The 144179-nt window shown below is 41.2% G+C and overlaps 1 protein-coding gene and 2 non-coding genes across 5 annotated transcripts; 1 reads left to right on the top strand and 2 right to left on the bottom strand.

Moving 5' to 3' along the window:
• Positions 1 to 36882: 36882 nt before the first annotated feature.
• TRNAE-UUC (transfer RNA glutamic acid (anticodon UUC)) lies at positions 36883 to 36954 on the bottom strand. Its single transcript has one exon. It is a non-coding gene; the product is annotated as a tRNA-Glu (tRNA).
• Positions 36955 to 92325: 55371 nt separating this feature from the next.
• Positions 92326 to 126100, bottom strand: TRAM1 (translocation associated membrane protein 1). 3 transcript variants are annotated; one of them, XM_070382279.1, is made up of 12 exons: positions 125792 to 126100; positions 115685 to 115748; positions 113804 to 113922; positions 113573 to 113689; positions 112233 to 112291; positions 110484 to 110568; positions 104078 to 104148; positions 103867 to 103971; positions 102891 to 103034; positions 101819 to 101979; positions 101483 to 101652; positions 92326 to 93909 (listed from the first exon to the last, which is right to left on the bottom strand). In XM_070382279.1, exons 1-12 carry the CDS (start codon positions 125912 to 125914, stop codon positions 93886 to 93888), a joined length of 1242 nt encoding a protein of 413 aa, XP_070238380.1. In that variant the 5' UTR covers positions 125915 to 126100; the 3' UTR covers positions 92326 to 93885. The 3 variants fall into 3 exon arrangements, with proteins under 3 accessions (XP_070238380.1, XP_070238379.1, XP_070238381.1); XM_070382278.1 differs by having other exon boundaries at positions 113804 to 113925; positions 125792 to 126099; XM_070382280.1 differs by lacking the exon at positions 101483 to 101652 and having other exon boundaries at positions 113804 to 113925; positions 125792 to 126095.
• Positions 126101 to 140576: 14476 nt separating this feature from the next.
• On the top strand, positions 140577 to 140648 carry TRNAR-ACG (transfer RNA arginine (anticodon ACG)). Its single transcript has one exon. It is a non-coding gene; the product is annotated as a tRNA-Arg (tRNA).
• The last annotated feature ends 3531 nt before the right edge of the window (positions 140649 to 144179 follow it).

The following is a 144179-nucleotide window of genomic DNA, read 5'->3' as shown; positions in this document are numbered from 1 at the left end:
AGGTTGGCAGGCAGATTCTTTACCACTAGCGCCACCTGGGAAGTCCCATTATATATTGTATGGATAACTAAGAACAACCTACTGTATAGCACAGGGAACTCTACTCAATATTCTGTAGTGGTCTACATGGAAAAAGAATTTTTAAAAAAGAGTTGATATGCATATATACATAATTCTGATTTACTTTTCTGTACACTTGAAACTAACACAATGCTGTAAATCAACTATGCTTCAATAAAAAAAATTTTTTTTTAAGATTTACTTATATAGACCTAGATAGATTTATCATGAGCATCCCAGGTGGCTCTGGTGGTAAAGAACTCACCTCCCAGTGCAGGAGGCATAAGAGACACAAGTTTGATCCCTGGGTCAGGAAGATCCACTGGAGGAGGGCATAGCAACCCACTCCAGTATTCTTGCCTGGAGAATCCCATGGATTGGCAGACTACAGTCCATAGGCTCACAAAGAGTCAGACACAGCTGAAGAGACTTAGCACGCAGGCACACAGAGACTCATCATAGAAGAGTTTTCAAAAACTTGGTAGTGTTGTAGTATTTTTTCTATCTGGTCTTGGGCCTCGGCTGCCAGTTCTAAAAATCAGAATAAATACCTTAGGACCTTACGATATACTTTATTTTATTTTTTTACTATTTTCTCTCACTTTTATTTCAACTCAAAATCACAAAAGAAGACAGAAAAACCTCATTCAAACACTATGGGAATATAAGAGTGGGTGCTTGAGAAACATAAGCACCTTTATCTATGGATTATACTCCTAGGAAATTTATCATAAGTAGAAATAAAGTGTATCAAATATGATTTTCTCTTAGAAACAGTGCTGGAACAGAAGGGCAAAGTTCCTGACCTAGGGCCTTATGCCAACTTTTACCAAATGCAGGATTTAATAAACTATAAATGATATATTTTATGTTTCATAGCATAAAGCTTTCTGAAGCAGACATAAATCAATTAAGTAGCGCTACAAGTAGTCAATAAACATAAAATCCATTTAATATGATGCAGTCTCTTTGACCGTGTTTTCCTGCCAAATATTATACTGACGCAAAACAACTTTGAGTGCATTTATTAGTTATATGGATTTCAGGAAGATTTTCTTGAGGACATTTTGATAAGCACGTTAAAGGAAAGTTTGGGCCAGTGATTCGATGCCATTTTGGAAACGAGAAAACTAACTCAATTTTCCATGGTTCCCTCATTTCCTTACAGTCAATTTTCCTATCATAAAACCTAGGGATTAGAACTAATCACGGCCTGCTAGTGTGCTTGAGGTTGGGAATCTTTTCCTCAAAGGGGGAGCGAAGCATATGTTCAAGTGTGAAACTGCCTGTTTAAGTGTCGGGAGTTACAACCTGAGTGTAGTTGGCAGAGGACTGTAAGTGTGAATTGCTATGCGTACAGATCACCACCAGGATTGCTTGAGGGACTTTTCACCCCCTCCAATTTATTACTGAGCGGCAAGAAACATTAACTGGGAAACTTCAGTGCTTATAAGCCTAGTTAACTTAATTCAGGGCAAAAAACAAGCAGATCCTAAGAAAGGCTGAGCATTCTGGACTAGACCTTAAAAACCATCCCAAAATGTTATTTTGACTACACTTGTACAATAAGAAATCACCAGTTATCTTTTAAGAAGCCAATCAACGTCAAAGGAAAATAGATCTCTGATAATAATTCTCGAAATCTTGCAATAAAATCCTAAATTTTCTGTTAAGTTAGTCTGTTTAACAGGACACAGAGAACAGTACAATTTGTTCTAATTCATTTTAGGGGGGCGGGAAGGGGGGCAAATCATTCACTTAATCTTGTATTACTTCAAAATTGGTTTGGGAAAAGTCACAAATTAGCTCTGTCATTTCTGACAACATGATTTTTATCAGCTTGGTTAAATAGTGCAGGGTGAGGGTGGGTGGGGGGTAGATTTTATTTCAAATCTTGGGAAAAAGACCTTTGCATCAACATGATTCAACTATCCTTAGCAGATATCCACATTCAGAATAACTCTTCTATAGCTGTGTTTACTCTCTGCAGAACTGGCCCTTTGTCAGTTCCATTTATCTTAAAAGGCCCAGTTATTCTTTTCCTTCGTGTACAACCAACTCTACTAAAGCTGTTTTTATCTCGGCTTGTTTTTTAATCTAGTGGAACCGACGCAGCAAGATAGTCAAGTATGATTTCCTCTTGAAATGGAAACTGCTCTTTACCTAGCTTGTTGCAAAGCAACAATCTTGTTTTCTAAAATCACCTAAAACATACTAGAAAGCCAGAAGGTCACAAACCAACCTTTCGGGGATAAAGGCGCTGATATCATCCTTTGGGAGACAGAAAAAGTGATGTCCTCAGGTTTGGAAAGTGGAGGAGGGCCACCAGGCCATTAGGCTCTTCTATGTCTAAAATTTTAAAAAAGCAGCAGCAGCAGCAAAGTAGGGACTGGTGATTGGTTTCTCCTCTTTAGCAGATCCAGTCTTCTCCAGACTATTTCTGGTTTGCCTTCATAACAGGGAGTAAATTCCTTTGAAACAAGAAGGCACTTCTTTTAAGAATACCTTTCTCCTCACCTCCTGTTTTCTGATCCCCTAAACCCATCCACTGTTTGACTTGACAAGTAAGGGAATAAATATAGGAAAGTTGTGTAGAAGCTGCAGATTGGTGGCGGGGGTTGGGGGTGGGGGAGAGTGTTGAAAGAAGGAAAACCAGTATGTATATAGAGCTTGAAACCCTGGAGTGGAAGGACCACTGTGGCCTCCAAGAGCTAAGCCACGAGGTAAAGCCAGCCTTTCAACGGGACAGGTCTCAGCCCAATTCAAAACCTGTTTAAAAGTCAACACACCTTGAACAGGGGATAAGTCCTTTAAGCAAAATGGTGAAGCTCTTAAGAGGCACTTGCAAGGTTGAGGGGAAGGGGTGTCATTATCCTTATAGAAGGCGCTTCGCAGTGATTATAAAATAATACCATCCACCATTTACTGAGTTCAGTCTTATGCCAGTGCTTTACATATCTTATTTCACTTGCAAAGTAGCTGTGTTAATTATTGTCGTTGCCAGGCTTCCCTGGTGGTCCAGTGGTTAAGAATCTGCCTTGCAGCGCAGTGTGATAGTGGTTCGATCCCTGGTCCGGGAAGATACCGCATGCTGTGGGGCAACTAAGCCATTACACCACAACTACTGAGCCCAGGCGCCCTAGAGCCCGTGCTCCACAACAGGAGAAGCCCTCACAGTGAGAAGCCTGCAGCACCGCGACTAGAGAGTACCGCCTGCTCTCCACAACTAAAGAAAGCCCGAGCAGCAACGAAGACCCGGCAGAGCAAAAAATTAATGCTTTTTAAAAAGTATTGTCATTACCTCCTCCTGTGGCTACCTCCAGATGCTGCATGAGTGACAAGGCTGGGATCTGAACACATACAAAGTGGTTTCACTCAAAAGGCGTAGTCCATGTAACTGCTTTGCAAGTGGTCAGGTTCTGTATTTTGTATCGTTAAAGCTTTCCTAGTCTGCAAAGTCTGGCCCAAATTCAAAACAGTTCTCTGGGACTTCCCTGGTCGTGCGATGTTAGGATTCCACGCTTCCCCTGCAGGGGGCATGGGTTTGACCCCTGGGTAGGGAACTAAGATCTCCTCTCATCCTGTATGGTGCAGCTAAAATAATAAATAAATACATTAAAAAAAAGAACAAAACAGAGCTCTGTTCTGCAAAGTGGCACGAGCCTGGGTTTAGTTGTCACTCATTGCCTGCCTTCTTTACCCCAGCTGGAACCCTAGTGGTTTTAGTTTGAAAATGATGATGATAATAGCTATTTAAAAACTGGTTTGAGGAACCAATGAGGTAACGTATGTAAAATACTGCCCAGCACATAGTAGGCAAATCTTGTGCTTTATAAATATTCCTTTATCTTTTTTCTTCGTGAAAGTGAAAATGAAGTCACTCCATCGTGTCCCAACTCTTTGTGACCCCATGGACTGTAGCCTACCACGCTCCTCCATACATGGGATTTTCCAGGCAAAAGTACTGGAGTGGGTTGTCATTTCCTTCTTCAGAGGATCTTCCCGTCCCAGGGACCGAACCCGGGTCTCCCACATTGTAGGCAGATGCTTTACCGTCTGAGCCACCAACTACTCAAAAACCATTAACTGTGTTTTCTATTTTGGCTAATACCCTTCCTCATCTGTTCAGTCGTCTAAACTGTCAACTTTGGAAGAATCATTCATGGACCCATTAAAAAAAGCATTTGTTAAGTACTTACCTTATGCCCAGTAGTGTTCTAGGTGAAACAGGAGGGAAGGGGACAGAACACAACCTTTAAAAGGATGACATAGCCATTGAGGATGTGACACAAATAGGCTAGAACTGATTAGACCCAAGATGGTGGAGGATTCAACTCCTGGTATACCTTAAGCCTCATTACACGCTCATCATAATATATTAGCATATGCTACATGACAGACACACTCACAGGCCCCGGGACAGTTCCCAGGTGGACCATGAGAGGCCAAAAAAGTTGGTGGGGGGCCAATTTCTGGAAATCCCTACCCCTTCCCCAAAATAATTGAAAAAACTCCTCCCATTGATTAGCCTGTGATATTACTCAACCCTTAAAAAACTAACCACCTCTTAGGTCAGGGCCCCTCTCACTTTCCAAGGTGACTCCCATGCCCTGGGGCGTTTCTGAGGTGGATCACGTTCTGCCTGCGGAATGTGTGTGCCTGCGTGCTCAGTCTCTCCTTTGGACTGCAGCCCGCCACCTCTGTCCATAGAACTTTTCAGGCAAGAATAGTGGTGTGTTTGTGTGTGTATACTCAATTGTGTCTGACTCTTTGCGACCCCATGGACTGCCAGGCTCTTCTGTTTATGGAATTTTCCAGGTAATAATACTGGAATGGGTTGTCATGTCCTACTCCAGGGGATCTTCACCACCCAGGAATCGAACTTGTGCCTCTTGCGTCTTCTGTATTGGTGGGCAGATTCTTTACCACTGTGCCACCTGGGAAAGCCCAAGAATACTGGAGTGGGTTGCCAAGCCCTTTTCCAGGGGATCTTCCTGACCCAGGGATTGAACCTGCGTGTCCTGAGTCTCTTGCATTGCAGGCAGATTCTTTACCTAATAACCTATCAGGGAAGCCCCGTTGAATGTGTATCTGTCTAAATAAACTTGCCTTTACTTTACTACAGCTCTTGAATTCTGTCCAGCACAAAGCCAAGGATCCTCAAGAACTCACCCTAGTCCTGGGACACGACACGACCATCCTCTCCCCATTTACCTGAACATAGGGGATCAGGAAGTGAACAAAACAGATGAAGATAATGTTCATCTACTCTTGTCTATGTCCGCAATTTCCCATCCATATAGTCACCAAAGTCCTATCCACTGTGCATCAGTATGTTAGAAAGTGAGAGTCTGTGTATATAGAACATCTTAAATCTACCGCATTCTCCTTTCTAGTGCCTTCTCCAAAATACTGAAATTCATTCTCCTCCATTTATCTTAGACCAGTGGGCCTCAATCTTCAGCAGACATCAGAATCACTTGGAGGGGTTGGTCACACCCAGAGTCCTGAGACCCATTCCCAAGTACCCAGGTGATGGTGATGCTGCTGTTCCAGGGACTTTGGAAGCGACTGACCTGGGCTAGCACCTAGCTCTAATCTCTCCACCAGTCACATCACCATATTCTAATCCAGAGGTCAGCAAATTCTGGCCCCACAGCTTGTTTTAGTAAATAAAGATTTACTGGGGCACAGCACATTGTCTATGACTGATTTTGTGCTACCAGGCAGATATAACTATTTGTGACAAAGACCCTGGTCTTATGACATATGGCCTTTTACAGAAAAAATGTGCTGACCTCATCCTCACCATGCTTCAAAAATGGTCTTTTCAAAAATAACACCCATGTTTAAAATGGATAGCCAACACATACTGTATAGCACATGGAAATCTGCCCAATGTTATGTGGCAGCCTGGATGGGAGGGGATTTTGGAGGAGAATGGATGCGTGTACATGTATGGCTGTGTCCCTTCACTGTTCAGCTGAAACTATTATATCACAACTTTGTTAATCAGCTATACCCCAATACAAAAATAAAAAGTAAATAAATAAATAAGACCCATCCTGTCGACTCTTGATTTAAAATTATCAGTAGTACCCGAAGTGTCCTAGGATACAACAAGTTGTCCAACCCTGGCTGGCCAGTCTCTTTCTCCCCATCCTGTAATTTCACCATCCTTTTTTCTTTTGGCTGCACTGAGTCTTTGTTGCTGTGTTCAGGCTCTTCTCTAGCTGCAGCGAGCAGGGGCTACTCTTTAGCTGTGGTGCTTGGGCTTCTCACTGCAGTGGCTTCTCTTGTGAAGTGAGCACTTCAGTAGTTGGGGCTCATGGGCTTAGTTGCTCGTGGAATGTGGGATCTTCCTGGAACAGGGATCAAACCATGTCCCCTGCATCAGCAGGCAGATTCTTAACCACTGGACCAGCAGGGAAGTCCCTGGATGTCTTAATTTTCTCTGATCACATCAAGATCCTCTCCCAATTTCTTTGTCATCCCACATCTGGTCCATCTCTCTACAATCCCATCTTCTTCTTCTTAGCATGAGCAGCTCTACCATGTGTGAGTTTAATGTTTGAGAATTCAACACTTGGCTCTACAGAGAGATAGGGGGGAAAGAAGACAGTCCGCCCACCCCTTCTGCTTCATGGGTTTGTGTTTCTGAATGAAAGTGAGATGGCATGCTTGAATCTACTGCTTCCTCAGCCTGCTCAGACCCACTGTGATTTTCGTATGTTCATGTGAGTATCTCACCACAGAGGGTGTAATCCCAGTGTTTCAAGATAAGTGTGTTTCACACAACAGAGCCAATAAACACAAGCCAACTCTTCATCTGGTGCTCAAAGAAGAAGAAACAATCTGTTTCTAAACTGGAGGAAAATCTGGCTATGTTGGGTTTACTAGACCCCAGATCTCTAGATACTCTATATGTAGATACTATAACTTATGGGTGATTTAAGTGTTCATTTTACTTTTTTTTTTTTTAAATATGGACCATTTTAAAAGTTTTTACTGAATTTGATACAGTAATTGCTTCTGTTTTATGATTTGGTTTTTTGGTTACAAAGCATGTGGGATCTTCGTTCCTCGACCAAGGATCAAACCTGCACCCTCCACACTGGAAGGTGAGGTCTTAACCTCTGGACCACCAGCGAAGTCCTAAGCATTGTCTTTAAATATCAGCATTAGAACTCTGACTCATTCTTTAAGCCTTTAGCACAAAAGTCCTTTCTTCTCCTTTCCTGTGTCCCGGAGTCAGTTTTCCCCTGTGCTCCCATAAATACTGTCAGTTCCCTAAATAGTTTGTTTTGTCAATTGCTTTTATTTTTCATTATTTTATTTTTTTGTTTTTGGGTATGCTGCATGGCGTTTGGAATCTTAGCTCCTGCACCAGGGATGGCATACACGGCCCCTGTGTGGAAGCCTGGAGTCTTAACCACTGGACCGCCAGGGAATTCCCTCCTAGTAATTTGTATGTTATCTGTATTATAACATTGAACTGTAATTATTTATTTAATTTTAAGACTCTCCATTAGGCAATGAGCCACTCAAGATAAAGGCATATTTTATTGATCCAGCGACTGTGCCTTTCCCAGTAAGAATAAACCTAGCCTAAGTATAAGCATTTAATAAGAGTTTACTGATGAAATGGATAAAGCCCCAACTCCCACTTTAGACCACTATCTTCTCTCTGAAATGATCTATGAACTTCCTCTGAACTTTCTGTTCACGCCTATGGCTTAACATTTCAATGCATTTTAATTCTTCCAGTACTCATTTTCTTTTTTCAACTAGATTTAAGCTTGTTCAAGGGCAGAATCCATGTGCTTACTCTCTCCTGACAAGAAAATAATATTCACTAGTGGATTGATTCCTAAATTGAGTGTGATGTGTTAAGAACAGGGAGAAATTAATCCAATCGGTTTTGCCTCAGTTACAGATTTATTTATGCCTGCTTATCCAAAGTTATAAAGGCACTGCTATCGAGTGCATGTTTCTATGCCTCCTGAATTCATAGGGTGAAGCCTAATCTCCAATATAATGGTATTTGGAGGTGCAGCCTCTGGGAAGTGATTAGGTCATGCAGGGGGAGTCCTCATGAATGGAATTAGTGCCCTTGTAAAAGAGACCCCAGAAAGCTCCCTCACCTCTTCCATCATATGAAGATACAAAGAGTACATGGCCATCTACGAATCAGGGAACGACCCAGACTAGACACCAAATCTGCCATGATCTTGGCCTTCCCAGTTTTCAGAACTTGAGACATAAACTTCTATTGTTTTATAAGCCACCTGGTCTATGGTATTAGCAGTCTGAAAAGATTAAGACAAGCCCTAAGTATGGTCCCCATGTTGAATAATGGATCAATTCTCCTTATTTCAAGAGTTCATGTTAACAAATGAGCTATGCCAACCTTGATATCATTGTCTGAAGTTACCCCATCTCTGTTCTTTACCTGGAATGTTTTGTCTTGCTGGTTGGTTTCTTTCTCACCAGCTGTGCCCTGTGCACCTCCCTACTCCTTCATCAAATGCTCTTTCTTTCATTATCCAGTTTATTTTTTTTCTATTAAGATTTTTTTTTTAATTGGGACTTTCTTGGTGGTCCAGTGCTTACGAATCCACCTGCCAACATGGGAGACGCGAGTTCAATCCCTGGTCCAGGAAAATTCCACATGCCACGGGGCAACTAAGCCCGTGCATCACAACTACTAAGCCCATGCTCTGCAACAAGAGATGTTGGGGATGAGAAACCCACAAACTGCCACAAAGAGTAGCCTCTACTCACCGCAACTAGAGAAAGCCTACATGCAGCATGGAAGACCCAGCACAGCCAAAAATAAATACATATATAAATAAAATTTTAAAAAATATTTTTTTCATTTGTAAAGAATGTAAATTAAAAGTTCTAAATATGTATTTGTCCAGTGAATAGCAAGGTATTACTCTAAAAATGGAAATGTGTGTGTGCTCAGCTGTGTCCAACTCTTTGCGTCCCTTTGGACTGTAGCCCACCAGGCTCCTCTGCCCATGGAATTTTCCAGGCAAGAATACTGGAGTGGGTCGCCATTTTTTCCTCGAGAGGATCTTCCTGATCCAGGGATCAAACCCACGTCTTCTGTGCCTCCTGTATTACAGGCAGATTCTTTACCACTGAGCCATCGGGGAAGCCCCAAAGAAAACAGCTAAGCTAATTTGACCTGGTATTCAATTGCTCTATCTGTGGTGGAAAACATGAAGGAGGAAGTACTAGACAACTGGTTACTTAAAAGGTAACCAAACTTGAGCAAGTCTAGTTTGCAAGATATTATTCCGGAGCGTTCAAAAGGCATTTGGGTCTCATTTACAGGAGACCCAATTTCGGGAATTTTCTGAAGACTTCAATTTCTTAGAATTCTAAGCAATATTTCTTTTAAAAACAATTGTTGCGTATCACACCTGTGTGAAACTTTACTCATAACTGTAAGAAACCTTAGAAGATATTTTATTTTCCTTTCTCCTACGTTTCTGAAAGTGAGATAGAAAGTTTAACCAATAAAATTGTGCTAGACTAAGAAAAAGAAAGGTCTCTATCCTGATGTGTATCCAGTGAGATGAATGGGAATGTTGATGGGTGGAGGTGTATTTGTTCCTTAGTTTTGGGCCTGAACACTGATGGCCAAGTTCATTTAGAGATACCAGGGAACCCAGACATTTGTCTGAATGCCAAGGAAGAATTGAGGGGAAGGGATTGAAGCACTGAAGTAGGAAATACCGGTTTCTCCCTGTGTCTTTCTCTTTCCCTTGTTTTGTGTAGGGTTTTTTTGTGGGGGTGGGGGGTGGCGGGGCGTTAATCCTCTACATTTCCTTTCTCTCATTCACCTATAAAGTCACCAAAATTTGGAACCTAAACTAAGAATTTAAAAAATTACTATCTATAATAATTTTAAAAAACACTTTATATTTTCTGATACAGTCTTTTCTTTATTTTTCTAATATTTTCTTGCTCAGCTTGATTTTAAAGAAAAATTATTCCAACCTTCTTTACTATTTTTAAATGGTCTGAATGAATCGATAGCTTGAAAATACACTTTTCCTTGACCCAGAAACCTTACTTCCTAGAATTTGTACTAAGGAAATAATTAAATGGGTGTGTAAGAACAGTTGTGTAAGGCTATTTCTGTTCACCATATTGAAAAATTTGTACACAACCTATATGTCTAATAATAATACTGGTGGAATAATCTGCCTGCAACACAGGACACCCCAGTTTGATTCCTAGGTGGGGAAGATCCCCTGGAGAAGGGATAGGCTACCCACTCCAGTATTCTTGGGCTTCCCTGGTGGCTCAGAGGATAAAGAATCCACCTGCATTGTGGGAGACCTGGGTTCAATCCCTGGGTCGGGAAGATCCCCTGGAGGAGGGCATGGCAACCCATGCCAGTATTCTTGCCTGGAGAATCCCATGGACAGAGGAGCCTGTGGAGCTGCAGTCCATAGGGTTGCAAAGAGTCAGACATGACTTAGTGACTGAACACTCACACTCACTCATACAATGAAAGATAACACAGCTTTTGAAATTAAAACTCTTATTTCCATAGAATCTATTTATGCTATATAGTTAAGTGAGCAAAGCAGTTTACCTAAATGATGTGTGTCATGGTCTCTGTTTTACATAAATATAGGTACACACACATGGAGAAAAAAACCACTGGAAGAAAACAGAAATTCAAAATAATGTATGATGGTTATCTCTGGTGATATGATTGCGAAGCGATTTTTCTTTTTTATTCACCTGCAATTTCTAATTTTTCTATAACTAGAAAAACTGTTACTTCTATCATGAAAATAGTTAACTATAACCAACAAAATTAGGTGCTTATTATAGGTGATAGCTAAGTTGTGTAGAAAATGGCATCCATTTTTTATGAGCCTGCTCTAACTCCGTTTCTAACTTTTCCCTTTCTTTCTTTCTTCTCGATTAAAGAGAGTCTCATATACTAGGGAAACCACTGGTGAGTCACTTGTTGAGGCCTTGGAGGCTCAGATGTGCTTTACAGTAAAAAGCAGATAAAATGAAAATTTCATGGCACTAGGGATCTGTTCTCTGATAGAAATGTTCCTTAGACAACTAGGATTTTCTCTTTGATTTTAATGGTTTTTGGCTTCAAGATGGCTGAGGAGGACAGACTTCCAAGGGATTTAGTACCATGCACCTTCCCACCTGGACATGCAGTGGCTGGGAGAGTGGGCATCGTTGAGGCGCTATGCACAAAAGCAAAGTCCACGGAAAACTGAGACAGTCTCCCAGCACCTCTAACGAGACTCCCTGGACCTATTTGTTTTTTCCATACAGACACCACCTGGCCTTGAATCATCTGATAATCCTGTATTTGGCATTTTACCATATTTCCAAAGGGCACGGCCAGGATTCCTGCCTTTTGCTTTTTATCAATGGCAATGCCAAGATCTGGCTCTGACAGAGAAGCCATCACTCCATGAGACACAAGGCCTTTCCATATCTTCTAGTATTAAGACCCTGAGCCTGAGGTTAAAGCCACCCAGGAAAGGATCAGGGCTTGACCACTGCACGTGCTATTTTTAGCTCCTGTGTTTGGTCCAAGCGATCTGGGGGGATACTCTTCCTTCCTGTACATTGGTTTCCAGTGGGCAACATGAACATTGTGATATTGTAGGCAGCGGAGCTGGGACATTGCCATGGACAGAGGAGCCTGGCGGGCTATGGTTCATGGGGTCCCAAAAGAGTTGGACACGACTCAGCGACTGAACAAAACAAGTCAGGGGAGTTGCTTAAAGGCCAAGGAAAGAATGCCACAAACATAGTATTCTCAGCACAGCGAACAATGATGGGGGGTGGGGGTGGGCACCAAAATTCTTTTCTAGATTTTATCTCTGATTTGGTGAGTGTCCCTGAGCACTTAAGCTATTTCTGTAGCTTCAGCTTTCTCATGCATAGACAGATAATAATACTCTGTTCTCTCTCCTTTCATTAGATGGGCACTGTGAGGATAAAATAGCAAGTTAATGAGATTTAAAATAGGAAGAAAATGTTTCTGAAGCCTTTAATGTACTCTGAGATTTTCAGGTCCTGATTAAATAGAAGTTATTGTTTCGAGAAAAGTCTGTACGGTTCCTATCCGGTCCATGTTATTTCCTCGAGTGCTGTAGTTATCGGACTATTTCTTTTCTCTTTCTGAACAAATAATGGAGGAAAAACAACAGAGGTCAAGTAAGAAAAATAAGTACATGAAGCCTATAAATGCTCGGGCAGTCGCGTTAAGTCCTGAACCCGTATTCTGATTGGAACTAGCATGAAAACTCCTCTCTGGTAGATTTGCAACAGTGCATTTAATAAGGTGACTAAAACGTCCACCCTGGCCGGGACGTTTCTCACGTGGAGACAGTGCAATTTTATCTTGGGAAAGCACTGAGGACACACTTCTTGAACACATACAATACTGAGGACATTTCCTGGAAAATCATTGGCCTTTGCCTGGGACGACAGTTGCATCACACAGAAACGTGTGTGGTTCAGGTTTATAAGCGATACCGGCCACGAGGCCAATGGTCAACTTCTGCTCAGGTGCCAGGTCAAAAATACTAGGCATTTTCCTATTTGTACTTTAGAAAAACTTTGTCCAAGTTTTGCAGGATTCTTTTCCTACCTTCCTAATAAGAAGGGCTTCCCAGAGGGCTCTGACAGTAAAGAATCCGCCTGCCAAGGCAGGAGATGCGGGTTCAATCCCTGGGTCAGGAAGATCCCCTGGAGAAGAAAATGGCAAACCCCTCCAGTATTCTTGTCTAGAGAATCCCATGGACAGAGGAAGCTTCCTCATAAGACAACCAGTCAAAACAATAAACTACCTTCTGAAGAAAACAAACATTTCACTAATTCAGACTTTTAATGTCTTACTCTCTTGTGGGACTTTCTTTTCTTTTGTTACCAAACTACATCTGATAAGGAGAGAAATGGCCAAATGCGCCTCTGTTTGCTACGGAGTTTTATGTTACACATATTTAGCTTAGAGCATAGACTCTGAGGAAAAATGTTCTTTTTTCTAAATATTATAAAACCATGTTCATTCTGGAAGGGCAAACAAGACTCCTGACAATGATTACCTGCTAGGAGGAAGGGAAATGGGAGGGAGACTTCCCCTTTTCATATGTTATGTTGTTTACACAAATGTTAATTATTCCTTTCCAAATTAAAATACTACTTAAAAAAAAAGTTAACCTGTGGGGAAAGAAATTGGCAGTGAAGAATGAGGAGGTGGAGATCTTTTTTAATGGAATATTCGGATGTTTTTGTGTTTTTGTAATGTGCATAAATAAATAATAAATAAATGTAATTTCAGGGGACTTCCCTGGTGGTCCAACGGTTAAGACTCCGCGCTTCAGTGCAGGGGGTGTGGATTTGATCACTGGTTGGGGAACTAAATATACCACAGGCCACATGGTACAGCCAAAATATAAAAATAATAAATGTATATTCATAATTAAAAAGAACAAACAACAGGGAAAAAAAAGAAAAACCTCTGTATTTCTTATTCCTTGAAGAAGAATATATGAACCTCTTACTACTTCCTTACCACTTGGAGCTTTTTCCTTTGTGCCAGAGTTGCTATTGCACACTTGTGGGATGAAGGGAAAGGCCAGAGTCCATTCAAAAGTCCATTCTAAAGTCCAGGCCAAACAGTGATTTCCCTGGACAAGTTTCTCTGTTCAGACATAATAGGATTACACATTCTCTGTGAAAGAGTTACAGACAGATCACCCCAGTCACAGGTCACCCTGCGCTGAAACTGTGTAAAACCACTTTAACACTTACTTCAAATATTATTACATGTGTCAAAGTATTTGAAAGATCAACCAAATAAACTGTTCCTAGGAAATGTTTCCAATAGAATACTTCTTGAGTCATGTTGCTTCTCTTAAGTCACAGGGAATTGAATTAAGTTACTGAAATATAAAGGTAAGAGTGAAAACCTACATTCTTAGCTAAATACATTTATAGACGCCTCTAGCTACGACATGGGCTTCCCTGGTGGCTCAGCTGGAAAAGAATCTGCCTGCAATTCGGGAGACCTGGGTTGGATCCCTGTGTTGGGACGATCCCCTGGAGAAGGGAAAGGCTACCCACTCCAGTGTTCTGGCCTGCAGTATTTCGTGGACTGTGTATTCCACGGGGTTGCAAAAGAGTCGGACATGACTGAGCGACTTTCACTAGCTAGCTAGCTACGATGCTATTTCTCAATCCTCTTTTAGGCATATAGAAAAACTAAAGTAGATTTCTGCTTTACATGGCAGAGAATGTGTGGATTTTATAAACATGGCAAGATTCCAAATTTGACAGTATGTATCTATATAATGGGGCTTCCCTAGAGGCTCAGATGGTGAAGAATCTGCCTGTAAAGTGGGACACCTGGGTTCAATCCATTCATCCAGTCATCAGTCATTTCTCTTACTCTGCATGAGCTCTACATGCTGTGAAGATATGGAAATAGTAAGACCTCGTTGGACAAGGGGAGGCTGATGGGAAACTCAGAGATCTCGGGCTGGTGTGACAAGGAAGGCGAAAGTATTGTAAGCACAGGTGTACTCTAGAGTCAGGAGGGAAAATAACACCTCTCCTGGAGGACTGCTGTGCAACAGAAAAAGAGCAGTGTGTATAAGGCATTTAACCCAAACCTGACACATTCATAAAGGATTAGTAGGTATTAGCTACTGTAAAGAAGGTAGCAGAGTTACAGAATATTTGGGGAGCATCTCAGAAGAGTATGTAGCTCAGTCTGAAAGTGTGGGACAAAGAAAGAGAGAGAAAAAACAGGAGAGAGAAAAATACTAAGAAGATGTACTTTATTATTTTTTTCTGGCTGTGTGGGGTCTTTGACGCTGTGTGATGAATATTCTCGAGTTGTGAGAAGGGGCTACTCTCCAGTTGTGGTGTGCAGGCTTCTTGGTGCAGTGCCTTCTCTTGTTGGAGAGTGCAGGCTTTAGGAATACGGATTCAGTAGTTGTGGCTTGAGGGCTCTAGAGCGCAGGCTCAGTAGTTGTGGCACAGGGGCTTAGTTGCTCCGTGGCATGTGCGATTCTCCTGGACTAGGGATCAAACTGGTGTCCCCTGCATTACAAGGCAGAGTCTTAACCATTGGACCACCAGGGAAGTGCCAAGAAGATGTAACTTTAAAAGCTAGTTGCAAAAAAGTAAAAAAAATAAAAAAAAAATAAAAGCTAGTTGCAGGACATCCCTGGTTCGATCCCTGGTCAGGGAGCTAAGATCGCATATACCTCACAGCCAAAAACCCCAAAACGTGAAACAGAAGCCATATTATAATAAAATCAATAAAGACTTTAAAGATGGTCCACATTAAAAAAAATCTTATAGTTTCTATAACTGCATTAAATTCATAAACAATATGCAGAGTACATCATGAGAAACGCTGGGCTAGAAGAAGCACAAGCTGGAATCAAGATTGCCAGGAGAAATATCAATAGCCTCAGATATGCAGATGACACCACCCTTATGGCAGAAAGTGAAGAGGAACTAAAAAGCCTCTTGATGAAAGTGAAAGAAGAGAGTAACAAAGTTGGCTTAAAGCTCAACATTCAGAAAACGAATATCATGGCATCTGGTCCCATCACTTCATGGGGAATAGATGGAGAAACAGTGGGAACAGTGTCAGACTTTATTTTGGGGGGCTCCAAATTCACTGCAGATGGTGATTGCAGCCATGAAATTAAAAGACGCTTACTCCTTTGAAGGAAAGTTATGACCAACCTAGATAGCATATTCAAAAGCAGAGACATTACTTTGCCAACAAAGGTCCATCTAGTCAAGGCTATTGTTTTTCCAGTAGTCATGTATGGATGTGAGAGTTGGACTGTGAAGAAAGCTGAGCACCAAAGAATTGATGCTTTTGAACTGTGGTCTTGGAGAAGACTCTTAAGAGTCCCTTGAGCTGCAGGAAGATCCAACCAGTCCATTCTAAAGGAGATCAGTCCTGCGTATTCTTTGGAAGGAATGATGCTAAAGCTGAAACTCCAATACTTTGGCCACCTCATGCGAAGAGTTGACTCATTGGAAAAGACTCTGATGCTGGGACGGATTGGGAGCAGGAGGAGAAGGGGATGAGAGAGGATGAGATGGCTGGATGGCATCACCGACTCGATGGATGTGAGTTTGAGTGAACTCCAGGAGTTGGTGATGGACAGGGAGGCCCGGCATGCTGCAATTCATGGGGTCACAAAGAGTCGGACATGACTGAGCGACTGAACTGAACTGAACTGAGTTAAAGCAGGGACCCACCACTTACTACACTAAGTGAAAGGAACCAGGGCGTCCCACTTTTGTGCCCTAGTGGACATTATAGACAGGACAATTCTTCGTTGTGGGGACTGTGCTGTATATTATAAAATGTTTAGCAGCCTCCCTCAAGTCTACCCACAAGATACCAGCTCAACTTCCTGGTTGTGACAACAAAAATGAATCCAGTCATTGCCAAATATTGCCTGGGGGTCAAAATTGCACCCAAGATAATTTCATTGTTTACTTATAAAGTTTTGTAAGCTATGAAGCTGCAAATGGAAAAATTATGACTGATAGAGAACCCACTTAAATATTTTCCTATATCGATTGCTACTAAAATGTATTGTGATGATAACTATTAAATGAACATGTCTAGAGATGGGTTTTTTCCTCATTTCCATTTGCCAGTCACAACAGGGTCTGAGACAGAATCCAGGAAAATGGCCCAGATTTGATGTGGGCACCACTTACTCAGGGAAGTCAGAGCCATTCTACTTCCTCAATACCTCTATTAACTTAAGCTGTCTTGGCAAAAACTATGAAACAGGGGGTTTTAGTCATCAAGGCCACCAGCCTCAGCATTGTTGACTCTTGTTCCCTAACATCTCTCCCTGGCATATTGACACAAAGTTTTGGAGTGGTGATCCCTGTCTTTTATCCTCTTCCCTGAACTTGCTGGGAAACTGCAAAAAGCAAAGGTGATCCAGAGGCTCCTGGGAGATTTTTTTGTTTACCTACTGGTATAATTCCACCTTGTCTTTAATTTTTAATTTCATATTGGAGTACAGTTAATAAACAAAGTTGTGATAGCTTCAGGAGGACAGCAGAGCGACTCAGCAATATATACCCATATATCCATTCCCCGCAAACTCCCCTCCTGTGCAGACTGCCACTTAACACTAAGCAGAGCTCCCTGTGCAATACAGTAGGGCCTTGTTGGTTATCCATTTTAAATATAGCAGTGTGAACATGTCCATCCCAAACTCCCTACCCTCCCCTTCCCTTCTTGCCACCAAAAGTTCATTGTCTAAGTTCTCACAGTACTTCTGATGGCTCAAAAAATTTAAGTAATAAACCATGATTAACTGGAACTTAACTGTTTAACAAAAACCTAAAGTATTTATTTTTATCTTTTTTTTAAAAAGAATAAAGGACATCAATAAAGGACAAATAAAGAGGCATGTTTATATTTGAAAAAAAATTTTTAATGAAACTTTCAGTATAAGAACCAGGTATAAGATAATGAGTTGAGAACATCCTTAATCACTATTTATTAATGAGCAGATTGATTTCTCTGCCACTACATAAAGGATCAAAGTATTCTTTCTCTTTAGATGACTTATACCATTTTAAATTCCAAAATGGTATTGAGAATTTTGCTTACAAACCATATATGCAATACAAGCATATATATGGAGGAATGGCCCTCTCTTTTATTATAAGCCCCATACTGTACACTGGAGAAGGCAATGGCACCCCACTGCAGTACTCTTGCCTGGAAAATCCCAGGGACGGGGGAGCCTGGTAGTCTGCAGTCCACGTGGTCGCTAAGAATCAAACACGACTGAGAGGCTTCACTTTCACTTTTCACTTTCATGCATTGGAGAAGGAAATGGCAACCCACTCCAGTGTCCTTGCCTGGAGAATCCTAGGGACAGGGGAGCCTGGTGGGCTGCCGTCTATGGGGCTGCTCAGAGTCGGACATGACTAAAGCGACTTAGCAGCAGTAGCAGCATACTGTACACATTTTTTACAAATTGCATTTTTTACTTAACAATATAATGTGGAGGGCATCCCTGGTGGTCCAGTGGTTAAGAATCTGCCTATCAATTCAGGGGACATGAGTTCAATCCCTGGTTCAGGAAGATCCCACATGCCTTGGGGCAACTAAGCCTGTGCACAACTACTAAAGCTTGGGCTCTAGAGCCTGTGCTCCACAACAAGAGCAGCCACCACAGTGGAAATCCCCTTCACTGCAACTGGAGAGTAGCCCCCGCTCGCCACAAATGGAGAAGGTCTGCACAGAGCCACGAAGACCTAGAGAAGTGTAAATTAACTAGTTTTTAAAAGACAGGATAATGTGGAGACAATTCTACATCTGCTCGTGGTGCTGTAACTCAGTCTTTTAAACAGGTGCATCAAATTCGACTGCATGAACATAACATGACTGATTTCACTAGCTCCTTATTTACAGACCTGTGGGCTATTTCCAGTATTTTGTTACTAAAAGTAGTGTAATGAATATACATACATATAGTCTTTTTGATTCTTAACAGAAATTCCTAGAATTAAAGTTGCTGGGTCAAAGTATGTTTGCATTTAAACTTTTTTTTTTCTCAACATTAACAGTTATCTCCCATAGAGCTAGTCCAATTTATATTCTCACACTGTTTGAGAGTGATTCCTTCCCCGTTTCTCTGATGGGTTAAAAAAATATCTCAGTGATTTAAAATTTGCTTTTCTTTAACCCCAGGTGAAGATGAGTGTATTTTTCTATGTTTAAGCAACAGGTATCTCTTTCTCTGTCAACAACTTTTTCACATCTTCAAGGATAGGTTTCGTCTTCTGCCCTTCTCATCCTTTCTCCCTTCCTCACTTATTTCTTTGTCTTTCCTTTCTAGGAACTCTTAAAAATTAGCTTTTTTTTTTATCATATCTACTTCAAATATTTTTTTCTAAGTTTGGTTTTCCTTTTCAACTTTGCTTGTGGTAATTTTTCACACGAGTGAGTGTGTCTGACTCTTTGCACTGTCCGTGGACTGAAGCCTACCACACTCCTCCACCCATGGGATTCTCCAGGCAAGAGTACTGGAGTGGGTTGCCATTTTCTTCTCCAGAGGATCTTCCCAACCCAGAGATTGAACCCGGGTCTTCCACATTGTAGGCAGACGCTTTACTGTCTGAGCTAATTTATGTAGTCAAATGTATTCCCTTTTTTCTCTATGGCTTTTGGTGGGTTTAGAGAACCACCCTTACTTTGACATCGGATAGAAAAAAATTATTCCATGTTCTCTTCTAGTACTGTCTTACTTTTCATCTTTAAATCTTTGAGCTAACTGGATTTTGGTTTTGAATAAGAGCAAGGTAGGAATCCAAGCTTTATTTTTTTTCCCACGTGGTTAGCCAAGTGTTTCAACACCATTTATTGTCCTTCCAAATGGAACTATAACCTTTATCTTACACTAGACATTCATATTTAAGATTATCTCAGAAGTCTTAATTCTTTTCCATTTATTTCTTTCACCAACTATTTATAACACGTTTTAGTATACTCTTTATATATATTAATATTTTATTTTATGTATTTATCAATATCCCCTTTTAACTAGATTTTATATATATTCCGTAAGATACAGAAAAAAAAGTACTGATGTTAGGATACAATTATTCTTATAGTGGGAAAATTTTGACACATATTATTTTGAGTATCCCAACTTAAATCATTGAATGTTCAGATAGTTTCTTATCTTTCAGACTCTGAACATGATTTAACTCTAAACATTCAGTGTATCTTTGTTTATCATCTCATGTGTCACCTCCAGAGCTTGACACAAAAGTCAGCTTACTGATTACAATGGGAGACCAACTGTGATGAGACCAAGTGTGACAGGGATCCCAATAATGAGTATAAGGGGACAGAAGCCAATCTGTCACCAAGGGAGATGCAGTGACGAAATTTTGGTGGAAAGTGGCCATGAGAGAGGCCCAATCCTCTAAGCGTGTCAATTATGGGAACCACAGGAACAAAACTGTCAAGTAATGCAAAGGGTTGTTTGATTGTATCAGAAGGAAAAACACAAACCTGACAAACTGGATCCTGTATCCCAGTCAAACTCAATAGAGCGAGGAGAACCAGGCCCTCAGTATCCCAGTCAAACTCAACAGAGCGAGGAGTACCAGGCCCTCAGGCAAGTACTGGACTTGAGTTCATTACAGCATCCAAGGCATTCTTAACAAAAGGAAAAGCTAGTCACATTTAAGTAAGGCCGCTATAAAACCACAAATGTTTGTCATGAATTTTTGTCCTCTTCCCAAAAGAGCCCTACTCAGTCAGGAATGCTGCCCACTGTTCCCACGAGTTTTGAGAGGCCTCTGTAGATCAGGATACTGTGTAGAATCTGCTGGAAATCTATGTGGATGACTCTGGAAATTCTGGAGCAAGTCCATGCCTCCTGAAACCATTCCCTATGAACATATGAATCAATGAACCATATGAACATATGAGAGAGTTCCAGACTTGCTACGAGGCTCATGAATTGCTCGTGACAAGCAGGGGACATGCCAGGGTCCATTTCTGAGTGTGCTAGCATCAAATGGACTCCAGATCTACCACTTACTAGCCATGGTATGATGAAGTGAAGTAAAGTGAAGTCATTCAGTTGTGTCCGACTCTTTGCAACTGTTATGATGAGTAGTTACTTAATTTCTGTAAGCCCCAGTTTCCTTTTTTTGGAAACAGGTTTTACAAAATCCAGTTATATCTCCTAGGGTTGTTGTGAGGATTAAATTAACAAGGACTATCATGTACTTAAACTTGACCTGGCACATGTTAATAGTAACTCCTCAATAAATGTTTAGGGTTGTTATTGCTATTATCATTATTACTACAACCATTTTGTTTAAAGAGCAGGATTCCATAGGACACAAGCAGAACACAACTATTTCTTTTCCCTACTGCCTGTTCAGACCCATTCCATAGGGCTAGCCTTCCTCTGCCCCTTGGGTGAAATTTACAGTAAGCTCTAGGATGCCATTGTCACCCTCAAGTGCTATGACATTATCTGTTATGCCTGCATAGTCACAGAATAGTAATATTTCAGTTTCATGAATAAAGCAGTTTGGATATAAAGGATGAAGTTTAACTTCAGTTGAATTGCTATCCCTTTCTAGACCAGAGCCAATGGCTAGTTTGGTTTCTCCCAGTGAAGTACTGACAGGTAATGAGTAGATACAGATCTGGTTAATAGATAGCTGTGTTCAGTATTACCGCACATCCCAGAAATTTATTCCAGTTTTATGGATCCTGAACAATAGTGTGGGTTTCCCTGAACAACAGTGAGGGTGAAGATTTCTCCTTTACATTTCTCTCATATTAGAGGGAAGTATGGTTCATTGGCAATTTCGATGGTTCTTTTAAATGATCTCTAATAATAATGTATTGAGGGCTTCCCTGGTGGCTCAGTAGTAGAGATTGTGCCTTCCAATGCAGGAGAGACAGGTTCTATCACTGATCTGGGAAGATTCCACATGCCACAGAGCAACCAAGTCTGTAAGCCACAACTATAGAGCCTGTGCTCTAGAGCCAGGGAGCCTCAACTACAGAAGCCCGTGTGGCCTAGAGCCCATGGTCTGCAAAAAGAGAAGCCACTGCAATGGGAAGCCAGTGTACCACAACTAAGAGTAGCCCCTGCTGGCTGTAACTACAGGAAAGCCAACACAGCAGCAAAGACCCAGTACAGCCATAAAAAAAAATAAATTAAAAAAAATGTTAATGTATTGATTTCATAAAAGTTAAAAAAAAAAAAAAGGAAGGTTGCCTCGGATCAGGATTTACAAACACTTCAGTTTGGCCTGATGAGCAGGAACTTGGAAAGAGCAAGTTTGTTTACAAATAAGAGATATATAGATTCTGTCAGTGAGTTAATTATAGCACAAACAGATCAATCACCTTACGGTGGAGCTCCAGGGTAAAGAACAGGGACACTCGTCATCAGATGATTATATTCCTTTGTCCTGCGCACGTGCCACCCAGTGTGGCTGACTCTCCTCTTGGCTTTCTGTGTCTTCATAATCAATTGTTGTAACTAATATAACTTGAGCATGCTTCTATGTTTGGAATTCAAAAAAATTAATACAATCTTATTGTTCTCCAGTAACAGTGATCTAATCTTTCTCATTTCTGATAGTTATGCCTTTTGGTTCTGTTTCTTGCCTAAAGGCATTAGCCAGAAATCCCAGAATTTTAGTCAATAATATTGATAATAGCAAGAATTCTTTTCTTGATATAAATGTAATGCCTCTGAAGCATTTTTGGTATGCTCTGTCCCTTGGAGTCTCTGATAAAAGTTAACTAGGAAAATGCACAGATCTATAAAAAAAGTTTTAACAGTTTTAGGAGGTGCAAGGACCGTGGACTACATGGAGAGTTTGTGAGTTTCATTAAGTATGAAGCTGGCTATGGCTTAAAAATTTTTTTACAATATTAGTATTCTTTTTTTTTTTAACATTTTACTTTTTTTTTTGGCAATTTCATGAGGCTTGTGGTATCTTAGCTCTCTAATCAAGAACTGAACATGGGGCAACACAGATTGGTCCAGGTTTGAATCTGGGAAAAAAGATTCCTAAACACTGGACCACCAAGGAATTCCCAATAAAGATTCTTTATAGTGCTAATTTAGAAATAAGAAAAAACAAATTGTGTCAATTGTTTTTTATCATCAATCAATATATTCATATATTTTTTAGTCTTGCATTGCTGAATTATATTAATACGCTTATCAATATCAAACCATCTTTGCATTTCCAGGATAAATTTTAGTAGGATTTGATATATGATATTTTTAATAGTCTGTCAGATTTAATTTACATTAATAATCACTATATTAATGATTAGGCATTTGCATTTCTAAAAGGATTACAGTGCACGTTAGAAATATTTTCAAATAAAGAGAATTGTAAGAGAAATTATTTGTTGGTTAAACCTCAGTAGGCATGAAAATGCTATCAATAAAAGCATCTCCTTTGTAAGCATTCTGGTAAGTGCTAAAGAATACAGAAGTTTAGAAAATTAGAGAGCTAAAAAGAACAGCAGACCAAATCCACTCATTTCACACTTTAGGAAGGCAGTTGACCAGAGAGGTTGTTAACTTGGTCAGAGAGGTTGTTAAGTTAAGGCAGTTGATGAGAGAGGTTGACTTGTGCAAGATCACAGCCTAACAGTGGCAGCATTGACTGTACAAATAAGTTGTAATAAGAAAGTTGTCGAGGCTGAAAGAGAAAATTATCTGAAAAACTTACCTTATTTCCAGTGGAACATAAATTCTAAGGGAGAATGAAAAGATTGACCAAGATTTGTTTCTGAAACAGTGAAGGTTTCACGAAGAAATGATGTAAGCATTTTAATAAATTAAAGACATGACTGTCGTCTTTAAGGGATTCAAAATATTATGGGGCTTGATATACCCTTATCTTTCAGTTCCAACTCTCTCACTTTCTCTGTATGTATTCTTGGACAGTTCTCCCCAACACACACCAGGGAAGCCTTCCTGCCAAGAATGGGCTAAGTACATTACCAACAGGGATAAAAGAAACACAGAACAAATGAAAGAGACTCTGAGGACAGATATTTCAGAAAGTCTCTAACTTTTAGAACTATCTGGAACTATACCCACACATATGAAGGGCCCAGGCAAAGCAGGGGCTTCTCTTGCTCGCTGTGTGTGCAAGTTCAGGTAGATTGTCTTTTAAGGTCTCAAACAGGGTCCTGTGAAACCTGATCAGCTTTATGCTGAAGCTATTCACCCACTTCCCTTCCTTTCACCTCATCAGCACAGTCAGCAGGAGCCTTGCGGAGCTGCCCAACACATGGTGCCCAGGCAGCGCTTGACCTCACGTGTGGCCAAGGGCTGACTTTTGAGGACTGCAACAATAGGACTGAAACATCTGCTTTGCTTGGATAAGCCAGTGAGAAACTCAGCCAAACTGATTGTTTGGTGTCACATAGCAGAACAATCAGGAGATGACTGATTTTTTTTTTTCTCCTAGCCGCTGTGTTGACATGACCTCAGATTCTAATCTAATGGTACATTTTATTGAAGGCTTGCTATAAAGAGCACACTTTAAATTTTTTTCAACCATTAAGAGGCTGCTATATTTACTGTTTATTTGAATCTCCAAACACTCTACAGCAGATAGAACAGTTAATATTATCCTAATTTAATAAAAGATAGATGTGGTTAATTCACTCCAAGTCTCATAGCTTTTTGGGTTTTTTTTTCTGTCTTTTCCCCTTTCTTTTGTTTTGTTCTGTTTATTCATATCTTTTAAGTGGTGGAGCTAGACCTGACTTTAACTGTCTGTCTCTCTCAGTATGCCACACTGTCCCAGCTTCATTAGCATTATTTTCTAAAAATGTATACTATATGGAGAGAAAGTTGTACTTGTTAGAGTTTTGCAGTTTCTTTCTTTCTTTCTTTTTTGGCTGGACTACATGGCTTTTGGGATCTTTGTTCCTTGACCAGGAATCGAACCTGAACCCTTGGCAGTGAAAGCACCGAGTCCTAACCTCTGGAACACCAGTGAGTTCCCAGGGTTTTACAGTTTTAAATACTTGCAAATATTTGGAATGCTTACAGAAGCATTCAATAAATAGATGCTATGTAGGTTGTAAATACATTTCATTGAGGAAATTTACTTACATAATATTTGGAGGAACACTGAAGAGAATTGAAATCTATTTTTTAAAATAATTTAACGGATATAAGGAGTGTCTTTGTGGGGCTTACCTGGTGGCTCAGATGGTAAAAAATCTGTCTGCAATGCAGGAGACTCGGGCTTGATCCCTGGCTCAGGAAGATCCCCTGGAGAAGGGCATGGGAACCCACCCCAGTATTTTTGCCAGAAGAATCCCATGGATAGAGGATCCTGGAGGGCTACAGTTCATGAGGTCACAGAGAGTCGGACACTATTGAGCGACTAACACACACACACGGAGTGTCTGTAGAAATACTAATATGATAAAACAAAACCTAATCGCTCAGAACTTAGGACATTTAAAAAAGTTTTTTTCATTGTGGGAATTTTAAAATATACACAGAAGAAGAGAGAAGAGTATAATGAACCCATCTTCCCACTTCAGCCATTATCAACATATGGCCAATTGTTTATCACCATCCTGTATGTCCCTTACATCCCTTCCTTGGATTATTTTAAGTAAATCTCGGACATTATATCATTTCATCCATGATATTTCACTATGTATGTCTCAAAGATAAGGGGGGTTTTGTTTTTGTTTTTTTGTTTTTTGCCACATCCCAAGGCATGTGGGAACTTAGTTCCCTGAACAGGGATCAAACCTGTGTCCCTCTTGCACTGGAAGGCAGAATCCTAACCACTGGACTGCTGAGGAAGTCCCAGTAGTGTTTTTCTTAAATCACAATATTAGTGCACATTTTAAAAGTGAACAGTAATTTCTTAATATCATCTAGTATCCAGTTTGTGCTCAAATGTTTCTGATTTTCTCCAAAATGCCCTTTATGGTTGGTTTGTTCAAATCAGCATACAAACAAGATTCATACATCAAATTTGCCTAGTATATCTTTAAATCTCCTTTAATCTAAGTTCTGTCAAGAAAAATATTGAAATAACTGCCCCTGGAAGAATTATCTGACATTTGAGGAAGTAATTTCATTTATATATACAATACTTGATTTATTCTAAGGCAGGGTTAATTATGGGCTTTCCAGGTGGCTCAGTGGTAAAGAATCTGCCTGCCAATGCAGGAGACTCAGGAGATGTGGGTTCAATTCCTGTGTTGGGAAGATTCCCTGGAGAAGAGAATGGCAACTGACTCCAGTATTCTTGCCAGGGAAAATCCATGCACAGAGGTGCCTGACAGGCTGCAGTCCATGGGGCCATAAGGAGTCAGACATGACTAAACATTCACACACACACACAGGGTTAATTGTAAGATGCATTATTATTTTATGTAGCACCAAGAAATTTAAAATGCTGACAAATGTCGTCAGATGCCACCAATTGTAAATATATTCCAATTTCAGAGAAATAAAAATGGGGGAAATATGCCTTAAAATCAGTAAAATATGGCAGTTGCAACACAGAAAATTCACATGCTACTTTCAGATTCAAATGGGATGTGGGAAAGGCATATGGGATGTGGAAAAAGTCCCTTAGATGGGAATGATTCACTTCTATTCCAGAGCAGATGAAGAATGAAGGGTGACATCATCCCTTGTTTCATGGCTAATCCTTGTGAACTCCTTTCTCCTCTGTGTGCTTTGACTTCAAGTTTGACATAGAACTTGAACTTCTTAGAATGTTCATACCATATTTAATGTACTCAGGACTTTAACTTGTTACACAAATTACAGTCTCTGAGAAATGCTTACTCTTTTGATTACTCTGACTTTAGGATGTTAGGTGGGGCTTCCGAGGTGGTGCTAGGGGTAAAGAATCCACCTGCCAGTGCAGGAGACACAGGACACATGAGTTCAATCCCTGGCTTGGGAAGATCCTCTGGAGAAGGAAATGTCAGTGCCTGGAGAATCCCATGGGCAGAGGAACCTGGCAGGCTACAGTCAATGGGGCTGCAAACAATCAGACATGACTGAGTAACCAAGTACAAAATGTTAGGTGAGCCCAATTTGAAAAATACATATTCATAATGTCAAAGGCTTTGACTGTGTGGATGACAATAAACCATGGAAAATTCTGAAAGAGATCGGAATACCAGACTGCCTGATCTGCCTCTTGAAAAATCTGTATGCAGGTCAGGAAGCAACAGTTAGAATGGTACATGGAACAACAGACTGGTTCCAAATAGGAAAAGGAGTACATCAAGGCTTTATATTGTCACCCTGCTCATTTAACTTCTATGCAGAGTACATCATGAGAAATGCCAGGCTGAATGAAGCACAAGCTGGAATCAAGATTGCCAGGAGAAATATCAATAACCTCAGATATGCAGATGACACCACCCTTATGGCAGAAAGTGAAGAAGAACTAAAGAGCCTCTTGATGAAGGTGAAAGTGGAGAGTGAAAAAGTTGGCTTAAAGCTCAACATTCAGAAAACTAAGATCATGATGACACCTGGTCCTATCACTTCATGGCAAATAGATGGGGAAACAGTGGAAACAGTGTCAGACTTTATTTTTTTGGGCTCCAAAATCACTGCAGATGGTGATTGCAGCCATGAAATTAAAAGACGCTTTACTCCTTGGAAGGAAAGTTATGACCAACCTAGACAGCATATTAAAAAGCAGAAACATTACTTTGCCAACAAAGGTCCATCAAGTCAAGGCTATGGTTTTTCCAGTAGTCATGTATGGACGTGAGAGTTGGACTATAAAGAAAACTGAGTGCCAAAGAATTGATGCTTTTGAATTGTGGTGTTGGAGAAGACTCTTGAGAGTTCCTTGGACTGCAAGGAGATCCAACCAGTCTATCCTAAAGGAAATCAGTCCTGAGTGTTCATTGGAAGGACTGATGTTGAAGCTGAAACTCCAATATTTTGGCCACCTGATGCAAAGAGCTGACTCATTTGAAAAGACCCTGATGTTAGGAAAGGTTGAAGACAGGAGGAGAAGGGGACGACAGAGGATGAGATGGTTGGATGGCATCACTGACTCAATGGACATGAGTTTGGGTAAACTCCGGGACTTGGTGATGGACAGGGAGGCCTGGCGTGCTGCAGTCCATGGGGTTGCAGAGAGTCGGACATGACTGAGCGACTGAACTGAACTGAATGCCACATAATGTTCTAGAAAAGCATCTACTTCTGCCTCATCGACTACACTAAAGCCTGATTGTGTGGATCAGAACAACTTTTGGAAAATCCTTTAAGAGATGGGAGTACCAGACCGCCTTACCAGTCTCCTGAAAAACCTGCATGCAGGTCAAGATGCAACAGTTAGAATGGAACATGGAACAATGGTCTGGTTCCAAATTGAGAAAGGAATACCACAAAGCTGTTATCTTGCCACCCTGTTTATTTAACTTCTATGGAGAAGGCAATGGCAACCCACTCCAGTACTCTTGCCTGGAAAATCCCATGGACAGAGGAGCTTGGTAGGCTGCTGTCTATGGGGTTGCATAGAGTCGGACACGACTGAGCGACTTCACTTTCACTTTTCACTTTTCATGCATTGGAGAAGGAAATGGCAACTCACTTCAGTGTTCTTGCCTGGAGAATCCCAGGGAGGGCGGAGCCTGGTGGGCTGCCGTCTATGGGGTTGCACCGAGTCGGACACTACTGAAGAGCCTTTGCAGCAGTTATCATGCAGAGGACATCATGCGAAATGCTGAGCTGGATGAATCACAAGCTGGAATCAAGATTGTGGGGAGAAATATCAACAACCTCAGATATACAGATATACCAGTTTAATGGTAGAAAGTGAAAAGGAACTAAAGAGCCTCTTGATGAGGGTGAAAGAAGAGAGTGAAAAAGCTGCCTTGAAACTCAACATTGTTAAAACTAAGATCATGGCATCCGGTCCTGGTCAAATGTCACTCTGGCCTTCAAAATGCTGTGCAGGGTGCAATTGCAGAGATAGTTTCTTCTTGATTTGTGCCATCGTAGATGTATGCTTAATGGACAATAATATTCTTTACATCGGCTGGGTGACAAAGGAGGAAAACTGGCCAAATTAGCCTGAAACATGGTAGTTTTGGGTTTTACATCTTAGCGATATTGACGTCACAGATTAGTTCCCGATAAGATGAGTGTCCACTTCAAAGACTTTGGGCTTCAACCTGTTCGCTTCTTGTTAACAGAAGCCTTTTGATAAGGAAAGGTTAGGAGCGTAAGAGGGGTATAATTGTAGCACAGGTCCCAGTATCGATGAACACACGCTCTAAACTTTTTTGCCTCAGGTCACTGACAGTTTCTGAAAGGCAGAAGACTTTGATTTCTCCCTGGAGAGATTCCAACTCAGGGCTGAAGAATTTTGCTTCTAGCTATCTGTGCTTTTGAGAAGAATCTGAGTTGTTTATTTACCAGATCTGTAGTTGCCCAAAGGCAGTGTACTCCTAGGGGCTCTCAGAAACCTGGGATACAGAAGTTTTTTAAAAAGCAGAAATGTACTACCCAATTCTTTGTGGTATACGTGCCCTCTGAGATATGAAATAGACTTGTTTTAGAATTAGCTTTCTAAGGATCCAGGAAGTTCTAACATGGAAAACGTAAAATCAGGGTTTCAGGTAAAGCTGCAATTTACATTTGCTCTATTTCTGCCTTGATTTTTAAAAAAATTTAATTAGCGTACATTGTTGGACATAACTGAGCGACTAAACAAGAACAACAGATAGTTGATTTACAATGTTGTATGAATTTCTGCTATACTGCAAAATGAATCTGTTATCCATATACATATATTCACTCTTTTTTAGATTCTTTTCCCATGCAGGTCGTAACAGAGTATTGAGTAGAGTTCCCTGTGCTACACTGTAGGTCCTTTTTAGTTATCTTGCCTTGATTAGTGAAAGGAATAAAATCTTTCAATTTTGTCATAAGGATTTGACAGCAGATTATTGATCAGCTTCCCCTATCGACAATTTAAGTTTCAATGATAGTGTTTTTGAAATGTATTTGGAATGCTGCTCCAAACTTACCTATTTTTCATAAGTTACAAGAAAGACTTAACTGTAGTTTGCTATTTTCACTAGCCTGGTATCCTGAGAATTTACACTAGCTACTCTGAAGTTGAACCTGGCTTCTCAACAATTCTCACAACAAAAAGTGAGAATTGTTGGTTAAGGGGAAAGAAAAGTAATGCATATAAAGTTCCATGAAAACATGAAACTTAGGAACATTAGAAAATTGAATTTATTTCCAGACACTCTGGAAATAAAGAAATGTAAAAAGGGAGAATTACTTATTCAGAAGCAGAAAGAGTATAGTGGTGGATATACTTGAAACTAAGACAAAATTGTAAATCAAATGAACTTCAATATAAAATAAAACTTAAAAAAAGAGCATAGTAGTGGATATATTTTCTTAGTTAAGTCAACAATAAATGCTCTTCTTTGTCATAGTAGTAAAATAAATTTTTGACTTACATTGTTAATTAAAAAAAAATTCAAATCCCATGTGTCTTTTTTTCTCTTCCAGTGCTTGTAATATCAGTCACCATTTCAACACAGTCCTCAAGAACTGTTTGAAGAACAACTAATTAAGTTTACATCCTCTGTTTGTTTCAAATTCTAAATTTTCATAGATCTGTAAACCTAGAAGGGAACTTCTTTTTCAGTAAATGTTTTATTGAAGTATTATATTTACAGAAAGGTTCAGCCAAATAATTTTATGTAAAGTGAACACACCCACATGACCACCACTCAGATCAAGAAATAGATTATAACCAACACCATAGGAAGCCCCTAGTACCCCTGATTAGTTATTCCTCACTCCAAAGCTAACTACTATTCTGACTTCTTTCATCATAGTTTTACCTGTTTCCGATCTTTGTAAAACTGCAGTTAGAAGTATCATTTTGAATCTGATTTTCACTCAACATTAATGTTTGTGAAAATCAGTCATAGTGTTGCAGGCTGTCCTTCCTCATTATTGTATGTGGGTGTGCTGTGCTCAGTTGTGTCCAACTCTTTGCAACCTTATGGACTGTAGCCCACCAGGCTCCTGTGCCCATGGGATTCTCCAGGCAAGAATAATGGAGTGGGTTGCCATGCCCTCCTCCAGGGGATCTTCCTGACCCAGGGATTGAAGCCATGTCTCCTACATCTCCTGCACTGCAGGCGATTCTGTACTCTGTGAGCCACCTGGGAAGCCTCATTGTTGTATAGTATTCCATTATGTAAAAATAGCATAGTATACATACTCATAATATATCTATCAAATATTGATGAACATTTGAATTGTTTTGAGTTTCGAGCTATTATGGAGAGTCCTGATAAGAATATTTTGTTTTTGATTTTTGGGACTTGTATGTGTAAGCTTCCCTTGGTTATACAGTGAAAAATGGAGGATTTAAGTCCAACTTTAGTAGATATTTTCAAACAGGTTTTCAAAGTTGTAATACACATTTACACTTTTACCAGCAGTATATGAAAGTTCAATTTGCTTCACATTCTTGCCAACATTTTGTACTGTTAGTCTTGTTCATTTTGGGTATTTTGGTGGGTGTGCAATGGTTTTAATTTGCACTTTGCTGGTGATTAATAAAACAAGTACCTTGTCACAGGTTTATTGATTGGGTATCTTTTTTATGGAATACCAATTTTAATCTTTTGCCCATTGTTCTATCAAGTAGGCTGCTTTCTTCTATCGACTAGTAGGAATGCATCACATATATTGGGTTGGTCAGTAAGTTCATTCAGGTTTTTCCATTTGTTCATTTGAGTTTTTCCTTAAGCTGTAACAGAAAAACCCAAATGAACTTTTCGGCCAGTTCAATAGATACAATTTTGGGGTTGAATATTTGTACTACAAATATCTTCTCCAACTTGCCTGCTTTCCTTTTCACTGTTTTAATGATACTGATAAACATACATTTTTATTTTAATATAGTCCAATTTTCAGATCTTCATCTTTATGATTTGTACTTCATGGTTTGTCCTATTTTAGAAAATTGTCACCTGTCTCAAACTCATGAAAATACTCTCATCTGTCTTCTTTCTAGGAGTATTATTGTTTCATGTTTGGAATTAAAATTCTCTAATATTAATCTTGTCTGAGGTGAGGGTTAAGATTCAATTTTCACTTTTTTTTCTTATATGGATATCAATTAACTGCATTATTTGAAAAGACCACTTCTTTCCTCATGATACCACACTCATTCTGTGTCTAAACTTTCTGTTCAGTTCCAATGGTCTATTTGTCTATTTTTATAAGAATGACACACTAATCAGTTATTACAGTTTTGTAAGTTTATTAACTTTGTTCTTCTTCATAACTATCTTTGCTATTCTTGGCCCTTTGAATTTCCAAATAAATTTTAGAATCAGGTAGTAAATTTGCCTAAAAACCTGTTGGGGCTTAAATTGGATTTACATTTAATATCTTCGATCAATTTGGGAAGAACTACATCTTTACAACAGTGTCTTTCAATCCACAAATGTAGCACGTTCATTCTATGTATTTAGATTTTATTTATTTTTCTTTCAATATAGTTCTGTGATTTTTCTATGAAGGTGTTTTAATTTCATCAGAATATTCCCAGATAGCATGATTTTTAAAAATGCTAAGTGATATTTTTTATATTGCTATGTAATCAACATATAACATTATACTCAGTCAGTTCAGTCGCTCAGTCATGTCCAGCTCTTTGCAACTCCATGGACACAGCACGCCAGGCCTCCCTGTCCATCACCAACTCCCGGAGTTCACTCAGACTCATGTCCATCGAGTCAGTGATGCCATCCAGCCATCTCATCCTCTGTCGTCCCCTTCTCCTCCTGCCTTCAATCTTTCCCAGCATCAGGGTCTTTTCCAGTGAGTCAGTTTTTCACATCAGGTGACCAAAGTTTGGAATTTTAGCTCCAGCCTCGGTCTTCCAATGAATATTCAGGACTGATTTCCTTCAGGATTGACTGGTTGGATCTCCTTGCAGTCCAAGGGACTCTCAAGAGTCTTCTCCACACCACATTTCAAAAGCATCAATGCTTTGCTGCTCAGCTTTCTTTATAGTCCAACTCCATCCATACATGACTACTGGAAAAACCATGGCTTTGACTAGACAGACCTTTGTCAGCAAAGTGATGTCTCTGCTTTTTAATATGCTGTCTAGGTTCATAGCTTTTCTTTCAAGGAGCAAGTGTCTTTTACTTTCATGGCTGCAGTCACCATCTGCAGTGATTTTGAAGCCCAAGAAAGTAAAGTCTCGCACTATTTCCACTGTTTCCCCATCTATTTGCCATGAAGTGATGGGACCGGATGCCATGATATTAGTTTTCTGAATGTTGAGTTTTAACCCAAACTTTTCACTCTCCTCTTTCACATTCATCAAGAGGTTCTTCAGTGCTTTTCACTTTCTGCCATAAGGGTGGTGTCATCTGTGTATCTGAGGTTATTGATTATTTCTCCCGGCAATCTTGATTCCAGCTTGTGCTTCATCCAGCCCAGCGTTTCTCATGATGTACTCTGCATATAAGGTAAATAAGCAGGGTGACAATATACAGCCTTGATGTACTCCTTTCCTGATTTGGAACCAGTCTGTTGTTCAATGTCCAGTTCTAACTGTTGCTTCTTGACCTGCATACAGATTTCTCAGGAGGCAGGTCAGGTGGTCTGGTATTCCCATGTCTTTCAGAATTTTCCACAGATTGTTGTGATCTACACAGTCAAAAGCTTTGATGTAATCAATAAAGCAGAAGTAGATGTTTTTCTGTAATTCTCTCTCTTTTTCCATAATCCAATAGATGTTGACAATATGATCTCTAGATCCTCTGCCTTTTCTAAATCCAACTTGAACATCCAGAAGTTCATGGTTCACGTACTGTTGAAGCCTCCCTTGGAGAATTGTGAGCATTACTTTGCTAGTGTGTGAGATGAGTGCAAATGTGCGGTAGTTTGAACATTCTTTGGCATTGCCCTTTAGGATTCAGATGAAAACTGACCTTTCCCAGTCCTGTGGTGACTGCTGAGTTTTCCAAATTTGCTGGGATATTGAGTGCAGCACTTTCACAACATCATCTTTTAGGATTTTAAATAGTTCAGTTGGAATTCCATTGCCTCCACTAGACCCACTTGACTTCGCATTCCAGGAAGTCTGGTTCTAGGTGGGTGATCACACGAATATTTTCATGACCCAGATGAAATATATTAATTTCCAGTTAATGGGATGATTCGATATTTGTGTACATTGCAAAATGATCACCACACTGAGTACAGTTAATATGTATCACCATGCATATTAATATTTACAATTTTTTTTTCTTTTGATGAAAATTTTTAACTATGCAATGCAGTATTATCAACTATAATCACCACGTTGTACATCCTTATGATTTATTCATTTTATAATTGGAATTTTGTACATTTTGATCCCCTTCACTTATTTTTTTCACCGTCCCCCCACCACACCTCAGGCAAACACCACACCTTTTCTCTATCCATGAGCTCTTTTTTTTTTTTAATGCCACACAGAAGTGTGATCACATGGTATTTATCTTTTTCTGTGTGACTTATTTCACTTAGGATAATGCCCTCGAGGTCCATCCATATTGTCACAGTGGCAAGATTTCTTTCTTTCTTATGGCCAAATATTGTTCTCTTGTACGTATGTAGATCATTCTCTTTCCTTTTCTTGGTGTGCTACACGGCATGTGGGATCTTAGTTCCCTGACCAGGGATCCCACCCTCCTGCAGTGGAAGTTTGGAGTCTTAACCACTGGACCACCAGAAAGTCCCATTTTCTTTACTTATTCATCCATCGATGGACATTTAGATTGTTTCTATGTCTTGGCTATTGTAAATAATGCTGTGATAGACATGGGGGGATGCATATATCTTTTTGAGTTAGTGTTTTCATTTTTCTTGAATAAATACTCAGAAGTAGAATTGCTGCATCATCTACTAGCTCTAGTTGTACTTTTTTGAGGAATCTCCATACTGTTTTCCACGCTGGCTGCCCCAGTTTACATTCCACTAACAGTGCACAAGTGTTTCCTTTTCTCCACATCCTTACGAACACTTGTAATTTCTAAGTGATTTATATTTAATTGTTTTCATTATATATAAATAACACTGATATTTTATATTGATTTAGTGAATATAGTGATCTTGCTACATCCAGAGCAGATTCTCTCATATTTTTTCCATATGTAATCACATCATCAGTGAATAATGACAGTTTTATTTCTTCCTTTGTCATTCTTATAACTTTTTTTTTTACTTATTACATTGGTACTGTAGTTCAGTGTTATTAAAAATAGTGATGATGAGCATCCATGTTTTTTTCTTGATTTCAGTGGTGAATACTTTTAGTATTTCACCATCAAGTGTAATGTTTATTGCATATTTCTATAGATTCTTTTTGTCAAATTAGGAACATATTCATCTATTTCTAGTTTTCTAGGTTTTTTTTTTTTTTTTTGCATGAATGGGCCTACAAGGAAACTTTTAATCTAGCTCCTTTATTCTGGTGCTTATGTGCTTAGTCGCTTAGTCGTGTCTGACTCTGCATGGACTGTAGCCCACCAGGCTCCTTTGTCCATAGAATTCTCCAGGCAAGAATACTGGAGTGGGTTGCCATCTCCTCCTCCAGGGGATCTCCCCAACCCAGGGATCAAACCCAGGTCTACCACTGCAGGCGGATTCTTCACCATCTTAGCCACCAGGGAAGCCTCTATTCTTAGTGTGGAGTATATCCAAACTGCTCTGTAGTTTAGATTTAATATTAAGTGAAAGTAAAAGTGTTAGTCACTTAGCAGTGTCCGACTCTTTGTGACCTCATGGACTATAGCCCACCAGGCTCCTCTGACCATAAAATTCTCCAGGCAAGAATACTGGAGTGGGTAAACATTTCTTTCTCCAGGGGCTCTTCCTGACCCAGGAATTGAGCATAGGTCTCCTGCATTGCAGGCAGATTCTTCACCATTTCCTGGCAGTTCAATGATTAGGACTCCAGGCCTTCACTGCCAAGGACCGGGGGTATGATTCCTGGTCAGGAGAACTAAGATCCTACAAGCCTCTTAGCGCAGCCAAAGATACAAAACAAAACAAAAATCCCACAACCTTACATTTTAATAATTCATTCTTATTTATTTGGCTGCACCCAGTCTTAGTCAGGAGAAGGCAATGGCAGCCCACTCCAGTACTCTTGCCTGGAAAATCCCAGGGATGGGGGAGCCTGGTGGGCAGCTGTCTATGGGGTTGCACAGAGTCGGACATGACTGAAGTGACCCAGCAGCAGTAGCAGCAGCAGCAGTCTTAGTCATGGCACAAGGGATATTCAGCTGCAGCATGAGAACTCTTAGTTATGGCATGTGGGATCTAGTTCCCTGATCAGGGATCAAACCCAGGCCCCTTGCATTGAGAGCTTAAGTCTTAGCCACTGGACCACCAGGGAAGTCTGTAATAATCAATTCTTATGGGCAGTATGGTTTTCCCAGTAGTCATGTATGGATGTGAGTTAGACCATAAAGAAGGCTGAGCACTGAAGAATTCTCATAATTCTCCCACTGTGTTGTTGGAGAAGACTCTTGAAAGTCCCTTGGACTGCAAGGAGATCAAACCAGTCAATCCTAAAGCAAATTAACCCTGAATATTCACTCGAAGGACTGATGTTGAAGCTGAAGCTTCAATACTTTGGCCGCCTGATGTGAAGAGCTGACTCACTGGATAAGAACTTGATGTTGGGAAAGATAGAAGGCAGGAGGAGAGGTGGTTCACAGAGGATGAGGTGGTTGGATGGTATCACAGATTCAATGGACATGAGTTTGAGCAAGCTTCAGGAGATGGTAAAGGACAGGGAAGTCTGCTGTGCTGCAGTAAATGGGGTCACAAAGAATTGGACATGACTGAGCAACTGAACAACAGCAATCTGATATGTTTTACAATCGCCAGTCAGTTTACTGTGAAATGGGGACGATGATCGTATTTACTTCAACTTGTTTTGGGGAGATGAAGTAAGTATATGTAAACTTTTTAAAAAGTGCCTGATAGACAGTGAGAATTTTATAAACATTAGCTATTATTACCTTTTTTTCTCCCCCCTTTTTGCATATGAAGAAAAAAAAGTTGACAAAGAGCGAGTCACAACAGGCTTGGTGCTGAAAACCAGTTATCTTCTTTCTTTGGCCATGCCACCTGGCTTGCAGGATCTTAGTTCCCTGACCAGGACTTGAACTTGGGCCCCAGCAATGAAAGTGCCAAGTCCTAACCAATGGACCATCAGGGAATTCCCAGAAAACTAGCTATCTTGACTCTCATTTCCTGGCTCTTTCCCTTACATCATTTTCCTTCAGAAGCAGATTCAGCAGCCTTTTAATAGTTCTACATTAGTAAGTCTCTTAATCATATTCTGTGTAGTTGCTAAGTCATGTCTGACTTAATAACCCTGTGGACTGTAGCCTGCCAGGCTCCCCTGTTCATGGGATTCTCCAGGCAAGAGAAAGTTTTCAAAAATTATAAAATAATGCTTCCAAACTGTACTGACTGGAAAGGTTCTTCTACTTAGATAATTCTAAGTAGTCAGAGTACTTAGTGTATATGATTCCTACGTCTCGGAATAGCAGAAACATTTGAGGAAGAATTTTTTTTATTTAAGTTCTTTCTCATAGACTCTTCTTAAAAGTTAAGACTACCACATCCCTCATGGTTGCCATGCAAAGAATCTTGTCTTCAATCAGCTCATTAAGGTACCTTTGTAAAGATAGTGTTTTTTTAAAGGCACTTTGCCAGCTCCCTCAAACATAACTTTGCAAATGGACAGCAAGAAAAACATAGCAAATCACTTCCATATGGCTCAAGGCAATGAAAAAATTTTTTGATTAATGACACATTCAGTACAACAAAATAACTTCCAAGTCTGCTAGAGACAGTAACTTATCTGCTACATTGATTTTTCGTGTGATTTTTTTCATTGTTTTGACTCTGTAAAAACCCTTCTAAACTCCCAATTGGTTGGTTCATTTTTAAACAACAACCTCTTCCAAGATGATCACCTGTTCATATTTGTCAGCCCTATCAAGCAAATAGCTGGTCTTAAACTTATTTTAGAACCAGCTGCTTTAAACATATGCTTCGATATTCAAGGGATTTTTTTTACAGACGCATCAGTTGATAAAATCATTAACATGTCATCTGCATACGCAAGTACTAGTCTGAGCATCTAAAACTACTCTGCTTCCTTCCACACCTGTCTAAATTGTGAACCAAGCAAGTTAGTTTACATCAAAAATTCTCATCAAAGGGTTTTTAATTAATACATAAAGGACCAAATGGGTACTCTACCCTTAATGTTTTCATTATCTGGATCTCTCTATTCCTCCCAGACAGAAACTAACCGCGTCATTTTCACACTCTCAACAAACTGAAAAGGTATTACGTAAGCCTTAAACATGTTCTCTCCCATAAAGAGCTTTTTTTTTCCCTCTCTTTTTCAAAGAAAATAGGGTAAAAATTCAACCGTCTTTAATTCTGTATGTTTTACAGTTTCTCTTGGTATAATGAAACCATCTGCCACCTCTGTCCCTAACGCCTGGAATGAATCAAATCATCTTCCTTGCAAACATTGTTAATCTCACAGTAATCCTTCCTAATCACTTTGTAATCAGCACTCCAAGGGGCTGAAGGTCCTTGACTCTTAATCACGATATTTTAATCATCATTCTTGTGAGACAGCAGTTAGTAATCCCTGAATCTTGGGCTTATTTCTTCCCAACTTCCTAATTATTCCCTAGAACAAAGAACAGAAGCTCTTTAGATAAGAGAAACCAGATCTCTCTGGCTAGAACTGGTTGGTAGTACATGACAGCCTCAGGGTGGTGTTTCTGATGACTATTATTTTCAGTTTTGGACACTGAAGACAGCTCCTTATTTTTGTTTTCGTTCCCAATTTTCCTTTGTTTTATTTCCTTATTCTTTTCTTTAATATTTTTCCTTTATTGCACTTTTTACCTTACCAAAATTTTACATAATGATTTATTTTTCCATTTGGCATCCTGGTCTCTAGATGTATAATTAATTCTTATTTTTATTCTTTCTCAAGCTGAGAAAATTTCCCTCTATTTCTAGTTTGCTGGGATCTTTTATCATGAATCAGTATTGGATCTGATCAAATGCTTTTTATGCATCTATCGATATGACCATGATTTTTCTCCTTTGGACTTTTGATGAAATAGATTACATTAATTGATTTTTGTCTCTATATTCTTAGGGTGCAATATTCTTACTCCTTTATATAACTTTACAATTTATTTCTTTTTCTTTCCAATATTTTTTTCCTGAAAGGGGTGGAAGAAACTCATGACATATTTTAGAGACTTGCTGTCTTATTAAATAATTGAATATTCTTTTTTCTTCATAACTTTTTCTCCATCACCAGTTTGTGTTACTTTCTCATCTCACAATGTCTTTCATGACCATGTTTATGTAGCACTTACCATAAAATCTATTTCTATTCTTAAAATTAATTCAGTTAATTTACTTTAAAAATATTATGCAGGACTACTATTTGTCAGACACAAAGCAGAAACTCATTCACCATTTGGTGTGAGGCCCCATGTCAGCTAAATACCTCTTGCCTAGAATCGAAGTTTAAACATCTTTAAAGAAACCAGTTGAGAAACTGGCTTTTTCCTTTGGTTACTTAAATAATAAAAATGATCACTAGAGAGCAGGATATATCTTTTATGATTTCCTCATCCCAAGTCTCACCCTGTAGCATATTTCTCAAGTTTCCAAGTATAGATTGGTAACTAAGTGTGTCCTGATTGCATTTGATGAGAATGGGACTGGAGAGTCGAGGCAGAGAAGACCTGAAATGTCTTCTCTCTGAGTCTATATTAGGAAAGTAGTCACTTCATAACTGATGCCTTTGCTCCCTGTTTCTCTCCACTCTCATCAGTGATCTCCCTCAAACATAGCACTGATTTTCCTTTTTGACAATCCAGTGGTTTTTAGTATGTCTACAGAGTTGTGCAATAATCACCACAATCAATTTTAGAACATGCTTATCATCCCCCAAATAAACTCCTGTCCCTTAAATATCATGTCCCAGTCCTTCCATCTCACCATCCAGTACTAGGCAAACACAAGTCTCCTTTCTATCTCTATGGATTTCCCTATTCTGGACATTTCACGTAAATGGAATCATATACTATGTGGTCTTTTTGTGGCAGGCTTCTTTCCCTTAGCATATTGTTCTCAAGGACCATCTATGTTGTAGTATGTACGGATACCGCATTTTGTCTGTTCATCAGCTGATGGACCCTTGGATTGTTTCTACCTTTGGACTGTTAGGAATATTGCTGTGTGTACATTCATTTACAGGTTTTCATGTGAGCATGTTTTCATTCTTTTGGGTATAAACTTAGGGATGGAATTGGTGGATCATAATATAACCCTATGTTTAACTCTTTAAGGAACTGCCACACTATTTTCCAAAATTAATGCACTATTGTACATTCCCACCAATGGACTTCTGGGGTTCCAATTTCTGCACATTCTCACCAACACTTGTTACTGTCTTTTCTATCATAGCTAAATGAGTAGGTGTGAAGCAGGGTCCCTTACAATTTTGATTTGCATGCCCTTATGACCATGACTTTGCTGGAGCAGCCGTGAAGAGATACCCCATGTCCAAGGTAAGAAAAACCCAAGTAAGACGGTAGGTGTTGTGAGAGGGCATCAGAGGGCAGACGCACTGAAACCATAATCACAGAAAACTAGCCAATCTGATCACACGGACCACAGCCTTGTCTAACTCAATGAAACTAAGCCATGCTGTGTGCGGCCACCCAAGATGGGCGGGTCATGATGAAGAGGTCTGACAGAATGTGGTCCACTGGAGAAGGGAATGGCAAACCACTTCAGTATTCTTGCCTTGAGAACCCCATGAACAGTATGAAAAGGCAAAATGATAGGATACTGAAAGGGGAACTCCCTGGGTCAGTAGGTGCCCAATATGCTACTGGAGATCAGTGGAAAAATAACTCCAGAAAGAATGAAGGGATGGAGCCAAAGCAAAAACAATACCCAGTTGTGGATGTGACTGGTGATAGAAGCAAGGTCTGATGCTGTAAAGAGCAATATTGCATAGGAACCTGGAATATCAGGTCCATGAATCAAGGCAAATTGGAAGTGGTCAAACAGGAGATGGCAAGAGTGAACATTGACATTCTAGGAATCAGCGAACTAAAATGGACTGGAATGGGTGAATTTAACTCAGATGACCATTATATCTACTACTGTGGGCAGGAATCCCTTAGAAGAAATGGAGTAGCCATCATGGTCAACAAAAGAGCCCAAAATGCAGTACTTGGATGCAATCTCAAAAATGACAGAATGATCTCTGTTCGTTTCAAAGCAAACCATTCAATATCACGGTAATCCAAGCCTATGCCCCAACCAGTAACGCTGAAGAAGCTGAAGTTGAATGGTTCTATGAAGACCTACAAGACCTTTTAGAACTAACACCCAAAAAGATGTCCTTTTCATTATAGGGGACTGGAATGCAAAAGTAGGAAGTCAAGAAACACCTGGAGTAACAGGCAAATTTGGCCTTGGAATATGGATTGAAACAGGGCAAAAGCTAATAGAGTTTCGCCAAGAGAACACATTGGTCATAGCAAACACTCTCTGCCAACAACACAAGAGAAGACTCTACATATGGACATCACCAGATGGTCAACACCGAAATCAGATTGATTATATTCTTTGCAGCCAAAGATGGAGAAGCTCCATACAGTCAGCAAAAACAAGACCAGGAGCTGACTGTGGCTCAGATCATGAACTCCTTACTGCCAAATTCAGACTTAAATTGAAGAAAGTGGGGAAAACCACTAGACCATTCAGGTATGACCTAAATCAAATCCATATGAGTATACAGTGGAAGTGAGAAATAGATTTAAGGGACTAGATCTGATAGAGTGCCTGATGAACTATGGACATAGGTTCATGACATTGTACAAGAGACAGGGATCAAGACCATTCCCATGGAAAAGAAATGTAAAAAAGCAAAATGGCTGTCTGGGGAGGCCTTACAAATAGCTGTGAAAAGAAGAGAAGTAAAAGGCAAAGGAGAAAAGGAAAGATATAAGCATCTGAATGCAGAGTTCCAAAGAATAGCAAAGAGAGATAAGAAAGTCTTCCTCAGCGATCAATGCAAAGAAATAGAGGAAAACAACAGAATGGGAAAGACTAGATATCTCTTCAAGAAAATTAGAGATACCGAGGGAACATTTCATGCAAAGATGGGCATGATAAAGGACAGAAATGGTATGGACTTAACAGAAGCAGAAGATATTAAGAAGAGGTGGCAAGAATACACAGAAGAACTGTACAAAAAAGAGCTTCATGACCAAGATAATCACGACGGTGTGATCACTCACCTAGAGCCAGATATCCTGGAATGTGAAGTCAAGTGGGCCTTAGAAAGCATCACGATGAACAAAGCTAGTGGAGGTGATGGAATTCCAGTTGAGCTATTTATTTCAAATCCTAAAAGATGATGCTGTGAAAGTGCTGCACTCAATATGCCAGCAAATTTGGAAAACTCAGCAGTGGCCACAGGACTGGAAATGTCAGTTTTCATTCCAATGCCAAAGAAAGGTAATACCAAAGAATGCTCAAACTACCGCACAATTGCACTCATCTCACACGCTAGTAAAGTAATGCTCAAAATTCTCCAAGCCTGGCTTCAGCAATACGTGAACTGTGAACTTCCAGATGTTCAAGCTGGTTTTAGAAAAGGCAGAGGAACCAGAGATCAAATCGCCAACATCCGCTGGGTCATTGAAAAAGCAAGAGAGTTCCAGAAAAACATCTATTTCTGCTTTATTGACTATGCCAAAGCCTTTAACTGTGTGGATCACAATAAACTGTGGAAAATTCTGAAAAAGATGGGAATACCAGACCACCTGAACTGCCTCTTGAGAAACCTATATGCAGGTCAGGAAGCAACAGTTAGAACTGGACATGGAACAACAGACTGGTCCCAAGGGAAAAGGAGTATGTCAAGGCTGTATATTGTCACCCTGTTTATTTAATTTATATGCAGAGTACATCATGAGAAACGCTGGGCTGGAAGAAGCACAAGCTGGAATCAAGATTGCCGGGAGAAATATCAATAACCTCAGATATGCAGGTGACACTACCCTTATAGCAGAAAGTGAAGAGGAACTCAAAAGCCTCTTGATGAAAGTGAAAGAGGAGAGTGAAAAAGTTGGCTTAAAGCTCAACATTCAGAAAACTAATATCATGGCACCTGGTCCCATCACTTCATGGGAAACAGTGGAAACAGTGTCAGACTTTATTTTTTTGGGCTCCAAAATCACTGCAGATGGTGATTGTAGCCATGAAATTAAAAGACGCTTACTCCTTGGAAGGAAAGTTGTGACCAACCTAGATAGCATATTGAAAAGCAGAGGTATTACTTTGCCAACAAAGGTCCATCTAGTCAAGGCTATGGTTTTTCCAGTAGTCATGTATGGATGTGAGAGTTGGACTGTGAAGAATGCTGAATGCCGAAGAATTGATGCTTTTGAACTGCAGTGTTGGAGAAGACTCTTGAGAATCCCTTGGACTGCAAGGAGATCCAACCAGTCCATCCTAAAGGAGATCAGTCCTGGGTGTTCATTGGAAGGACTGATGCTGAAGCTGAAACTCCAATACTCTGGCCACCTTTTGCAAAGAGTTGACTCATTGGAAAAGACCCTGATGCTGGGAGGGATTGGGAGCAGGAGGAGAGGGGACAACAGAGGATGAGATGGCTGGATGGCATCACCAACTCAATGGACATGAGTTTGAGTGAACTCCGGGAGTTGGTGATGGACAGGGAGGCCTGGTGTGCTGTGATTCATGGGGTTGCAAAGAGTCGGACACAACTGAGCCACTGAACTGAGCTGATGACTAATGATGCTGAGTATCTTTTCATGTATTTCTTGGCAATTTGTATATCTTCCTTAGAGATATACTGATTCATATCCTTTGCTCATTTTTTAATTGAATTTTTTTCTATCAAAAATTTTTCTTTTCTTATGATGTCTTTCCTTGGTTTTAGTAACAGGGTAATTGTGGTCTCATAGAACAAGCTGGGACATGGTCTCTCATCTTTGCATTTTTGGAAGAATTCATGAAGAACTGGTACTAACTCTTCTGTTTGGTAGAATTCACCCCGTGAAGTCAACACTGATTTTTTTTTTTTTACCTTTCTGTTAAAAACTCTTTAATGGTTACCAATTATTAATGAATTAGATGCAACATCCCATATTGCACCCTCTATAATGTCACAGTATGCATTCCCTGTCTTATGTTCTACTATTCCCAACTAGCATCCCACTGGTTACACCAATAGGTAACTTGACCACAGGCTGTCCTGCCTCTTGCCTTGACTTTGCTTCTCTTGTACTTGTGTGTCTTACTAGTCAGATGGCCATTCCCCATAAGGCATCTCAAATCCAGGACTTTCCAGGCAGTCCAGTGGTTAAGACTATACACTGCCACTGCAGGGATGTGCGTTCGATCCTGGTCAGAGAACTAAGATCCCTCAGGCCAAAAAAGGCATGTCAAATCCATGTATACCTTGAAACCTTTTCTTGACTCTCCTGTTAAATTAGTTTGGCTTTTCTTGGAATATTTGGACCAACTTCCTCTAATAGCCATTTAAATAAAAACAGAAAACTCTCTTGATCTTCACAGTATAGGACTTTAAGTCTTCATAATAGATTTCCATACAGAAAAAGCCACCATAATGGGAAAGCCCCATTCCAGTTAAATTGGGACCTGTCAGTTACTCTGGTAGTGACAATTAACTATCAAATGCTTATATGGAATCCACTGTGAACAGTATTTCTCTGTGAGCTCTTTTTCCAATGTTCAAATAATTAAAAAGAATTTTTGCTTGAGGAACTGATTATGAATGACTTCTCTGTGTTTCACCATATTTCTGAGGAAAATTTGTCTTTAAAAAAATTGATTCAGTACTGGGAGAGGTTCTGCATGCCTTTTTGCTGACTTTCCAAGTCTCAAAATAATGATCTTCACAGTAGGGAATACCAAAGAAGCTAATGGCAGAGTTACAATGCTAATCGTTTTCTAAAGACTACTTCTTCCAATAGCTAAAATAAAGTTTTTCAGTATTTTAAAGCTGCAATATAATTTTTTTGTTAAGAAACTGTATGGCCTTAGTAAATGTAGTATTATATATACATAAAACATTACTTTTCAAGTACATATGAAGATTGTATTTTCTTAATATAGTTTTAAAACGTTTATGAGGGGAAAAAAGGCTAAAAACCTTTTCCTGTTTTGCCATGTTTTGAGGGGATTACTAAATGAGTGAATTAAAATTTATGACAAAGTGAGTGCTCTACTAACATTGCTAATGTATATGTTTGCTAAATTTCATTAAGATAAAATTTTATTTTAGTGATGCATGGGTTATCTTTTAGATAACATAATCAACAAACATCTCACAGATCTATACTATTATGTAAATATTGTGACTACAGCCATATTTTTAGCTGACTTCAACAATATTGCCAGTTTTATCTCAGCATTAGCTGTGGAGGTATGTTGGTAGTGCCTCTATTATTACTATCAGTCAAAAAATAATAATAGCTACATCCATTTATTGTCTCTTACTGTATCCTAAGGGCTTCCCAGGCGGCACTAGTGGTAAAGAACACGCCTGCCAATGCAGGAGACTTAAGAGATGCTGGGTTGATCCCTGGGATGTAGGCACTTATATTACCACCTAACTCACAATAAACCAAGGAATGTATTTAGATCAACTTGGATTAGATTCAGTTGTGAGTAACAGAAACCTAAGATAATGATGTCTTAAACAAGCAAGAATTTCATTCCTCTCATCCAAAGGTAGCAGTCTAGTGAAAGTGAAAGTGAAGTCGCTCAGTTGTATCCGACTCTTTGCGACCCCATGGACTGTAGCCTACCTGGCTCCTCTGTTCATGGGATTTTTCCAGACAAGAATACTGGAGTGGGTTGCCATTGCCTTCTCCGGGAGATCATCCCGGCATTGTAGGCAGTCTAGGGCTGGTTCCAAAGTTCTGCTCCACAAAGTCCTTAGGGATCCAAACTCTTTCTCTCCCTAAGTGGCCACTAGCTGCCATGCCAACAGAAAGGAAAGGAATGAAGAAAAAAGGGGTGAAAGAAATGTACCAGCTTCCTTAGGAATGTTTCTACAACATGATATTTCATTTAGAGCTCATTGGCCAGAATCAAGTCATATAGGTGGGCAGCCATGTGCCCAATTAAAAGCTGGGGAATCTAAAACACAGAGAAAGGAAGGTAAGATATTGGGGGACAATTAGATTCCTTCTCTGTGACAATATTATTAATTCTATTTTATAGATAAGGATTTCCCTGACAGTCCAGTGGTTAAGAATCAACCTGGCAATGCAGCGGATGTGGGTTCCATCCCTGGTCCAGGAAGATCCCACGTGCCACGGGCCAACTAAGTCCAAAAGCCACAACTACTGAGTCAGAGCGCCTAAAACCTGTGCTCCACAATAAGAGAAGCCGCCACAGTGAGAAGTGTGAGCATTGCAAAGAAGAGTAGTCTCCACTCACCACAACTAGAGAAAGCCTGTGCATAGCAACGAGTGCAGCCACAAATAAATAAATAAATATTGTATAGATAAGAAATTTGAGCCTTAGAACTGCTAATTAAGTTGTCCAACATTCATCTGGTTAATACATGTTTCAGGGAAGATTTATAACTAGGTTTATCTAACCTGAAAGTTCTGTGCTATTGAAGCAGAAGCAAAAGGAATGGAGTAACAGTAATTACTTTTAGGAGCCTAGTAACATTGCCTTAAATCGTGTCTCAGATAGTTATTGCCATGTAACAAACCATGCCAAACTTAAACAATAAGCACTTATTTAGCTATAGGTTGATTGAGCAGTTTTGCTGATCTAAGACAGTGTTGGCTGATCTCTACCTAGAGATTGGCAGACAGCTGATCTAGAATTGCCTTGTCTGTGATAATCTGACATTGCTCCACACAGCTCTCACCCTCCAACAGGCTAGTGTTGGCTTGATCTCGTAACATGGCAGCAATGCAAGAACAGAAGCAACTGAAGCTTCTTGAGGCACTGGTTCGTGATGGGCTGAATGTTATTTCCACTGCATTCTATTAGCAAAGTAAATAATAAGACCAGCCCAAATTCTAGAGGTGAGGAAATAGTCTCCATCTCTTGATGAACTACAAGTCACATTGGGAAGAGCATGAATGCAGGAAACCACTTACAAACACAATATTTTCTTCTGCTACCCTGAACCTGGAGTAAATCTAGGAAGTGATACAGAGAGAAAGAATCTGTGACTAAAGATTGCCTCATTGTCCTGTGAAATTGTAATTAGTCCTGAAGTGCATTTTTCTCTAAAACAGAATGTCCGTGTTAAATCTTAATTAAAGGTGTGTGGATATCTTCAGGTTTTTGAGAGAGAGAATGAAAAGAGTTAGCTTTGTTTTCTGGATTGGACCAGTTCGTTATTCATTCGCTTAACAAAAAAGCACTGAGTCCCTACCATGTACTTAAGAACCTTTGCTAGGTACTGAGATATGATGGTTAACAAATCCAGAAATGGGGCCCACTTTCCTGGGGTTTACCACTGGGGTTGGGGAGATGAGACATTAATTAATTTCACAAATGAATACTTTATGACAAAAATGCGAAGAGTGACTTGAAGCAAAGATATATGACAGTAGGGGAGTTTGTAAAACAAAGCTGATCTGGTCTGGGGCATCCCTGAAGGCTTTCTTGAAGAGGATATGTTCAAACTGAGATGTGAAGGATAAGTTAGAATGACTGGTCAGAATGGCCATCATCAAAAAATCTACAAACAATAAATGCTGGAGAGGGTGCAGAGAAAATGGAACCCTCTTGCACTGTTGGTGGGAATGTAAATTGATATAGCCACTTTAGAGAATAGTATGGAGATTCATTAAAAAACTAAGAATAAAACTACCATATGGCCCAACAATCCTACTACTGGGCATATACCCTGAGGAAACCATAACTGAAAAATATACACATACCCCAATGTTCACTGCAGCACTATTTACAATAGCTAGGACATGGAAGCAACCTGGATGTCCACTGACAGATGAGTGGATAAAGAAGTTGTGGTACATATATATACAACAGGCTACTACTCAGCCACAAAAAGGAATGCATTTGAGTCAGTTGTAATGAGGTAGATGAACCTAGAGCCTATTACATAGAGTGAAGTAAGTCAGACAGAGAAATACAAATATATATTAATGCATTTATATGGAATCTAGAAAGATGGTACTGATGAAACTATTTGCGGGGCAGCAATGGAGATGCAGACAGAGAACAGACTTATGGACACAGTGGGAGAAGGGGAGGGTGGGATGAATTGAGAGGATAGTATGGAAACATACATATTACCATATGTAAAACAGATAGCCAGTAGCTAATTTGCTGTATAACACAGGGAGTTCAAACCCAGTGCTCTGTGACAACCTACAGGGGTGTGATGGGGTGGGAGGTGGGAGGGAGGTTCAGGAGGGAGGGGACATGTATATATACCTATGGCTGATTAATGTTGATGTATGACAGAAACCAATACAATACCATAAAGCAATTATCTCCCAATTAAGAATAAATAAAAAATTTTAAAAAGCTTGTAGTGAGAGAAGACAGGGTTTCAGGCATTTTAAAGGTCCTAAACTGGCAGTGAGTCCCGCACTTATGAAGGACTGAAATAAAGCCATTAGGGTTGAAATACAGAGTGGGAGGAAGCAGATGACAAAAGATGGAAGGGTTAATGACTGCTAGATTATGTTGGGCCTTAGGTGACTGTGAGAAACTATGTCTTAAATCAGACACAGAAAGATAAGTATCATATGATACTGCTTATATGTGGAATCTCAATAAAGGCTACAAATGAACTTATTTACAAAACAGAATTTGAGTCAAAGATGTAGAAAACAAACTTATACTTACCAGAAGATAAGCAGGGGAGAGATAAATTGGGAGACTGGGATTGACATATATATACTACTATATATAAAATAGATAATTAGTAAGGACCTTCAGTACAGCACAGGGAACTCTACTCAATATTCTGTAACAGCCTATATCAGAAAAGAATCTAAAAAAAGAGTGGATATATGTATATGTATAACGATTCGCTTTGCTGAACACCTGAAACTAAAACAACGTTGTAAATCAACTATACTCCAATAAAAAAAATTTTTTAAAGAGCCTTTGTTTTTACCTTCAGAACAAAAAGGAGTCATAGAGAATGACCTTGTTCTTTGCTGCTAAAGAATTTCATACCAGTAATTATTGGAAAGTTTACGTATCAAGCCAAAAGAGGAGCTTTGCCCTGACATGGTTCTGATTGAGTGAATTTTATTTGTGAAGTGTGTGTGTGACAGAAACATAGAGACTTAGACACATAAGGAAAGACACAGAGGGCTGGGTGTGGTGGCTCATTCCTACATCTGAGCAGTTGTCTGGGCTGATTTTCGTTCAACAGTTATTTGACAGACATTTGACACTGCTGCCTCTTTAGAATAAGGTCTTTCATAATTCCCTCCCATTTCCCTGCATGATTTCTGTCCATCACTGGGTAAGCAGAATTATTCCTAATGGATTTTTGATTTGTTCTTTGGAGCCCCCATTTTTAGTAAGCACACAAAAAACTATTCATTCACATTGCTACCTTATACTAAACGTTCTTTGTTAAGTTAAAGTCTACAGGCTGGGTAGCATAAATAGCACAGAAAAAAATTCATTGTACGCCAGTTCTAAGAATCTGGCACCAAATGGTCCTCTAAGGTTTGTTTAAACAAGAAATGTATTAAAAGCGAGACATTTTTCATGGAGATGAGGGTCTTGACCGCAGAAACTTCCTCTTTGAGCCCTGGTCCTGGGGCCTTCCCCGGTGGCGCTAATGGTAAAGAATCTGCTTGCCAATGCAGGAGACCTGGATCTGATCCCTGGGTGGTGTCTATCCCCTAGAGAAGCAAATGGCAACCCACTCCAGTATTCTTTCCTGAGAAATCCCATGGACAAAGGAGCCTGGTGGGCTACAGTCCCTGGGGTTGCAGAGAGTCGAATATGACTGAACAAAGATGAGCAGATGGCAGAGCTTTAAGGAGCCTGTCAGTGAAGTTTCCCTTCAGAGAAGAGCCAATGAGAAGATGCTTCACTTTGGACATTCTACATCTTTTCTCTTTTCTGAGGAGAGTTTCAGCTTTTTTAGGCTTAGCCCATGCCAATACTGGAGAAGAGGGTCAGAGAAAAGCAGCTGGAAGTGAAAATTATTTACTTTAAACACTTAAATGGTTCTTCTGTGAAATTATGGCATTCAGTGGCTTTCAGTCAAATTGATCTTAATTTTCTAGCCACTTCACTACTAATTCGATCTTGTAAAATAGCTTCACCATTAAGGACGCAGAGCTGGGGTCAGGACGTTGGTTTTCTGTTCTGCCCAGGATTGCATTGATCTTTTTTCCTCATCTTTTGCCCACTCCCTGCTGAGACCTCTGTCCATTCCCACCTTGCTGCAAATGATTGCTTAGGTGTTAATTTAATCATGAAATTTAATATTTTACCTCATATTTTGTTCTGAAGCATTTCTAGGCTTACAGGATGTTTAGAACTGACAGGGTCATTCATTCATTCAGTTATCTCATATTTGTGCTTTGTGCAAGGCATTGCCCCAGGCCCTCAGTAGCTTCCCTTCCAATAGTGGAGGTAGATACGCAGAAAAGCCATTATAACCCAGTCAAACAAATGCTATTATAGAAGCGTGAGCCTGTAATAGGGAAGAACAAATCTGGCTCCATATTGGATCTGTTTCTTTTACTTTAACCTTTGTATTCTATTGCTTTTGATACAAGTTAATTATATTTCCTGTAGCCTGAAATATACAGGATAGCTCATTCTCAAGGCTCTGACCTTTAAAGGTATAAAACTTTCCCATTCATAGAGAGATTTAAAAAAACTGCAGAACGGTGAGTAACATTTATCTTATTGGAGGTTTACAGGAACATCATGACCAGACCTATGTAGACTGCTGTTTAAGAACAAAGGACTCCAGCACCAGGAAGTTTGCAGCAACCAACCACACCCCTTCCCCTTTTAGAATAAAAGAAGCCTGGATTCTAACTTGGGTAAGATGGTTCTTTAGGACATTAGTCTACCATCTCAATCTGCTGGCTTTCTGAATAAAGTCACTATTTCTTGCCCCAACAACTCATCTCTCAATTTATTGGTCTATCATGTGGTAAGCAAAGGTCCATCTAGTCAAGGCTATGGTTTTTCCAGTGGTCATGTATGGATGTGAGAGTTGGACTGTGAAGAAAGCTGAGCGCCAAAGAATTGATGCTTTTGAACTGTGGTGTTGGAGAAGACTCTTGTGAGTCCCTTGGACTGCAAGGAGATCCAACCAGTCCATTCTAAAGGAGATCAGTCCTGGATGTTCTTTGGAAGGACTGATGCTGAAACTGAAACTCCAGTACTTTGGCCACCTGATGCGAAGAGTTGACTCATTGGAAAAGACTGATGCTGGGAGGGATTGGGGGCAGGAGGAGAAGTGGACGACAGAGGATGAGATGGCTGGATGGCATCACCGACTCGATGGACGTGAGTTTGAGTGAACTTCAGGAGATGGTGATGGACAGGGAGGCCTGGCGTACTGCAATTCATGGGGTCGCAAAGAGTCGGACACGACTGAGCGACTGAACCGAACTGAACTGAACATGCAGTAAGCAGTATGAGTTTAGATCGGTAACAAGCAAAGTACAGTGGGAAAAAAGGAGAAGTAGTTTCTTAGTCTATCAGGAGAAGACCGTGAAGACTTCCCAGAGCTGGCAGCAGCAGATCATATTCAGAAAACAGGCGTAGGAATAACGTTTCCATTGGAGAACAATGTGTACAAAGACATGGAGAAGCTGAGGGACCACCAGTAGCTAAGGACTGCTTTGAGTATGGTGTCGGCAGTGAAGCCACTGCCAATGACCTTGAAATGCTGCGGTAAAATCTTGAAGGACCTTGAATGTCTATGTGCAAATACAAGAGAATTTATATTTTAAACTAGTAGTGATGGGAAAAGCATTGACGATCTTTTAGCAGATATTTTATGTTAGAATGTCCACTCTGAAACTGAGGGTTATGGATAGGGTAGGAGGTGGAATCAATGAGATTCAACTCGGGGAAATCTAGAAAGAGGCTAATGCAATAGTCCCAGCAACAGTGAAAGTCTGAGCCAGGGCTCTAGGCATAAAGGGGAGAGATGTTTAGGACTGAAAGATTAACTGGGTGGGAAAGGGGAGAATATAAAATGAACCCAGGCTTTTCTGGCTTCACTAATGGGATGAAAGATTGTACCATTCACCTACACAAAATCTATATATTGTCATTCAGGGTTGAATGATGAATTCAGTTTTGTGCTTTCTAGGTTCTGATCAAAGACATGGGATTCTGGAAATATGCCATGTGAAAAATCTGAGACAGGGTCAAGGACAGAATGGTGGGGTTTTTGCTGTTCAGTCACTAAGTTGTATATGACTTTGCAATCCCATGGACTGCAGCACACCATGCTTCCCTGTCCATCACCAACTCCTGGAGCTTACTCAAACTCATGTCCATTGAATCAGTGATGCCATCCAGCCATCTCATCCTCTGTTGTCCCCTTCTCCTCCTGCCTTCAATATTTCCCAGCATCAGGGTCTTTTCCAATGAGTCAGCTTGTCACATCAGGTGGCCAAAATATGGGAGTTTCAGCTTCAGCATCAGTTAATCCAATGAATATTCAGGACTGATTTCCTGTAGGATTGACTAGTTTGATCTCCTACAGGCCAAAGGACTCTCAAAAGTTCTCCAATACCACGGTTCAAAAGCATCAGTTCTTCAGTGCTCAGCTTTCTTTATAGTCCAATTCTCATCCATCAGTCCAGTTCAGTTGCTCAGTTGTGTCCAACTTTTTGCGACCCCAAGGACTGCAGCACGCCAGGCTTCCCTGTCCATCACCAACTCCCGGAATTTACTCAGACTCATGTCCATCGAGTCGGTGATGCCATCCAACCATCTCTCACATCCATACTCACATCCATAGGGTTGACTGGTTTGATCTCCTTGCTGTCCAGGGGACTCTCAGGTCTTCTCCAACACCACAGTTCAAAAGCATCAGTGGTGGAGTACTTCACACTTAAAGATTAGAGATGATGTCCTCAACTCTGAATAGATTCCAGGTCCTGCCCTAGATGATTTAGAACGTTCAGGAGAGGCTTAAGAATCTGTTTATAAAAAGCTCTTCAGGGGATTCTGATTAACAGCTAGAGCTGAGAGCCACAAATCAAGTCCCACCCTATTCCAGGAAAGAGCTGGAGCCTGAGATTCATGTGGTGGAATGACTTTCCCAAGGTCACAGAGCTCCCTAGAAGCTAAATGCAACTCGGATTCCCAATCCACAATCCTTTGTCTGCAGGCTCACTTCTGCATTTAGATTTGATTGTCTTTGTCTTATTTAGATTTAAAAACCACTGGGGATGGTCTGCACTTCTATCTACTTTTTGTAAAATATGAAGTTATAATAGCAAGTCTGACTAAGCAGCAGATCTGGTGGACTGAGAGAGAGTTGTTTCTCACACGTTCATGCGACTAGTTTCCTAACAGTTCTATCTTTCACAGCACTCCTATTTGTAGAGAAAAAACATTATCAGTGACTCAGCCTCGATATTCTGCTAGTAGCTTTTTGCAGAACCTGGTGTTGGACCTAATATCTATAATCTAGACCATGGGAGGAAAAAAAAAATGCCTCTATTTTTGTGGAAGAGAAACAGATCCAGAATCTGAAAGTCCCTAAGAATTTATGGATGATGCAGAAATAAATTCTGGTGGTGCTAACGGTAAAGAATCTACCTGCCACTGCAGGAGACGCAAGAGACACGGGTTCAACCACAGGATCGGGAAGATATCCTAGAGAAGGAAATGGCAGCCCACTCCAGTATTCTTGCCTGGAAAATTCCATGGACAGAGGAGCCTGGTGGGCTACAGTCCTTGGGGCCGCAAGGAGTCAGACACAACTGAGCGACTGAGCATACATGCAGAAATAAAGGACAAGATTGAGGTGTTTAGAAAAGCTGTGATCTCATTGACTGTGGGAGACCTTCTGTGAGTACCAGGATTTCTCTCTGGTTCTTCTGTGCTTTGGGGCATGTATCGCCCTTGGAATGAGTCACAAGAACATGACTTGCTTGTGTCAAAGAAATGGTAGCATAAGCAATCTGTATCACTTCTAGATGGAATAAACATGCCAAATACCTCCATTCTCCCTGCCCCAGCAAACCTAGAAGCCTTGAGTTGAGGTGGTGGCACAACAAAATGGACCAACCTGGACCACGGAGTGACTCTGATGGTCAGAGTCCCTCTGATGACCAGTGTAGGAAATGTAGTATGAGTGGAAAAGAGAACTCAAAACTCTGGTTTTAAGTCATTGAGATTTGGAGATGATTTGTTATAGCAGTTTAATTTAATGTAATCTGACTAATGCACTGATCAACAGAAAATGCAAAGCAGGCAACGAAACACCCAAACCCTGAAGTGTCACAAACGGAAAGATCTCTGCAGGCTACAGTGGTCCTAGAAGGCAATGCTGATCAACTGAAATAATGGGACATAGACCGGATGCAGTTCAGCAAAAAAAAATTCAGGATTATGCACTTGGAGTTGAAAAGGGAACATGTTCAAAGGCAAGGTGCCAGCCACTCAAAGGCAGTTGGCTGGAAAATTAAAAGTATAGCTTTAGTGGATAGCCAGCTGACCGGGAGGAATTGTCACAACCCTGCAGTTCTGTTGATTGAAAAAAAAAAAAAAATGCAAGCAGAGAACTGTGGCAAATGAAAAGCATGTCTGTATCATGAGGTAATTGCTACACTGCTCTGCACAGATCAGAACTGTAACGGAGCTGGGCCAGCTCTGATTCTCCATCCCTCAATGGGATTCAGAGAATGTGGAGAGAGTTCAGAGAAAAGCAAAACAGTCATTCAGTGACCAGCAAAGAAGGGCTAAAGACCTGGAATGATTTACCCTAGAGAGAAAAAGCTTCAGGGTCACTTGAGAAGCATCAGCGCTGAACACAGACTTCAGAAGAGCCATGGCATAGAGGATGATGGCTGTGTTTTCTCTGTTGCCAAGAATACAAAAAGAATGGGCTTATTAATGTTAAGCAAAAGGAAGAATTTCTTAACCCCAAGGCTTGTTTGACACCAGATAGCATGGGAGATTTCTCTCTGGAGGACACGACAAAGATCAATGTTCTTTTGATAGTTATGGATTCTCTGGGTCCTTCCTGAAGCAAAGGGATGGAAGGTTCACCATCTCGCTTTTCTGCCACGACCCAGGTGATGGAGATGTCCACTGGGCTACACACTCCCATGGGCATGCTGATGTTTTACGTAACTCCCAGTATGCTACTGGTGGCTGCACTTTTCCTTCTCTCAAGAAAACATCAGAAAACAAGAGAGAGCCGTATTGCGATCAGGATCACTGTAAATCCTCTTTTTAAAAAAAGGCAAATGTAAGTGTCAATTTTTTAAACTCTTGTTTGTAAAAATAACCTGTGGTGTGATAATTCAAGATTTATTTAACAAATGGTAATTGAGTCAGGTGTGTGTGTGTGTGTGTTGGGTAGGGGATGTCTAAGGCTAAATCAACATGCAGTTACAATACAGTGCAATACATGATATTATGTGGGAAATGTGACCTGTTGTGAGACCACGGGGAGGGGTTGACTAGGTGGTACTTGAAGGTCCAGGGAAGACATCAAAGAAAGGCATGTGTGAGCTGAAGTCCACGGTGGGAAGGAGAGAACAGTTGGCCAATAGAGGAAAAAAGGGAAGAAAGCAGGAGAAAAAGCCTGTGTGAAAGCCTGGAGGCTGGACACATCTGGAGGAATAGAGAAATGGGAAAATACCTGAACTCAGACCTGGGGTCAAGGCAAGTGGGTAATGACCAGAGACAAGGTAGGTTTGCAGGACTGAGGGCACTTGGGGTGCTGTCTGCCACATTGAGAGGCTCAGTTCCCAGGAGCATCATGGGGCCAGCGGACTGTGATTTGTGGGGATGGACATGATCGTGTTGATATTTCAGAAAGTTTACATATTTTTCTGGCAACCGTGTAGAAAACTGATCATTGGAAACACTTTGAAATTAATCTGGCCTGGATTTGAATCTATGTTCTATATGATTCAGTTCAGTTCAGTCACTCAGTCATGTCCAACTCTTTGCGATCCCATGGACTGCAGCACGCCAGACTTCCCTGTCTATCACCAACTCCCGGAGTTTACTCAAGCTCATGTCCATTGAGTCGGTGATGACATCCAACCATCTCATCCTCTGTCGTCCCCTTCTCCTCCCACCTTCAATCTTTGCCAGCATCAGGGTCTTTTCAAATGAGTCAGCTCTTCACATCAGGTGGCCAAAGTATTGGAGTTTCAGCTTTAGCATCAGTCTTTCCAATGAATATTCAAGACTGATTTCCTTTAGGATGGACTGGTTGGATCTCCTTGTTTTCCAAGGGACTCTCAAGAGTCTTCTCCAACACCACAATTCAAAAGCATCAGTTCTTTGGTGCTCAGCTTTCTTCACAGTCCAACTCTCACATCCATACATGACTACTGGAAAAACCATAGCTTTGGCTAGATGGATCTTTGTTGGCAAAGTAATGTCTCTTCTTTTTAATATGCTGTCTAGGTTGGTCATAGCTTTTCTTCCAAGGAACAAGTGTCTTTTAATTTCATGGCTGAAGTCACCATCTGCAGTGATTTTGGAGCCCCCCAAAATAAAGTCTGACACTGTTTCCACTGTTGCCCCATCTATTTGCCATGAAGTGATGGGACCAGATGCCATGATCTTAGTTTTCTGAATGTTGAGTTTTAAGCCAGCTTTTTCACTCTCCTCTTTCACTTTAATCAAGAGGGTTTTTAGTTCCTCTTCACTTTCTGCTGTAAGGGTAGTGTCATCTGCATATCTGAGGTTATTGATATTTCTCCCAGCAGTCTTGATTCCAGCTTGTGCTTCATCCAGCCCAGCATTTCTCATGATATACTCTGCATATAAGTTAAATAGGCAGGGTGACAATATACAGCCTTGACGTACTCCTTTCCTGATTTGGAACCAGTCTGTTGTTCCATGTCCCGTTCTAACTGTTGCTTCTTGACCTGCATACAGATTTCTCAGGAGGCAGGTCAGGTGGTCTGGTATTCCCATCTCTTTATGAATTTTCCACAGTTTGTGGTGATTCACACAGTCAAAGGCTGTGGCATAGTCAAAAAAGCAGAAGTAGATATATTTCTGGAACTCTCTTGCTTTTTTGATGATCCAACAGATGTTGGCAATTTGATCTCTGGTTCTGTATGATTAGCTGTAAAATTTTTGGCAAGTTAATCTTGTTGAATCTCAGTTTCCTCATCTGTAAAACAGACATCATAATGTCTGGCAGAGTGTCTCTGGGAACAAACTTAAGAATTGTATGGAAGAGGCCTGCCTGATCCCGAGATGAGTGCTCAACGAACTTCGGCTCCCTTCCCTACAAATTTATAATCAATTAGCAAATGATAAAGGTATTTGCCATAGTGCAGAATCAAACACTTTTTTTCATTTGAGAGTGATTATCGCAGGGGTTGGGCTTCCCCAGTGGCTCAGTGGTAAAGAATCCATCTGCAATGTAGGGAATGCAGGGGACTTGGGTTCGTTCTTGGAGAAGGTGATGGCACCCCACTCCAGTACTCTTGCCTGGAAAATCCCATGGACAGAGGAGCCTGGTAGGCTGCAGCCCATGGGGTCGCTAGAGTCGGACACAACTGAGCGACTTCACTTTCACTTTTCACTTTCATGCACTGGAGAAGGAAATGGCAACCCACTCCAGTGTTCTTGCCTGGAGAATCCCAGGGACGGGGGAGCCTGGTGGGCTGCCGTCTATGGGGTTGCACAGAGTCGGACACTACTGACTCGACTTAGCAGTGGGTTCGTTCTCAGGGTCAGGAAATTCCCCTGAAGGAGGAAGTAGAAATCTGCTCCAGTATTCTTGCCTCAGGAATCCCATGGACAGAGGAGCCTGGCAGGGTACAGTCCATAGGGTGGTAAAGAGTCAGAAACAACAGAGCGACGGAACACACACTGGCTCGCATCACAGGGGTAGTTTCTGGAATCCTCTGGACACGATAGAGATCAGACTAGATTTTCCTGCAGCTCTTTAACCATTTTTGTGGTTCTTCGTAGAATCCTTTCCAGTTTTTTAAAAATTGCTCTTCAGTTGTGGAGACCACAGCTAGATTAGTCATCGGAGAGAATTTGTGATTATTAGATCAACATCGTGTAGTCACTCTCGCTGCTCCCTAGCCATATAAACCCAGTCAGCTGGTCCCAGCTGACCAATAGGTTGTGTTCCAGGAGTTCAATAGTATGTGGGTTGTTTGGAACACAGAAAGCCTTTCCCCATAGAAACAGAATTATAGATAGTGGCTTATTTCCCAGGCCATTGCATAAAAATCTACTTAATGCACACAGAGCTGAACCAGGACCTGGCAGTAACAGTCACTAAAGCCCTTGACTTGCCTAAGTCCCAGTGGGACTCCTAGTGCCATGGAGTCCTGAGAGCCTCTGAACCCTTGCAACTCCAAGACCTCTGAGTGAGGTAAGAAATGGGCTGACAGCCTTTTCAGAAACCATAATTTGCAACGTTATTTCGAAGAACACTTCTTTGAACTAGATTTTTACCTGCAATTGGGGCTATTAGCATATAAGCAAGTAATCAAGAATTACCTTATGATAAGGGGCTTCCCTGATGACTCAGATGGTAAAGTATCCACCTGCGATGCAGGAGACCCAGGTTCAGTCCCTGGGTTGGGAAGATCTCCTGGAGAACGGAATGGCTACCCATTCCAGTATTCTTCCCTGGAGAATTCCATGGACAGAGGAGCCTGGTGGGCTATAGCCATTGGGTCACAAAGAGTTGGATACTACAGAGCGACTAACATACACACACACTCCTTATGATAAATATGCCTACAATATGCTGGACACTTTTCCTAAATCTACCTTAGTTATTTTTAATCCTCATGATAATCTTATAAGAAAAATACTCTTCTCGTTTTGCTGGTGTCTTGAGAAGATTTTGCATGGCCCTGGAACAGGCAGGTAGAAGGTGGTGAGAGAGATGTGGGAGCCAGGCATACATGCAAAGCTGAGAGCTTTTCACTGCACAACACTGCCTCCCAGTGGAGTGTGCTTGACACATACCCCAGAGTCAGTAAATCAACCATGTATGATCTCCCCTTGAAGTAACAAGTTCTTCATTCATACATCTAACAAAGAATCTTTGAGTGCTTCCAGTGAGTGAGGCCTTGGGAACGCAAAATCAAATTAGACTTGGTGCTCTTACAGAGTAGTTGAGAAAACGAACAAGTAAATCAAGGGTTGAAATCAATGAGACAAGAATATGATCAAAAAAAAAAAAAAATTACCCAGAAACCCAGAAGAGAAATTAATCAGACTCAGGTGGTTGTGATGCTAACCCAGAAAGGCTTCCTGGAGAAGGTGAGATGAGCTGAGTTTTGAAGAATGAGTTGGAGTTAGATGTAAATCTCATGACAAAGGGTTGAAAGATTGTCCTATTCAGAAGGATCAGCATATTTAATTGCACAGGGACACTGAACACATCAAAAATATGTCAAGCAGGGATTTCCCTGGTGGTTCAGTAGCTAAGACTCTGCACTATCAATGCAGAGAGCCCAGGTTCGATCTCTGATCAGGGAACTAGATCCCACGTGCTGTAACTAAGACCCAAGGCAGCCAAATAAATAAATATAAAAATAAATATCTTTAAATATGTTAAGTATTTCTTTGACCCATCTGATTTGTGATGCGTCAGCACAATGAAAACATGGAGTAGCTGATAATTTACCTTGTGGGACAGTAGGCAAGTGAAAATAGCATTTATTATAGCTTTTTGTAAAAAAAAAATTATGTATTTGGCTATGCTGGGTCTTAGTTGCAGCATGCAGGATCTAGTTCCCTGACAAGGGATCAAACCTGGGCCCCCTGCATTGGGAGCACAGAGTCTTAGCCACCGGACCACCAGGGAAGTCCCTATTATAGTTTAATTTGCCTTTATTTCACAGTGATTTTTTAGATTCTTTATATATATAATTATATATACATGTATTTCTTTCATGAACGGTGTATATGTTATTGATTTCTCTATTGGGCATTTTGGAGAAGGAAATGGCAACCCACTCCACTATTCTTGCCTGGAGAAACCCAGGGACGGGAGAGCCTGGTGGGCTGCCGTTTCTCGGGTTGCACAGAATCGGACATGGCTGAAGCGACTTAGCAGCAGCAGCATTGGGCATTTTGGTCATTCAAATGTTTGATTTGCAAGGAAAAAAAAAACACTAATTTGAAAAGAAACCTGTACCCATGTTCACTGCAGCATTATTGACAATAGCCAAGAATTGGAAACAAACTGTGCCACCATTGGATGAATGGATAAAGAAGCTGTGATGCACACACACAGGCACAATGGAAAATTTAAAACAAATGGAAATATAAACGGAAAAATAAAAAGAGAGGGAAATCTCACCATTTGTGACACATGGGTGGAACTTGAGGGCATAATGTTAAGTGAAGTAAGTGAGAAAGAGAAAAACAAAGACAGTATGATCTCACTTACATGTGAAATCTAAAATAAAAATAAAAACATCTTGAACTCATAGACACAGAAACAGATAGGTGGTTGCCAGAGACAGGGGGTGGTGAGTGGGCAAAATGGGTGAAGGTAGTTGAAAGCTACGAAGTTCCAGTTATAAAATAAATGTCACTGGCATAAAACATACAGCCTAGTAATCATGGTTAATAATACTGTGCTGTATATTTGAAAGTTGCTGAAAGAATAGATCTTTAAAATTCTCGTCACAAGAAACAAATGTGTATCTATATATAGTGATGGATATTAACTAGATTTACCGTGGTGATCATTTTGCAATATTTACAAATACTGAATCATTATGTTGTACCTCTGCCACTAATACAATGTTACATGTCAATCTTACCTCAATTAAAGCATTGATTTGTAACAGCTCCTAACTCATTGTATGATCTTTTTATCTTTCAATTAAAAAAAAAATCCTTTCCTAAAAACCTTCCCCAACTTGAACTATTTTTTAAAACTTAGGTTCTCATTTTACCTTCACATCTTTGATCCAGCTGAAATTTGGTCCACTCAGTGTAAGGAATCTGGTAGTAATGCCACTATATTTCCCATCCTGCCTTGCAGCTTTTTGCCCTCAAGGTTGGGAGCCAGGAGCCAGGCTCCACAGGTGAACCTTGAGCAGAGATGGGCTTCACCTCAAGTGACAGGAGTCTAAGAAAGCTGGGGCGATACGTATGGGCTGCAGCTGGGGAGGGTAGTCGTTCACTCTGGCAGGATGGAGATGAAAGCAACTCAGACCAAGGAGCTGAGAGCGACTCCAGAAACAGTCTAAGCTGCCTGGTGCCTCTTCACCACATGCCCCCCAGCCGCCCGACTCCATTTCTGTTGAATGAGAAAACCTGGTCTTTGATGCAGGCAGCAATAAACCTGCTACAGGAGAGTGAGCTCACAGAGAGCCAACCACACACACACACACACATACACATACACACATGCACACATTCCTCAACAAAAGAAAATAAACAAAACAAATATTCCAAAGCACAAGACGAAAATTAGCACTAAGGAAACCAACACACGGAAAGGGGGAGAGATAAATTGGGAGACTGAGATTGACATATATGCACTACTGTATATAAAATAGATAACTATTAAAAACCTACTGTATAGCCCAGGGAACTCTACTCAACACCCTGTAATAATCTGCATGGGTAAAGAATCTTAAAAAAGAGTGAATCTCTGTATATGTATGATGGGTTCACTTTGCTGTTCACCTGAAACCAACACAACATTGCAAATCAACTATACTCCAGTAAAAATTAATTAAAAATAATAATTCAATAGGGTTTAGACAGGAAAATCAAAATATGTTTTGAAAATCAATAATTCTATATTTCCAAAGCAAGTGACATTTAAAATTTGTAAAACAGAAAAAAAAAAAAAACCCAGAAAGCTGACACACTAAACAAGGTAATTTAACTACTACTAAAAAAAAAATAAAAAACACTGGCAGCCTTTCCAGCAAAATCTCTTTCAATCTATGAGGACTTGTCTCATTGTACCTTCAGCTGTGCTCACTCACTCTCCAGATAACTAAGCCACTTCTCTGCTCCTACCCTCCTCATCTCTGTATGGCATTACCCTTCCAACCACCCCTCCTCAACCCCCCAAACCCTTGGCTGTTTGAAAACCCCTACATGCTCTACCTCATTTGTGAATGCTCCCCTTAGCTTCTTGTTCAAGCTTAACATGGACACCCACCCCCGAAGGTCACTGCTACCCAGTCATTCTCTTCCCAACCCCCACCTCCTGTACCCTGGCACTCCTGAGCCTGAAGCTGTACTCCTCTTCCCTCATTGATGCTTCCAGGCCATTCCCCACATCCTGCCTAGATTCATCCAGCTTTAACCTCATATCATCAGACTATGTCACCCACTATCCACAACTTCATGCATTGGAGAAGGAAATGGCAGCCTACTCCGGTGTTCTTGCCTGGAGAATCCCAGGGACAGGGGAGCCTGGTGGGCTGCCATCTATGGGGTCACACAGAGTCGGACACGACTGAAGTGACTTAGCAGCAGCATCCACAACCCCTTGGGCCATATTATCACTTGGTTAAGTAATTGGAGCTCCCAGCTCACTGTCAGTCTCTTCAAGTTCATTCCTGTCTTGGTTCTCGGTGATTTTTAACATACACACTGATGGTCACTTCCATACCCAGGCCTCTCAGAATCTTGAGCCCCCCATATCATCTCCCCTTCCCCATCTGCACTTACCTCTGTGGTCATTCTCTAGACTTTCTCGATACCAGTCACCATGACCCCTCCAGGCACTGCACTCTCTGAGACCTCCTGTCTCTCCAGCTTGCTTTTTAAAACACTGAAGTGTGTGACATATAACATCATATTAGTCACAAGTGTACAACACAATGATTTGTACATTTGTACAATGATTTGTATAGCATGATAATATATACACAATCATTTGTATATATTACAAAATGATCACCCCAATAAATCGAGTTAACATCTATTACCACATACAGTTACAATTTTTTTCCCTGTGATGAGAACTTTTAAGACTCATTCTTTTAGCAGCTTTCAAATATGCAACACATTACTGTTAACTGTAGCCACAATGCCACACATGACATCCCCAGGATGTATTTATAACTGGAAGTTTGTACCTTTTGACTCCTTTCATCTATTGCACCCATACCCCATTCCCCACCTCTGTCTGCTCTCTGTATCTAATGAACTTGTTTTTTCCCCCCCAAGATTCCACATATAAGTGAGACATATAAGTCTTTGTCTCTCTCTCTCTCTGACTTATTTCACTTAGCGTAATGCCTTCAAGTTCCATCCATATTGTCCCAAATGGCAAAATGTCTTCCTGTTTTATGACTGAATAATATTCCATTCATTATTTCTTTATCCATTCATCCACTGATGGTCACTTAGGTTGTTTCTGTATCTTGGCTATTTTAACTAATACAGCTATATACATGGAGGTTCCAGCTCATTTTTCCTAGAAACTCAACCCCCATCTTTTCACTGCCCCATTCTCCCCCATACCTTCTCTTCTTATGCAAGTTAAATTCCATAGTCAAATAGTATAATTACCCCTTTGCATGTACTGTCAACTACCAAGGCCCTTTCTCACTTATACTAGAAATTTAATCAAATATTATATATTCTTTTGTGTCTGGCTTCTTTGCTCAATATTGTATTTATGAAATACTTCTTTTTGTTTTGAGCAGTTTATTTTCATTTTGTACAGCACCCTGTAATATGAATACCCCACTACTTATTTCTTCATTATGCACTTGCTTTTGGCTAGTGCTCCTGTGAACATCCTACCACCTTCTGTGCCTACGTTTCTATTTGGACTGGAGTTGCTGAGTCACAAGGAATGCACTTCTTCAGCTTTAATAGGTGATGCTAAACTGCTTCCTGGCAGTGGTACTAATTAATTTATAATCCCATTTGCAGTGTATGAAAGTTCCAGTGGCTAGCATTTTTTCTTACATTTGTATTGTCAATCCTTTTAATGTTAGCCATCCTGGTGAGATTGTAATTGTGTAACATTGGGATTTTAAATTTGCATTTCTTTGATTAAGGAGGTAAAGCACTTTCATACATATTTATTGGCCATTTAAAGAACAGTCTTGTGAAGTACCTTGCACATTTTACCAATGGGTTGTCTGTATTTTCATGTTGATTTCTATGAGTTCTTCATAGGACTGTGAGTTAAATGTGTTGCAAATAACCTCTCCCATTCTGTTGCTTACCCTTTTATTCTCCTGCTTTTTTTGATGAATAAGAAGTCTTAATTTTAGGGAACTCTCATTTATCAATCTTTTCCTCTGTGGTTAAGAGTCTGTGGTTTTGAGTACTATTTAAGAAATCTTTTTCTACCCTGAGGTTATGAAGTTAATCTATATTCTCTTCTAGATTTATTTTGTTGCCTTTCACATTTGAATCTACAAATATTCTGGAATTTTTGTGTGAAGTAGTATTCAGCTTTAATTTTTTTTTCTTTTTTGAATATTCAATTTTTTATTGGTTTAATGTTTGGTATGATGAATATGAGAAGGATTACCCCAGATGGAAAGGCAATTTAAGCAAAGACAGTGAATAAAAGAAAGAAAAGAGTGGGTTATGTTTGGGTGGACAGTGAATCTCTTCACAAAGTTGTCAGGGTTTCTAAAGTTCTGGTAGAAATTCAAGTGGGAAGTCAGAAGTAAGGCAAGTTTGATTCCATACCAAATTACAGAAAGCAGCACACAGACATGTCCTGCGATTTGCTGAATCTGTCAATCAATCACACCTCCAATAACAATCAATCACACATCCAATAACTGTAGGTCCCTTGAATCAGAGGCTCCAGGCCCCCGTCATTTCTCCACGAGCATCATTCAGGTTACACCAGGAATCAGGATTTCCAACCATGAAGAGGTTGGCCCATCAGTCATTCACAGCAGTTAGAACTCAGCCGCGTTCATTTCCTAAGGCTGCTATAACAAAGTACCGCAAACGGGGTGGCTTAGAAAAACATTAAAGTCTTCTTTCACAGCTCTCGAGGACGGATGCTGGAGATCAAGGTGTCACCAGGGCCGGCCCCGCCCCAAAGGCTCTAAAGAAGAATCCATCCTTGTCCCTTCCGTCTCCCGGTGGCTCCAGGTGGCTCCAGGCTCCTGGCAGCGTCTCTCCAATCTCTGCCTCTGTCTTCACACAACAATCTTCCTTCTGTCTCAGTGCCTGCTCCTCTTCTTATGAGGACACAGCCGCTGGATTTAGGGGCTACCCCCAATCCAAGATGATTTCATCCACAAAGTCCCTGTTTGCCAATCAGTGAGATTCTAAGGTCCCAGGTAGACATGAAGATTTAGAAAACACCATCCAACCCACTACAGCAGCCATCAGGCTAAACACGAAAGAGCCACACGTCAGCGGCCGTCTCTGCGACCACGTCCTTGACACCAGGCGTAACCGCTGACAGCCCGCAGGACCCTCTCACCCCGGGCTCGGTTCTGCCAGCTTCGCCCCCTCTCACCGGGGGTCAGGTGGTTGCATTCCAAAGGTCGCACGTGGAAGGGAGAATAAAATTTAGTTTGAACAGATGCTGCACCGGGCAGCAGTCTGAGGCGACAACTTGTACTTCCTGTCTTCCCAAAGAGCCGTCCTCCACTTGAGGTAAAATACTCCGAGGGAGCCGCGAGCTAGGGAACCGTGACCTCCCATTAGATGCGCTGGCTATTTAATTTTTTTCTATTTGGAAATTGTCTCAGAACTACTTGTTGAACTGTTACTCTTTGTGACATATCATACCTTTGTTGGGCTTCCAGTTATTAAGGAGTCCATCTACCAGTGCAGGAGACCGTTTGGTCCCTGGGTCAGGAAGATCCCCTGAAGAAGGAAATGGCAATTCACTTCAGTATTATTGCCTGGGAAATCCCATGGACTGAGGAGCCTGGCGGGCTACAGTCCATGGGGTGGCAAAGACTTGGACATGACTGAGCGACTGAGCATGAACACACACACATAACTTTGTTGTGAACAGCAAGTATATAGATGTGAGGGTCTGTTTCTGTTTCATTTAATAAGGTTTGTTTTTATAAGAATGTATCCATTTCATTCACATTTTACTGTGCTGCTGTAAAATTGTTTATAACATACTTCTGTCTTTTCAATGTCTGAAAGATCAATAGTGATATTTCCCTTTTCAATTTTGACGTTAGTAATTTGCCTTTTTTCCTTTTAAAGTCAGTCTCACTAGAGATTCATCAATTTTGTAAGTATTTTCAAAGACCAATTTTTGGCTTTTCCATTCTTTTATTTTAAACTTTCTGTATCCTTATGTTATAAACATAAAGTTGAGCATATATGTGTCTATGTATGTGTCTATCTATCCATATCTAATAGTCTAGGATCAAATTATAAAGAAAAAAGTATGCTCATATATCCAGTTTGTAATATATTCATGCAAAGTAAATGCCTCAGTGGGGTAAAAAATTACAGTACTATACAATCTGTGGTTGATTGAAACTTGTGTAGTTTAAGGGTCAACTGTAAAGTAATATAAGAAAGGCACTTAGAACAGGACACTGACATGTAATAAGTGATCAGGAAATGATAGCTGATCTTTTAAAAGTCTTATTTTTAGCTTTTTGCTTATATTTTGTGCTAGTTGTGTTGTCTTATAAATAGCAAGTCAGTGAGTGTTGTTTTTAAAATGTGGTTTGGGAATTCCCTGGCAGTCCAGTGGTTAGAATTCAGCATTTCATTGCCAAGGGCCTGGGGTTTAATTCCTGGTAAGGGAACTAAGATCCCACAAGCCGTGAGTCACAGCCAAAAAGAGGAAACTGTGTTTTTATTAAAAATAAACATCCAGAAAGTACACAAACTGTAAATTGATGGATATTCATAAAGTGAACAGAGCTGTGGAAACAGTCTTCAGATCAAGCACACCCAGAAACTCTCAACTTGCCTCCTTCCAGGCACTGGCCTCACCAAGGGCACCATTTCTAACAGCACAGACGGCTTCACATTGTTTTGAATTTTATCTGAATGGATTTATATAATGTGTGTACCTTCATGTCTCGGCTCTTTTGCTCAACATTATGTTTGTGAGATTTGTCCATATTTGTAGGTGCAGCTGCACTTGTTCACTCTTATTGCTGCATAATACTTTATCATGTGATGTATCACAGTTTAGTTTTGCAAGACTCTTGAGAGTCCCCTGGACAGCAAGGAAATCAAGCTAGTCAATCCTAAAGGAAATCAATCCTGAATACTCATTAGAAGGACTTATGCTGAAGCCGAAGCTCCAATATTTTGGTCTCCTGATGTGAACAGCTGACTCTTGGAATAGACGCTGATGCTGAGAAAGATTGAGGGCAGAAGGAGAAGAGGGCATCAGAGGATGAGATGGCTGGATGGCATCACCAATACAATGGACATGAACTCGGGCAAACTCCGGGAGATGGTGAGGGACAGGGAGACTTGGCGTGCTGCCGTCCATGGGGTCATGAAGAGTCGGACACGACTGGGCAACTGAAGAACAACAAATATGGTAGATGGTCTTTTGGTCTTTCTTGGTTAGGACTATCTCAAATGATGCTGCTGTGAACACTCTTATGCGTGTATTTTAGTGAACCTCATATGCATTTTGGTTGGGAATATGCCTTGAGATGGAATCACTGGCTCACAAGATATGCATTTTTTCAATTTTACAAGTCACTGTTAAACTGTTCTACAGAGGGGCTGTACCAGTTTACACTCCCACAAACCGTGCCTTTTAATAAGAGTTTGTAATTGTCATAACTGTTATGACCAATGTCGTGTTATTTTGTGGTTTTGTTTTTGGTTTCCTTGCTGTTCTTTTATATTTAGTTCTCCTTTCACTATAAACAGAACTTTGTTTTGCCTGCCTTTTGAAATAATTTGGAGGATAAAGAACCTGTTTTTAATTTTACTAATGGTTACTATACGGTAATTCACAATCATTGTCACAAGTCTGTCTAATTATCAAAATTACAATAAAAACAATTATGTTGACTCACTTTTCATGAAAGGCAAAGATTGCAGTGTTTTTACTCCCTTCCCTGAGTCCTGTCTTCAAGAAATTAATGTTGTGTCATAAATTCTATCATCCAAAATTTAGCCCATCAGAGAGGTGCTAATTTGTAGGGCTTGATATTGGCCCATATTAAATTGATTCAATGGCACAATGCCATTGACCTTGAATACTTGTAAGAAAAGCTATGAAACTCCTGATTGTAATTATGAGGATCTTGTTCATTGCATTACTGTGTTTTCTCAGCAAGACATTTTTCCCAGATCTCGGAATCAGAAATTGTGCTTTTCATGAGCATGTGGCTTATTTTTACCTTACAAACCCAGATATTTTCTTTTTTATAACACCGACTTGTAGGAAATTTAGAATATATTGGGTTGGCCAAAAAGTTCTTTCAAGTTTTCCCGTAAGCCAGGAAAAACCCAAATGAACTTTTGCCCAACCCAATATTTTATTTCTCTATGTTTATATTTTTGAAAACAATATTATACTCTTTTGGAAATGAGACAAAATATGAATCAGTGTGGCAGGGCAAAGATGGCTTCCATGTCAATGGTGGTTATCTCCAGGGAGAGAAGTGAGAATGAGAAAAATAAAAAGTGAAAATAGCTTATTCATTTGCATTATTTAAGTATGAATTTGTATGTTATTGGTATAATTTTAAAAAGAAGTATGTGTACATTGAAAAGAAAGAAACTAAAGGCAAATACATGTAGGAGCGGGGATAGAACTCCCTAAGACATGAAACCTTATAGAAATGATATAGCGATCTGACCCAAAATTTCAAAACTTTCTCTCCAGAAGAAACACTAAAAACAAAGTCCCCAAATCAGTAGACTACTGACAGACAAGATTAAAAACAAATGTTATAGATAAAGATGAATAACCTCAAAATATAATGAGCTTCTCAAGAAGAAAATGAGAAAGAGCTAATAAAAATGAGCTAGTAAAATAGGATATAAACAGGCAAATCACTAAGAAGAATGATAAAGGACCTATTAACATATATTAGTTAAACTAATAAGTAAAGAAATGAAGAAACGCAAATCAAAAATAGATTTTGTATTTCGCTCTAAGTTTTTCACTTATCAGATGGGGAAATATTCAAAAAACGCATATAACTGATGTAGGTGAGCGGGAAAAGGGCATGCTATGGATGGTTATAAAAACAGCACAGCCTATGGGAAGGATAATTGTGTACTATATGAACTAACAATCCCATTTTTTAGACTATTCTACAAATACACGAAGATGCATGAATATATATACATATATACATGCATACAGGCAGGCCTTCAGAGACTTGCACTGCAGTATTATTTGTAGGAATACAGATAGTAGAAATTATTTAAATGATCATTTTGGGAGAAATTTATTAATGGAACATTAAGCATCTAATGTGGAAAATTCTGAAAGAGATGGGAATACCAGACCACCTGACCTGCCTCTTGAGAAACCTATGTGTAGATGAGGAAACAAAAGTTAGAACTGGACATGGAACAACAGACTGGTTCCAAATAGGAAAAGGAGTACAGTAAGGTTGTATATTGTCACCTGCTTATTTAACTTCTATGCAGAGTACATCATGAGAAATGCTGGGCTGGAAGAAGCACAAGCTGGAATCAAGATTGCCGGGAGAAATATCAATAACCTCAGATATGCAGATGACACCACGCTTATGGCAGAAAGTGAAAAGGAACTAAAAAGCCTCTTGATGAAAATGAAAGAGGAGAGTGAAAAACTTGGCTTAAAGCTCAACATTCAGAAAATGAAGATCATGGCATCTGGTCCCATCACTTCATGGGAAATAGATGGGAAAACAGTGGGAACAGTGTCAGACTATTTTCTGGGGCTCCAAAATCACTGCAGATGGTGATTGCAGCCATGAAATTAAAAGACGCTTACTCCTTGGAAGGAAAGTTATGACCAACCTAGATAGCATATTCAAAAGCAGAGACACTACTTTGCCAACAAAGGTCTGTCTAGTCAAGGCTATGGTTTTTCCAGTAGTCATGTATGGATGTGAGAGTTGGACTGTGAAGAAAGCTGAGCACCAAAGAACTGATGCTTTTGAACTGTGGTGTTGGAGAAGACTCTTGAGAGTCCCTTGGACTGCAAGGAGACCCAACCAGTCCATCCTAAAGGAGATCAGTCCTGGGTGTTCATTGGAAGGACTGATGCTAAAGCTGAAACTCCAGTACTTTGGCCATCTCATGCGAAGAGTTGACTCATTGGAAAAGACTGATGCTGGGAGGGATTGGGGGCAGGAGGAGAAGGGGACAAGAGAGGATGAGATGGCTGGATGGCATCACTGACTCGATGGACCTGAGTTTGAGTGAACTCCGGGGGTTGGTGATGGACAGGGAGGCCTGGCGTGCTGTGATTCATGGGGTCACAAAGAGTCGGGCACAACTGAGCGACTGAACTGAACTTAACTGAACTGAAGCATCTAATTCCAGAAAAACATCTACTTCTGCTTTATTGACTACGCCAAAACCTTTGACTGTGTGGCTCACAACAAACTGTGGAAAATTCTGAAAGAGATGGGAATACCAGACCACCTGACCTGCCCCCTGAGAAATCTGTACAGGTCAGGAAGCAACAGTTGGAACTGGACATGGAACAACAGACTTGTTCCAAATTGGGAAAGGAGTACATCAAGGCTATATATTGTCACCCTGCTTATTTAACTTATATGCAGAGTATATCATGAGAAATGCTGGGCTGGATGAAGCACAAGCTGCAATCAAGATTGCCGGGAAAAATATCAGTAACTTCAGATATGCAGATGACACCTGATATGCAGATCAGATATGCAGATCATTGAATAGCATCACTGACTTGACAGACATGAGTTTGGGTAAGCTCCGGGAGTTGGTGATGGACAGGGAAGCCTGGTGTGCTTTAGTCCATGGGTCACAAAGAGCCAGACACAACTGAACAACTGCTGAACTTAACTGAAGCATCTAATAACAAAAATACGGTAGTTTTATCTATCAGTTCAGTTCAGTCGCTCAGTTGTGTCCAACTCTTTGCGACCCCATGAATTGTAGCATGCCAGGCCTCCTGGTCCATCACCAACTCCCAGAGTTCACTCAAACTCATGTGCATCGAGTCAGTGATGCCATCCAGCCATCTCATCCTCTCTTGTCCCCTTCTCCTCCTGTCCCCAATCCCTCCCAGCATCAGAGTCTTTTCCAATGAGTCAACTCTTCACATGAGGTGGCCAAAGTATTGGAGTTTCAGCTTTAGCATCATTCCTTCCAAAGAACACCCAGGGCTGATCTCCTTTAGAATGAACTAGTTGAATCTCCTTGCAGTCCAAGGGACTCTCAAGAGTCTTCTCCAACACCACAGTTCAAAAGCATCAATTCTTCGGCCCTCAGCTTACTTCATAGTCCAACTCTCACATCCATACATGACTACTGGAAAAACCATAGCCTTGACTAGATGGACCTTTGTTGGCAAAGTAGTGTCTCTGCTTTTGAATATGCTATCTAGGTTGGTCATAACTTTCCTTCCAAGGAGTAAGCGTCTTTTAATTTCATGGCTGCAATCACCATCTGCAGTGATTTTGGAGCCCCCCAAAATAAAATATGACACTGTTTAACATATTGTGGCACGATTAACATAGTGTGGGCTTTTTCAGGTCAGTATAGATAAAACTTTTCATACTGGAGAAGGGAATGAACAGTATGAAAAGTTTTATCCATACTGACCTGAAAAAGCCCACAATATGTTAATCATGGTTGAATGAAAGAATGAGCAGTTGGAAATATATAACATGAATGAAAGTTCAAGTGGATCAAAACTAAATATTAAATAACCTCTGGGCTCAGAGGGTACAAGAGAGGGTTCTGGCTTCTTCCACCTTCCTTAGTTTGACAAGTAGGCAGTGTGGTCTTAAGTTTCCCAGGTGGTGCAGTGGTAAAGAACCCTTGTGTCAGTGCAGAAGATGCAAAAGGTGTGGGTTCGATCCCTGGGTGGGGAAGATCCTCTGGAGTGGGATATGGCATTCCACTCCACTTCTTACCTGGAAAATTCCATGGACAGAGGAGTCAGTTGTGTCTCAATGAGTTGAACTACAGGACTATGCCTTTGTAGTCTTAAAGGGGCACTGGCCCTTCAAGATTAGCATGGGGCTAGTTTGCCTGAGAGGATAGTGTCCTAGGGGTGTGTGTGTGTGTGTGTGTGTGCGTGCACACGCGCATATGTAAGAGCTTTTTTGCCTGTATCTTTGTTTGAGATTGGGTTGTGAATTGGGTTCTGTTTTTACTCGCTGCTCTTCCCCCTCTCTGCGACCACCTGTAAGGACCTAGGACCTAGCCAGGGAAGCCAAAAAGGATCTTGAAGAAAAGCCAAAACTCCCCCCAAACCAGTAAGGCTCCCTCTCCGCACAAAGACTGCCTCCACATTTCCAAAACGTGTTCTCAAATTTTGCACCATCCCTTCCATTCTGGATCTGCTTCCAAAGCCCCACCTCTGATGAGAGGGGAGCCTGAGTTCTCAAGGTGCAAGGGCACCAAGAAAGGAGTCGGGTATGTGTTTTTATGCCTGGGCGTGATCTACACTTCTCCTGGTCTGTGTGGTCAGACTGCTTTTCTCCACTTCTCATTGCCAGTGATCCCATAGCTCATGAGGAGCCTGGCAGGCTACAGTCTGTGGGGTCGCAAAGAGTCGGACACTACTGAGCCACTAAGCACAGGACAGCACAGCACAGGAAGGTCCTAGGAAGTGAGTGGATGCAGTTAACGGAAGATGTAGGGCAGCACTACCTGTGTCTCCTGGCCCCTCTGCACCCCACCCCCCACCACACACACACACCCTTTAAGAAGACACACAAGTAACTGGGCCTCACGTTGGCAGGAAAAATAGTTTGTTCCCCTTCAGATTTTACTTAACATTTTTCTAGCTCCTTTTTTCCCTCTGTTCCTTCTACCCTTCCTGTTTCTTATGTTTTTAAAAGTCTTTTTTTTACCCCTGATATCCTAGAAAATAACCTAGATAGCCTATGTGATTTGACCACAGGTAATGAAGTTCTGACCTCAAAATGTATTGTTGAATGAAGTCCTGTACATGAAATAGCCTACAAGCTTCTGCCAACAGCAAACATACCAAAATGAGGCTACAGAATGTATTTCTTGGAAAACCAAACAAAGGAAATAGGAAGAAATGGGCAAAGTCCATTTCTTTTCTCTGCCCGCCTCCTGTTGCCTAATTCTCAGTTTTCATGAGGTCTTTGGAAAAGGGCAAGATTCCAGAGTCGTGGGCCTGTACTTATTTGATCCTGTTTTTCATGGCTCCCTTTCTTCTCTTTAGCTTCTCTCTCATGGATGGTGCTCACTCACTACATGAACCGTATTATTACCAAATGACATTCAGTGGAGACATCATATATGCCTTTTCTGGAACAAGCTGTAACAAGAGTCTAAAACATGACTTGTGGTTCTCAAAGCATTTGGTCAGCGTCCATGCACTCTTCCTTGGGGCGGTTGAGACTTGCTGTGTTTGAAGAGTGTGGGGTCTTTCTCAAAAAAACTGTGGTTCCACTTGCTAGGTTTGCAGGATGATTACAGAGCAATGGGGTGACAAGTGAAAATGAAACACTTTATTGAAAACACAATGAAGGGCCACTCCCCACACCCCAGCCAAACAAGTTCCCTTGTCTGTCTATCATAAGGGAAGTGTGTTTGGCTAAGCAAAGATGGGGTGTGGTGGGCAAATGCAGGGGAGAAGGGAGACAAGGGGATGGTGAGGGAAAACGGAACGAAGTTTCTGTGCCGTTGGGGCTCCTGATTCTCCGCAGCTTGGAGCTCATGTCTACCACTGTGGCCTGTGGTTCCCCACTCCCCGCCCCCGTCAACTGGGCTGTCCTCTCTAGACCCTGCCACCCTCACTCCCTCCAAACCCCCTCATAGCTGGGCCCCTTCTCACTGATGTTGTGGCCAAGAAAGAACACACGGGGCCTTTCTGGATAATTTTCAGGAAATTCAAGAAGAGATGAGAAACTGGAATATAAAAAATCAGTGTTTTAGTTTTTAATTTCCCTTCAAGAAATCTCATTGGTGGAGGCCTCCTCCAATGGTTGGATGGCTTAGATATTCTCTGAGCTAATTAGGTCTTGACATATATTTGCCAAGTATTCTGTATAATTTTTTTCTTTCATTTCCAAAATTTTAAACCTAATTCATGGAGCCGTGAATACAACAATATACCAGCATGGAAAATAAATGCACTTTGAAAGAGGAGAAACGGAGCCTGCTGTTTGATTTACATCATTTAGTTAACGGGTTAGTCAACATTTACTCAGAACCCTCTGGGTACAGAATGTAATAGGCATGTGGGAAAATTACAAAAGATATGGGAAGACATTTTTTTCTGCCTGCAAAAATCCAACTAATTCACTCTAATGGAAGACACCAACTAAAGACATATGAGAACAGCTAAGAATACAAATAAAGGGAACTGGTTGTGTCCACTAAGAACATGTTAATTTCAATTGCCCATGAGTGCTGAAGGCTGGCTCAGACTCACTGGCAATGAAGTATCCCAGTTGGGGACTTTGTGGCATTTCCCTGGCGAAATCCGTCCAATAGCAGGTTTCACCTTTCTTAGCAATCTAGGAGGAACCACACAGGTAAATGTGGTGAACTTGAAGAGCTGATTTCCTAACCATAATATTGTTTAACCATAATGATATTATGGTGGCCATCTTTGGATTTATGCCAGAGGCTTTGTAACTACATCATCTCAGGACTCTTCTATTTTCCTTAGAGTCAGAAAAAGCAGACATGACACTTGGCTCTAAAGACATCAGTTGTTCATTGTTCAGTTGCTAAGTTGTGTCCGACTCTTTGCAACCCCATGAATTGCAACATGCCAGGCTTTCCTGTCCTTCATTATCTCCCGCAGTTTGTGCAAACTCATATCCACTGAGTCAGTGATGCTATCTAAACATCTCACCCTCTGCTGCCTCCTTGTCCTCTTGCCTTCAATCTTTCCTAGCATCAGGGTCTTTTCCAATGAGTCAGCTCTTCAAAACAGGTGGCCAAAGTATTGGAGCTTCAGCTTCAGCAGCAGTCCTTCCAGTAAATATTCAGGGTTGATTTTCTTTAGGATGGATTGGCTTGATCTCCTTGCTGTCCAAGGGCATCGGCGATACCACCCAATCCTTCTGTGCCTCCTTCTGGCCAGCTCTCTTTTTGTGGACTTCTTGTAAAGTCAAGTGTCCGCTCTGGATAAATAAGTCTTTTAAGAGGAGTGTGCTCTGCTTTTTCAAAGCTTCCTTATCTGTGTTTACTGCGGGCAGAAATCTGGAAAGCTGTCAAGAACCTGGCCAAAGCCTCTATTTTGAATGAGAACATCTACAGGGTAGGTCCAATCTCCCTTCTGATTCATCAAGAGTGTTTCTGGGTCCTTTTGAGAACTATCAGGTTTAACTGCCTGTGCTTTTGAGCGAAGTGCTTTTGAGGCCCACTTATTTTCTTGGGCTCCAAAATCACTGCAGATGGTTACCGCAGCCATGAAATTAAAAGATGCTTGCTGCTTGGAGGAAAAGCTATGACAAAGCTAGACAGCATATTAAAAAGTAAAAACATTACTCTGCTGACAAAGGTCCGTCTAGTCAAACCTATGGTTTTTCTAGTAGTCATGTATGGATGTGAGAGTTGGACTATGAAGAAAGCTGAGGGCCGAAGAATTGATGCTTTTGAACTGTTGTGTTGGAGAAGACTCTTGTGAGTCCCTTGGACTGCAAGGAGATCCAACCAGTCCATCTTAAAGGAAATCAGTCCTGAATATTCATTGGAAGGACTGACGCTGAGGCTGAAGCACTAATGCTTGGCCACCTGCTGTGAAGAACTGACTCATTGGAAAAGACCCTGATGCTGGGAAAGATTGAAGGCGGGAGGAGAAGGGGACAACAGAGGATGAGATGGTTGGATGGCATCACCAACTTGATGGACATGAGTTTGAGCAAGGTCTGTGAGTTGAATGGACAGGGAAGCCTGGAGTGCCGTGGTCCATGGGTTGCAAAGAGTCAGACACAGCTGAGCAACTGAACTGAACTAGTAACAAAGCCTGTCAGAGCACCTTTTTGGAAAGACAGATTTTTTTTTTAATCCATCACAGAACAATATTTTGGAAAATAATAATAAGCTACTAGGAAAATTCAATTTTAAAAAAAGCCCAAAGACTACTAAACACAAGTTTATTTATTTATTTATTTATTTTTTGTCACTAAATTGAATTTTATTTATTTTTTATTTTTAGTTTTTTATTTATAAAAGAAAATCCATCCTGAACCCTCCAAATCTCTCTCTCTTTTTAGATTCAATACACAAAAACTATTCTGTCAAACTTTCATAAAAGTTCTACATGTTTACTCTGTTTCTAAACTTATCTCACTGAAGATGTGTTACCAACAATTTGCAGGATGGACTTGGGTTCAGTCTCTAGTTCAGGAAGGTTCCCTGTAGAAGCGAATGTAACCCACCGCAGCATTCTTGCCTGGAGAAGTCCATGGACAGAGGAGCCTGGCGGGCCACAGTCGATGGGGTTGCAAAGAGTTGGACATGACTGAGCAACTGAGCACAAGGTCCAATCTAACAGTGCTCGATAGATGCAGGGAAGAGGAATGAAATAATAAAATAATACCAATTACATGTGCTAGAAAATAAGCACATGTAAGCAGGGACCTTACCAGGAAGATTTAACAATATTGCTGAGAGTGTCCCAAGAAATATCACTTTCACTGGCATCTTCAAAGGAGAAAGGCTTGCTGACAAACAAGAGGGAAAATGGATGAAGCTTCCTTCCCTGGAACCTGCCCACTATACACTTGCAGACCACACTTCTCCATGAAGATGGCAGGAACAGAAACACCTTGGAGATACATTGGTGCCAAGGAAAATGGGTGGACCTGGCAGCCCAAGGCCTGGCATCAACGTCCCAAAGACCCTACCCTGCTGGCTTCCCCATCCAATGGCACATTTATCCTGGGTGGGCTGCTCTAACCAATGCCCCCTTCACTCTTGGCCCTACTGGTACTCAGCCTGGTAAGTACAATACTTCTCAGCTTACAGGTAATTTTCTCAAGAAATGCCTTGCCTCCTCTCCTTCCATCCTTTTCTCTCTCTCTTTCTCACATTTGGTGGACCCCTTTAGAGTACTTAACTGGTGGGTCAGTAATAAAGTATCTGCCTACCAATGCAGGAGACACAAGAGATGCAAGTTCGATCTATGGGTCAGGAAGATCCCTTGAAGTAAGAAATGACAACCCACGCCAGTGTTCTTGCCTGGAGAATCCCATGGACAGAGGAGCCCTGGGGTTATAGTCCATAAGGCTGCACAGAGTCAGATACAACTGAGCCCACACCTCTACCATTCCAGCACTTACAGTGTATCATTGTATTTTTGTACATGGTTACTTTCTTCACATTTTTAGGTCAATGAGGGTTGGGAATCATACCTGTGATGGCTGTCCCTGTGGATTCTGAGCCTTGTCATCTTGTTTGGAACCAGGGCACTCATATCTGTGTGAGCGACTGCTGGGCCTCAGCAACCACGCTGCTTGTACAGGCTCACCTTGCTTTATTGAGCTTCGCAGATACTATGCTTTTTACGACTTGAAAGTTTGGCACAACCCTGTGTGGAGCAGGTCTGTTAGGGCCATTTTCCCAACAGCATTTGCTTGCTCCCTGCCTCTGTGTCACATTTTGTCAATTCTAGCAATATTTCAAGCTTTTAAAAAAATTATTATATTTGTTTAGGTGATCTACATTCAGTGATCTCTAATATTACTACTATGACTCAGAGAAGGTTTAGATGATGCTTAGCACTTTTTAGCAAAACAGTATTTTCTACCTAAACTGTGTACATTTTTTAGACATAATGCTATTGCACACATAGTGGCTACAGTATGGTGAAAACATAACCTTTATACGCACTGGGAAAGCAAAAAATTCACGGGACTCTTTTAATTACCATGTTCTGTGTATTGCTGTAGTCTGGAGCCTAACCCTGTGATCTCTCTAAGGTCTGCCTGTAATGGATTTTTTCTCCATTTTCACTTGTAAACTTTTAATTCAATGAACTGACTTTGATAGGGTGAAATCATGAAGAAAACTTAATTTTGTGTCACTGTCCCTTCAAACCCACTCTGTGGGCTCCTTCTCTTTCTGCTAGTGGGGATGCACTTGAAGAGGTCCTATAGCTTGTCATGTCTGTCATGGGTCATAAAAAGTCACTTGCGTCTCAAGAAATGACTTATGTTACTAGACAGCCACTGCGAGGCCATGATGGGAGCTGTGAACCTTTGCCCACCCCACCCCCAACCTGGGGTCTCTGGGCTGCAGGCCTCACCTGGGTCCTAGCAACTGGGGATCTGATTACTCCCATCAGTCCCTGTGGTCAAGGTCTTTAGTGAGGATGGCGGCCTTGCTCCGGGAGCCCTGCACACAGCAGACTCGGGAAGGCCCTAGCAGGCTTCCAGTGACAGGGGCTGGGGGGCAGTGTCCCTGGGCCCCCACCCTTTCCTGCACTTTTCCATTGTGGGTGTTCTGCACGCTGGCCTTGGGCGAGGGGCGTTATGGTGGGGTTGGTGGGTGGGGGGTGGTCAATGTCTCTTCCCTCCTGCTGGGAGGGGTCCAGCACCTGCCGTCCTGTGGGCTCCCACCAGATCCTTCAAGGCCCTAGGTCCATAAATGAAGTGAGGCAATGTAACGTTACCTAGCCCAAGCTCACTCTGTTAACTGCAGGACAGGCCAATACATCGGGAGGCCCTGTTGTTGGGGGAAAGGAATACGACTTTAATCGGAAAGGCAGTAGATGGCAGACTAGTATCTAAAAAACCCATCTCCCCTCAGCCTAACTCAGGCTCGTTTTATACAGAGGAAGGGCAGGGGGAAGGACCTACTGAGATGTTGACCAATGGCTGAGCAGGACTGCTAACGGTCACTCCTAATGGTCACTAACTTAGGGGAGGGGCCCACTGTTGATGCCGACCAATGACTGAGCCGGACAGCTAACAGCTGTGCCCCGCCCCGCCCCCATTACAGTCACATCTTTTGCTCTTAGGAGGACACCAAAGACTTCCTCAGAGATACATTTGAGGATTTTTTTTTTTTTCAGTCTTTGCTTTCACCACTTCTGACACCGCTGACCACTTCCCCCTTGAAGCCCTTCTGCTTGGTTTGCATGACCTCTAGCGTCTCTTCACCTCTTTCCTTTCCCTCTCAGGCTCTCTCAGAGGTTTGTGTTTTCTTGATTGCTCCTTACCTACAGTGTCTCCAAGTTACCGGCCCAGTCTCTCTCCAGCCTTGTGTGCTAAGTCGCTTCAGCCGTGTCTGACCCTTTGCGACCCTACGGATTATAGCCCTCCAGGCTTCTCTGTCTGTGGGATTCTCCAGACAAGAATACTGGAGGGGGTTGCCATGCCCTCCTTCAAGGGATCTTCCTGACTCAGGGATCGAACCCGCGTCTCTTCCATCTCCTGCATTGGCAGATGGGCTCTTCACCTGGGAAACCCTCTCCAGCCTTAGCTGATTCCTTCTTTCACTGGTGGCTAGATTCATTCACTCCTTCCTTCATCACTGGGCCCTGGGCACCAAGCCCTGAAGCACATTCTTCAGATTCAAAACTCAGCCTCAGGACTTCCCTGGTGGTCCAGTGGTTAAGACTCCACACTGCTAATGCAGGGGATACTGGTTCAATCCCTGGTGGGCGAACTAAGATCACACATGTGGCGCAGTGCGGCCAGAAAAAGCAAAAATGAAACAACTCAGTTTCAGGTCATTCCTCCAGAAAGCCTCTTCTCAGCTTCCAGACAGAATTCAGCCTCATACCTGAGGCACCTTCTGCTTGAGGTGCCAGGTACTGATCCCCGCTCTAAGACTTTGCCCATTGTTGTAATTATTGTCTGGGATGTTTGCCTCCCCCTTTAGACCTCGAGCCCTTAAAGGCAAGGACTCTGTTTAGTAAATTTTGTACCCCTGTCATATTCAGAAAATTGGAGAAGGCGATGGCAACCCACTCCAGTACTCTCACCTGGAAAATCCCATGGACGGAGGAGCCTGGTGGGCTGCAGTCCATGGGGTTGCTAAGAGTCGGGCACGACTGAGCGACTTCACTTTAGCTTTTCACTTTCATGCATTGGAGAAGGAAATGGCAACCCACTCCAATATTCTTGCTTGGAGAATCCCAGGGACAGAGGAGCCTAGTGGGCTGCTATCTATGGGGTCGCACAGAGTCGGACACAACTGAAGCGACTTAGCAGCAGCAGCAGCAGCATATTCAGAAAAAGTCTATTAGTGATTATTGAATAAATTAAAATGCTGTGTCTGACTAATGCTGTGTCTACAATTACAAATAACTTTATCTTTGCAATATTCCCTGGAAGTAATAACAGTGAACATCAGATCTAAGGCTCTTCTTCTAAGGGCAGGATTGGGTGGAAGAGGGGTGGGTGGAGAAACAGATCAAACGCACCTGTCTCCAAAGCCTGGCTTTGCATGCCTGTATGCTAAGTTGCTTCAGTGGTGTCTGACTCTTTGCAACCCTATGGACTGTAGCCCACCAGGCTCCTCTGCTCATGGGATTTCCCAGGCAAGAATACTGGAGTGGGTTTCCATTTCTTCCTTCAGGGGACCTTCCTGACCTATGGATTGAACTGGGCTAAGAATGGTCACTTTCTATTCATATGGCTCTTATGAAGAGTAAAAATGAGGGTTGGGGAAGCACTTACTATAATTACAACTTAAGCTAGTGGATGTGATGAAATTCCAGTTGAGCTATTTCAAATCCTGAAAGATGATGCTGTGAAAGTGCTGCATTCAATATGCCAGCAAATTTGGAAAACTCAGCAGTGGGCACAGGACTGGAAAAGGTCAGTTTTCATTCCAATCCCAAAGAAAGGCAATGCCAAAGAATGCTCAAACTACTGCACAATTGCACTCATCTCACACGCTAGTAAAGCAATGATCAAAATTCTCCAAGCCAGGCTTCAGCAATACGTGAACCGTGAACTTCCAGATGTTCAAGCTGGTTTTAGAAAAGGCAGAGAACCAGAGATCAAATTGCCAACATCCCCTGGATCATCAAAAAAGCAAGAGAGTTCCAGAAAAACTTCTGCTTTATTGACTATGCCAAAGCCTTTGACTGTGTGGGTCACAATAAACTGTGGAAAATTCTGAAAGAGATGGGAATATCAGACTACCTGACCTGCCTCTTGAGAAACCTATATACAGGTCAAGAAGCAACAGTTAGAACTGGACACGGAACAACAGACTGGTTCCAAATAGGAAAAGGAGTATGTCAAGGCTGTATATTGTCGCCCTGCTTATTTAACTTCTATGCAGAGTACATCATGAGAAACGCTGGGCTGGAAGAAGCACAAGCTGGAATCAAGATTGCCGGGAGAAATATCAATAACCTCAGATATGCAGATGACACCACGCTTATGGCAGAAAGTGAAGAGGAACTAAAAAGCCTCTTGATGAAAGTGAAAGAGGAGAGTGAAAAACTTGGCTTAAAGCTCAACATTCAGAAAATAAAGATCATGGCATCTGGTCCCATCACTTCATGGGGAATAGATGGGGAAACAGTGGGAACAGTGTCAGACTTTATTTTTTGGGCTCCAAAATCACTGCAGATGGTGACTGCAGCCATGAAATTAAAAGACGCTTACTCCTTGGAAGGAAAGTTATGACCAACCTAGATAGCGTATTCAAAAGGAGAGATACTACTTTGCCAACAAAGGTCGGTCTAGTCAAGGCTATGGTTTTTCCAGTGGTCATGTATGGATGTGAGAGTTGAACTGTGAAGAGAGCTGAGCACCGAAGAACTGATGCTTTTGAACTGTGGTGCTGGAGAAGACTCTTGAGAGTCCCTTGGACTGCAAGGAGATCCAATCAGTCCATTCTAAAGGAGATCAGTCCTGGGTGTTCTTTGGAAGGACTGATGCTGAAGCTGAAACTCCAGTACTTCGGCCACCTTATGGGAAGAGTTGACTCATTGGAAAAGACTCTGATGCTGGGAAGGATTGGGGGCAGGAGGAGAAGGGGACGACAGGGGATGAGATGGCTGGATGGCATCACCGACTGGATGGACATGAGTTTGAGTGAACTCGGGGAGTTGGTGATGGACAGGGAGGCCTGGCATGCTGCAATTCATGGGGTTGCAAAGAGTCAGACATGACTGAGCGAGTGAACTGAACTGAAGCCTTTAACAAATGCTAGCACTTTCATGCATTGGAGAAGGAAATGGCAACCCACTCCAGTGTTCTTGCCTGAAGAATCGCAGGGACAGAGGAGCCTGGTGGGCTGCCGTCTATGGGGTCACACAGAGTCGGACACGACTGAAGCAACTTAGCAACAGCAGCAGCAGCAGCAGCAGCAGCAGCAGCAGTTTTTTACTGCATTTCATAGAATCTAAGAAATCACCATAAAAAAAAAAGTCCTTATTTTATGTACATTGAGAAAAAATTCTGCCAATCGTGACATGCCATTGATTGAAAAACCCCTTCTTATGTCAGAGAGGCTGAAGTATGGGGGTGGGAGAGTTCAGTCTAGAATCAATAGAGTATTATTGTGTCTTTTGGGGAAAAAAGAGTGTGGAGGATAAAGAATGGGCTGTGGGAGTGTATTTTCGGGGTTGATGTGGGAGAGGCTAGTGCTTTGCTCTGCTAAGCTAAGTCGCTTCAGTCGTGTCCGACTCTGTGCGACCCCACAGACAGCAGCCCACCAGGCTGCCCCGTCCATGGGATTCTCCAGGCAAGAACACTGGAGTGGGTTGCCATTTCCTTCTCCAATGCATGAAAGTGAAGAGTTAAAGTGAAGTCGCTCAGTCGTGTCCGACTCTTAGCGACTCCATGGACTGCAGCCCACCAGGCTCCTCCGTCCATGGGATTTTCCAGGCAAGAGTACTGGAGTGGAGTGCCATTGCCTTTTCCGGTGCTTTGCTCTACCAGAATGTAAAAATGCAAATATCCTGTCCCCATTTCTTTCATTTCAAATGCAAGATGCTAGACATTGGGACCCTGCTGCATGCAGGGAAAGATAAAGATGCTGTGGAATTAATGGAAACAAGATCATACATTCATAAGGGGAGAGATCGAGGAAGGGATTGTTAGGAAGTTTGGGATGGACACTTACACGCTGCTATATTTAAAATGGATAACCAACAAGGACCAATTGTAGAGCACATTGTATCTGATCAATGTATAGGGCAGCCTGCATGGCAGGGGAGTTTGGAGGAGAATGGATACATGTATATGTATGGCCAAGTTAATTTGCTGTCCACCTGAAACTATCACAACATTGTTTATTGGCTATACTCCAATATAAAATAAAAAGGTTTAAAAAAAAAGCAATAGACATTTGCAGAGCTCAAGGGGAGGCAGAGCTGAGTATGAACCCATTAAAACTCAGCATCTCTGAAATGAAAATCACCAAATATAAAAATACCCTACATAACTGGTAACTTCAGTTTTTTTTTTATTTAGGCGATTAGAAATAACAGAAAGAAACTTCTACTACTTCTAAAGCCAAATTTCCAGATCAAAGAGTGAAGCTGTGGATCTACATTCAGCTTGGTCCCTCCCATTGGCTGTTCTATCACATCAGATCATAGTAATGTGTAGGGCTTCTATTTGGAATTTTGAAGCCCAGTGTGTGAAATGGAAGAGGATTCTTTCAGCTGGAAGTGTAGCTCCTACATAAAGAAACAGCTGAAATAATCAATACCAAAAAAAAAAAAATCACAAGCCAGAAGTGTTTCCTTTAGAAGAGAATTTGTGACATTAGTTTTTAAAAAAGGGAACAAATGTCAAGGGCAGCTGGGTTAATGAGTACAGGAAGTACAGCTGCTCTTGCCGATGGAGACTGGAGCGCTGACGTGGTCGAGCGGGAGCGGAAAATGACAGTGGTGGCTGCAGCAGCCCTAACGGGGCACTTACTCCACGTCCATTCATAATGGAGGATGATTGGCACTGCCGGCTGAACGAGAGACGCTGGGCTGTAATTAGAACGTTGGCGCTCATCAAAATCCAGTAAAGCAAGGAGAGCCATGATTACTTAAACCTGAAACTACATTCCGCAAAATGGCTTTGCTTTTCAAATTCTTTATTGTTTTAGTATTCATTGGAAAAAAAAACAAAACCCACAGACCATGCAAAATTAAGATGCTGTATCACAGAAGAATAAATGAGATGAGCCTGCTTTCTGTATAATGGCCAATATTTAGAGATGTGCTCTATAAATTTCAATGAAAATCACTGCAGAATATTTCACTTCAGAAAGACATTTCTTTTGGCTAAAGGGCTCTTTTCCCATCCTCCTCTTGTTCCTTGGTACCATTATTTCTGCACTGAGACAGAGCTGACCCACTGTGTCATGGTATCAACTGAGAAATGACTTCTAGGTTAGAACTGGGCTTTCTATTCACGGAGAATGACTGATGTGTAGTTACCCAAGTTCTCTTTGAAGATAAGGTTGAACCAAGCCTTGAGTATTTTCTTTTGAACTCTTTAAGCTTCATATGTGTATTAGAATTTGGTTAATAACCAGTCTTCCAACGTAGTCCTGGTAGTCTTCTAGACCTTAATCCTACAGAATTGAATTCACTTTTTAAAAGCACTTAAGGCTGTATATTGTCACCCTGCTTATTTAACTTCTATGCAGAGTACATAATGAGAAACGCTGGGCTGGAAGAAGCATAAGCTGGAATCAAGATTGCTGGGAGAAGTATCAATAACTTCAGATATGCAGATGACACCACCCTGATGGCAGAAAGTGAAGAGGAACTAAAAAGCCTCTTGACGAAAGTGAAAGAGGAGAGTGAAAAAGTTGGCTTAAAGCTCAACATTCAGAAAACAAAGATCATGGCATCTGGTCCCATCACTTCATGGGGAATAGATGGGGAAACAGGGAACAGTGTCAGACTTTATTTTTTTGGGTTCCAAAATCACTGCAGATGGTGATTGCAGCCATGAAATTAAAAGACGCTTACTCCTTGGAAGGAAAGTTATGACCAACCTAGATAGCGTATTCAAAAGGAGAGATATTACTTTGCCAACAAAGGTCGGTCTAGTCAAGGCTATGGTTTTTCCAGTCCATTCTAAATGGAGATTGAACTGTGAAGTCAATGGGAACTGATCTTTGAACTGGACTGATGACTGAGAGTCCCTGAAAAGGAGATCCAATCAGTCCATTCTAAAGGAGATCAGTCCTGGGTGTTTAGTTGACTCATTGGAAAAGACTCTGATGCTGGGAAGGATTGGGGGCAGGAGGAGAAGGGGGGGCGACAGGGGATGAGATGGCTGGATGGCATCACCGACTGGATGGACATGAGTTTGAGTGAACTCGGGAGTTGGTGATGGACAGGGAGGCCTGGCATGCTGCAATTCATGGGGTTGCAAAGAGTCAGACATGACTGAGCGAGTGAACTGAACTGAAGCCTTTAACAAATGCTAGCACTTTCATGCATTGGAGAAGGAAATGGCAACCCACTCCAGTGTTCTTGCCTGAAGAATCGCAGGGACAGAGGAGCCTGGTGGGCTGCCGTCTATGGGGTCACACAGAGTCGGACACGACTGAAGCAACTTAGCAACAGCAGCAGCAGCAGCAGCAGCAGCAGCAGCAGTTTTACTGCATTTCATAGAATCTAAGAAATCACCATAAAAAAAAAAAGTCCTTATTTTATGTACATTGAGAAAAAATTCTGCCAATCGTGACATGCCATTGATTGAAAAACCCCTTCTTATGTCAGAGAGGCTGAAGTATGGGGGTGGGAGAGTTCAGTCTAGAATCAATAGAGTATTATTGTGTCTTTTGGGGAAAAAAGAGTGTGGAGGATAAAGAATGGGCTGTGGGAGTGTATTTTCGGGGTTGATGTGGGAGAGGCTAGTGCTTTGCTCTGCTAAGCTAAGTCGCTCAGTCGTGTCCGACTCTGTGCGACCCCCCACAGACAGCAGCCCACCAGGCTGCCCCGTCCATGGGATTCTCCAGGCAAGAACACTGGAGTGGGTTGCCATTTCCTTCTCCAATGCATGAAAGTGAAGAGTTAAAGTGAAGTCGCTCAGTCGTGTCCGACTCTTAGCGACTCCATGGACTGCAGCCCACCAGGCTCCTCCGTCCATGGGATTTTCCAGGCAAGAGTACTGGAGTGGAGTGCCATTGCCTTTTCCGGTGCTTTGCTCTACCAGAATGTAAAAATGCAAATATCCTGTCCCCATTTCTTTCATTTCAAATGCAAGATGCTAGACATTGGGACCCTGCTGCATGCAGGGAAAGATAAAGATGCTGTGGAATTAATGGAAACAAGATCATACATTCGCAAGGGGGAGAGATCGAGGGAAGGGATTGTTAGGAAGTTTGGGATGGACACTTACACGCTGCTATATTTAAAATGGATAACCAACAAGGACCAATTGTAGAGCACATTGTATCTGATCAATGTATAGGGCAGCCTGCATGGCAGGGGAGTTTGGAGGAGAATGGATACATGTATATGTATGGCCAAGTTAATTTGCTGTCCACCTGAAACTATCACAACATTGTTTATTGGCTATACTCCAATATAAAATAAAAAGGTTTAAAAAAAAAGCAATAGACATTTGCAGAGCTCAAGGGGAGGCAGAGCTGAGTATGAACCCATTAAAACTCAGCATCTCTGAAATGAAAATCACCAAATATAAAAATACCCTACATAACTGGTAACTTCAGTTTTTTTTTTATTTAGGCGATTAGAAATAACAGAAAGAAACTTCTACTACTTCTAAAGCCAAATTTCCAGATCAAAGAGTGAAGCTGTGGATCTACATTCAGCTTGGTCCCTCCCATTGGCTGTTCTATCACATCAGATCATAGTAATGTGTAGGGCTTCTATTTGGAATTTTGAAGCCCAGTGTGTGAAATGGAAGAGGATTCTTTCAGCTGGAAGTGTAGCTCCTACATAAAGAAACAGCTGAAATAATCAATACCAAAAAAAAAAAAATCACAAGCCAGAAGTGTTTCCTTTAGAAGAGAATTTGTGACATTAGTTTTTAAAAAAGGGAACAAATGTCAAGGGCAGCTGGGTTAATGAGTACAGGAAGTACAGCTGCTCTTGCCGATGGAGACTGGAGCGCTGACGTGGTCGAGCGGGAGCGGAAAATGACAGTGGTGGCTGCAGCAGCTAACGGGGCACTTACCCACGTCCATTCATAATGGAGGATGATTGGCACTGCCGGCTGAACGAGAGACGCTGGGCTGTAATTAGAACGTTGGCGCTCATCAAAATCCAGTAAAGCAAGGAGAGCCATGATTACTTAAACCTGAAACTACATTCCGCAAAATGGCTTTGCTTTTCAAATTCTTTATTGTTTTAGTATTCATTGGAAAAAAAAAAAACCCACAGACCATGCAAAATTAAGATGCTGTATCACAGAAGAATAAATGAGATGAGCCTGCTTTCTGTATAATGGCCAATATTTAGAGATGTGCTCTATAAATTTCAATGAAAATTACTGCAGAATATTTCACTTCAGAAAGACATTTCTTTTTTGGCTAAAGGGCTCTTTTCCCATCCTCCTCTTGTTCCTTGGTACCATTATTTCTGCACTGAGACAGAGCTGACCCACTGTGTCATGGTATCAACTGAGAAATGACTTCTAGGTTAGAACTGGGCTTTCTATTCACGGAGAATGACTGATGTGTAGTTACCCAAGTTCTCTTTGAAGATAAGGTTGAACCAAGCCTTGAGTATTTTCTCTTTGAACTCTTTAAAGCTTCATATGTGTATTAGAATTTGGTTAATAACCAGTCTTCTAACGTAGTCCTGGTAGTCTTCTAGACCTTAATCCTACAGAATTGAATTCACTTTTTAAAAGCACTTAAGGCTGTATATTGTCACCCTGCTTATTTAACTTCTATGCAGAGTACATAATGAGAAACGCTGGGCTGGAAGAAGCATAAGCTGGAATCAAGATTGCTGGGAGAAGTATCAATAACTTCAGATATGCAGATGACACCACCCTGATGGCAGAAAGTGAAGAGGAACTAAAAAGCCTCTTGACGAAAGTGAAAGAGGAGAGTGAAAAAGTTGGCTTAAAGCTCAACATTCAGAAAACAAAGATCATGGCATCTGGTCCCATCACTTCATGGGGAATAGATGGGGAAACAGTGGGAACAGTGTCAGACTTTATTTTTTTGGGTTCCAAAATCACTGCAGATGGTGATTGCAGCCATGAAATTAAAAGACGCTTACTCCTTGGAAGGAAAGTTATGACCAACCTAGATAGCGTATTCAAAAGGAGAGATATTACTTTGCCAACAAAGGTCGGTCTAGTCAAGGCTATGGTTTTTCCAGTGGTCATGTATGGATGTGAGAGTTGAACTGTGAAGAAAGCTGAGCACCGAAGAACTGATGCTTTTGAACTGTGGTGTTGGAGAAGACTCTTGAGAGTCCCTTGGACTGCAAGGAGATCCAACCAGTCCATCCTAAAGGGGACCAGTCCTGGGTGTTCATTGGAAGGACTGATGCTAAAGCTGAAACTCCAGTACTTTGGCCACCTCATGGGAAGAGTTGACTCATTGGAAAAGACTCTGATGCTGGGAGGGACTGGGGGCAGGAGGAGAAGGGGACGACAGAGGATGAGATGGCTGGATGGCATCACTGACTCGATGGACCTGAGTCTGAGTGAACTCGGGGAGTTGGTGATGGACAGGGAGGCCTGGCATGCTGCGATTCATGGGGTCGTAAAGAGTCAGACAGGACTGAGTGACTGAACTGAACTGAACTGAATCTTTCATTAGCATAGATACAGTATGAGCATTTTCCCCTCTGATCTGAGTTACAGATAACCTGTGTCTTACTGTTCTGGGTTTTTTTTAATTGCTTGTTTTTGGCTGTGCCCTATGGCATACAGGATCTTAGTTCCCTGACCAGGGATCGAACCCATGCCCCCTGCAGTGGAACTGCAGAGTCAACACTGGACTGCCAGGGAAGCCCCTACCTGTGTCTTACTGTTCTGTTTGTTTGTTGTGAATGAAATCAGCAAGAAATAGAAAAGGACCACTCTATTTGGTCAGATCACTAGTAACCTAAATTTGGTAAAGTTGCATTTTTGAAACATTAATCTCAAATTGTTCTCACAAGGAGTATTACTATAGTTTCTCATATTTGAGGGAGAAAGAAACTATTAGTCCAGAAGTCAGTCAACCAACATATAACAAGAGTAGCAACCTCAGTCCTCAGATTTTGGTCTGTTTCATATATTATCCACACTTGGGTATCTGCCTTATCTAGGCCCTCCAGTCCAGTTGTAATTTCTAGCACATTTTATGAGATCAGCTCAAATTTCTTGATAAACACTATCTTGTAATACACCCTTTTCCTTTCCTAGGTAAATATGCTCATTTACCTGATGGAGTTTGAATCTTTCTGTTAGAAGGTAAGGCAATTCTAAGCAGCTAATAGCTCTCTGGAAGTGGTACACGCCATCTAAATGAAAGTATAGTTTCATAACCATAGGTATCTGATTTTTAAAAAAATCATTTTTTAGAGATTACACATACTATTTACTTTTATGATTATTGTATCACATAAATGTAAACCATTCAATACAGACTTGAAAGTTTGCTTTATGAACACTCATGTGGGGTAAAAGCATGCATGCAGTCTTCCAATGACTAAACGCTGTGATGGTGACTTGAACATCTCTTGCAGCATCGCTGGCCCCTGAGCTTGAGGGCAGCAGCCATGGAGCACTGTCCTTGCTCAGTGAGCAAGTACGCATCAGCCTCATGCAATGAGGTCTTACAGGGTAAAGTAGTTAACAACTAAAATTACTTAATAATACTATGAGCCATTCATTCCATGAACTGTTTGTCACAAACTTGTGAGCTAACGAATAACATTTGACAGGCATCAGGCATGGAGCTATGCACAATCCATTCTTAGAATTACTTCACGGGGACAGTGCTATCACTCTCAGGAAACTTGAGTCACAGACGTTAACTAGATCATACAGAGCTGATGGGTGGAGGAGTCAAGATTTGAAGTCTGGCCTTCTAGTTTTGCCACTGTGTACTTATTAATGTTCATGGAAACCAGCAAGTTATTTATCATCAAAGTTTGGATCTTCAAAATAAGAGATTTCTTTTTTTGGCCAATGTAAATTCAAAGTTACTAATAATTATGTGATGGAACCTAAGCTTCTTAAATTTTTGCTTTTCTTTTTTTTAAAACACAAAATGTTTGATTTCAGCTTTAGGCAAATGTAGTAATAATGTTTTCACAAAAATAGTTAAGCTAGGCAAATTGGCTTAGCCTTTTCTTGAATTTTGGATAAAGCTGGGTGATGTGTGACACACAGGTACCTTGTGCAGCTTTTTGTTAAGCAAATCATGCTTAGGTAAGCACAAGACTAGTTTCTCTTTTTAAAGGCTTGGCTCTCTGCTGTCTTCATAGGATAGAGCTAAGCCATAGGTGGGTGCTGCCTAATGTGAATGGCTAATGGCTTTACACAGTGTTCAGTAATCAGATGGACAAAGCCCTATTACTGAAGTACAGTTGATTTACAATGTTGTGTTAGTTTCTGTGGTGTACAGCAAAGTGACTAATTTATACCTATGTACATTCTTGTTCAATTAAAAAAGTTTTTGGCCACACCACATGGTATGTGGGATCTTAGTTCCCAGACAGGATTGAACTTGTACCCCCTGCATTGGAAGCAGTCTTAGCCACTGGACCTCCAAGGAAGTCCTCATATTCTACTTCAAATAACCGCCATTATGGTTTATTACAGGATATTGAATATAGTTCCCTATGCTGTAGATTTGTCTTGTCTTCCATTCTAGTGGGTTGAGCTGTATACCCAGGGCTTCTAAAACACGTACTCAGTCCAACTCCCTTTACTCTCTTCAGGCCCTTAGTTAATTCTTTAACTAAGTCTTTAATTCTTTCAACACTAGCTAATTTCTACTCTGCATTATCTTTTCTGTTGAAGTTTTACAGTAGATGATGCTTTGTTAACTGAATCAAGTATCACACCTAACATCTCTTCAGGGGAAAAACATCTGTTCAAGCACTAACCTAGAATTTCCTCCAGAGTTTCTTTGAAGGCTACTCTTTAAAAAATGCAAACAGGTGATCAATATTAACTGATTTTTATTGATTGTAGACAGGCCACAGAACTAGTTTTCTATGAAAACATCTGGCAACACCTTGGACATAACGGGTGTCATTAGCTATTGCCAACATGTATGTGACAGGTTTCTCTCCCATTTCCTCACTTACACAAGCATTGCTCCAGGATTAGTTCTGAACTTCAAGACTATGCACAACTAATTTTGGAAGAATGTTAATCCATTTTTTCCAGAAGAGTCCACCTGGGCCACTCACAGCCATATCCTAAAATGCAGGCAAGAAGGCATCTTACAGAGGGAGAGACACCCCCAAAGTGGCAAAACAACTAGTTCAAGTTCACTCCGTGATGCTTCCCCCAGGCTTCAGAGTGTGACAGAGGCTGGGTGACACGCAGCCTCTGTGGGAAACTTTGCTTGGAGGGGATCTAGGGCTTAGCCTGTACAAGTACACTGGTGCATATATGTGTTTTGTAACGCCAATGGCTTCCCATCAAAACCCTCAGCATATGCTGTATGGCTTTGCAGCACCTGTAGCAAGTGGTGTAATTTCATAGAAGTTTGCTCGACTGAGTGTGGAGCCACTGCATGTTGGGTCCCCACTGCTGTCACTCTAGGTGTGTCAGGAAGCACGTATGCATGTAAAGGACGGCCAGTCTGGCAGTAAAAAAAGACACACCTTTAAGTTTGTTTAGCCCAACAGTCCCTGAATTTGGTTATTTTTTTTCTTAGACATGCTCTCATAAATAATACATGAAACTAATCATGTTTCTTGGTAGAACACGTGTTAATTTGGAGGAAAGGCTATTCTAAATGTTTATCAAAAGTATACTCTTTAAACGTGTACAGGACTTCCCTGGTGGTCCAGTGGTTAAGAATCCACCTGCAATAATGCAGGAGACAGGGAAGATACCACATGCCTCAGGCAGCTACGCTGGTGAGCTGCGATTACTGAAGCTGGTGCCCTAGAGCCCGTGCTCCCAACAGGAGAAGCACGGCCTGAGAGCCTGCCAGAGAGCAGCCCCCTTTTGTTGCAACTACACTAAGTCTACACACAGCAGCAAAGACCCAGTGCAGCCAAAAACACACGTTAAAAAAATTCACTTATAAAAATAAATGTGTACCTTTTAGTGAGATCAGACACTAAAAATAGTGTAAAATTTGCTAACAAAGAAAACGTTCAAGATGCAGCTTGTGAAAGTAAAAATTTTTATTCTGATTGATTTCTTAACGTATAGTTCAATATAAGGCCGGTTTTCAATGGCAGAGATTTGGTTCCACGGAAACTCCATGATGCTACAGAGAGCTACTACTTTTTCCAGGAAGTAGGTAAACAGCTGGAAACAGAAAGCACTTTCTAGCAGCATGGCAACTCATTAAACTGCAGAGCGACCAGGTCTGCAACTTTTATACTAAAAATGGCGCAAACATTAGCTGGTGACAGAAGTGAGAAGTGGGGAGCCAGATGTGAACATTGAAAGGAGCAATATGTGTCTTGTAAAGATGACAAAAACCCAAGGACAGCTATAAAGATTTGAAAGGATAATTATAGAAAAGGGAACCAAATATTTTACTCAAATGTTTTTTAGAGCCTTTCTGTAGAGATACAAATATATATATATATATATTTATCCAAAAATATGTTTTATACAGATAAATGGTTTCTCAAATAAGGATGGAACCAAAGCTACAGTTATAACATAAAGCACTGTCTTTTATAAGACTATTTATCCACCTGAATTTTCAATTTGAGGTTAGTGCATTAAATATTTTCCAAATATTGACATCCTTTTCATGTATATAAATCAAGTAGGCATTATTTTTTAAAAGGGTTTTCAGGTTAAACAGTATTTTTCTAAGATCCTGTGCATATCAAACTTATGACAAGCCCCATTAAGAATCATTATTTAATAAACATATCAAAAAGGGCTATGGTCAAATTTTCTTCTCTATAGGAAACATTTAATTTTCTGATTTCCAGTTTAGAAGTGTTGAAAATGCACAAGAAAGATATTACTTCACAAGTACTTTTATGTTAAGATATTTTGATTCAATATACATGGCAATATATCTCCACACATCGTAACCAAAAGTATGTTTTTTCCTTAAAAAAATGGGGATGTAACATTACCAATCACTATAAAATAAAGCACACAAGTATTTTGGTGAATTTACAAATCTTTTTTCCCAAGTGTAAAGGCTACAAAAATTCCTAAAAATTAGAGAACACTGAAAACATATTAAAATTTGACATCCAACTTTGTATTATTTCCATTTTGCCCTGAAAGATAACTTAAAAAATATGACCCTGCTGGAACAGGCCATCTTGCTTAATATAAAAAATTGGTGAGAGCAAGAAATTGTTATCACTGATATGTATAATTTTTGTAAATAGTTATCTCTTCAAATCATTAGAAAAATGCTTAAAGATAAAAAACAAAATAAAATAAAATATAATATGACGGTGGTCCCTACACTATTTTGAAGGCAGGTAGCTTAGTCTAAGCTAAAACATTTTTTTCACTCATAGGAATCATCCTCCCCTCAAATGCCCTTTTAAAAAATGCATGAAATAATACAATAGTAGCAAGAATCAAAGAGCAGAAAATGTATTTTCAGGAACAGAAAACAATCTCTAGTGCTGAAAGATATAGTAAAAAGCAGATTTCTTTGGGGACATTAATCAATTAGATTATAATTCATTATGAAGATTTCTCTTTTCTATTACGGGGAGAGTCTGCTCCATTTGAAGTTACTGTTCCATTGACACCATTTTCTGAAAAGAGAAAAATAATCAGGATTACTTTCTTTTATAAATAAGTGTAAATGACAATATCTTTTATACATAAAGGTACCTTCAGAAAAGAAAATTTAAAACCCAATATATGCTCTTATGCCCTTAGGTGAAACTTACTAGTGCTTAATCCATTCGAGTATTTAACCAATCATAAAACCTGCTAACAAGTTAAACACAATGAACTGAAAGCAGGAAATTAAAAGGAATTATAATATGTCAATTATATCTAAAAAAATAGTTCAAAAAAAAAGTCTGCAAAGCCAACACTTTCATAGAAAAACAGGAATATTTTTTACACTGGACAGCAGACAAGGGAGGTTCTTGGGGATATGTTTCTTTACAACATATTTAAAAAGTGGCATTTTGGATAACTCTTATGTTTAAGAGTGTTATAATGGCTTTCTTCAAGCTAGGGTGGAAATAACTGATGTCAGACCAATCCTCCCTCTTAAAATACCCATAAAAGGAGAACATAAAAATGGCTATTTGAAGGCACTGGGGAAAAAAAACAAGTCAGCTAAGTATATTTCTCCCCCAAGGGATCTGCCAGCTACTAAATAAGCACATAGCACACACATATACACAAATGTGCACACACAACAACCAAGGCTCAGAAATCCAGCACAGAGTACCTCTGTGGACAAAAAGCTACAAGAGAATTGGGATGTCTCACAATGACAGGGAGATAAAAATAAGTATTCAGTGCCTGTCAGAGAAGAAAGTCCTTAGAAATAGTTGATGTCCTAGGAATGAGGGCAAATTGGAAACAGATCGGCTTCAGTGACATAGAATGATTCACTCATATTTAATCCAGAGTTTCTATTGATGCAGCCGTAGTATCTACATTCTTTTACACAAAACATTCAGTATTCAATTAAAAATTACCATGTATGTCAGAAAACAAGACCAAATGACTGACAACTAAGAGAAAAAAAATATCAGAAATAGATCCTCAGATGAGCCAGATGTGGAGCTGTCAGACAGGGACATTAATAAAACAATGACTAATAAAAATAAATGCAGAGACAAGTAGTTTCATCCAAGGACTCAAAGATCATTTAATCCTAGGACTGGAAAATACCACAACTAAAAATATAAATTTAATAAAAATTTAATAGATTAGACACAACAGAAGAGATTAGTGAACTAGAAAAAAATGCTCATATTGAAACTCAGAAAACAAAGGATGGAAAAAACAGAAAAGCATGAAAAGATATAAAAGGACAGGGTAAAGGGGTTTAAACACATGTACTGGAATTCCCAAAGGACAGGAGAAATAGAATGGGGCAGAAGCAATATCTGAAGAAATAATGGTGAAGAATTTCCCCCAAACAGTGAAAGAAACCAAGTCAAGATTCAAGAAGCTAGGTACAATGCAGAGCAGGATATACACAAAGAAAATCAAACTTAGGCACATCATAGTTTAACCGTCAAAAAAGAGAACAATTTTGTCAGACTGGGTGAAAAAACTAAAATCAAATTACACACTGCTTACAAGAGACACAATTTATATTTAGGGACAAGAAAAGGTTTCAGGTAGAAAAGGTACACCATGATATAATATAACATTTTATTACAAGAAAGTTGGTGAGCTAGAGTGAATTCAGACTAACTAGAGATGAAGATGGCCATGTGACAATAACAGAGGACACGTTCCACAGGGATTTATAACAACCCTAAACTTTGATGCACCTGTAATATACCCTCACAATATGTAAAGCAAAAACGTACAAACTACAAGGAGAAGTGGGTCAATACCTTTTGTAATAACTGACTGAACAAGCAGAACTCCTTCCACCAAGTCAGTAAAGACACAGAAGACTGGACCACACAAATGGACCTGATGCCTGCCTATAGAACAACATACTCAACAAACACACAGTACACATCCTTGAGAAGTCCAAAGGGAACATTCATCAAAACTGAACACTTGACGAGACATAATGAAGGTCCCAACAAATTGGACCTTCAAAGAATTGAAATCATTCAGAGTATGTTTTTTTAACCACAGAGGAATTAAGTTAGAAATCACTAGTAAAAACTAGAAAACACCCAAATATTTGTAAACTACACAACGTACTTAAAAATAATCCACGAGTCAAAGAAGAAATCACAATTGGAATCATAAAATATTTGAAACTGAATGATAATGAAAAAGATGTATCAAAACCTGTGAAATAAGGGTAAAGCATTGCTGAAAGGGAAGTCTGCCCTAAATTGCAAGTAATTCATGAGAAAGGGTAAAAATAAATGATTCCACAAATAACAAAACAGCAAATTAAACCCAAAGAAAGGGAAATAAGAACAGAAATCAATGACAGAACTGAGACAATGAGCAAAAGAAGACAAGTGTTGGTTCTTGGCTGATGGAAGTGAAAAAGAGAAAGGCATAGACTACTTACACAGGAAGTGGAAAATGGGAATCACTGCTGTTTCACAGGCATTAATAAGTAGATACTATGAATAATTTTACATCAATACATTTCACAAATTTAGATGAAATGGATAAATCCTTGAAAAATACAATTTACCAAAAGAGAAATGATAAGAAATAAAAAATTTGAATAATCCTATTATCTATTAAAGAATGTAAATCTGTACCTTCCTATAAAGAAAAGTCTAGTTTGGATAGCTTCACTGGTGAATCCTTCCAAACATTTAAATAAGAAATGCTGGCATTACATGAAGGACAAACCTGCCCAATATCTTTTATAAAGTCAGCAAAACTCATATCAAAACCTGACAAAAGGGCTAATTTTAGCCTAATCTTTTACATGAACGCAGCTGCAAAAATCCTAACAAAATATTGAAAAAACCATCCAGCAAATTATCATCAACTTGGGTTTATGCCAGGAAATACATTACCAAAAATATATATCTATATTTTTTATGAATATAGATATAAAAATACTCAACAAAATACTAGCAAGTCAAATCAAGTGACATTCAAAGGATTATGTATGTACATTAACAGTCAGTGAGCTTTATCCCAGGATTGCTCTGTTTGCTTAACATTAAAAAAATAATCCATGATGATAATCTAGAAGAGGAAATGGCAACCGACTCCAACATTCTTGCCAAGATAATCCCATGGACAGAGGAACCTGGTGGGCTACAGTCCATGGAGTCACAGGAAGTCAGACACACTTGAAGTGACTGAGCACACATGCATGATAATAAAGGATACAAACCATTTGACGATCTCAACAGTTGAAGAAAAAGCAAGTGATAAAACCAAACATCCTTTTACGATAAAAAGTACAAACTAAGGAAAAAAGGAACTTTCTCTATATGTTGAAGACCATTTAGGCAAAACTCACAGGTAACATTATATTTAAAGTTGAAAGACTGGATGTTTTCCTACTAAGATCAGGAATAAGGTGAGGATGTCTGTTTTCGCTTATTCAAAATTGTTCTGGAGGTTCTAGCCAGGGTAATTTGGCAAGAAAATGGAATAAAAGTTATCCAGACTGAAGAGGGAAAAGTAAAACTATCTCTTTGCAGGTGACATGAGCTTGTATATTGAAAATGCAAAGAAATCCACAAAAATGCAACTAAATAATGAAATAAAATTAAAAAAACCCCAATAAGTACAGCAATGTTGTAGGATACAAGATCAATATGCAAAAATTCCACTGCATTTCTGTACACTGCCACTGAAAAATCCAAAAATGGAATTAAGAAGATAATTCTATTCACAACAGCATCAAAAAGAATAAAATACTTAGGAATACATTTAATGAAGAAGTGCAAAACTTATACACTGATACCTACAAAATTTAATTGAAAAAATTAAAGACCCCAAAAGACATAAAGACATCTATGTTCACACTCCCCAAGGCAATCTATAGACCCAAGATACTCCAAATGAAGCCCAGCTGACTTTTTTGCAGGAAAACAATAAACTGATCCTAAAATTTGTATGAAAATGCAAGGCACCCAGAATACCCAAAACATGAAAAAAACAAAACTGGCAGACTCACATTTCATGATTTCAAAACTTACTACAAAGCTACGGTAATCAAGACAAGGGCATAACAGGCATCCAGATGAAGAGAACAGAACAGAGCCAGAAATAAATTACTACTTTTATGATTAACTGATTTTTAACAAGAGTATCAAGACAATTAAATGAAAACTAGTTTTTTCACAAATGGTGCAGAGACAACTGGATATCAACATGTGAAATGATGAATGTATTAATACAACGTTATACTTCAGAAAACAGTTTAGCAGTTCTCCCAATCGTTAAATATACAGTTATGATATGACCCAGCAATTCCACTCCTAGGTATGTATCCCAAACAGCAAAAACTGGGTGTTCAAACAAAAATATGTCCATGAATATTAACAGCATCAGTCATAGTAGCCCCAACATGGAAACAATCCAAATATTCATCAATTTACGGATAAACATAACACTGTATCTTCATACACTCGTTTATTATTTGGCCATGGAAAGGAATGAAGTATTGACACACGCATGTATGATATATATAAATTTTAAACACGTGCTACAAAAGCTTGTACATGAGTGTGCATAGCAGTATCATACATAATAGTTTAAAAGTGCTCATCAACTCATAAGTAAAACTGGTATATCCATACAATGGAATATTATTCAGCCATAAAAAAGAATAAAGTACTGGGACATGCTACAACATCAATGAATCTTGAAAACATCTGCTAAATGAAAGAAGTCAGTCACAAAGGATCACATGTTCCATAATTCCAATTTTATAAAGTATACATAATAGGCAACTTTGTAGAGACAGAAAATAGAAAATCAGTGGTTGTCTAGAAAGAGATGGGAATACCAGACCACCCGATCTGCCTCTTGAGAAATTTGTATGCAGGTCAGGAAGCAACAGTTAGAACTGGACATGGAACAACAGACTGGTTCCAAATAGGAAAAGGAGTTTGTCAAGGCTGTATATTGTCACCCTGTTTATTTAACTTCTATGCAGAGTACATCATGAGAAACGCTGGACTGGAAGAAACACAAGCTGGAATCAAGATTGCCGGGAGAAGTATCAATAACCTCAGATATGCAGATGACACCACCCTGATGGCAGAAAGTGAAGAGGAACTAAAAAGCCTCTTGATGAAGGTGAAAGTGGAGAGTGAAAAAGTTGGCTTAAAGCTCAACATTCAGAAAACGAAGATCATGGCATCCGGTCCCATCACTTCATGGGAAATAGATGGGGAAACAGTGGAAACAGTGTCAGACTTTATTTTTCTGGGCTCCAAAATCACTACAGATGGTGACTTCAGCCATGAAATTAAAAGACGCTTACTCCTTGGAAGGAAAGTTATAACCAACCTAGATAGCATATTCAAAAGCAGAGACATTACTTTGACAACAAAGGTTCGTCTAGACGAGGCTATGGTTTTTCCTGTGGTCATGTATGGATGTGAGAGTTGGACTTTGAAGAAGGCTGAGCGCCGAAGAATTGATGCTTTTGAACTGTGGTGTTAGAGAAGACCCTTGAGAGTCCCTTGGACTGCAAGGAGATCCAATCAGTCCATTCTGAAAGAGATCAGCCCTGGGATTTCTTTGGAAGGAATGATGCTAAAGCTGAAACTCCAGTACTTTGGCCACCTCCTGCGAAGAGTTGACTCATTGGAAAAGACTCTGAGCTGGGAGGGATTGGGGGCAAGAGAAGGGGACGACAGAGGATGAGATGGCTGGATGGCATCACCGACTCGATGGACGTGAGTTTGAGTGAACTCTGGGAGTTGGTGATGGACAGGGAGGCCTGGCGTGCTGCGATTCATGGGGTTGCAAACAGTTGGACATGACTGAACGACTGATCTGATCTGATCTGAGAGCTGGAAGACTTAAGAGTACTGAGAAGTGGAAACTAAAAGTTCAAAGTTTTTTGGGTCGGTGAAGAATCTGCTTGCAATGCAGGAGACCATGGTTCAGTCCCTAGGTCAGGAAGATCCCCTGGAGAAGAAAACGGCAACCCACTCCAGTATTCTTGCCTGAGAAATCCCATGGACAGAGGAGCCCGGTGGGCTACTTTCCATGTGGTCACAAGAGTTGGACATGACTTAGTAACTAGACCACCACCACCACCAATAACATTCTAAAATTTATAGTGGTGATACATGCACAATTCTGTGAATTTACTAAAAGCCACTGAACTGTATACTTTAAATCAGTGAATTATATGGTATGTGAATTTAATCTCAATAAAGTTATTAAAAAGAAAAAAAAAATAAACACATGCTATGTGAAAAAAAAAAAATGTCCAGAAAAGGCTAATCTATAGACAGAGAACAGGTAAGAGGTTGCTAGGGGCAGAGGAAAGGAGGGAATGGAAAATGACTGCTAGTGGGCATGAGGTTTCTTCTGGGTGATACAAATCTTTTGGAATTAGGCAGTGGTATGCACAATTTTGTGAATATACTACTGAAATGTACACTTTAAAAGGTCAACTTCTCGTGTATGAATTATATTCCAATAAAGCAGTTATTAAAAAACATTACTGAGAGAAATCAGAGATACTCTATATAAGTGGGAGTATACAGCATGTTCGGGACTTCCCAGTTAGTACTAGTGGCAAAGAATCCATCTGCCAATGCAGGTGACGTAAGAGGCATGGGTTCGATCCCTGGGTTGCGAAGATCCCCCAGAGGAGGGCATGGCAACCCACTCTAGTATTCTTGCTTGGAGATTCCCATGGACAAAGGAGTCTGGTGGGCTACAGTCTGTAGGGTCACAAAGAGTCGGATATGACTGAAGTGTGTGCGCGCACACACACATGGACAGGTAACACCATACTTAAAGGGGAAAGACTGGATGTTCACACACACATGCTCATGGGTTGAAATACTCAATTCTCCCTCAGGTGATCTATGGAGTCAATGTAATATCAACCCAATACCCCAGTGAAGATATTTGTGTGTGTGTGGAAACTGACCAAGATGCACTAAAATTCATATGACATACAAAGGGTTAAGAGTTGCTGATACAAACCTGAATAAGGACAAGACTGGAGGACATAAACTATCAGATATAAGGACACAAAAGGAGCAAACCACCACTGTGTATGACAAAGATTTTAAAACCATGTCTTGTCTTATAGTTCCAACTATAATACTACAAGTTGAAAAATTATTCCACTGTCAATGCATTTTCAATCAAAAGCCAGAAGGAGAAAAGAGGTGAGATGCAAAGTCAAAGATTAAGGGCCAAACAATCAGGAATTATAAAAGAGCTGTTCCTCTTGGGACTAAAGGGCAGATGAAAGGAGCTGAAAGGTCTTGTTTTTTAAATATGAGTAAGATGTCCGCAAGTACTATCACTCTTCAGGATACTCACTCATTAAAACTGCCCATGTACACACTGGTCTAGAGGGGCTCAAAGTCACCAAGTCTGCAGAACTTGCGAGAGAGAACTTTAGTGGATGGCTTTTGAGGGGAATAACTGATTTGAGGGAACCACCAAACTGTAAGATGGGGCAAATGATTTTCTTTCTAATTTTGCTAGTAAGTAGAATTAACTCTCAGAGAAGGCAATGGCACCCCACTCCAGTACTCTTGCCTGGAAAATCCCATGGATGGAGGAGCCTGGTGGGCTGCAGTCCATGGGGTCGCTGGGAGTCGGACACGACTGAGCAACTTCACTTTCACACATTGGAGAAGGAAATGGCAACCCACTCCATGTTCTTGCCTGGAGAATCCCAGGGACGGGGGAGCATGGTGGGCTGCCGTCTATGGGGTCGAACAGAGTCGGACATGACTGAAGTGACTTAGCAGCAGAATTAACTCTTCTTTTTAAGATTTTAAATCTTAGTAAGATTATAAATAAGACCCCAAAACATGAAAAAAAAAAAAGTGTTTTCTACTTCAGGTTTTTCACTGTTTACTGAGTACAAACCTGTTCCTTTTCTAGAAGACCTGCCTTTAGTCACTGGTGGCTTCTTCTTCACAGCTGGTGCCTGAAAAGCAGAATGTTCTCTCCACCTTCGAAGCTGAAAATTAATGAACTTCCACATCATGAACGCTTGGGTAATGCAAATGGATGCCAGAACAGCAATTCTGAGAATACAAAGAAATAAACAGAAAATTAATGTGTACCCAAGCAATGCCATTGAATAAAGTAGTATCTCTTGCTTTGACAGTATTAACTTAGTGCTAAATTCCCACTATATTGACAACGATTATATTAATGAATAATTACCCCACTAATAATTAACCCCAGGTGGCTTAGTGGTAAAGAATCCACCTGCCAATGAAGGAGATGCAAGAGGCTCAGGTTCGATCCCTGGGTTGGGAAGATCCCTTGGAGGAGGGCATGGCAACTCACTCTAGTATTCTTGCCTGGAGAATGCCATGGACAGAGGAGCCTGGCTGGCTACAGTCTACAGGGTCAAAAGAGTTGGACATGACTAAAGTGATTGAGCACAATAATTAACCCCAGAAATTAAATAAATGCTGTAGTAATTTTTTTCCCAAACTTTAAACTTTTTATTTTTTATTGGGGTATAGCCAATTAACATGTGGTAGTTTCAGGTGAACAGAAAAGGGACCCAGTCATGCATATACAGGCATCCATTCTCCCTCAAATCCTTCTCCCAATCCAGGCTGGCACAGAACATTGAGCAGAGTTCCCTGTGCTATACAGTAGGCCCTTGTTGGTTATCCATTTAAAATACAGCAGAGTGCACATGTCCATCCCCAACTCCCTAATTATCCCCTCCCCCTGGTAACCATAAGTTCCTTTTCTAAGTCTGTGAGTCTCTATTTTGTAAGTTTATTTGTATCTAAATGCTTTAGTATTGACACTTTAATTTATACATGAAATTGCAATAGGTATGAAATCAAATCAAATGAGTATTTTCCCCTACCTCTCATAATTATACCTTTAGATTTTAGACAATTCATATTTTAAATTGATAATACATACTACATTGCAGGGCAAGGTGAGAAAAGTGTTAAATCAACCCTACCTAACAGCTAACACATTGAAGTTTCCAGTACTGAAATCCAGCTTCTGGTTCTCTGCTCTTGCTAGGCCAAAGCCAACAGTGAGTACCGACAGAATTAAAGTCAGAAGTCTTCCCAAAACAAACAGAACTGCCCACAGAGAAAATCTGTGAAAAAAAAGTCAAAGTCAGATTCACAAAATTGCAAAGATAAGATTCTAGTAGAAAACAGATTCCTGTTAAGTAAATGCATATTAAAACAGCATTTCCTAAGTTCTGCAAAAAGGATTCTGAAATAAAATGCTAGGGAAATGCTTCATATTATATCACATTCTTGGAGATTGTATAACATATGAGCATATTTCAGGTTCTAGAAGTTCAGTTAAAGAAATATTTTGTTTTTTTTTTCATTTAGCTGATTTTCTGTGTATGTGTATGACAACTATTAGTGATTCTCAGAACTCCTGGTATATAGAACAATTTTGGAAAAGGCTGAATAAAAACAAAGGCCATGTATTCAATTCTCATGAGAGTCCTCGTTTCACTTTTTCTCCCCCCAAGACTCTTTACAATACATATTACTTCAATGCTGTCCAAGTTTAATTTTCCCATGAAAATATTTTTGTATCTTTAAGGCTCTATAATCTACTATTTCAATTTCTTCTGAAAGTTCACTTTTCCTCATTATTCCTTCTCCAAAAGAACAATGTGCACTAAACAAGATAGGAAAAGTTGTATGAGAACTTTGAGTTCTCATATGTCTGAGTAAACCCTCATCAACCTTCAAAACTATGAGTTCCAATATACTATCTCTCAAGCTAAGAAAGACTATTTTAGAGAACAAAATACCAACTTCAATTGTTAAAAAGTGTCATTTTATTTAAAGTAGCTTATAAAGCAACATAATTGACAATAGCATGGACCTTGGCAATAGCATGGTCCTTTCCAACATAAGCACAGACTTTAATTACACAAGAAACAGAATGGTTGAAAGACTCACCCTTTCTGATACTTTTCGTCACTAAAGTAAAATAGGCGGGAAATGTGGAAAAGAAACTCGACAAAATAGTGTAGCACCAAAAGCACAAGTCCTAGATGATTCAAGCTGTTAGAAGAACACATTTAAAATGAAAAGATTAATTACGAATTAAGACAGAGTAGCATACTATCTGCCCAGTCCATAAGCACACCCAAGAAAAATCCCAACTCACTTTAAAAGGTAAGCTCCAGCAATGTGAAAGAGGTAAAGGCCGATGTAGACGAGCTGACGAGGAATATCTTCCTGTAAACAGAAAATTGCACAACAGGTTAAAACCGGGGGAAGTAGTTCTGTTTGGAGAAGTAGTGTGAAAATGTACTGTCACAGAAGACCTGAAGACCACTCTGCCTGGCACCCACTCCAACTGCTCACCCCAACTGGCCACAGTCCTTTACCCTCTCTTGGCTTCATCTACTCATCTGGAAATGTGAATAACACCTGGGTTTGCTTGAATCAGATGAACTCCAAATCCCTTTTAGTACTGAGTGATTCTTTTTATAATAAACAATATTAAATGACACAATCTTAATAACCATAATGTCCTTCTAACATTAAAACCGCTATGTTTATACCAGCAGAGATTCCTTTGTTTACCCAAATAGTATTCACGTTTTTCAGTCCCTTTCATTTCACTGTCAGTCAAGTCATTAAAACCAAAGGTTAAAATTTATCTTCTCACTTAGGATACCATCTAATTGTATATTCTTTATCCTCTTAATAACCCTATAAGTCAGGTATTCAGATTTTACTTTTGCTTTTCCTTCCCGCCCCCGGCCCCCATAGTTCTTAATGACTTGGTTATCTTAGAAATAGTGGTTTTCAAAGATGTTTAAGTCAAGTGATTCATAAAATTAATTTGGGAGTCACCTAACATCTTTTGAAATATGAAATACAATTTAAAAAATGCTAGAGTGTACAGCATATTATATTGTTTCACCAAAGTTTTATTCCAGATTTTACACACACCTGTACACACACACAGAGAAGGCAATGGCACCCCACTCCAATACTCTTGCCTGGAAAATCCCATGGATGGAGGGCCCTGTACAGTCCATGGGGTTGCGAAGAGTCGGACACGACTGAGTGATTTCACTTTCACTTTTCACTTTCATGCATTGGAGAAGGAAATGGCAACCCACTCCGGTGTTCTTGCCTTGAGAATCCCAGGTACGGGGGAGCCTGGTGGGCTGCCGTCTATGGGGTTGCAGAGAGTCGGACTCCACTGAAGCGACTTAGCAGCAGCAGCAGCAGCAGTACACACACACGCAGAATTATAATGTAAACTCTATAGTTTTTCACCTTAGGTTACAGTCAAAAATGTTTGCAAAAAATGAACAGCAGGCCCTATAAACACTTGTTAATTTAGGAAATGCCTGTACCGCTCATTTCTACTCTGTTTTTGGCAGTTTACCACATATATGGTTCTACTAGCCTGGCTAGTACTATTCATGTACTGCAGCTCTAATTAAAATGATTACAATATGGTTGATGTCAGCAAACTGAGCACCATTTGCCTGGAACCTCACTAACTTGTCTCTGGCATACAGGAGAGCTGAACGCAGATCTCTTCTCTTTCAGCCCCTACAATTCAAGTACAGTTACTTCACCAAATCTTCCGAGAAAGAGTAGAGTTTTTAAGTGTAGTTTTGAAACTGAAAAGTCTTTTCCAGTAAGAATGGTACAAAGATCAAGTGTTAGAGAACGTACGACAGTTGAACAAAACTATATAGAGTCCTATACTGTGGAACTCTCGGGGAAAATTCCCAAGACACAATACTAAGTGTATAGTGGAGCTTCCAACTGGAGAAAGAACTAAGGCTGGCTGACAATTTTCTCCACATAATTTTCAAACTTCCAATGAAGTATTTTTCCTTACTAAATGAGCGAGAAAGAAAGGTGTTGTGATAACATGGCAAAGTTCAACCACAACGAAGTCTCTTTACTCTCTTAAAATCATTTTGGACCAGCTCAGCTGTAGTGTTATAATTGCAATTTGACACCCTATGGAAACAGAGGTGTCACTAAATACATGGTAGTTGTATTTCTGAAAGTGTGGTGCATATATCATTGGCACTGTACAAAATGATTTTAGATAGTCAACAAAACACTTTAACTTTCATGATAATTTTATTTTTATTTTATTGTTTCTAAAGATTTTTTTTTTTTTTTTGATGTGGACCATTTGGTTTTTCAGCTGCAAGGCATGTGGCTTCCCAACCAGGGATCAAACCTGCACCCTCTCCATTGGAAGTCTTAATAACCACTGGACTGCCAGGGAAGCTCCTCACTACAATTTTAAATACATTCTAAGTTGCAGTGAGGTGGCATGTCAGTGACTACATACACGAAACAATGCCATATTCCTTCAGATGTATGCTAAACAATGTTCCAAACTTCTGAGGGGAAAACAACACCAAGAGGACCCTTGATACTTATAATAAAAGCTTTTTAAAAAGATTAAAAATTGCTGATTGGACACTAAACTCATTTTATTACATAACAATTGTGTAAATCAATGTAAAAAACTAATTTGCTGAAATAACTGATGGAAAAACTATAGCAGTGTAACTGCTTGGAAAGATTAAAGAAAAAAAAGATTTGTTTTTTAAAAAAGAAGAAACACAAATAGGTTTTAAAAATACACCATTTAGTAGAGAACATAAGCTGCCTATCTTTCTTCCTATTAGACAAATCTAAAAACACTACTATAAATTACAAACATACTATATTTCAAAAGGTCATTCCATTTCTCTTTTATTTTTTCTCCTTAAATCTCAACCTAATTATGTGAGGCAAGGTTTCACTTGCTCTTAGTTAAAGAAAAGCCAAGAGCTTCTTCCCTAAATTCAAGTTCAACTTTGCATCTCAGCCCTGCCTTTCTGATAGCAACCAACCGAGTCAATCATGGTGAGTAAAACAGCACCAAAGGTCCCATCTCCACAACTATCAAATCCTTAGCAAGAGCTTTTCCAGAAGGACAGAGTGCCAAGAAATCTTTTTCTAAGTAATAGAAACTTGAGCCTTCTATAAACTGGCCAGTGTCTCTAAAGCAATGTTTGCACATTCAAAGCTGAACCAGACAAAAGTATCAAAATAAATGAGTGACAGGGAGGGGTCTACTGCAAGGAGTGGTGGAGAGTGCAGGTTAAAGGTATTCCCCTATTAACAATAAGGTGACAGGTGTGATGTAGCATGATTTTTAAAATGAGACCAGACTTCCTCTGACATTCTTCAATCCTCATAGGGTTACAGCCCTTCTGGGGCTTACATGCCTGGGGCCCACAATAAAGACCTTACCCAGCACCACAGTCTCTGGGGCTTACATGTTTCCCTGGGGTGTGGGGATCAGTGAGAAAAGAGAAGGCTGGGTGGAAAGATCAGTGAGAAAAGATGTTGGTACTCTTAGAGGCAGTTCACAGTATCAGTTAACTGGCCACATCACAGATTTCAATTAGGGAGTTAGCACGCCATCCAAGGGTGGCTCGTAACTGTTCTAGAATCTAGAGTCTAGATGAATGCAAATGTGGATGAGAAAAAGCTATTTTGGTTTTTCAAGACTCACCACCCTATGATTTTGTTATGTAAATAAACTCTTTTTACCACAAGTCAGAAATGAGGTTTTATTTACAAACTTTCTTATACCTGAATGGAAAAAATATGTAATGAAACTGAGCAGTTGCCAAGTCCTTATATATGCTTAATGCTAATATTCAAGTAGTTTATATAAGGACAAAGTCATAGAATAATGACTTAAAATTCTGATAAGTCTCCTTTTCCATTGAATACCTAATAAACACAGTACACTTGAATCAAAACATATGCTAAAATTATAAATAACTTCAGGTGACATATTTGGTTGTTATTCCAACATCTTTTACTAAAAAGGTCAGCCGTGTACTTTGGTAAATTTCTATTTTTATAAGGAAATGTTTTTCTTTACACAGTACTAAAATATGAACTTTACTTTAAACTGAATATCGCATATATGCCCAAATATAAGGCAAAGATTTTCCCCTAAACCAAAAATGTAGTCATCTCATATATAAATTTTTTCAAAGCTCTCATACTACAGAGATCTGTATTGATTACTTTATTTTAAACAACAAATAAATGGGTTAAGATACATAACCTGAGAAAACTCAACCAATGTCATTTCTAAATGCTTACACAAGGTTAGTGGAGGAATCAATAAGACAGAGTAACGATGTACTCTGGAAAAACTGATTTAAATAAGTCAAGGAAGCGCCCGTGATGAAGGACAGATATTAACAACAAGTCGCACATGAAAAGTATGAATGTAACCCTCAGGAAGGAGTGGGCAAAAAGCTTTTTAAGAATTTAATATATTTTATATCATATACAATATGGATAATTAAACCAAATAATCTGAATATCAGAAATAAAACATTTGGATATTCCATCCACACTTTCCTGAAAATTCTTATACTCAAGTTGGCTAAGAAATTACATTTTGAATCCTCTTATGGACAAAAGAGAGGACTGTTTATATTGAAAGGTACATATTACATACAATTAAAATATCCTTCTTAAAAGAAACTGAGTTATTTGTGACTAACACACCTCTTGAATTGCTACTGTGTTCCTTTTTCCATTTCTCTGTAGGACTGGGTCAAAATAACCACTGTACTAATTTTTTTCCAGTGAAGAGTTCTTCCAAAAATAATTCTTATAGAGTAAATTTTAAGAAACCGTTGAACACATATGCAGCTGTTACTTTCAAATTATGTTAATTACTTGCAACAGTTACTTTCGACTGTCATATGTAGGTGTTAAAAATAGTTTCAGTTAAGTTCTAAGTTATGCAAATTATTCCATAAAAATTAGATTGCATTTTTGGAGAAATGCCATCTGGCAGGAATTGATAAGAAAAGAGCTTTGAGAACTAAAATGAACAATTACTTTGAAATGTCCTGCTCTACTTACATGGTCAATGAACAATATATAGACATATGAACTCATAATGAAACCCAGAGGTTAAAACATCCATAAGTACAAAAGTACATGAGGAAAGATCTAAACATCTGAACCATGGTACTGAGACATCAAGGACTATGACAGTCTCAGCAGTGCTCCACAGAACTTTCTGCAATGAGGGCTAGGTTCTGTCTCTGATCCAAAATGGCAGACTGTGAAATCATTTGTGGCCAATGAGCATTTGTGACATGGCTAGTGTGACCAAGAAAGCGAACTTTATCTTAAGACAGTTCTAAGTCAAAGGTTTTATGGATCTTCATCCTAATTCTTATAATCAACTTAACTAGAAAACCATTCTACTTTACATGGATGGTGCTTTACATGGTCATCAATCATGACCGACACACAGGACACAAAAAGCACAGATACAACACAGCAATAAAATCAAGCACTTACATTCATGAATTAACTACCCAGAGTACATATAGAAAGAAGTGTGGCTTTTAAGAAGGCAGAGGTAAAATGGTCACTGGATGGGTGGTTACATTTCTGTTTTGGAAAAGCTACTCAAAGTAAGGGGATTTTAAAACCAATGTTTTAAATGTGGAAAAATGTAAAATACACACAACCCACAGAGAGCATAATGAATCCCCATGTACCTGTCTCCCAACTATGGCTGTTAACTCATGACTTTCTTTTTATCCATCACCCGCCGCCCCCTACCCCCCCACCCCCCACCAACATGTCAGTTCATATACAGGGATTTTAAAAACAGTCTCTCCCCAAAGGAGAATAAAAGTGCTTGATTAATTAATTTACTAGAAAAGGTATCCCCCAGAAAAGAACTATGTGCTGGGATTATAAAATTAGAGAATGTTAAAACTGAATGAGGTACAAAAAGGGAAGAAAAAGGGGCCAGGGGACAGGGGCACAGATGGGAAGAACCCTGGGAACACAGGTGAGCAGCTTGATTTTAATTTAGAGCAAAAGGACCTAGTACACTTTTTAGAAGAGAAAGAGTTAAATAAAGGAAACAAAGTTTACTCTGTGACATCAGGTAAGACTGACTTCAGAGGTACCGAGGGTAAAACTACACAGGAGGCTACTGCAATGCTCTAATAGCTGAGTTACTGTTCAAACAAGACAAATGAACATCTTTCCTACCTATTTCACTAGGGAAAGATTCAAGGTGAATATTTAACTCTGGTTTACTTTTCTCAATATTGAATTTTTCTCTGGGACTTATACACAGTACCATTAGTTGCAGAAGAATCTAATTAATCCATTTGGTCTCACTTGTGAAATTGCTAAGCGTATCAGTAACACAAATTGAATATTACATTTTACATTGCAAGACTTGTTTAAATTTTAAATTACCACTAATACAATTTTAAAACAAGAAATTAGCATGTCAAATGTAAGATCCCCCCCTCTTAAGTTGAACCGAATAAAAGTTTCTGCAATAAATAAATACTTAAAGACATTTAGTCTGTATGGAAAAAGAGGAGGTGAGACAATAGTGGGGGGATGGGAGAGGGGAAAGGGAGGCTAGAGATGTGAGGAAATATTTAATTTTAAAACAACTTTTCAAAAAAAGGCAAAAATGACAAGACAAATCTAAAAATTACAAAACCCCTGCTTACTTTTTTGGTTTTCTGGAAGTAGAGTTCAGGAAAAGCATGAAACCAGTATGCCAACTGTGATATGTAGAAAAACTTCATCTGAAATCTGTTTAACACAAAAAAGTAGAACATATTGTTTAAAGCACAAAATCTTTAAAGAATAAAGTAAAAACAAACACTGGAGATCAGGACATGCTAAGTAGCCACCTTTGTGTTACCATTTCAGGTCCCCTTACAATACTTCCTGTACTTTACTCGGCAGTAGCCCCCTTCCCCTGCCCCCCAGGGTCTCCCCACCATCAGTCAGTTCTTCTGGACTAAATAGCAGAAGCAAAGACATGATCCACAGAACCCTGGGAGCAACCAAGCAAGCTACGAGGAAACAGAGCCCCTTGCCTATGAGTGAGTTAGTACTGTGAGTATGCCTGTTAGCTACTGAAAATATGCGGAACGTGTCTCTGAGGGAATCAAATCACACATCTGTAAGGGTTCCTTGAAAGGGAAGTAGGAAGGGCAAAAAGATGGTGAAGAAGTGAAGGTGCACAGATTCACCAGCACTGGAAACTGAGACAATCCCAATTACAAACAACCTCTGGATTTTTCCTTAGGGAAACATGGTAACTCTACCTGGTTGAGACACTTGAGAACCCCTAATAAATGGAAGCAAACTCGGATTCAAGAGAGGAATAAGGCACGGAAGGGCTCCTAGGAGACACATTTTCATCAATCTAAAGTCCACAGTCTCTTTACACCACACCCCTCTAGACCTTCTCTTTTCTGCATTCCCTCCCCATCTCCTCCAGAGGTCTAAAGTGGAAAACACAAAGCCTATCTGAATAATTCTGTAGGGAGAGAGGGGAAGGAGGACAGGGAAGGGGAGAAAATACAGTCCCACATAATATGATATTTATATCCCCATTCTACAAAAGTTCATTGAATTAATACACTTTTTAAAAGTTAGAATGGCTCAGCAGAATATGGTAATACTGTAGGTCATGTTACTCTCTTCATATCTTTTTCTCCAATTCTCCCATCACAATGCATCCACTGACTACTGCCTAGATGATAAGCCCCTACAGCTGGCACAGCAAAGGATATGAAGAGACAATTCCTTCTGCTGTCAATTACATACCGTCTTGGTGGGCATGGGCACAACATAAGACTGACTTACATAAATGAGACAATTACAGAGCAGCCAAGACAATGTATGAACATAAAATACTGCACAACAAAACGAAAAAGTCTGGAAAGCAGAAGCCCACATAGGCTAAAGGAGCAAGGAAAACATGGAACAGACGTTTTAGAACTGGGCTTGAAGAATGAATAACTTAGCTAGCTGACTTGGAGACCCCTGAGCTTCTTATAGCACACTGTACAGAAACCTTGGGGGCCAAAAAAGTGAAAGTCTCTATCCTCAAGCTTATAGTGTAAGAGAGAAGAAATGGAAGAAAAGAGACTAGGGTAAAGAAAAGGAGCAAAAGTGTGTAGACGATCGAGCAGGAATGAGGAGAAAAGATGAGGGAAAAGAAGACAGAGGACTAAATTAGGATTACCATTAAAATCAGTTCTCTTTAGGTAACAGACATACTGAAAAGACTATATGCATAATAAAAGCACAGAGCAGTGTTTTGCTCTTATAACAGTGTGACTGCCAAAGACATACTTATTGTATGAATATGCCTCAGGTCTTAAAAGAGAGTAACAAACAAATCCTGCTTAAAGACGTGACCATGGCCCTTAAGTGAGAAAAGTCTACTAAAAATGACTTACGTCATCAGGTTATGGGGATAAGCCCTCCACAAAATAGTCGGGTCTGAGATGTAGTTTTCCTAAGAGAGAAGATACAAAAATTAGCCTAATGAGCATGTAAATTCCTTAGAAAATAAGACAGTATTTTCATTTCTTGCACATTTACAACTCTCCATCTCAAGTTCCAAAGGGTCCACGGAAGTCAAACATTTTAGATGTTTTAGTTATTTTTCATTCAGTCGAACTGCTTACTTTAGTGATGGGAAAATCAATCAGTGATGTGAAGTTCGAAAAGACATAATTCCTGGCTTTTGAAATTCTTTCAATCCAGGAGAGTAAAAAAGACACATATGCAAACACAACCAAAAAACAGTAATGGCACGTAACAGTCATCAAGGAAGAATTTTTTCTCGGGGTAATCAAAGAAAGGGTTCCAAAAGAGGGGGCACCTGACAGGAGACAGAGGAGCAAGGTGCTGCCAAGTTTTATAAGATTATGTCCACAGAAGGAGAAGGAAACAGCAGCCCACTCCAGTATTCTTGCCTGGAGAATCCCATGGACGGAGGTGCCTGGCGGGCTGCACTCCATGGGGTCGCAAGAGTCAGACATGACTGAAGTAACTTAGCACGCATGCATGCATGTCCACATAATAACCATGTCTTTTTCTTAGATAACCAGATCTGTTTAGTGAGAATTATCACATATGTACATATAGAAAAAACTGAAGCAACTTACCCTTAATACCTATTGAGGTTTTAAACACATTTGTTTTTTTAAAACTGTGTAAGACAGAATTTGTGTACATCAATAATAAAAAAAAATTTTCTGAGTATATAAGATAGATTTTAAGCTGAATTTTATATTCATCTATAAAGTATCACTAAGGCAGGAGTTTACAATGGAACAAGCACTGGACTTGAAAAGCTGAGTTTTGGTCTGTCTCCAACTGTGTCATACCCTGGAAAATTCACTTGGCCTATTTATTCATCTCTAGTATACATGCAACCTTGTGAAAGTAGCACCGATAATTCACCCTTTCTGCTAATACAGAGCCACTTGCAAATGACTACAAGATATGAAGACAACATTCAGATCGACTAAAACTGAGTAAGGCTTTCTGGAACACTGAACATAGTTGGCAATTTTTGCTGTATAAAAACTTAAAGAGAGGCTTACTGATGAAACCTGATTTATACTAGTTCAATAGCAGAACTCCTAATCCTAGATAAGAACAACAGAAGAGGAATTTTTCTAAGGTTCAGGGTTTGCTTATGAATGCTAAAAATAGGACATCATTTCCTGTTCTGAGTACATAATTAAATACTCTGAGAGATGAGAATTTAAGCATAGTACATACTTACAGATACGAGAATGAATGTGCCCCAAATACAAGAAAACAGGTAGAATGCACTAAGCTGACCAGATTCATTAAACTTGCTGTGTTTCGTTTTGGAGAAATGCATTCGCCTGTTAATTTTCTAAAAATAAAAACAATTGTTAATTTAAGATTATAAAAATGCATTTAACATAACTATAATGGTATGGAGAGCTAGTATTTTACAAAGTATAGATTTCTAAGATTGTATACTTACATCCAACACATATTCTTGAATTATGGCATGAATAATTATCGCCACTAGCATGTAGAAGAAAACTGTAGCCAAATCTTTGATACCATAGTAATAAAGGAACGCTGATTCAGTAGCTTGTTCTTCTGAAGGCCAAACAACAGGACACACACACACACAAAAATATACATAAGATTATAAAAACAGCACTAAGTACAACACAGTTATGGAAACAAACAAAAGAAGACTAATCTAATAAATAAGTTTATAGAAACATCACAGAATATGCTTTTGGACACCTTGAGTCTTAGCAGCAATGAAAACTGATATTACCTAGAAGTCTAAAGTTTCAGAAATTACTTACAAAGACTTGACACAGGTTAGTTACAGCCATTAAAGATCAGAACACGGGGTAGGGGAGGCCACACTCAGACCCCTGGATATCCCAGGGGCAGAGCAGGTTATATTTCGGTTATATCAAAGTAAGTTATACTTAGCCCATTTGCCTGTGTTTTCATGGAACTTTTGAAACTTTCAACTTTCTAGCTCTATTCTTCAAACTAGATACCATATTTATGATTCTGATAGAAAAGCTGACTTTGATTTGATTTAGTTTTGAACTCTAAGCAGGGAAGACAGAAGCAACTGCTGCAATTGTTTTCAGTCTTTAAAACTGCTAATTTTCCAGAACAAGACTTAAGCAAATACTTGTGAGTTGGTAAAAGAGCTTTGTTCTTCTCTGGCATACTCAAATTTCTAAACAACTCTGTGGTTTTCAGTAATCTGATATCTAAATTACTAAACCAAATATTTACAAAATGATAAAACTGAACAAAAACCCAACTCCATGTTGTGTAATTATTTCTTACATTCTAAATAGAGAGACTGGGGACAAATTTACTGCCTGAATATGTTATCTTGTTAAGTGAATACCCCACCCCTCATCCATGCTAATTAATTACATTACTATATTCAACTATAATCAATTTTCAATAACAACTTGATTCTCACCTAGCATAATCTAGAAAAAATTTTTGAAATAAAACCTAAAAATGTAGTTTGGATGCTATTCCCAAGATATCTCTTAGAGCTTACTGTCACTCTCTCATCAAAATAACTGATAGAATGGTAGAGCACAACCAAAAAGCAACGATAAAATGGGCTTGCTGCTGCTGCTGCTAAGTCACTTCAGTTGTGTCCGACTCTGTGCGACCCCACAGATGGCAGCCCACCAGGCTCCCCCGTCCCTGGGATTCTCCAGGCAAGAACACTGGAGTGGGCTGCCATTTCCTTCTCCAATGCATGAAAGTGAAAAGTGAAAGTGAAGTCGCTTAGTCGTGTCCGACTCCCAGTGACCCCATGGACTGCAGCCCACCAGGCTCCTCCATCCATGGGATTTTCCAGGCAAGAGTACTGGAGTGGGGTGCCATTGCCTTCTCCAAAATGGGCTTAAGAGGGTTCTTACTACAGTTCCCAAACAGAACTCATAAGTCAAAAAAACTGAACCTGAACATTGGGCCTTTAGAAACCTTGACTCAACAACGACACTTCAGACAAATGCAAAATATCTATTCTTAGGATTTTCTTATGAAAAGATCAGAGGGAAGAGAAGGACAAAAAAAAAAAAAAAACCCCCACAAAAACCCTGTTCTTCCATGGAATTTCAAGCCCACTGACAAAAGTACACAGTAAACATTAAACACATAAAAACTGATTTTCATACAGGGTGAGGTCAACCCAAAACATCAGATCTTGCATTATGACAAAATCATCAAGAATAATATTCATTCTCATCATGAATGAGATCTGTGAAGATAATGAAGAACCTAGCATTCACAGAAATTTCCAAATCTGCCCAAATGAACTCTTCTACTTAACCAGAAAATTTCAAAAGAAAGCACCTACCTGTGGCAGGGAGGGTAACATTGTACTGAAGAGTAACAAAAATGATAGAAACTTTTGCTGTTATCTGGAAAGAAAAAAAAGATCAGGTCAATTTGTGACTCTCACCCAAAGAGCAACTCCGGGGGAAAAAACATTTCAAGTTCTGTCCCTACATCTAAGAACCAAGGAGGGCCCCCCAGTTCCTGTGTCACCCGGACAGGCGCAACTGGGATCCCCCCTCGCCAAGGAGCTTGAAGTTAACTTAATTCACCAGAGCAGTCTGCAATTTAGGTGGGATTGTGCAATCCACTTCTAACTTTAAGATTTCAAAAAAGAGATACTGCAGTTCCAGTAAACAGTGTTTTTGATAAATAATGTTTCTCTCTCTACCTGTACAATGAACACAAAATTGCCATCAAGAAAAATTTTTAATGTAAATGAATGAAAGAAAAGGGAGCACCGTTACCAGGACGAAAACGGACCAAAGGCAGGGTCTGTGGCGTTAATCTCCCGCACGCGTGGCATAGATACACGGTCAATAAGTGTTTAACTGACCTGACGACCAGTATAAGCAAAGTGGTCACAACAGAAAAATGGAACACTTACTCGATATTCATAGGCACCAAGCACTATACCAGGCAAGAAATGATAACAGAGATGAATGATATGATCCAGACGACTCGAAACTTATTTGGGTTTTGGAAGAAACAAATGGTTATAATACCAAAGAATCAGAGCCAACAGGAACTGAGGAGAAACAATGCATTTTTTTTTGTTTTTGATTTCTTCCTGGGGTGAGGAGTGAGGTTCTGTTTTCTTCTGGAGGTGAGGAAAGGCTCTACAGGAGATGTGGTGCCTGAGCAGCTCATGCTGGCAAAGAAAACTTCCCTCTCAGGGGATGGAAAGGACAGCCCAGGTAGGAAAAAGGGAAGCGCAAAGGTCAAGAAGCTGGAACCAGGAGGTCAGGCGTAACAGGTGGACATGAGGAAGGGCCTAGTGTGCTGATCTAAGTAGTGTAGACTTTATTTTAGCCTGACCAGACAATTTGAGGAGAGGGAGTTACTGGTGTTTAGAGAGACAGCTGACTGTGGCCCAGCGCTGGCCCCCCAAGTCACCCTCAGATCCACACTCCAGCTGGCAACCAGAATCTTGCCCTCCATCAGGTGATCACACTCCCCAGGCCCACCCACCCTTCCTCTACCCACCCCGAAGGTCCTCCAGTTGAGTCCCATTCTTTGCAGGATGAGAACAAACTCCAGGGTCTGGCCCTGCCTCCTGCACTCCTCCCACCCAGGGCTCTGTGAGCATCTGAAACACTGCTGGAAAACCTCTCCAATCGGGATCTCAGGTCAACTACACCGTTTCAAGGAAGCCTTCCCTGCCTTTTAGGATAGGTCATTTCCTTTGTTAGACGGCCTCAGAGACCTGGGTTCCATTCTTACAAAATGCACACTCTGGGCATGGTGATATTCATACTGCTGTTACCCATCACAGTAACCTCTGTAAAAGCCAGGACTATGCTGATTTCTGTTCATCACTAGAAGCTCAAAGTCCAGCAGGGTGTGTGGCATTTATTCAGTGATTGATCAACATTACTAAATAAATATCAGACAAAAATAAATTGGAGCAAGGAGGCAAGTCAAGTATGAGAGAAACCCCATGAAAGCTAATAAGGCTTGAACTAAGGCAGCGGTGGTAGAAGAGAGGTGGAACTTTTGAGGCAGAATAAGGTTAGTGGAGGTGATGGAATTCCATTTGAGCTATTTTAAATCCTAAAAGATTTGATGATGCTGTGAAAGTGCTGCACTCAATATGTCAGCAAATTTGGAAAACTCAGCAGTGGCCACAGGACTGGAAAAGGTCAGTTTTCATTCCAATCCCAAAGAAAGGCAATGCCAAACAACTGCACTCATCTCACATTCTAGTTAAGTAAGGCTCAAATTTCTCCAAGCCAGGCTTCAGCAATATGTGTACCGTGAACTTCCTGATGTTCAAGCTGGTTTTAGAAAAGGCAGAGGAACCAAAGATCAAATTGCCAACATCTGCTGGATCATAGAAAAAGCAAGAGAGTTCCAGAAAAACATCTATTTCTGCTTTATTGACTATGCCAAAGCCTTTGACTGTGTGTATCACAATAAACTGTGGAAAATTCTGAGAGATGGGAATACCAGATCACCTGACCTGCCTCTTGAGAAATCTGTATGCAGGTCAGGAAGCAACAGTTAGAACTGGACATGGAACAACAGACTGACTCCAAATAGGAAAAGGAGTCCGTCAAGGCTGCATATTGTCACCCTGCTTATTTAACTTCTATGCAGAGGACATCATGAGAAATGCTGGGCTGGATGAAGCACAACCTGGAATCAAGATTGCTGGGAGATGGTTTGGGAGAATGGCATTGAAATATGTATATTATCATATGTGAAACGGATCGCCAGTCCAGGTTCGATGCATGATACCGGGTGCTCGGGGCTGGTGCACTGGGATGACCCAGAGGGATGGGATGGGGCGGGAGGTAGGAGGGGGGTTCAGGATGGGGAACACATGTACACCCGTGGCGGATTCATGTCAATGTATGGCAAAACCAATACAATATTGTAAAGTAATTAGTCTCCAAAAAAAAAAAAAGATTGCCGGGAGAAATATCAATAACCTCAGATATGCAGATGACACCACCGTTATGGCAGAAAGCGAAGAAGAACTAAAGAGCCTCTTGATGAAAGTGAAAGAGGAGAGTGAAAAAGTTGGCTTAAAGCTCAACATTCAGAAAACAAAGATCATGGCATCTGGTCCCATCACTTCATGGCAAACAGATCGGGAAACAGTGGAAATAGTGGCTGAGTTTATTTTTGGGGGCTTCAAAATCACTGCAGATAGTGATTGCAGCCATGAAATTAAGACGCTTACTCCTTGGAAGGAAAGTTAAGACCAACCTAGATAGCATATTAAAAAGCAGAGACCTTAATTTGCCAACAAAGGTCCGTCTAGTCAAGGCTATGGTTTTTCCAGTGGTCATGTATGGACGTGAGAGTTGGACTATAAAGAAAGCTGAGTGCCCAAGAATTGATACTTTTGAACTGTGGTGTTGGAGAAGACTCTTGAGAGTTCCTTGGACTGCAAGCAAATCCAACCAGTCTATCCTAAAGGAGATCGGTCCTGGGTGTTCATTGGAAGGACTGATGTTGAAGCTGAAACTCCAATACTTTGGCCACCTGATGTGAAGAGCTGACTCATTTGAAAAGACCCTGATGCTGGGAAAGATTGAGGGCAGGAGAGGGGGACGACAGAGGATGAGATGGTTGGATGGTATCACCGACTCAATCCACATGAGTTTGGGTAAGCTCCGGGAGTTGGTGATGGACAGGGAGGCCTGGCGTGCTGCAGTTCATGTGGTCACAGAGAGTCGGACATGACTGAGTGACTGAACTGACTGAAAGTTTGTTAAGCAGGAGGGAAGAATCAGAGATCATGTACTGATGCTTCAACAAGTAGGTGAAAAACAATACTATTAATAAAAATGGGGAATACAGGAGGAACAACAGGTTTTAGGGAAAGAGGAGTTTTCAGTAAACTTAGATTTCTTGGAGATGTGCAGGTGGAAAGACCAACAGGCAGGTGAGGCCCGCTCCTGGAGCTCCGCAGGAAGGGCCAGGCTCAAGGATTTTTGGACGTCTCTCTTTATAGAGAATAGATAGTACACAGTGCAGGCTGTGGAAATATGTAAGTCCTCTGTAGAGAGTGTACAGGACTTGATAAGCAGGACAAATCAGAACCATGGAGAGGGCAGAGAAAGGCTGGTGGGGAAATAACAAGAAATGATCAGAGAGAAACAGCAGAGAATGAAGAGAGCTGGATACCCCAAAAGCCAGAGGGGAAACATTTCAGGATGGTGTGGACAATAAAGCCAAAGCTTCAACAGAGATGTGTTAGGAAAAGAGGACAGTGGACTGGACAATTTAAGAAGTCATCAGTGGTCACAGCTTTTGAGTGATTCCAACAGAGAGTGAGCGAAAGGCACATGACAGGGGTGTGGAGAGCCCAAAAGGAAAGAACACAGGGGTTCCCATGAGAGAAACCATGTCAAGGCTTATGTTGTTTTATGATGGGAGGGACTGAGCTGGTGTGAGGGTGGTCAGGAAAGGGGCTAGGGAGAATTTAACATGTAAGGGCATAATGGACAGAAGGATCTGGTAGGGAATGAAACACAAGGATAGCTGCTGTTGTTCAGTCATTAAGTCATGAGCGACTCCACAACCCCATGGACTGCAGCATGCCAGACTTCCCTGTCCTTCACTATCTCCTGGAGTTTGCTCAGACTCTTGTCCATTGAGTCAGCGATCCCATCCAACCATCTCATCCTCTATTGTCCCCTTCTCCTCTTTCCCTCAATATTTCCTAGCATCAGGGTCTTTTCTAATGAGTGGGCTCTTCGCATCAGGTGGCCAAAGTACTTCAGCTAAAGGTTAATCTTGAACTGTTTTCCTCTTACACTAAGCAGAAGGTAAAGATGGGACAGATAAATTCCAAAGACAAGAAACTGAAGAAATTCTCTATGGCGTGGAGGGGAAGCAATGTTATCCGTTAAGCACAGCTGGGGAATCCAATGAGTATTTTTATAGCTCCTTTAGTGAAAGGAGCTGGCCAGGGAGAAGTAAAAAGATCCCTGAGTATTACTCTTGTCTGAGGTCAGAAACCTTTGACTTGTAATATTATCTAGCAGCCCGAGTCCACGACTTTCTCTAACAACCCTGAGCGATCCACAAATGGGGAGGGAGGGAAAAGGCAGGTGCCAGGCTGGAACCACGGCTGGATATGTATAGGTCAAACAGGGAGAAAGACCAAGAGGGAAAGGGAGCTGAGGGCCTGGGGAGAGTGTGAACAGTGAAGTCTGCAGGGAGAAAAGCAAAGCAACGAGAGGCCACTATACTGAAGAAAAGGAAAGGGGACAAGGCCCCACCAAAGTCTGGACTAGACGGAGAGCCAGCAGGTGAGCAGCAGAGGTGGGGAGATGCACAACGCACAGGTTGTAGGGGGGCTCTGCTATCCTGGAGTATTACAGGCCTGTGAGAGGAAGTCAGGGTAAGGCCCCTCCAGCGAGTTGCTGTGCTAGGTAGATACAGAAAGCCACTTGACTAGAAGAGGTCAGTAAGGCTTTTCTGTATTACATTCTAGGTCATTCACACGAATACACTACAGCAGAGCGATGACATGTGTTTCCAGGGTAACACTGCTTTTCTGCAATTCTTTTAAATAAAGTTGATGACTAAATTTAATGCTTTAATATCTTGTTTAGATTTCATATACAAACACACAAACATACTTTGCATCCCTGTTTCTAGTTTAAAATATGAGGGCATCACTACTGTAGCTGAAAAAACTTCTAAGTTTTTTTAAACAAATGACAAGGGAAATTCTTCAAAGATAAATTTAATATCAAATTCCCAAAGCAACAAAAATTAGATTATCCTTTCATGCTAGGCTTCCAAATAAAATTAAAATCTGGCTTCCAGCTAGCTTAGCATGTGACAGTATGTAGAATAATAAGAAGAAAAATACAAACCACACACCCTACAAAGTTTATAGGAAATTTTTTTTTTTAAAAAGAAGAAAAATTAAACCAATAATCATGCTTTTAGCCATTTCCAGGCCTCCTAAGTGTCATATCCCAGCCAACAGTGTTTTAGTTAACTAATATTACAGTTGATAAATAATAAGACAAATTAGTTGGAATAAAATATGCTACAGAAATACATGGGCTGCCCAGGTGGTGCAGTGGTGAAGAATCCTCCTGTCAATGCATAAGATGCAAGAGACAAGGGTTCAGTCCTTGGGTCGGGAAGATCCCCTGGAGGAGGAAATGGCAACTGGCTCCAGTATTCTTGTCTGGAAAATCCCATGAACAGAGGAGCCTGGAGCACTACAGTCCATGGGGTCACAAAGAGTCAGACATGCTGAGCATGCACACACAAGAAATATATAATGCATTCAAAAGTAAAAATAACCGAGTTTATGACAACTTGGGACATTTGAAATACTGCTCTCCATTTATAAGAAAAATATGAGACTTATTCAGATATATCTTCAACAGGTTACCATGATGCTTAATGAATTATTTAACTCAGCACTGATTAGAATTATCCTGAATATCATAATATTTCTTTCACGGCCACCAGCGGGGCTTGGCAGCTTGTCATACAGAAATGTTAACTACACTGTATTTGCTAGAGGAAAGAGTGACTACTACACGGACTGGATGCCTTAGAGATAAAGGCAGTTTCTGAATATTAAATCCCACTTCCTCATTGACATATAAAATTAAGTTCTTAAAAAAAAAAAGGAAAGAAAATGGTGGCATTAAGACAAGCCACACTTAAAAATAAAACAAACCTCCAAGTCTGTTCCATGATACTTGCAATTATAAAGGTCCCCCTAACCTGGCATGGCAAGAACAACCTGCACTCCTGAGTATGTGTAAAGTAACTCCCTTCCAGTAGATCTTCCTCGTAGAGACTCTTAACTCCTCTTCTGCATCCTCGATTTTGGAAAGCTTCTCAAGTATCCTTACATCTTCTAACTATTAAATTTTCCTCACTCCAAGATGAAGTCATGAATTATACACCACGATTTGCAGTATGTGGACAGAAACTGACTATACTAAAAAATACGTAATTTCAAAACTCACAGCGATTTCTGAGAACACAAAGTTCCTTGTAAATTAAAGTCTTCCATTTCCCCCAAACTATTGCTTTATCAAGAATGAATGTGTGTGCTCAGTCGTGTCTGACTCTTTGTGACCCCATGGACTGTAGCTCGCCAGGCTCCTATGTCCATGTGATTTTCCAGGCAAGAATACTGGAGTGGGTTGCCATTTCCTAATCCAGGGGAATCTTCCCAACCCAGGGATCGAACCTGAGTCTCCTGCGTATTCTGCATTGGCAGGTTGGTATATACAACTCTTTAGATGCTGTTAGAACCTTCTCTCACATAAAAAATCTGTCTTCTATTGTTTGACCTTGATAAATACCTAAGGAATAATGAGCTATCATTTATGGCATGTCTCCTGTAAGCTAAACTTTCAACTATGAATTATACAAATTAATTTAATTCTCAGAGTAATCCAATGAGCCCTATCTTACAGAAAAGGAAACAAGTTCAAGAAGTTAAATGACATGCCCTAGGTTACCAAGTTAGCAAGCAGTCGAGCCCTACATAACTCCCTTTAGCTTCAGCGTTTATACTGAGTCTTCATTTTGGCTAGTAATACAGTATCTATTACTGCTTTGTCAATTTCACCATAAATCCTCTGACATTTTCTCAATATATTTACACAAAAGGCTAACAGTTCTTTTGCAAAAATATCAACTTCTCTATTATTCTAGCACAGATACCATCATTCAATAACTACGTTAATGGTGAGATTCATCAGCAATTATTTTTAAAGCAGCAAAACGAACCAGTAAATTTTTTTCCCATGTGTAGATAACACTCTTTTAAATCCTAAAACTTTAACATATGGCAAGAAAAAAGTCATGGGACATGCATGAACTTTCTTCTGTATACTACTTCAACATTCTTTTTTGCACTGACTTTAAAAACTTCTATTTAGATCTTTGTTGAGTCTATTTAAATTGATAAATTTTACAGATGTAAAGGTGAAAATCCCTTCACTGTTAAAAAAAAAAATCATTGACGTGAGGAAGTTAACAGGTGGTGAACTTCTCTAGAAATGTGGTAAGAGAAAAAAGTTTACATAAAAACAAAGTCAAAAATTTCTTAGTGTCAGCATTTCTGATTTATATTCCATTTCATTCAAAGCACTGCAAATACATTTTGCAGATAATATTACTCCTAAATTTTATCTTCAAAGTCAGGAATTTTTACCATGTGGAGATGGGTTATGGCAAGTCTTACAAAACTGTTCAATATAATACCAAAGCAGAAGGTATATATATGTAAGTATAATATTCAGAAAGTGAGTACAAACGTTTAGCGTTGCATTTTTAATATCGTACATATTCATACAGTACTTTCTAAACCACGAGATGCCTTCATACCAGGCTATCTGATCCTTGCAAACAATGGCGGTGAGAAGAGCACACGTGGTATTTCCTTATACACAGAAGAAAAACTGAGGCTTACCCCTAGGTCATTCAGGTGGTAAGTAGCACAGGCCCAGCCTGAAATGAACTGTATGACATGTTAGTTCCCTTCTACCTCCCCATTTAGGAATACTCACTGCCTCCTTAACTGTGGACTAAGTGGGCAAAAATGACACTATCAAGAATTAAAAAAACAAACAAACTATATCTAGATCAAGAAAAAGCCCATTTGAAGATGAGCAGTAAGTCTGAAAATATTTTAAGTATTAAAATATTCAATTTCTAATAATAACATTTAAAAGAGCCACACAGGCTCTATTTTAACAATTTAGTCATCTTTTGGTCACTGGCAGTCTCATTCCACTAGTTTTTCTTAAAGAGTTTTTTTTTTATTTAACTACTGTTAATTTAATTATTTGTGAGTTGGAAGCAGGATTTCTTGTCTTTTATTGGACACTGTTCACACTGAACTGCATATGAAACTCTTTACTGCTCTGTCTATATTTTGCTAACATTTTTATTGGAGCATAGCTGTCTAACAATGTTGTGTTACTTTCTACTGTATTGGTAAAGTGAGTCAACTATACACACCCATACATCACCTTTTTTTGGATTTCTTTCTCATTTAGGTAACCATAGAGCACTGGGTGGAGAAGGCAATGGCACCTCCAGGACTCTTGCCTGAAAAATCCCATGGACGGAGGAGCCTGGTAGGCTATAGTCCATGGGGTCGTGAAGAGTCGGACACGACTGAGCGACTTCACTTTCACTTTTCGCTTTCAGGCACTGGAGAAGGAGATGGCAGCCCACTCCAGTGCTCCTGCCTGGAGAATCCCAGGGACAGGGGAGCCTGGTGGACTGCCGTCTATGGGGTCGCACAGAGTCGGACACGACTGAAGCGACTTAGCAGCAGCAGCAGAGCACTGGGTAGGGCTCCCTGAGCTACCCAGTAGTCAAGAATTCTTAATGTCACTCATTAAACAAGTATTTTGTAAGCACTTCTTAAATGCCGGGATATATTCTAGGCGCTGGAAATTAAGAAAAACAAAACAAAAAAACCCTGTGCCTTCACTGAGGTTACATTCCAGGAGGGAGACAATAAATAGGTAAAATAATGAGTGTATTTGGTGGGGGCTCTGGAGCTAGAGAGAAAAAGTTAAAAAGGTAAAGAGGATAAGGAACGGGCCTGTGTTTTGGGGAGCGAGGGGAAGGAAGCCGTAGGATGTTACCCGTTCACCTGGCAAAGTTTATTACCCACATTCAACAGCTGTTAAGTAAGTCATCATGATACGCGCTACGTGGGAAGAGAATTTACACACTCCTGACATTTCCATCCTCTCCTACTTCAAGAAACAAAAAGAAAATTATTCGACTCCTCGGCACTGCTGCTCTGTACCCCGATTTCTGTATCAGACCTTGTTTCTTTAAGGAGAGAGTAAGCGCGGGGCGGAAAAAAAAAAAAAAAAAAGTTCGATCACTGGTAACAATACCAGTTTGGGAGACTGAAGTTCTTAACAATCGGGTGGGTGATCCTGCGGCGATCGCTCGCTGCCCCGTGTGGCCACCGCCCTTCCAGCGGGCAGCCGGCGCCCGGCTCCGTCGGTTTGCCCCCCAAACCCCGCGAGGCCGCGGCCCCCGGGTCTCCCCGGCCCCCAGCGGCCTGGCCGGCCGGCCGGCCATTCCCCAGCCCGCCCACTGCCCACAGCCAGCTCGGCGCGCAGGGGCCGCCCCCGCAGCCCGCCGGCCCCTAGCCGGCTGCCACGTAACCCTTCGCGGGAACCAGGAACTGCGCGGCCGGCGGGAGGGGGCGACGCGGCGGCCCCGGCCCCTGCGAGCGGGCGGCGGCCAGGCCCCCGGGGCTCCGCAGCCCCAGGCCAGCGCCGGGCGGGGCGGGCCCGCTCTTTGGGGGCCGAGGGGCCGGCACCTCCCCCCTGCCCCGGCCAGGGCCCCCCCGCGGTCCCGGACCGAGGGACTGAGCTGGAAGCCCGGGCCGGCGGCGGGGCGGGCGGTTGGGGCGGGCTGGGCTCACCTCGAACATGAGCCCCAGCAGGAAGAGCATCGCCACACAGGAGACGATGTCCGCGTGATTCTGCAGGACGAATTCGTGGCTCAGGACCGGGGGGTTCTTGCTGCTCTTCTTGCGAATCGCCATGGTGAAGCCGCCGCCCGTGCCTGCAGGTGCTCCGCCCCGGCTCCGCTTTCCCAGCTGCTCACCGACTCTCCGCCGCCGCCGCCGCCGCCTCCCTCTGGCTGCACCTCACAGCCCCGCCGCTGCCGCTCGCTGGGGCTTCACTTCCCATCCCACAGCCAGTACGCAGCCGCCTGGGCCACCCGAAAAAAAAAAAAAAAGAGCCCACGGCGGAAGCGAGCATGCGCATTGGGAGGGACGGCGCTCTCTAGTGCCGCGGCCGGTCTTGCGAGCCCACAGCGCCGCCTAGGGACTGGAGGCTGTCCGCCTGCGGCCCGGCTGGTGGAAGGAACCTGAGCGGTGCCCCGCCGGCTCTGCGCCGGGGCGGGGGTTGGGAGTCCTTTGAGGCGCGAGTTCCCTGTGCCCCTTTAACAGGCTGATTCCGCGCCGAGGTCCGAGGGCGACCACGTGCTACGGTGTGCACTGCTGTAAGCGTTTCCCCCTGCCCTCCTGGCCACACTAGGCTTGGGTGTCAGTGCCTGCTTCCACGTTGATTGTCTCTTCTTGAAAGCCAGTGCCACCAGCAAGATAATCTTGCTACCTAAATGACTACAACTTAACTACATAAGGATAGGGCCATTCTTTGGTGTTCGCATTTGCCTTAAAAGTTAACTTCAGAATTATTATTAACACACCTGAGGACTTTTTATTGTTCTTTGTAGCCTTGAGCTAGTTTTTAAAAAAGAATAACTATTTGGTCTCACCTGTCCATTCCCATACCCCAACGATGTCTGAAGAGATCAGCTTGGGTTTACTGGCTTCTTACTTTTTAACAACACTTCTTGGTAATCAACGAGATGGTTTTTAAAAGTTTATGGATTAGACATGTCCTCCTTTCTCATACTTCTACCCAATATAAGACTTCTGGTATACTTTCTCCCGATGGACTGTGTCACTGTCTACGCATTTGCCAAATCTAGAAATCAAGTCATCCTGGAGTGATCTCTTTCAGCGTCCTTCATATACAGCCTATTGCCACACGCAGGCCATTCAGTCCCTCTCCCCATTTATCACTGCTGCAGCCTCAGGAGGGGACTCATCTCTAGCCTACAATATTACAACTCTGGTGAATCCCTTAATGGTTTAAGAACATGGGTTTTAAAATCAGAATTCTGATCACTTATTACCTGTATGATCATGGACAAGTTACTTCATCTCCATGAAATTCAATTCCTCATTTATTTAGGTATTCAAAAATTTTATTGGTTATCTACTCTATGCTAAGCACTGAGGATAAAGAACTGAAGGAAAAATACAGTTGAACCTATTCTTACAGGCTTTCATTCTAGTATGTGAAGAGGGTCTTTACACAAGATTTAAAAAGTAAAACATATCTTAAATTGAGATGAGAGTTCTGGAGAAAAAGAAAGAAAGGGGACTAGGGAAAATGGGAAATTACATTTGCCTGATGAAGAGGTGAAGGAGCAAACCATGTGGATATCATCAATAAAAAAGAATTGTACCTATTTTGGCAATTAAATGAGATGATTCAAAGAAAGTGCTTAATAGAGAGTTAGGTATGAATGTTAACTATTATTATTTTCCTACTTTCAGATCAAACAATTACTAGTTTTCAGTTCAGTTCAGTTCAGTCTCTCAGTCGTGTCCGACTCTTTGCCACCCCATGAATCGCAGCACACCAGGCCTCCCTGTCCATCACCAACTCCCGGAGTTCACTCAGACTCATGTCCATCGAGTCAGTGATGCCATCCAGCCATCTCATCCTCTTTCATCCCCTTCTCCTCCTGCCCCCAATCCCTCCCAGCGTCAGAGTCTTTTCCAGTGAGTCAACTCTTCGCAGGAGGTGGCCAAAGTACTGGAGTTTCAGCTTTAGCATCATTCCTTCCAATGAACACCCAGGGCTGATCTCCTTTAGAATGGACTGGTTGGATCTCCTTGCAGTCCAAGGGACTCTCAAGAGTCTTCTCCAACACCACAGTTCAAAAGCATCAATTCTTCAGCACTCAGCTTTCTTCACAGTCCAACTCTCGCATCCATACATGACCACTGGAAAAACCATAGCCTTGACTAGATGGACCTTTGTTGGCAAAGTAATGTCTCTGCTTTTCAATATGTTATCTAGGTTTTACTTACTTGCAAATTCCCTTTCAATTTCATATTAAAATGATGCTTCTAACAATTTTTCAAAATTTTTTCATGATTTCCCTTCTCCTTCACAGAAAGCTGTGTGTGCATACTCAGTCACATCCCACTCTTTGCCAGACTGTAGCCCTCCAGGCTCCTCTGTCCATGAAATTTCCCAGGCAAGAATACTGGAGTAGGTTGCCACTTCCTCCTCCAGGGGATCTTCCTGACTTAGGGATTGAACTTGAGTCTCCTGTGTCTCCTGCATTGGAGAGAGGCTGAAGGGTCTAGGGAAAGCTTTTTTTTGGATATGATCTATTTCTTAAAAATTAATTTTCTGAAGTGTAGTTGTTACAATGTCATGTAATTTCTGCTGTATGGCAAAATGATTCAGTTATTCATATATTATTTTTCATATTCTTTTCCATTATGGTTTATCTCAGGATATATTTCCCTGTACTGTACAGTAGGACCTTGCTGCTTATCCATTCTATATGTAATAGTTTATATCTGCTAATCCCAAACTCCCACTTCATTCCTGAATATGATCTGTTGTATGTTTGCACACAGAGAGAATGACCCATTAGAGATGTCTCTTCTGTAGGAGATTCCTACAGATCTGGAAGAGGTGATGGTATCTAGTGTACAAGCAGAGGACCCATGGTAACAGGGATGGTGTTTCCATAGTAACCAGAGGAGAGCAGAGTCTGTGGATAGGTTAAGAATGGCCAGATGAAGTTGTCTTCTGGTTGCTTCTATTGTCTCAGTAAAATATGACATGAAATCATCAGAAGTGGGTATAGCATACTGGAGATTGAAGAGGAAATGGGGTAAAATTGTGGGAGGGCAAATGGATTAGAGGAATGTAATCAGACAGCAGTTCCTCCTTGAGACTTGGGGACCTATATTTAAAGTGAGACTCTGGACTTCATGGTGATCCAGTGGTTAAGAATCTGCCTGCCGATGCAGGGGACAACGGTTCCATCCCTGGTCTAGGAAGATCCCGCATGCCGGCGGAGCAACTAAGCCCACAACTACCAAGCCCGCACTCTGGAGTTGGTGCTCCACATCAAGAGCAGCCACTGACCTGAGAAGCCAGAGCACAGCAACTAGAGAGTAGTCTCGCCTTTCCCCATCTAGAAAAGCCTGCACTCAGCAACAAAGACCCAGCACAGCCAAAAAATAGAGTAAATAAATTTTTTTAAAAAGTGAGACTAGTAAGCAGAGTCCCACAATTGTTTCCAGTCCCCTCACCTTGCTTGGATATAGCTCTGGAGAAGGCAGGGAGCTGGGGGTTGCCAGGCCAGCATGATGGAGGGGCAGGGGGAAAGGAATTGCAGATAAGGCCAGGCTGCGAGGAGGTAGCTGTACTCCTTCCACCCTCCACCCTCCACTCCATCCTTTTTTGCTGTGAAAGGCAAACCTCTCCAGACTGCCTCACCGAGACTCCCTGGCGCTCTGACTTCTAGTTGACTTCAACCAGTGGAAGGCCCTGGCCCAAAACCAGAAGGGAGTTGGGGGTTTATTCTCCCTCAGATCCCTCTTTGTCTTGTGGTGGTTCTCGCTGGGAACATGTTCTCCTGAGGCCACAGGCCCCGTCAGCCTCTCTCTCACATTCTAGCTCTCGCTGGGCTCAGAACCTCCTCTCCGCTGCCTCTTTAGGTTGTTCCTAGTGCCCAGGAGCCATCCTGTCTCCGGTTGTTTCCCTCAGTCAGCCTGCTCCTCTGTCCATAGGCCTTTCATGACACTCCCTGCATCGTGGCCTCTCCTGAGTGAGCCATCTATGCCTTGCTGGTTCCATATTCCCAGATACAGTACTGGGGTCTCAGACTTGGAGATGCCCGTGGAGTGGAAGGTGATTGGAGCGGGGCTAGTTGGCTGAGCAGGACATGGTCACAGAGTGGGGTGCTGGGGATGATGAATCCAGAGGGCCTGTGGTCATTGGCAATGAGACAGGAAAGGCATGATGAAGGACACGGGTGGCGGGAGGGGATGGAGGGGCGCACGTTGGAAGCGATGAGTGAGGCAGTGGGAGAGGAGGGTGCCCTCCATACACTTCATGAATGTTCTGTCACCAAGAGGGAGTTGAGGAGCAGAACAGAAGGGAGCCAGTGAAGGAGCCAGGTGCTGACGTCTGGCACGAAGGAAGAGGATGAAGAGGAGTTGGGAGCTTGGTGAGTGGGTGATGGTGGTGGGGTGGAGGTCAGTGGGTGGTGTAGTTGGAGGGCATGGACTTCCAGAGAGGTGGGGGTTTTGAGATGACAGAGAGCTATCTGTGAGCAGTAGTGAGGGCCACGGGAACACCCACTCCTCCCCTCGGCTCTGTGGCGGGCAAGGTGTGGGAGGGAGAGCAGGTTGGTTTCCAGTTAAGCTGCACCAGGTTTCCATGCAAGAGGGTGAAGAAAATATGCAAAAGGGGGTGGGGAGTTGTAAAGGATCTGGCACAGCTGGGTTGCCAGGGGATGCAGTGGAAGGGTGAGGAGTGGGGAGGTTAGCATAAGTCAAATAAGGGGAGGAAAAGCCACGTGGGGGAGGATGTCCTGGTGGTGGTTGATGCTGGAGACTTGCCTCAAGGGGACTCAGGTGGAGAGCATCCTGCTGCATGGGCAATTACCCAGGTGGCCATTTAGGGGATAATGGGGAATCAGTTCTAATTTTAGCTTCCTTTTTAGGGTGGGCTGCTTCAGAAGCTTACTGGGGGGAGGGGGGACTGCCCTGAAATCCTCTGAAGGTGGGACATGGTGGTGGGGAAAGTGGTCTTGTGAGGCCCTTAGGGCTCTAGAGACCTCTCTTAAGCAGACTGACTGCTCAGGCGTGTCCACCTTTGGCAGCCATCATGGCTCCAGCATGGTACTGGCTCCTATGTGTACAGGTGTTATGTTCTGGGTAAGTGATATACAGGCATTATGTTCTGGGTAAGTGATGTTTTGGCAAGTGTAACTTGGACCCCAGGATATTTTTAATAATTTAAAAAAGAACAAACAGAAAATTGTTTGAAACTGAGTCTGTCCAGGAAAAACTGTGGCATGGGGTTGCTGTAATTATGAAAAATATAGAAGAAACGGAAGGATGATCTTTGCCCTCCAAAGAGTTATTTCTAGTTGGTTGTACAAGACACATATTAAAAAGGGGGGAAAAAACAGTTCTGAGATGATGTGAAAGTAAGTACAACAAGCATGTGTCTAATAAAAGGAAGAACTAAAATGTAACTGTTGGGTTTTGTCATCTCCTAGGGGACAGAAGGATGGAAAATGAGAAACTAATATTTGTTGCATGACTACTATGTTCCAGGTTACATCATTTAGTTTTCATAGAAACCCTATGAAATAGTTGTTAAAATTTTTAAATGGGGAAACTGAGGCTCAGAGAGGTTAAGTAATTTGCCCAAAGTCCCAGCGCTGGCAACCTGTTTGTCTGACAGATCCATTCTTACTTCAATATGAGCAGTCCAAGAGTTTTACTTACCAGGATGACCTTGAACTTTCAGAAAGTGATGATTCTCACTGAAGAAACTGGCTCTGATGGAAACACAGAGCTCAATAATAATAATAAAAAAAAGCAGGTCATATCATTTATCTGTTTACATGCTATTGTCAAATCATTACAGTAAGTTTTAAGAATATAAAATTGCACTCATACTGTGAGGAAGAAATTGTATTTCTATGAGGAAGCAAAATCACTGCTTTAATAGTTGGAAATGATATAATTTTCTTGAGTATAAATGTTACTGCTATTGAAACTATAGACCACATTTATAATATGCTGTTTTTACTCTTAGAAAAGATTGGCAGGGAGAGCTGACTGGTAATGAAAAGACTTTGACCCACTCATACCACTCTTGGGTCCTGCTAAGGGTAGAACTGTGACCTTCTGACCTCTAGAAGCTTAAGGAACTCTAGATGGAGCATCTGCTGCTGCTGCTGCTGCTGCTAAGTCACTTCAGTTATGTCCGACTCTGTGCGACCCCATAGACGGCAGCCCACCAGGCTCCTCTGTCCCTGGGATTCTCCAGGCAAGAACACTGGGGTGGGTTGCCATTTCCTTCTCCAATGCATGAAAGTGAAAAGTGAAAGTGAAATCGCTCAGTCGTGTCCGACTCTTAGCAACCCCATGGACTGCAGCCCACCAGGCTCATCTGCCCATGGGATTTTCCAGGCAAGAGTACTGGAGTCGGGTGCCATTGCCTTCTATCCCTCTTTAAACGATAACTTACTTCACTTTACTTAGTTTCACTTAATTTAGCACACCAAGGGCCCAAGTTAATGCTTCTCTGATAGACTAGAGATCGGTTTCATAAAGTGGTGAACACAAAGTGCAAAAGTAGAAACAGGAAGCTCAAATGGTTTCAAGAAGTTTAGCTTTGAAGGGGAGGAGAAAGCGGGGTAGGTCACTAAAGAACAGGGGGTTAAGGGAGGTTTTGTGTTTGCTTGTGAAGGATGTGACAGTTGAGCATGTTTAGATAATGAGAGAAGGGAAAAGAAGAAGAGGTTGAAGACATTGGGGAAGTGGGGAGAGGTGGGAATATTGATAGGCTGAGGTCTTGAAGGTCTGGGTCCTCCAGAGCATAGGTAGAGGGTTAATTTTCTATAGGAGGGGGCATCTCTTTTCACACTGAAGTGGAGGGAGAAGGAGAGGTCAGTAGACACAAGGCAGTCATGGAGCTGAGTGGAGGTTCTCCTCCCAGTGGTGAGATCAGGGCGGGCAATGCCAGGAAGACTGAGCTACAATCCTATTTTGAAGGAATGAGTTGGGAATAACAGCCATAGTGTGGAAGTAAAGATGGTGGCAGGAGCAGGGTGGCCCTGGGGGGGTTGGGACGGGAGACTGTCAGCCCCACTAACAGGGCTTGGTGATTTGAGGGGAGGGTTAGGACATAGTTTTGGCAACCCATCAAAGGAATGTTTGGTGCAGTGGTGGAGGATGTAGGAGGTTTTCTTTATAATTAAGTAGATCATCATATTATAACTCTCCTAGTTGCAAGGCACTGAAAAGAAAGAGTCAAAAGATTCAACAGATTCAAAAGAAGTTTTGGGAACTGGGACACGTTGTGGATTTTAGGAACTAAAACCAGCCACTTGACCTTATCAAGACCCTCTCTCCATAAATCTTCTTTTCTGTCTTTTGTTTCAGGTTGGCTTCGTTTTTCCCTATTGTCAATGGACTTTATTTACATGTCAGAGAACATGGTCCCTTGCAAGTTTTATCAGAACAATCCCAAGAAAAGATCTAGACTAGGGTGGCTTGGTTGTATGGTCATTTCTAGGACATGTGCTTCTCCCATAGGTTCAGTTCAGTTCAGTTCAGTTCAGTCGCTCAGTTGTGTCCGACTCTTTGCGACCCCATGAATCGCAGCACACCAGGCCTCCCTGTCCATCACCAACTCCTGGAGTCCACCCAAACCCATGTCCATTGAGTCGGTGATGCCATCCAACCATCTCATCCTCTGTCGTCCCCTTCTCCTCCTGCCCCCAGTCCCTCCCAGCATCAGAGTCTTTTCCAATGAGTCAACTCTTCCCATGAGGTGGCCAAAGTACTGGAGTTTCAGCTTTAGCATCATTCCTTCCAAAGAACACCCAGGACTGATCTCCTTCAGAATGGACTGGTTGGATCTCCTTGCAGTCCAAGGGACTCTCAAGAGTCTTCTCCAGCACCACAGTTCAAAAGCATCAATTCTTCTGTGCTCAGCTTTCTTCACAGTCCAACTTTCACATCCACACATGACCACTGGAAAAACCACAGCCTTGACTAGATGGACCTTTGTTGGCAAAGTAATGTCTCTGCTTTTGAATATGCTATCTAGGTTGGTTATAACTTTCCTTCCAAGGAGTAAGCGTCTTTTAATTTCATGGCTGCAATCACCATCTACAGTGATTTTGGAGCCCCCCAAAATAAAGTCTGACACTGTTTCCACTGTTTGTATCTATTATTAGAAGGTGTAGAGGAAGGGTGTTGGGCAAATAAGAACATGAACCAACATAGGTGATCCAGAGAACAATGTTCTAAAGGTAGAGGAACAGCAGCAGGTGCTGGGTCAAGGGAGAAAAATCCAACAGCATATGAACATGAGTGAATGAGAATAATAGATGGAATGGAATAAATGACTTGTGTTTGAGGCAATAGCCAAGGATTCTGGAGATGGGCACAGGGTGGATTTCTGAAATAAACTCAGCAGACAGAGACAGAAGAGGGGTCTTTGAATTTGTTTCACCAGCAAGAGAGTCTCAGGGGCTTCTCACTTGATAGAAGAATCCCATGAGACCTGAGAAACATGGGTTCAATCCCTGTGTCGGAAGGATCCCCTGGAGGAAGGAAATGGCAACCCGCTCCATATTCTTGCTTGAAGAATTGCATGGACAGAGGAACCTGGCAGGCTACGATACAGTCCATGGGGTTGGAAAGGGTTGGACTAAGCATGCAGACACACTACTGTACTATGCAAAAGGGTTTTAGTTCTCGTGAACAGACAGGAAAACAGCGGTTGGTAAGTGGTTCCTAGAAGATTGGTACATGAGGTCACAGCAGAATACTGGGGGCATGTTTCATGAAGTAACTGGAGACTTACCTGCCAAGTAACTCCTCTGACAGGAAGGCCACTCAGTCATTCATGTTCACCTGAGGAGTGTGAGATAATGAGTGTATTGTTCCGTGCCAAAAACTTTGCTCAACTGTTTCTAAAATTAGAAGGTCTTATGCCTCAGGGAATTCATGACTGGTGGAGCTGACATGATGTCTTGTAGCCATCAGAAAAATGGTCTATGGCTCGGTGCCCAGTAGAGCCAAGGTCTTGGGGTGATGGCCAAAGATGCTTTGGAGCCATTTCCCTGTTTGCATCAGCCCTTGTGCTCAAAGGCAGAGCTTCCAGCACAAGTGAAAACAATTAAAATGTGTATAATTCTTTGCAGTCCCCCAAGCACTGTTGATATACATTATTAATTTTAATCTTCATATTAACCAGGAACATAATGTTTTCCCTATTTCAAATAAGGAAGCTTCTGCTCAGTAAAATAACATAAGACTTTACAACTACTACATTTTAATTCCCAAGATGAAGAATGTGCATTTTATCTTGTAAAGTTATGGTAAGATCTTACTGAAGAGCAAATATGGTGCTTTATGGAGCTTAATTGGTGTGAGTCCAAGTGAAATAATTAGGGAATATGTGAGTGTGTTCTGTTAACAAAATAAATAGCAACTAACTTTTATGGGGTGCCAAGCACTGCACTAAACACAATGAACATTTAATACTCACAACTCCTTGTTGCATCATTAGGTACCACCGTCAATCTTTATAGATGAGGAACTGATTGGACAAATAATATTCCTAAACCATTACAACCACCACCGCTACCATGATGAATGGAAACAGGAATAGGCCACGTTCAAGGAAATCAATCAGTAGCAGTTTGCTTTAACTCAGGAAATGAGCACTAGGCCAGGGAAGGAAAGAGATAGGGGTACATCCCTGAGACCGAGTAAGAGAAATGACAGGCTGTATTCACACCTGTGAAGCAAGCCCCTTTCATTTCCTAAGCAGTTTATCACTCTGGGGCATCTCTCACACCCACCAGCATTTTCTTTGGTCTTCAGATGGTAGCTACATCCTCAAACGATAATGTAAATATTCCCTTGCTAAGTGGTGTAGGGATTAAAAGAAATATGAGCAATCAGGGACAAATTCGGCTGAGGACATGAGAGAGTGGTGATGCTATTTAACCCAGATGGTGATTTGGGAAGGGGAGGTGATCAGGAATATGAGGATTGTGAACTCTTCTGAACTGAGAAGAGTTCAGTTTTAGACGGATGGAATTTCTTCACACTGAAGTCTGGACTTGGTCAGACAGCCGCATGAACAGTTCCTGCCAATAGCAAAAGATTCAAGCTCTAGCATATATTTGGTGGTGATGGTTAACATGACTAAATGGATTAGCTCTTTGAAGTGGTGAAGAAAAGAAAGAGGAACAACAAACTGAGTCTTGGGAGTGCCTGTACTGAAGAGGCTGAAGCGGGGCAATCAGTATCTTAATTATGCATCAGCATTTAATCACAATGGTTTTCAGAGTATTTTTCTAACAGTAATTTCCCTGAAGTCTCCATACACTCTGGATGATGAAACTTTTAAGAACTCAAAACAATCTCTTAGTCTTTCATCCTAACAAGTGATTTATTTTAGGCTTAAATGCTATTGCAGGGAATGTGCTGGTCCAAAGAGTAGAATTATTATAAAATATTTCCTCTGAAGTTGAAATTCATTAAAAAATACTAAATGAGACAATTAATAAAACAGGGGAAGAAAAGGACAATGATTATATTAAAAAACCAAATTCCAAGAAAAACTGCTTTAAAACTAGCTTCCAAGAAGGCAAAGTGTGAACATGGTGAATTAAGTAAGATATTTGTCCCATGCAGAGTGTATGAAGCATGGTTAATTATTAATATCCTATGGATCCTCCCAAATCTGTAGACTCTGGTGGGTCTGGGAAGCTATATATGTTTTCAAAGTTCCCTCTCATTTAGTCTCACTTTCTCGCAACCAGTGAAGTTGCTTAGTCGTGTCCAACTCTGCGATCACATGCAGCCTACCAGGCTCCTCCATCCATGGAATTTTCCAGGCAAGAGTACTGGAGTGGATTGCCATTTCCTTCTCCAGGGGATCTTCCCGATCCAGGGATCGAACCCAGGTCTCCTACATTGCAGGCAGATGCTTTACTGTCTGAGCTACCAGGGCAGCCCAAAGTTCCCTAGGTGATTCTAATAATCAGTCAAATTTGACGAGTCTTAGACTAATAAATGGCTTCCCTGGTGGCTCAGGTGGTAAAGAATCTGCCAGCTATGCAGGAGACCTGGGTTCTGTCCCTGGGTCAGGAAGATCCCCCAGAGAAGGGAATGGCTACCCACTCCAGTATTCTTGCCTGGAGAATTCCATGGACAGAGGAGTCTGGCAGGCTACGGTCCATGGGTCCCAAAAAGTTGGACACAACTGAGCGACTAAGCACACATAGACAGACTAATAAAGGAAACAGACCAGTTCATAAGAGAACAACTTTTTCTCTAGCTCTAAAATCTGAAAGAGATTTCATTCTGTGAACACTGAAGAACACTGAATAATAAAATACATAATGTCCTCAATAGCATTAAAAAAAAAAAAAAAAAAAAAAAAAAAGGCCGAGATTTTATATGTGTGGATCTTACCCTGACTTTGAGAAATAAAACCCCAAGACATAAAACTAAATTCTGTTCATGTGAGTAAAGAACCATATGGGTCAATGGGAAAAATTATATTCCTTGGTCCTTTTCAGGAATTCTGATTCAATAAATCTGGTTAGGGACCAGAAATTTGCTTATTTGTAAAAAGTTGTTGTTCAGTCCCTAAGTTGTGTCTAACTCTTTGCGACCCCATGGACTGCAGCACACCAGGCTTCCCTGCGCTTCACTATTTCCTGGAGTTTGCTCAAACTCATGTCCACTGAGTCGATGATGCCATCCAACCATCTCATCCTCTGTTGCCCCTTTGTCCTCCTGTAGTACCCCAGTTGATAGTGATGAAAGTGGTTCAAGACCATATTTTTGCACTAAGAGAATGGATGGTTAAAAATATTCCTTAAAGTTTTGGGTTTACATATAAAATCTTGAGATATGCCATTTGTGATCGATATGTTCACCATTTTTAAAAACTGAAGCAGGAGAAAGCAGCAGGATTAATCTACTTCCACAAAGTAGGCTGGGAATAATTCTGTGGTATAAAAGCAGAGAGCTTCTTTCAGTGAAAAATTTTCTTCAACCCTTGGGAAAATTGTAAAAGCATGGGCTGCATCATATGCCATTAGAATAGATGTCAGTCTCACTGAAAGGAAGAAGTGGATAATAGGATTGACATTCTATTATCACAGGTGATGATTTAGCAGTCTCAACCTCCCATTTCCTCCCTTCCATTATCGTATAAGGCAATTTTAATCAATGTTTACATTATTGCCTATGTAAAGTTGAAGAGTCAGATAGTGTTTCGTACTTATTTCCTTCCTAGCATCACTTTTGTTTTCTGGAATCAATAATTGTCTCATTTCCGCCCCATCCCTACCCCCAGTATAGTTTTCTAATAACTGATTGTGGCTTCAGTTGCTCAGCTAGACCTGTTGTCTGATCACCAGCAGTTCTTTTTTCCCCAAAGCCCCAAGCATCCCATGTAACATTTCATTTTCCACACCACCCGCCCCCCCCATCTCTCTCTGAAGCCTTCATTTCCTCTTGCTCCAATCTACAGGGTATGGGGACACTTTTGTCTTAGAACTCACTTTTGTGTGTGTGTGTGTTGGGGGGGGGGCACAGGACTGCTTGTGGGATCTTAGTTCCTAGACCAGGGATCGAACCCAGAGCTGTCGTCAGTGAGAGAGCAGAGTCCTAACCGCTGGATCTCCAGGGAATTCCCTTAGAACTCACTTTTGACATTTTTCTGTGTGGGATTTGCTATTTCAATCGTGGGCTTTCCTTTCCCTTGTTTTTCTGAAGTGCATTATCCAGCAATTCCCCAAAGAGAGGTGCATGGCAGACATTCTTCTTGAGTCCTTACCTGTGCACATGATTGATGGTTGGTTAACAACTTCTAGGACACAAAAAATTTCTCCCTCAGGTATTTGAAGGCATCATGTCCTAAAACCCACTGTTACGTTGAAGAAGCCTGTGCCATTTAGATTCATGCTCCCTTCTAAGTGAGTCTAACCCCCTAATCCTACCGACACACCCACAGCCTGAAGATTTGAAGGGCTTCTCCTTGTTTTCATTCCTATACCCAGACCCTCAGCTACCCATATGTTCTCTCGGAAGGTAACCACTGTTACTGTTTTTTAAAACTTGGGGGTATTTTCCAAGAGACACTGTCTGTGTACACAAGTAAATACACTTATATAGGCTCCTCCTTCACTTTCCACTTCAATTTTATTTTTAAATTTTTTTGGAGTATAGTTGCTTTACCATGTTGTTTCTGCCACACAGCAAAGTGCATCAGCCACAGGTATACATATATCCCCTCTTTTTTGGATATCCTTCTCATTTAGGTTACCACAGAGCATTGAGTAGAGTTGCCTGTGCTACCGAGTAGGTTCTCACTGGTTATCTATTTTAAACACAGTATCAATAGTATATATATGTCAATCCCAATTTCCCAATCCCTCCCTCCACTCCTTTCCCCCTTGGTATCCATACCTTTGTTCTCTACAACTGTGTCTTTACTTCTGCTTTGCAAATAAGATCAAGTATACTATTTTCCTAGATTCCACATACATGCAATACCGTGAACAAATACAATATTTGTTTTTCTGACTTACTTCACTCTGTGACAATCTTTAGGTTTATCCATGAGTATGTTACTGGCATCGCATTCTCTGCTTTAATTTCCAGATGTTTCAAAAGGCCCAGCATCAATGTGGCTGGAACTAAGACTTTCACAATCAATATTTCAAATATTGAACTTTTTTTCTAACAAACCCAAGTATTTTAAGCTCCCTGCAAATGGGAAAGACAGATGAATTTTCCTGTACCAATAATGCCTGGAAACTGGTACCAAGATGTAGGGCGATGCACTGTGCTGGTGAGAGAGAAAGACTGGCAAGGAAGCGGGTGCAGAAGTCCAGCACGGGTAGACTTAAGAGAAACCCGCATTTAAATCTTTTCTCATTTTCTCCAGGATTCTAGCCTCACTGCTACTAGTCAGCTTTACTTTTTAACTTTTATCTTGGGGTACAGTTCAATGTTATGTTAGTTTCCAATGCACAGCAACATGATTCAGTCATACATATACCCTTTTTCAAATGAGTTTCCCATATAGGTTATTAAGTTTACTTTTTCTTGAAGTGACAACCTGGATGTACGAAAATACTCACAAATAACTTACAAATACTCAAAAGATCCCCCAGAAGCAGTCAGGAAAGATTCGGGTTTCAGAGAATTGGCCCAGTCATTCCATCAGCTACTGCAGAGCTATAATTTATTTATTATCTATTGATATTTTATACACACTGGACAGAAGGAAATGCTATTCAGGAAGGAATTGATACTGGTCAAGAATCCTTCTTTGACCCTTTTCTCCATCTGAGGACAGCCCTTGTCCTCTCTGACCACAGGGGTGGCATGTGACCAGAGCCGGGCCCAAAACAGAACTTCATGCTTCCTTGACCGTGGGGACTGGCCTAACAAATGGGTAATGAGCCAGTGTAAGTCATTGAGTCCTTCCCCTAGGAGTTTCCAAACTGAAGCTGGAAGAACCAGCTTTCCCGGCTGGTGAAGAGCTCACAGCTGCCCATAGTCATGTCCTGCACCATGTGAAGAAGCCAGTCTGTCATGGAGGCTTGGACTCAAAACAATAAAAGACCAGAGAGGTGTCTGGGGTTGACCTGATAGGATCCAATTCTTCACTCTTGTTCACAAGCCTGACTTCACCTTCCTCCATCTCAGGTTGGTTACATTTGCCAACTAACTTCCTTTTTTGCTTACACTAGTTTTGTCACTTGCAATAGAATATATCTTATCTATTTAGCCCCAGCTCTGGACTTCCCTGGTGGCTCAGACGGTAAAGCGTCTGTCTACGATGCGGGAGACCCAGGTTCGATCCCTGGGTTGGGAAGATCCCTTGGAGAAGGAAATGGCAATCCACTCCAGTACTATTGCCTGGAAAATCCCATGGACAGAGGAGCCTGGTAGGCTACAGTACATGGGGTCGCTAAGAGTCGGACACAACTGAGCGACTTCACGATCATGATCTATATACCTAAGTGCTTACCCGGAATCTCCCTCTGGATGTTCCTTGGTACTTCAGACTCACACCTACAGTACAATGCATCGTTCCTCCCATCCTCCCTCTACCTACTTCATTTCCTGTATTCTATCTTCCTGGTTATCAACTTGGCCACTGGCCAGCTGCCCAGGCCAGAAACCTCCAGCCCCACTGGGTTTCTTCCTTTCCACCTGATCCCCATCCCTCAGGACCTAATGGGTCTCTAAGTTCTTTTCCTCTTCACAAATATTTCTTGTATCTGTTCCTCTGTCTTCTACTACATTTGAGACTCCTGTGGCCTATTTTCTCCTTTCCCTGTGATGCTGAAAAGGCCATCTCAGAATGCTTACTCTGTGTATTGTGTCTGATGAATGGAGTATGCTTCTAATAAAATTTCCTGGGACCTTTCTAGTCCCAGATGATTGGTCTAGAGAATTTTACCCTAAAGTCTGGTCGATAACATATAAGGATGGCAGGAGAGCTTTCAAGAGAGATATGGAAGATTAATTACAACAATCAGGTCCTCTTCTATGAGGTGATCTGAATCTGAGACACCTAGAGGGCTACTCAGTGGCTCCAAACAAAAGCTGAACATATACAGAGAAAGGACAGAGGTGATGAGAAGAATGTAGACACTCTTGAGAAACTAGGAAATGGGTAAGCAGAAGGTATGAATAATCCACAACCTATGGGTGTACTCAATAGAGGGTAAAGTAATTGACTGGAGTGACAGAAACAAGAAGAGCAAAATTACCATCACGGTTGGGGGCAAACTCTCTGGTAAGGAAGCAACAAAATTATACTAGTCCTGGCCCCGACCACCACCTGCTTTTCAATTGCTAAGTTGTGTATACTCCAGCCTGTGTGGCTGGAGGACAGCACATTGGTTCCTATGAGTTTCTGTGTTCCCATGAGATGCTTTTTATCCTTATGACCTCAACCCACAACACTATACAGTGTAGTGTAGTCATATAAATTAATTCCCCAGCCATGTGATGTTTTGCTCTGTTAACGTGCCTACATTATTTCCTCCAACTAGAACAATCTTCTCATGTCCCAAAGTGTTAGTTGCTCAGTCATGTCTGACTCTATGGGACCCCACGGACTGTAGCTTCACCAGGTTCCTCTGTCCATGGGATTCTCCAGGCAAGAATACTGGAGTGGACAGCCATTTCCTTCTCCATGGGATCTTCCTGACCCAGGGATTGAACCTGGGTCTCCTGCACTGCAGGCAGACGCTACCATCTGAGCCACCATGGAAGCCCTCTCATGTACAAAATACCCCTAAATTTGTCACACGGCTGCACTGCTGCTTACTTTTCAAGACTGGGCGTAGGCTCCTCTAAGCAGTTTTCCTGGAGAAGGCAACGGCACCCCACTCCAGTACTCTTGCCTGGAAAATCCCACGGACAGAGGAGCCTGGTAGGCTGTAGTCCATGGGGTCGCTAAGAGTCGGGCACGACTGAGCGACTTCACTTTCACTTTTCACTTTCATGCATTGGAGAAGGCAATGGCAACCCACTCCAGTATTCTTGCCTGGAGAACCCCAGGGACAGAGGAGCCTGGTGGGCTGCCGTCTATGGGGTCGCACAGAGTCGGACACGACTGAAGCGACTTAGCAGCAGCAGCAGCAGCAGCAGTTTTCCATATCCCATCCAGGTTACACACTCTTCCTTTACTCCAGACTTACTGCTACTGCTATATTGTAACCGTGTGTCTCCACAAGCAGACGAGCTTCTGATGAGAGCGGGATGCTGTTCTGTTTCTCTTTGTATCCCTAGTGCTGGCCCAGGATCCACACAAAGCAGATACTTAGTGGATGGTATTGTTTTTGTTAGAGGTACATATATACAATGGAATATTACTTGGCCATAAAAGGAACAAAATTGGGCCATTTGTAAAGACGTGAATGGACCTAGAGGCTGTCACAGAATGAATTAGGTCAGAAAGAGAAAAACAAATAATGTATATTAATGCATATATGTGGAATGTAGAAAAATGGTACAGATGAACCTATTTGCAGGGCAGGAACAGAGATGCAGATATAATGGATGAGTAGACATAGGGGTGTAAGGAGAGGGTGGGGTAAATTGGGAGGGTAGCACTGACATATATACACTACCATGTGTAAGACAGCTACTGGGAAACTGCTATATAGCACAGGGAGCTCAGCTCTGCAGGAAAAAATGTAAAAGATAAAAAGAGAGACAAAAGAGGTAGGGATAGAGATCCGTCCCGGGAATGGAGTCTTAAAAAAGAGAGAGGTTTCCAAACACTGGGAAACACTCTCACTGGCGAGTCTGTGGCAAGCCTTGGAACCTCAGAAGGCAACATAACTGTGAAGAAAAATAAATAAATAATTAAAACCCACAGATTACGTGCCCAACGGTAACTCCCACAGGAGAGGCAGTGCAGACACCTATATCCGCTACTAGCAAGCGGGGCCTGGGCAGGGAGGCGCGGGCTGCATTGCTTAGGGTAAGGACTGGGCCTGAATGCCCCGAGGACAATCTGAGGGAACTAACTTGAGATAGCAAACCAGACTGTGGGATAGCTATCCTGCGAAAAGCCCTAATCTAAGACACTGCCAAGCCCGCTCACAGAACAAAGGACTGAGCAGAGCTAGCCAGCTGCAGACTGGCCCATCCCCCACTGGAGACAGGCAGAGGAGGGCAGCCAGAACCGGAAGGGGACAATCGTGGCCCCAGAGAGGCATCATTTACCAAACTGCAAGGGGGCTTCGTTGCTAACCAAGACTTCTTGGGATTCTGGATGGTCAACATCTGCTGGGAGGGTTGCAGCCAGAAATCAGCTCCCCAGAGGAGACACAAGGCACACCTGAGAAGACGAGCTCATTGTACATCCAGAAAACCAAGCGGCAGGGACGGGGGAGGTGATAAGTCACAGCCTTCAATTGGGGGTGACCACGCTCGCCAAGCACCTGGTCACCTGAGCTGCTTGGACCTGGGAAGGGCACAAAACGCAGGCCCAACAGAGTCTGCGCCTTTGTGGAGTACCCGAGTACCTGAACCTGAGCGACTTAGACCTGGGAAGTGCATACAACCCAGGGCCGGCCTGAGACAGTTCCCGGCAGAGCAACCTAGAGCCTAAGCAGTGTAGACAGGGAAAGCACACACGCCGTGAGTGGGGGCAAACCCAGTGTGGCCGAGACACTGAGAGCACATGCCAGTGATATTTGTTTGCAGCATCCCTCCCTCCCCACAGCACGACTGAAAAAGGGAGCCTAAAAAAGTGATTACCACCGCCCCCTTGTGTCAGGGTGGAAATTAGACACTGAAGAGACCAGCAAACAGAAGAAGGTAAAACAAACAGAGGGAACCACCTTTGAAGTGACAGGTGCAATAGATTAAAACCCTGTAG

This window comes from Bos mutus, chromosome 14 (assembly GCF_027580195.1).
Source record: "Bos mutus isolate GX-2022 chromosome 14, NWIPB_WYAK_1.1, whole genome shotgun sequence".
Taxonomy (NCBI): Eukaryota; Metazoa; Chordata; class Mammalia; order Artiodactyla; family Bovidae; genus Bos; species Bos mutus.
The sequence above is the reverse complement of the archived record's forward strand: the minus strand, read 5'-3'. Positions and strand labels throughout refer to the sequence as shown.

Coding starts and splice junctions, on each gene's coding strand:
- TRAM1 (XM_070382278.1), bottom strand. CDS start 125,914: ATGGCGATTCGCAAGAAGAGCAGCAAGAACCCCCCGGTCCTGAGCCAC. Junction 113,926..115,684: donor TGTTACCCTCCCTGCCACAG/GTAGGTGCTTTC, acceptor TTTGGCCTTCAG/AAGAACAAGCTACTGAATCA. Junction 93,910..101,482: donor CCATCCATGGGATTTTCCAG/GCAAGAGTACTG, acceptor TTCTCTTTTCAG/AAAATGGTGTCAATGGAACA.